Here is a 144,179-nt window from a genome sequence, read left to right on the forward strand (position 1 = left end):
TGATAGCAGCACAAATGTAAATTTTTGCAGCACAAACCAGCACAAACGTTTGATACCACTTTTGTTGGATTTGAAGAAGGTGGGGGGGCCAACTTCACTCACATGCTTAATGGCTCAAAACACCTTATGCAATTATAAACTGATACGCACCTACTGGCATGCCCCTTTTAATTTCTTCATAAATGTTATTTAATGTTATTATTACGGCAGCACGGTGGTTAGCACTGTTGCCGCACAGCAAGAAGGTCCTGAGTTCAATTCCACCATCACGCCAGGGTCTTTCTGTGTGGAGTTTGCAGGTTCTCTCGCCATGTTTGCGTGGGTTCTCTCCGGGCTCTCTCCAAAGACATGCAGCTTGTGGTGAGAGGTTAATTGGTTAATCCGAATTGCCCATAGGTGTGAATGTGAGTGCGAATGGTTGTCTGTCCCTGTGTGTTGGCCCTGTGACAGACTGGCAACCTGTCCAGGATGTACCCTGCCTCTTGCCCTATGACAGCTGGGATAGATTCCAGCACCCCCTGCGACCCTTAAAAGGATAAGCAAATGGATGGATGGAATTTTATTAATATCTTTAAAAATAATAGCACCACAAACAAAATTTTTTGCAGCACAAACCTGTGACATCAACTTTTGTTTGATTTGGGTGATGTGGGGGGGCTGGTTGACCTTTTGACGTTTGCATTTTCATTAATATCTTTAAAACAGAGGCAGCACAAACGACAATTTTAGCAGCACAAACCAGCACAAACACAGCACAGTTGATTGACACCAGTTTTGTTTGATTCCATTAATGTGGGGGGGCTGGTTGACCTCTGATGACCTCTAAAAATTTTCTTGAATATCTTTAAAATGATAGCAGCACAAACGACAACTTTTGCAGAACAAACCAGCACAAACGTAGCACAGTTGATTGACACCCATTTTGTTTGATTTAATTAATGTGAGGGGGCTGGTTGACCTCTGATGACCTCTAGAAATTTTGATTAATATCTTTAAAATGATAGCAGCACAAACGACAATTTTTGCAGCACAAACCAGCACAAACGTTTGATACCACTTTTGTTGGATTTGAAGAAGGTGGGGGGGCAACTTCACTCACATGTCATGTCTACTGAATTCTCATTTTTCATGCCTGTGGAGTTTATTATATGGACGTGGTGACAGTGTAAAGACAGCCTGCTCTTCTGATTTAACTTTTCAAGCATTCACACTAATGAGTGTTTAAACCTCCCATGGTTCTATATCTGGGGATGTGGCTTTGGTTTGCACTGATGAAAGCTTATAGTTGAAATGTGTTTGACGGTAAATGGTCAATAAAGAAGACAGCATTTTGTTTTGTTTTTACACAATGATTTTGTCATGTGCTGTGTGCAGGCAGGAACTGTGGACCCAATGTGCAGACACTTGGAGGTAAAAGTGTGAACTTAAAACAGCTTTAACACTAAACACAAATATAACAAAAGCAAGAATACCAAAAGAAACTTACACAGGCAGCCAAACAGAACACACAGCATAGGATGAGGGAGATCGCGACAAAGACCAAAGAAAACTCAGGGCTTACATACCCAGAGAGAGCCATCAGGGAATGGGAGACAACAGAGAAACACAGCTGGGACAAATAAGGGTAGCGAGACAAGGGAAGCAAATCCAGATACATTAACATGAGACATGGACTTTCAAAGTAAAACAGGAAACATAACACAGACAACGCGGACTTGACGAGGGGATACAGCAGACAGGGGGAGACAGAACAACTATGTAACACAGAGACAGAAACCAGAAGACAGAACTCTAAGAAACCAAAAGACTAGAAATGATAAATAATGGCAAAATCAAAGTTCAATAATAATGTAAAACTCAAAATTTTGGGTCAACGAACCCAGGCACCCTAACAGATTTATTTTTACAGTTAATTTTTTTCTATTTAATTATTTAGTTACAGTCCACCATACCTCTGATCCCCTGTCAATCCATCCACCCCCTTTTTAATGGTGTATCTGATTCAGGGTCATGAAGGGCTGGAGCAGCTGTCACAGACTGAGCAAGGTACACCCTGTACAGGTCACCAGTCTATGGCAGTGTCCCACTGCGTGTAGCACAGATTTCACTCTCTGGCTTTATTTATAGCATAATAAGACATTTTACTTTTAAAAATCAAGGACACCAACAAGGCAGATAGGGCACATCCACTGGGGCCACAAATGTCCCAGGTTTAGTCCGTAATTCAATTCAATTCAATTTTATTTATATAGCGCCAAATCCCAACAAAAGTCGCCTCAAGGGGCTTCATAGATACAGAGAAAAACCCAACAATCATATGACCCCCTATGAGCAAGCACTTTGGTGACAGTGGGAAGGAAAAACTCCCTTTTAACAGGAAGAAACCTCCAGCAGAATCAGGCTCAGGGAGGGGCGGGGCCATCTGCTGCGACCGGTTGGGGTGAGAGAAGGAAGACAGGATAAAAGACATGCTGTGGAAGAGAGCCAGAGGTTAATAACAGATATGATTCAATGCAGAGAGGTCTATTAACACAGCGGTCCCTAAGCGCCACGGACCGGTTCATGCCCGACAATATTTTTACGGACTGGCCTAGTACCGGTACCGTAAAAAAGAAGATTTATTCATAACACACGTGAAAAGACCCAGGAAAACCGAGTTAACGATAAAAACGATAACAAAATAACGCTAAAAAAACTATAAAAATCCTGAAAACCATACATTTCACACCTGAGCCTCAACTCTCAACTCTCGTGGCCCGGTACCAAACGACTCATGGACCGGTACCGAGGCCCGGGGGTTGGGGACCGCTGTATTAATACATAGTGAGTGAGAAAGGTGACTGGAAAGGAAAAACTCAATGCATCGTGGGAATCCCCGGCAGCCTACGTCTATCGCAGCATAACTACGGGAGGATTCAGGATCAGTGCTCTAAGTGCTCTAATGGGGTGATATGGTACTACAAGGTCATTAAGATAAGATGGGGCCTGATTATTCAAGACCTTGTATGTGAGGAGCAGGATTTTGAATTCAATTCTGGGTTTGAAGGGAAGCCAAAACAGGAGAAATATGCTCTCTCTTTCTAGTCCCTGTCAGGACTCTGGCTGCAGCATTTTGGATTAGCTGAAGGCTTTTCAGTGAGTTTTTTGGACATCCTGATAATAATGAATTACAGTAGTCCAGCCTGGAAGTAATAAATGCGTGAACTAGTTTTTCAGCGTCACTCTGAGACAGGATATTTCTAATTTTAGAGATGTTGCGCAAATGGAAGAACGCAGTCTTACATATTTGTTTAATACGTGCGTTGAAGGACATATCCTGGTCAAAAATGACTCCAAGGTTCCTCACAGCGTTACTGGAGGCCAAGGTAATGCCATCCAGAGTAAGAATCTGGTTAGATACCATATTTCTAGGCTTTTCAGGGCCGAGTACAATAACCTCAGTTTTATCTGAATTAAGAAGCAGAAAGTTAGCGGCCATCCAGGTCTTTATGTCTTTAAGACATTCCTGCAGTTTAACTAATTGGTGTGTGTTATCTGGCTTCATGGAGCTGGGTGTCATCTGCATGGCAGTGAAAATGTATGCTATATCTTTTAATGATGCTGCCTAGGGGGTGCATGTATAGTGTAAACAGAATTGGTCCTAGCACTGAACCCTGTGGAACTCCATAATTAACCTCAGTGTGTGAAGAGGACTCTCCATTTACATGAACAAATTGGAGTCTATTAGATAGATATGATACAAACCACTGCAGTGCAGTACCTGTAATACCTACAGCATGTTCTAATCGCTCTAATAGGATATTATGGTCGACAGTATCGGATGCTGCACTAAGGTCTAGCAGGACAAGCACAGAGATGAGTCCACTGTCAGAGGCCATAAGAAGATCATTTGTAACCTTCACTAAAGCTTTTTCTGTGCTGTGATGAGCTCTGAAACCTGACTGAAACTCTTCAAATAAGCCATTCCTCTGCAGATGATCTGTTAGCTGTTTGACAACTACTCTTTCAAGGATGTTTGATATGAAAGGAAGGTTGGAGATTGGCCTATAATTAGCTAAGACTGCTGGGTCTAGAGATGCTTTTTGAGTAAAGGTTTAACTACAGCCAGCTTGATGGCCTGTGGTACATAGCCGATTATTAGAGATAGGTTGATCATATTTAAGATTGAAGAATTAATTAATGGCAGGACTTCTTTGAGCAGTTTCGTAGGAATGGGGTCTGAAGGAAACGGCTTCCAGGGCCTAATCCGTGGATCAAGTCAAGTCAAGTCAAGTTTATTTATAAAGCACATTTAAAAACAACCGAGGCTGACCAAAGTGCTGTACAATAAAATACAAATATAAAATACAATAAAACACAAGTACATAAAACACCTCACTGATAAAACAATAAATTAAAACAATAAGTTAAACCTTGCTAAAAGCCAATGAGAAGAGGTGAGTTTTAAGAGCAATTTTAAAAGTTCCAAGGCTTGTGGAGAATCTGATGTGAGGAGGTAAACTGTTCCACAGTCTGGGTGCAGCCACAGCAAAAGCCCTCTCTCCCCTAGTCTTTAGTCTGTACCTGGGAACATCTAAAAGCATCAGGTCTGCTGACCTCAAAGATCTCCTGGGGCGGTAAATGCTAAGAAGCTCTGCCAGGTAAGGAGGTGCAGTACCGTTCAGAACCTTAAAAACCAACAGTAAAATTTTAAAATCAATCCTAAAAGCAACTGTGAGCCAGTGGAGAGAGCAGAGGACCGGAGTGATGTGGTCTCTCTTTTTGGAGCCGGTCAGCATGCGAGCAGCAGCGTTCTGCACTAGTTGAAGGCGATGCAGGCAGGAACGATCTAAACCAGCATAAAGGGAGTTACAGTAGTCCAGCCGTGAAGTAATAAAAGCATGGACCACCCTTTCTAGATCGTTCCTGGACAGGTAGGACTTGACTTTAGCTAAAATCCGTAGATGATAAAAAGATCCCTTGACTACGGAGCTGATTTGTTTATCAAATTTAAAAGCACTGTCAAAAGTAACACCGAGGCTCTTAATGGAGGAAGTACATTCGGAAGTTAGGGGTCCCATAAAATCAAAGGAAAGGTTGGGGTCTTTAGGAAGCCCAAACACAATGACTTCAGTTTTACTTTCATTTAGATGTAGAAAGTTAAGAGCCATCCAAGTCTTAATGTCAGACAAACAGGAGAATAACGGCTGCAGAGAGTCCTTACAGTCTAACCTCAGAGGGAGGTAGATCTGAATGTCATCAGCAAAGGTGTGGAAGGACACATTATGTTTGCGCAGCACATCGCCCAGAGGGAGCAAATACAGAATAAACAGCAGGGGGCCTAGAATGGACCCCTGAGGTACACCACAAGTTAAAGGAGCTCTGGGAGATGACAGGTCACCGAGGTGAACAGAAAAACTCCTGTTATCCAGATAGGACTGGAAAAACTTTAAAACAGTACCTTTCTATTCTATTCTATTCTATTCAGACCGACACAGTGTTCTAGGCGGGATAACAGTATGTTGTGATCAACAGTGTCGAAGGCTGCTGTCAGGTCTAAGGTTACTAGGACTGCAGCACAACCAGAGTCTACAGTTAAAAGCAAATCATTAAAAACTCTCAGTAAGGCGGTTTCAGTGCTGTGACGAGCTCTAAAACCAGACTGAAACTTCTCATAGAGACTGTTGTTGTCTAAAAACGACTGGAGCTGCCTGAGGACAACTCGTTCCAGTACTTTGGACAGAAAGGGCAGATTGGAAATGGGCCTATAATTGGAGAGTATAGATGGATCCAGATTAGGCTTTTTGAGAAGAGGTTGAACAACTGCATGCTTAAAAAGTGTTGGGAAACAACCAGAGCTGAGACAGGCATTGATCAGGACCAGAAGGACAGGTCCAACTGAGTCCAGGACCTGCTTCAGAAGACGAGAGGGAATAGCGTCAGTGGAACAGTTGGTAGACTTGACCTTGCAGACCGTTTCATGCAGCTGGGAAAGAGAGATTAGCTCAAACTGGTTAAAGGCAGAGTGGCACGAGGGAGAAACACGGGGGTTGAAAAGTGGAGGTGGAATGACAGACTGCAGGGAGGAAATCTTATTAACAAAGAAATATAAAAAGTCATTGCAGAGGGTGGCAGAAGGTGTGAGGCAGGTGGACGTATGAGGATCAACAATGGAGTTTAAAACACGAAACAGAGTCTGAGGTTTATGGACATTACTGCTGACCAGGTTAGATATGTAGGAGGACTTAGCCTCTTTAGCAGCTTTCTGATAAGTTAAAAGAGAGTCTCTCAGGATATTGAAGGAGATTTGCAGCTTGTCCTTTTTCCACTTTCTCTCAGCACACCTGCAGGAGCGCCTGAGAGCACGAACAGAGTCTGTAATCCAGGGTTCAGCGTGAGCTTTGGGACGGAGTGATTTTAGGGGAGCGATGGAGTCCAGAATAGAAGTGCATGTTGAGTTAAAAAGAGCAGTTAAATCTTCTGCACACAGGGAGTCAATCCAGTCCACCGTGGAGAGCTCAGAGTTGTTGAAAGCAGCAGAGAACTGGGATGGTACATGGGTATTGATGATCCGGTGGCGGCGTGAAGGAGCTTTAACTGCAGCAACAGAACATTGTGCAGTGGCAGAAAACAGAACAGGAAGGTGATCAGAGATACACGCACTCTCACAGATTTCAGAGACGTGGATACTCAGGCTGTGAGACATGACGAGGTCCAGTGTGTGACCTTTCTCATGTGTGGAGCCAGACACACACTGAGTCAGGTTAAAAGAGTCCAGCAGTGATACAAAGTCTCTAACCAGAGGTTTAGATGGACAACACACATGGATGTTCAGATCGCCAACAATAAGAAAATGATCAAAATCTACTGAAAGTCCTGATAAGAATTCCCCAAACTCACTGATAAAGTCCTTGTTGAATTTGGGAGGACGGTACACTACTGCACACAGTAATGGAGTAGATGAGTTCAATTAAAAAAGCTGCAGTTCAAAGCTGGAAAAGGAGAAAGATGAAATCTGATGACAGTCATAAACTGATTTAAAAACACAGGCAAGGCCTCCACCTTTACCAGAAGACCTGGGAGAGTTGAAAAAACAACAGCCTGGAGGAAGAAGCTCAGAGAAAGCCACAGTCTCACCAGCATGTAGCCAGGTCTCAGTCAGGAACATAAAATCCAGTTCATGAGAAGAGAAGAAATCCTTGAGTAGAAACGTCTTATTGGAGAGAGATCGAGTGTTGATCAAAGCCATAGATAAGGTGAGATCAGTAGCTGTCATCGGGGTTGATGTGCGGCTGAGTGGGCGGAGGTTTGAAATAACGATACCAAGTCTGCGGATCCGTGGCTGGAGAGGAGCCGATGACCCAACACCCGGAACAGAAGCAACCAGCGACGTACTTTGAGAGTCACGCAGGAGAGGAGCAGGCATCAGGCTCGGGCCGGAGGTGGAAGAGAGTCGCTCACCTGAGGAGGACGCCACCGCTGGCATGGTGAGGAGTGAACCAGACGACTGAAGGAAGCGCGGGCCGAGAAGCGGGCCCACCGGTGAAACAGGAGCAGCACCAGGCGGAGTTGGAGAGACAGTGCGCACCCAGGGTCCTCTGGGTTGGAGTGAGCCTCTCACAGTGGCAGAGTAGCAGAAACCCATTTGTACAAGGAGAGGATCAGCCAGGCAAGAAAGTGACAGGAATGCCTTTGTACGAGCCAGGAGACCACTTCGCTTCCCTCGTCTTCTCCAGCGTTTTCTCCGGTGTAGCTTGGGAGGGAGGAGCCAGGTACAACGTAGGTAAGGCGGAATGCCATCGAGTGGTGGAGGCGCACTGCTTGTTTGCCCATCAAAAACAAAGGACAAAGGTGCTGTCACTGCTGAGTCTCGGATGATAAAAAGAGTTTTTCGGTCATAAGTCCGGAGCGAGTTAATTTCCACAGTTAAGGCAATGAACAGCAAACAGAAAACCAGAAAACAGGTGGAGTGACGGCGAGCCGAACATACTGGCGCCATCTTGATTATTCAGATCGGCTTCCTCCGAGGCGTGGACGTCTATCAGCAGAGAATGTACCTTCACCTATCAGCAGAGAATGTCCCTTAGTCTGTAACACAGTCAAATATATTCTCAAGTAATATTCAAGCATGCCATTCAGCGTGTTAGTACGAGCTCGGGAGCAGCTTGGGAGAACAAGAAAACAGAGACTGCTTCAGGTTGTCTTCCCAAATTGACTCAACTTTATTCACAAGTACAACAGTTTATATAGAGGGTAAAATTCATGAGACAGCAGATTATCAGTTTAAACCAGTACAGGCCAAGATAAGGGAGCGTCTTCCTGCCCTTGGGTGAAGAAGCACCCTTTGTATAGTTTATCAGTTCAGCTACAATGGTGATTATCTCAGCGACATATTTTCAAGGCACGAAATAAAGAGTTCTTTCATTAGTGAATTCTGAAACAAACCATCTGGCCTTCAACAGGCGTCTCCTAAGAGATTTAGAAACTAATGTAGCTGAGGGAGTGATCTCTGTGGTATTTCAACCTTGTACCAGCCTGTGATTCTCACACATCAATTCTTGGGTCAAAGAGAAAAATAACTAAAACAAAGGGGCCTTATTGAATGACAGAGTTTTCCTGTATAATGTCACTATAAAACAATATCCAGTAAATGCTCCCATGGTACTAAAATACCTAACAGGGTCTAAAAGACACGTTGATGGTTTGGAGGAAGTAATTATTGAAGTTAACTCAGAAAGATCAATTGGAGAAAAAGAGTCTAATATAACATCAATGGTACTAAGAGTAGCTGTAGATATTACATCTGTGGGATGATTATTGGTAATTTTTTCTCTAATGATAAAAATTTTATTTGTGAAGAAGTTCATGAAGTCATTACTAGTTAACGTTAAAGGGATGGTTGGCTCAAAAGAGCTCTGACTTTTTGTCAGCCTGGCTACAGTGCTGAAGAGAAACCGGGAGTTATTCTTATTTCCTCAATCAGTGACGAATAGTAAGATGTTCTGGCTTTGCGGAGGGCTTTCTTATAAAGCAGCAAACTATTTCTCCAGGCTAAATGATGATCCTCTAAATTTGTGACACGCCATTTCCTCTCCAGCTTACGAGTCATCTGCTTTAGGCTACGTGTTTGAGAATTATACCACGGAGTCAGGTACTTCTGATTAGAGACCTTAGTTTTCACAGGAGCTACAGTATCCAGAGTCGTATGTAGTGAGGAGGTGAAATTGGGGGTAGCAATCAGATAGCTGCTCTGCTCTATGTTGGTACAGGGCATTGAAGATGATAACAGTGGGTGGATTATATTCTTAAACTTAGTTACAGCACTTTCAGAAAGACATCTACTTTGATAAAGTCTATAGTAGTGATGGCCCGCTTGAAGCTGACGCTCCGGAGCGTGTGTCGAAAAAAACAACACACTGGTTCAGAAGCACTGTGTCGAGGCTTGCTTCGTTTGGCAAAAGTCACGTGACCAGTGACGTCCGAAGCTTCATTACGCACGTAACTGCTTCGGTACCTGATTCAAACAGATATAAGGAAGTGAATCATCCACGGGATTCGTGGAGTGTGTTGATGGTGACAGATAGCGACGAGGTGATCATTCCACTGACAGATATGGAGCCAGCGAGGAAGAGAGGACGTTCTGGCGTGTGGGAATATTTTGAGTTGATTTTGCTCAATTCATTTTATCTGCCGAAGTGAAAAACTTGAAATGTCCAAAATCATGTTTTCATAATGTAAATATCATTACAGCATATGACTTTAGGAACACTTCCATGTGAATTAAAGCTGATGAAGACTACAAAAATGTATTTGACACTATACGTACATGACATTGCTACACAGTTTAGAAAATCATTTTGTTTATTGTTTTTAGGTGATAGTCTGCAGGACCCAGGAATACCTGCATATCTACCAACTTGCAGTGTAGTTCCTGCACTCCACAGCCTCTTCTGTTCCATGCAAGTGGATTTTCTTCAGGGCAGGAGAAACTATTTCTAAGAAAAGAAACAGACTCAGCCAGCGCACAGTAACACTAATCCTCTTGTTAACTGTAAATAACAAAAGGGCTACCTTACATTGATCATGTTTTTACTTTGCAAGTTCTTGATTAGGGGTGGGTTTTGATTATCGCCTTTCTGATTACAATCCATGCTAAATTGAATAAAGTGATATTGATTCATTAAAATCCCTTGTCGATTTGTAAATTAACGTTATTATGCCTGAAACGCCAGCATCTCAGGTTAAACCTCACAAACATGTCGTCAAACACCATGCAGCTAAAACAGTAACTGGGAGCAGGTTTACGGATTCTGCATACAAACGTGAACACAGAGCGCGGACCCGACCCGTCAGAGTCAGATTTTGATGTGTCGGCGGGTCCGCGCTGTGTTTGCCTCTTTTTTTTCGCTGGCTTCTGCAGCTGCAGGTTTCATAACTCTCTGTTTACATCTCTAATTAAGTCTCACATGTGTCAGCTTTCTTTTAATAGATACGAAATTATGGATATATACTGTTAAATGATCAGACTTGTAATATTTCTGACTGAGGCAAAACTTTCCAGATTCCAATCAAATTGAATCGGATCCTGTATCGAATCAAAATGATTCTACAAATCAGTGACGATGCAGCCCTACTCAGCTTCCTAAGCATTTTCCCTTTCCAGTTCACAATCAATCCCACCCCTAGGTCAAAAATATGTATAGGACAATTGGCCTAATCTAATATTTTGTATGAACCTGTCCAGCTGTCCAGTGATTAAACGACAAGTAGATGGAGGCAGGACTTCACAGCAGGGGCATACTCCATAATGTGCTGTGCATTCTCATATGTATATTATATATATTGCTCACTTATTGTATTTACCAACATCAAGGAGTTATGAGCAAAGAAAGGCCACCATAGTGCATGTTTAAATAGGGAAAGTTTATTGATCAAAATGTATTACGCAGATACGCATTACATTTTTTTCAGCCCCCCAATCGAGAAAACAAAACCAATTACATGTTCAAAGCAACGGAACGGTGGCCCAATATCAGAGAGAACTCCACTCTTGAGTGAGCAGTGATAATTGAGCAGTCCGTTTTATTTTGCAGATTCAAGCTGCTCTTCAAAATTTTCACCACCAGATGTCACCGGAGAGGACTGTGTTGAAAAGCTTCGAGTAATGAACCGTTTTTCAATACAAGCTTCAGTGCTTCGGAAAGCTTCATTTGGCCATCACTAGTGCAAACTCTTGGGAACAAGTCTGCTTTGTCTGCATCTTTGGTTGAAATGGAGATGGTTATTCTAATCCACTAGTTTGCTTGATTCCTTTCATACTCCTGAACCAATTGAAGGATGTTCCTCCTAAAGTGCCAGGACCAATCACAAGTGATGAAAGGCAGGTGAGTAATTGCGACCAGGAGCGGAGGATCAAGGCGGGGACCATGAGCCGCACTGGCGAGAAGGAGTGAAGAGGAAGGAGGAACAACGAAAACACAACACCAGAGAGGACTGGAGGACCATGACAGTAGCATCCAGTATCTAAATTTAAACAGTTTTTCCTGATTTACACTGAGCCTAAACTGACTTGCTTGATCTATATTACCGGGTCTGAACTCTGAGGAGGCCATTTCATGCCTTATGGTGTTTTATTGTGTAATTTTGTATCCAGGTGCACTTACACTGCATTGGCAGTGTGTCTGGGATCATTGTGAAAATTGAAGCCACTTGCCAATTAAACACTTTCCACATGGTAATGTATAGATGGAGTTACTCTCAGCTGATTCTTTACTCCTGTAGAGTGCAGTAGTGTTTTTAACCCAGTCCAGTTTATTGTCAAAGCGTACTCCTGTGAAATGAAACAAAGCCTCAAACCAGGACAGAAGCCCCACCATGTTTCCCAGATGTCTGTAAAAGCACATTATTGTACCTCTCTCCTGACCTGACTCTGTACATACTGACTTAATTTAAATAAAACATTTCCAATTTGCATTCATAACTCCATGAGGCCTTTTAATACTGATACTCTAGCTCTTGTGTAATTTGTCATACCTCAGCTTTTCTCCTACTTTCCTTTTCTTAAGAATGGCTTCTTGATGGCTTCACTCAGATCATTTCTGATGATGCAGTAGATGAATCGAAGGTGCAGATGCAGCACTCAGATCTTCTGTATCAAGTTTTTTTTATGCTTTTCGATTTTTGTTTTGTTCTTGTCCATTTTCATTCTTTTTTTTCAGAACACACTACTCACCATATCAAGAAATGCTAAGCTTTGACTAGTAGCTCCTCGGGAATCAGTGGGCATAAAATGCAGATTTTTTTTCCTGTCAAATTGTGTTGTTGCCCTTTGCATTTGTTGTAGTTAAAATTAAGTAATTAAAGTAATTAAAATAAGTAATTAAAATAATAAGAACAAACGTTTGTTTTGTGACAGGCTTCTAATAATAAAGATACAATTTAAAATAGGTTCTTTGCTAAGTTGTCTGTTATTTGTACACAAAAGTGGTTCATGTCTTGAGAAAGCCTGGAGAACTGAAGCTCAAGACCACTTTAAAAATAACAAGAGCACTCAGAATGCACAACTGCCCTCGAAGGACAAGAGCTACACAAACATTTTGAGATTTTTAAATGCTTTTTATTACAACATGCTGACATCAGCCTGCTTTTATACCAGTGCCTGACCTTTGACCTATATCTCTCTGTAAAGGTTCTCAGTCATCCAGGTCATCGTAGTCTAAGGAGCTTGGAAAGAAAAGCATCTGGACTTCTGTAAGTTTCCTTGAAGATGTTTCCGCCTCTCATCCGAGAAGCTTCTTCAGTTCTAGGGTCAAATGGTGGACAGTCCCAGATTTAAGCCCTGTGGGAGTGTCCCCCGGAGAGGGAAAATCAACCCCCTAATTCAGTTCAGTTCAGTTCATTTTTATTTCAAACATTTCAAACATGTGCCTTCACAATCATTACAAAATATCATTCCATTATTTGTTTGAAAAGGAGTAGGCTGAAGTATTTACTTATTTGTCCCTACCCCCTCAAGTTTTACCTCTCATTCATTTAATTTTTTTTTGTCTTAAATTAAACAAACAACATATGAAACATATAAACATAATGCCCCCTAATGATCCTCTACCTAATCACACGAGCCAAGGTGTGAAAACGGGTGTAGCTTACAATCAGCCAAGGTTTCAGTTGAGCTTATCATGATACCTAGCCCCACCCTATCATGGGATTTCCTGAGGTCAGATGGCCCAGCATGTGAGTGAGCCACTCACAGCTAGATGAATCGAGGGTGCAGATGCAGCACTCAGACCTTCTTTGCCAAGTTTTTACTGGATTTTTTCTATTTCTTAACACTTTCAGATTCTGTTTATCTTCTGTAGACTGTTTTTTTATGCTTGCCGTCCAGTTTCTTTATTGTTTTGGGGGGGGGGGGGGGGGACACACTATTCACCATATAAAGAAATGCTAAGATTTGACAAAAAGCTCCTTGGGAATCAGTGGGCATCAGGTGACTTAACAAACATGAAAACATTTTTCTGAAAATGGAAGGTACAATGACTGGACTGAAATAAATGACAAAGTGGTGAAAGGAAAACTTAAAAAAAAAAAGCCTGGAGAACTGAAGCTCAGGACCACTTTAAAATTAACAAGTGCACTCAGAAAGCACAACAACATGGTTTCTTGATATATTTTTATATTTTTCCAAGATCAACTTTTACCTTGGATTCTAACAATGATGGTCAAGGTCAGTGCTTAGTCATCCTAGTTACACATTTCCCACAAGGCAAACTATTTTGTTGTTGTGAAGTCTGAAGTTGATCCACAAACAATTGTGGGTAATACAAAGGTTTTAATGATTAGCACATGTGGTGTGGCCATGACCGTGACACTACACTTGTACAACAGCTAAAGAGCTGTTCTGTGCTAAATGTGTTATTCAAACGACAATAAGACTAACACACACTTCTGTGTAACAGTGACTGGCTTTTGGCAGTGTGGAAGTGAAAAAACACTGCCATCATCAGGCCAAACTTGAAATTTCATAATTACTCTACAAATTTTACTCTGCAAATTGTTATTGAAGCTTTGTGATGGCAACTGTCCACTGCAGCTATCCTTGTTCTTGCTGGGTTATGGTCCACTCCCACCATGGCTGAATATGTTGTTAAGAAAATGGATATTAATACTTTTTTATATACATTATGGATTCTTTATTTCCTTGAAAGTAGAGCAGGTCATCAAATATTGTCAAATGTATTTCTATAGCACATGTAAAAATAACAGCTGTTGACCAAAGTGCTGTAAAAGAATTTTTCTACTTTTCTACTCTGGTTTAGCACTTTACACAATTTACCTCATTCACACTCATTCATTGCCAAAGTGTGTTCTAGCTAATATTCACATTCTAATTAACACATCGGAGAGAAATGTGGAGTTTGGGCATGCAGACTGAAACAGGTTTTTTTTTAAACAGTAGATGACCTGCTCTCCCCTCTGAGCTACAACAACGCCTCATTTAATGGTAGATAAGATATACACTCTTGTACTATACAGTGTTCGTGTGATAGATAAGGAACTCTATGAATGTTTCTTAATCACTTTAAGTGCTTTTTAATACGTTTAGAAAATACTAAATAAATAATAATCATAAATCTTCAAAAGTCCTGCCATATGCCATCTGCTTACAAACTATCAGTGGTTAGTGCTTAAAAAATTAACATATGAATGTTCTACAGAGAAAGAGTCCATTTGGATTTTTTCAACCCCCTTTTTCGACTTTTACTGTCATCTATATTAATATGTGATCACAATTCATTTATAGCTTTATTGTTTTACTGTTAATGTAAATGTTTTCATTTAAAAATGTCCTAAATAAATAATCTCAACTGGAGATCTGGGCCCGTATCCCTAAAGATTCTGAGAATCCTCTCAGAGAGCTCCTTGCCAGGAGTTTTAGCTTAGAAGTGATTCCAGAACATTTTCAGTGAACTCTGAGCAAGGAATGGATGGGAAATCCTATCTTAGTGAGGAGGTGTGGTTGACCCCGTTGCTAGGTATGAGTCATCATTTCAAAAGCCGTGATTGGTTGATCCTACAAGTTTGATGGAAATGAGCTTTTGGTGATAACGAGCAAAGGATGTACCCTCAAATCAATAAACATAATTATACACTCTAATCTTATGCTGACTGTAATTGTAAATAATATTTCACATTCAAGAAAATATCTGGAAAATGAATAGTAAGCTATAGGGGTTATAGCCTAACATTAGAATCTAAAATATGTGAAAACTTAAACTCATTACACCCTGTTCAAATAATGATTCGTGTCTTATTTGCTCATATTAATATCCTAGCTGGCATATTTTGTACTTTCACTCCCATATGGATCCCATTGAAAACAAGATGGCCTATCTCAAGGGGCTGTCCTTAATGAAGTGGAAATCACAACGTTACAAGTCCAGTGCGGTCTTAACGAGGGTAACATGGCTCAGCTTTTATCAATGTCTGTGATTGCTGGCTGGTCTATTTATAAAGGCTTGTTAACAAATATCCTACAAACACAGAAAATGGAGGGAAAAAAAGGACTCGCAAGCCGAACTGGACTGAGGAGCAAGGTTTGTTGCTGGCCCAGTTGGTGAACGAACATAAAGGTATGTTACGAGGAAAATTTGGCCCAACTGTCACTAGCCAAGGCAAGAGGCGCGCCTGGGACACAATATCAGGATAGCCCGGCGGATCAAACACCATTCCCATCCGCAGCACCTGCTCCGTCAGCATCCCTGCAGGAGAGCAGATTGCAACTCACAATTGATGTGTTTGAACAACAAAAAAAAGTCCTCTCCCTTCAGGAGGAGTACTACCGCCTTAAAATTGAACACCTAAAAAATAAACCATTTACAGATTGTGTTCTGTGTCTTGCATTTAACAATTGCAGGTGATGTGCAGTAAAACTGTGGTAGTTCTTAATACCATCACAAGTTCTCAAAAGATATGGGGCTACAGCTTGCCTGAAATGTAAATTTGTGAAGTTTGCCCTGTAAGGCAGTCCACTCTGGGCTAGGTTCCCCTGTGGAATGTAAATATCTTCTTCACCACCATCCTCATCGCCATCCTCCAGAGGTTCTGCAATCTGTCTAACCTTGCAAATATTGTGTAATATTGCACAGGCTATGATGACTTTGCTGACTTTTTCAGGCCTCAGCCGCACCTCTCCGTGGAGAACATGAAAGCGCCTCTTAAGCTGGCCTATGCCACGCTCCACCACTGCTCTTGTCTTGTGGGCCCTACAATAGAATACAGAGACCTTTAATTATTTGATGGAAATATTGCACTACTTGGATGCTCTAACATATTGCTTGCATTTCATTTCCATGATTTTTGTATTGTTTGGCTTACCTGTTATAGTTTAGTTGGGGCCCTTGGCGTGGCTGGAGGTAAGGTGTAAGGAGCCATGGTTTGCATGGGTAGCCACTGTCCCCTAACAAGTGGCAATTAGCTGGCACATAGCGTCTCTCAAAAAGCTGTCTGATGCCACTCTCGGAGAGCATTCTCGCATCATGTGTGGAGCCTGGCCGTTTAGCCACAATGTCCAAAATCTTACAGGCTGCATTGAAGACTATTTGCACATTGATGCTGTGGAAATTCCTCCTGTTAACAAAGACAGCCTCATCCTCTGATGGTGCAATTATTCTCACATGTGTTCCATCAATTACACCCACAACGCCAGGGAATCCTGCAATGTCCATAAATGCCCTTTTATGTGTGTGTAAAGTGCGGGCATCCAGCGGGAATGAAACAAAATGTGTCACAATATTAGGTTGTGACAAAGCTGTCAGTGTTTGGGTGATGACTCTGCTGACAGAGGATTGGGACAGACCCAAGTCATCACTGCTGCATTGTTGCATTTTCCTGGTTGCCAAATACCTCAGGGTTGTGATTACTTTCGTCTCCGGTGTAATAGAGATGCAATTACTTCACCAACTCGACGCCACAACGCTAAGGAGATCCACCACAAACATGATTCCTGCACGATCCAATCTGTAGCGTCTCAATAATTCCCTGTCATCCAGTGTTTGCAGGACATCTCTGCCTCTTCTGTTGGTCATTTTGTGCAGCTGCTTAGGGGAACTCCTAAGCCACGAAAAGTCCTCTTCCCTGCTCTTAGCAGATCTTGCCTTAGGAGCCCTTTTAAGCGCTAGGAATCTTGAGGAATAGCTTTTATATTAACTGGGATTGTCGTGTCACTTTTAGGGGAAATTCTAAGAAAATGTCATGACTCTGAGAATTTTCTTAGAATTTGGCTGCTAGGAGCCACTTTTTGCACAAAGATTCTTTAGGGATACGGGCCCTGGTTTCTAAACCGGACTGTAGCTGTCGTAACATCTTCGTACCAAGAGGTGGCAGTGCGACCGTGGTTCTAAGGTGCATTTAAAACCCAGGAGGGCATGGAGCTACCTGCCAGAGAGCAGCAGGTAAGCGCATAGCCCGGTTAGCTGGTTAATTGCACTGATGGTACATTTTGTGCTCTGAAGACCAGACACTCTGATGATCACGTGCTGTTGGTTGTTGGTGGTTAAATGACAAACTGCTCAATTTAGAAACCCACAAACAGCCGCAGAGAGAGATGAAGTTATTTTAAAATATCTGAGGGCTGCTGATGTATCCTTCAGCATGTCTTTACTGCACACCATCTGTTACTGTGCTCACAGTGCCAGGTGCATGTGCACTATAGCAGCACACAGAAACATGCAGTGGACTCATATTATCGTAGCTCTACTGAACATCATGTGGATTGCTTTCTTTTTACCTCCGCATCTTGTTCCAGGTAAGAGCTTTGCTTTTGGTGTTTTAAATAGAAAATGTTCATGTAAAATTATTCCTCCTATAATATATCATATTTCAAATATAATGATCGTTTTGAGGTGATGTCTTTTCATCTCCAGTGTTTGTGCAGAGAAGAAGCACGAGCATCTCTGATGAGGAAATCCTGCTGAGAGGGTTTTGTATTCAGCCTCCACCTGACATAAACTGGATATCAAGTGTACCAGCAGTCTACATCCCTGATAATAAAACCAACTCCACCAACACAAGCTTAAAAAGTAAGCTTCCTTTCTGCTTTCATCCCTGCTCAAACCAGAATTAAGACTCTACACAAGAGTGCTCTAGACTCCAGAGCATTCAAGACTCTGGAGATCAACATGTACCAAACCACTAACTACTGACTATTTAGTTCTATAGAAAATGGTGTCACCTTTCCTGGAATATACCATGTGTTGGAGGGCCTATAGTGTTTTTAGACATTTTAGTATATGTTTGAAAGTCCACCCAATTAAACACTGCTGTCTTGTATTTCAACCCTTAGAAGACCTGGATGAGACAACGGCAACTACTTCTCCTGTAGTGGAGCTGAAGGTCCCAGGAGTCACCACACCCTCAGAGACAGTTTCTCACAGCAGCTCTGCAGCTCCTGATGTTAGAGGTACACAACAACTGAATGCTCCTAACCAAGCAGAATATCTTCCTGGTAACAGTGAGTTAGTCCAGCAGAAGGCCTGTGTTGAAGTGGCACCTTCACACATTCTGCTGGAGGGAAATTATATAAAATACCCATTTATGTGTTATATTATGAAGGTTTGTCTACTGAGTTTTTATATAAATAAGTACATATTTATTGTGGTAGAATTTTTAAGTTGGCTTTAACAAGTATTTTCCCCATCATAAACGAAGAATGTGAATATAAAATGCAGTTTTTAAAATGATTTATTATCATTAAAACACTAGCCAAAGCTACCTGAATCTTTGTGAATTGTTAAAAACAAGAAAGTTGTTTTTTGGGGTGGGTTGTTTTTTTTTTTTTTGCATTATTTTCTTTGTATACAGCTAAATAGTTTTGTCCTGTATTTCAACCCTTAGAAGACCTGGATGAGACAACGGCAACTACTTCTCCTGTAGTGAAGCTCCCAAGAGTCAACACACCGTCAGAGAAGGTTTCTCACAGACGCTCTGCACATCCTTGTGATAGAGTGAAACGGCAACTGAACTTTCCTTACCAAAGTTTTCGACATAAGAGATCTAGTAAGGGTGCTGATTTCACGATATGGATGAATAGTTTGTGAATTCTTTTGTACCAGCACTAATCAATTATTGCACATTGCTCAGAATCCTCACATCATTAATATTTTCATTACTTCAGTGCCGGTTCTAAACAAAATAAAAGGTCAGGTTGCATCACCACTGCACCTCTGTCTGATCTGGAAGTGATCAATAAATGAAAAAACTTGTTTGTTTTCATATTCTGATCAGTTTTTACGTGTTTGGATACTTTGCTTTCATCATATGTTGCACACACTAGAAGGCAGTTGTTTGAAAAAATAAAGTACATATTTATTGAGATAGAATTTTGAAGCTGGCTTTATTCAAAGTTCAGATTTCTGAACTTAAAATTATGTAAATAAAGACATATTTTCCATGTTAATTTCCCCAACTTCCCTTTAAAATATAGCACTTTCGAAAAATTTTAATACAAAGAAATGTTCCTAATCTTCCTCATCATTTTGGTGCTACCCTGCCAGACAGGTAGGCAGCAACAGCAGCCAAGTTTGTGAACGATATAACTTGTGAAGGATTTTCAAACTGATACTAAAAATATCAGGCAAGTCTAAATCCCGGTGACCTTGAACTCAAGGTCAGAAGTTTTCCTAAAAGTGTTGGGAATGCAAAAACTTGAGAACAAGGCGAGGTGGATTTTGAAATGTAAACCATGTGTGTATTTACTAGGAAGATGAGGGGTAGCACTCATGGTCGTCAGTATGTTTTTTTTTTTTTTACTGTCTGATCTTAATGCTCTTTACTCAGCTGGAAATGGTCCCGACAACTGCTGCTTCAAGTTTTACCCAAGAAGAATTAGACCAAGCCTTGTGGAGTCGTATTACATGATTGATCACCGATGCCCAAAGCCTGCCGTCATGTAAGTGAAGAAATCTGGGTTTATTTCTTGTCATAATGTTTAACACAATGGCTGAAATTACTGTAATGAAAAATGCGCAGTATGACCATTGTAACAGCATATTTGTACAATTAAAAATTAAAATTATGCACATGATGCAAAGTTACATTTTTGAACTGAAAGTTATGTAAATAAGGACATTTTTTCATGCTAAACTTTCCATTTGAAATAGAACACTTTGGAAAATTTTGTTATTTGTACTTTTTTAGTAAAAAAAGAAAAAAGAACCGATAATAACAGCAGCATTTCTTTGTTTCAGCTTCATTACCAAAAAAGGTCATTCACTCTGTATGGATCCGTCTCTCTCCTGGGTCGATAGCATCATGAAAATGCTGGACGAGTGCACTTTTTAAACCAGCTGCCTGCTCATCATTTCATTTTGTTCTGCTTTATCAGATAATATCATATCCAATGTGGCTTTATGATTTTTGTAATTAGTGCAACTCTGTCTCAACTGATCCAAAGCTAGTTATTAGCCTGAAGCAATCCACTGAAAAGTCCTTTGATTGTGTAATGTCTCTTTGCTTTGTGTTATGTGTTATCCTCCAAAATAAACACCACAAAAATACAAGCGTGTGAAACTTTTTCTTGTCTCTTCTTCATTTCTTCTAAGCTTTACGAGTTGCCAAGTCTTCCTTACATACTGTGTGAAATAACACTTTTAAAATAAATAACACATAATTTGGTCGATTCTGAAAGTATATATGCAACTGATTTGTAACTGTATGTAAATGTTTGGCTTTCCCTCGATGCACCAACTAAGAGTCTTATGGTTGAGCTATCATTGGAATTTCATTTGGAATTAAAAGTAAATAATTGACTCTTTAATAATAATAATTTTCTGGCCCAGTTCTGTCTTTTTCTTCTTAACTACCACTGCTTTTACAAATTGCTAATGATTAACTGGTTTCCTGTCCAAACTTCACCTCTGCTGTTGCCCACTGTCAGCTGGGACAGACTTCCTGAGCTACTGGCTAGAGGACACCTTAGTTAATGCTACTCTGTCTGCTGGTCTCTGAACTTGTTGAGCTTTATTGAATGCTTGCCTGTTGATGAACTTGCTACTGACAACATATCAAGTGACTCTCACTTTAAGTAAAAAACAACAAAAACACCCAAACAAAGAACAACTACTTCCTTCTGTGAGTTCTGTTTTGAGTCCTTATGTAGTTTGTCAGAGATATTAGAGAAGTTATATTAGAGGAAATGGCCCAGCACTCAGTGTTAGACCTATAACTCTTGTACAATAGATTTCTTTTTCTTTTATATCAGTATAAATATTTCCATGGACATACAGAAAACAATGTAGCATCCAGTATCTAAAAGAAAAAGGTTTTTAGGTTTGTTTGTTTTTTAACACAAATTAACCAGCAGAGTAATTAGGCACAGTCTTGTGCTTGGTGTTGCAAATTGCTAAGTTATGTTATGGCCGAAGATTAGAACATTCATCAGAGGTCAAAATACATCCATACAACTCTTTCCTTTTCCTGTTCCTAATTTCTCTTGCAGCCATTAATTGGATTTACAATAACGTCCAAAAGTCTTGAGCCAACCTTTGTTTCTGTATACTTTGCCACAAAAATGAGAAAAAAAAGTGCAATGATGAAAATGTGCAAACATACATTTAAATAAAATTCTAGTTTGTACACTTTTATTCACCTTTAAAGTCAATATTTAAGATGATCATCATTGTTCTTCAACAACCTGAACCCTCTTAGGCAATTTCTTTGGTAATATATTTAAGTATTATTTGGAAACGATTCTCAAGAATTCTTAAAGGACATTCTGAAGCCCTTCTTTGGATATTGGCTACCTTTTGTTTCCGTGTCAAGATTATCTCCGAATGATCCCAGACTTGGATCTGCTCTCTGGGGAGGCCGATCCATGACTACATTTTTATCCAGGTGTATGTTTGCTGCATTGGCAGTGTGTCTGGGATCATTGCTCTGCTCAAAATTGAAGTACTTGCCGATTAAACACTTCCTAGGTATTGCATAGTGGGAGCTAAATTCAACTACTCCCTTATTCACAAGGGGTTACCACAACAGGTAACTCTGCATATTAGACTTGGCAAGCTTTTGCACCAGATCGTCCTGACATGGCCATAAAGGGATTCGTGACTCCTTAAGGGGTTGAACCAGCAATATTTTGCTCGTTTGGTAAATGTATAAACCACTACACTTCTTTTGTCCTCCACAGTGAGGATTCATCCTTTGAGTTAAGCACATTTTTAATGCTTAAACGATACAGAGTTAGGTGTTAGGTGATTTAACAAACAAGAAAATGCTCAGGCACAAGGACTGGACTGAAGTAAGTGAAAAAGCAGCCAATGGTAAATTCTGAAAGACCTTCAGAAAGCCTGGAGATCTGTAGGTCAATAGCACTTTAAAAATAACAAGAGCACTCAGAAAGCACAACTCCTCACAAAGGTCAAAGGTTAGACTAAAACTTTGAGTCCTAGGAAATAAGGGAATAAAGACTTTTAGGCTGGCTTAAGGCGTTTACACAGTACTGTGTGTTGACCATTGCAAGAACATTATCTTTTCATCCTCGTTCCTTTTTGTCAAGATGTGATTATAGTGCACACACACACACACACACACACACACACACACACACACACACACACACACACACACACACACACACACACACACACTTCTAACTAACTGGCTTTTGGCAGTGTAGGTGTGAAAAACCACTGCCATCATCAGGTCAAACTTGAAATTGCCACATTTATGTTAAAATAAACCGAGGCTCTGTGATGACATGGCGTGCTCTCCTGGGTGCACCTACAACCATGACTGAATATGTTGCTAAGAAAATTAACATTATTATTATTTAATTATTTATTAAGTGGGTTATACACCCTGTAATGTTTATGGCTCTGAAAGAGGGGCACGTATCCAATATTCAGAAAATCAGTGGATCAGTCCCAGGTTCCTCCATTCTGCATGATAAAGTGCCCGTGGGTAAGACAGTACACGCCACCTAGCCCCCATGTTTGAAGCATTGAATGAATATGTCATGAACACTTTAAGTGCTTAAGATTAGAATATATATAAAGAAACCATGTCCTTCTAAAATATCATGGGTTAGTGCTGAAAAATTATGAAATGAATATACTACACAGTTGATTTGGGGTTCACCGGTTTTTGGAGATTTGACTTTCATTTATATTTATATGTGATCAAGTTTGTGTGAAATAATTTATACTTTTAAAAAAATAATTTATACATCATTTTACTACATATTGAAATACTTTCATTTGAAAATGCCCTAAAATAATTCATTTCAACTAAATAGGCCTATCTAGTTTCTAAACAATCCTGTAGCTGTCGTAACATCTTTGTCCCAGCAGGTGGCAGTGTGACCATGGTTTGGCCAGATGATAGCAGACAGAGGCACATGCTCCTTCTTTTCTGATAGTCTGATCATTTCTCTCCTATTTCAGCATTTTTTTAAAACCAAAACAGAAGCAAAAAGGGGGTAATGCCTGATATATTATATAGATTACTTATTTTACATTGGAACCTGAAAGAAATTAATTCTTATTTTCTCCTTAAGTATTTAAATACCCACAGAAGATATAGTTCGGTTGTAAACTTATGGACATAAGGTCATTCAAGCCATTCAGTTTCTTGCAGCAGCTCTGCAGCTCGTGATGTTACAGTGACACAACAACCAAACACTCCTTACTGAGGAGATCAACATATGAGATATCCTTCTGGTAAATGCTGGTTTCACTATTTATATCTAAAAACATAGATATCTATCATCTGTATCTATTATTATAGGATATACTGCACAACATAAAGCACCTTGAGGTAACTTTTGTTGTGATTTGGCGCTATATAAATAAAATTGAATTGAATTGTGTGAATGTTAGTTAGAAAGCACTAAGGAAATGTGTTTGTGCGAATGGGTGTGAATGGGTGAATGCACAAGTTGTGTAAAGCGCTTTGAGTGCTCAGAAGAATAGAAAAGCACTGTTAAGAACCATTTACTGCCATCTCCTCCAGCTTGCCCAGGGGAACACCAAGGCGTTCCCAGGCCAGCCAAGAGATATAATCCCTCCAGTGGTCTTGGTCTCTCCCGGGGCCTCCTCCTGGCGGGACGTGCCCGGTACACCTCACCTAGGAGCCAAGGATTTAGTCCCTACCCACATCTCATACCCATAGGTGAGGGTAGGGACGTAGATCGACCGGTAAATTGAAAGCTTTGCTTTTATACTCAGCTCTCTCTTCACCACGTACAGGCAGCAACCTGAGGGGAAACTAGGATACCCACTCCAGCCCGCCTCTCACCAGGGACAACTAGACTGAGACAGAGTCCAAGCCCTCTCCAGGGGACTGGTTCCAGAGCCCAAGCTGTGGGGTTGGTTGGTCTACAGGATGATGGGCCCATGTCACTTTTTCGGGCTGTGACCGGACGGGCCCCCCAATGGACTAAGACATGGCCACCAGACGCTCTCCCGCGGGCACCCTCCCCAGGCCTGGCTCCAGGGCAGGGCCCCAGTGACCCTATCCCGGGCAGGGTGAACTGTTCCCTTGGTGTTCTGCTCATAGGGGTCTTCTGAATCGCTCTTTGTCTGGTGCCTCAAAGTTCAGATTTCTAAGCTGAAAATTATGCAAATAAAGACCTTTCTCCATGTTAATTTCACCAATTTCCCTATAAATTAGAAAACATTTTAATTCAAAGAAATGTTCCTTATCTTCCTCATCATTTTGGGGCTACGCTGACTGACGGGCGGGCAGCATCAACACCCAAGTTTGTGAATCAGATAACTTGTGTAGGATTCTGAAATTGATACCACAGGTGCAGCTACTTAAAATAATGTATAAGTCTGAGTCCTGTGACCTTCTCAAGTCAAGGTGATCTCAAGGTCAGAGGTCAGGTCTTCACAAATAACAATTTTATCATTAGAGAAAAAATTACCAATAATCATCCCACAGATGTAATATTATCTACAGCTACTCTTAGTACCATTGATGTTAAGTTAGACTCTTTTTCTCCAATTGATCTTTCTGAGTTAACTTCAATAATTACTTCCTCCAAACCATCAACGTGTCTTTTAGACCCCATCCCTACAAAACTGCTCAAAGAAGTCCTGCCATTAATTAATGCTTCAGTCTTAAATATGATCAACCTATCTCTAATGATCGGCTATGTACCACAGGCCTTCAAGCTGGCTGTAGTTAAACCTTTACTCAAAAAGCATCTCTAGACCCAGCAGTCTTAGCTAATTATAGGCCAATCTCCAACCTTCCTTTCATATCAAAAATCCTTGAAAGAGTAGTTGTCAAACAGCTAACAGATCATCTGCAGAGGAATGGGTTATTTGAAGAGTTTCAGTCAGGTTTCAGAGCTCATCACAGCACAGAAACAGCTTTAGTGAAGGTTACAAATGATCTTCTTATGGCCTCTGACAGTGGACTCATCTCTGTGCTTGTCCTGCTAGACCTCAGTGCAGCGTTCGATACTGTCGACCCTAATATCCTATTAGAGCGATTAGAGCATGCTGTAGGTATTACAGGTGGTTTGTACTGCAGTGGTTTGTATCATATCTATCTAATAGACTCCAATTTGTTCATGTAAATGGAGAGTCCTCTTCACACACTGAGGTTAATTATGGAGTTCCACAGGGTTCAGTGCTAGGACCAATTCTGTTTACATTATACATGCTTCCCTTAGGCAGCATCATTAGAAGACATAACATACATTTTCACTGCTATGCAGATGACACCCAGCTCTATCTGTCCATGAAGCCAGATAACACACACCAATTAGCTAAACTGCAGGAATGTCTTAAAGACATGCTGGGGGATTCCCATGATGCATTGAGTTTTTCCTTTCCAGTCACCTTTCTCACTCACTATGTATTAACAGACCTCTCTGCATTGAATCATATCTGTTATTAATCTCTGTCTCTCTTCCACAGCATGTCTTTTATCCTGTCTTCCTTCTCTCACCCCAACCGGTCGCAGCAGATGGCCCCGCCCCTCCCTGAGCCTGGTTCTGCTGGAGGTTTCTTCCTGTTAAAAGGGAGTTTTTCCTTCCCACTGTCACTAAAGTGCTTGCTCATAGAGGGTCATATGATTGTTGGGTTTTTCTCTGTATCTACTGTACAATATAAAGCACCTTGAGGCGACTTTTGTTGTGATTTGGCGCTATATAAATAAAATTGAATTGAATTGTAAGTCTTAGGAATGCGATAATTTGAGAACAAGGCGCGGTGAATTTAGAAATTTATACCATTTGATTATCTACAAGTAGGACTAGCTCTGGTGGTTATCAATATTTTTTTTATTGTTATACTTTCTAAAAAGTTTGATCTTAATCCTCTTTACTCAGATGGAAATAGTCCCAACAACTGCTGCTGAAAGTTGTACCAAGAAGAATTAAAGCAAAACTCATGGAGTCATATGGACTGCTCAACGATTGTTTTAGCGTTTTTTTTGTGGTCATAATATTTTGTGACATATATTTTTTTAAAACTTTTGGGCGAGGGGGATGTAGAAGTTGGTTTTGTTGACAGTGTCATGCTTTGAGCTGCATCGCTGGGCTAAACCGCAGCTTCATTTCCTGTCAATGTAACCGAATGGAAAGTTCTGTCAGAGGCATTTTCAGCAATTTTTGAAACCACATCCACCCTCCCTCTTTCACACCAATGACACCCTATCTACCTTTAAAAAAAAGTATTGATCTTGATAAATGTAACAGCACACCACCTAATATTTAGAAGCCCTTGCTTGCGTCTGAAGAGCAGCTGTTGTCTTTATCGTCATCATCATCAACTCCTGAGGAATCATAATGAAAACCGCTCAGTTCCTTTTGCTGTGCATCCTTGGAGCTGCTTTGTTGCCTGCAGTTAACTGCAACAGTAAGATTACCTTAAGTGTCATCATTAAAAGAGAAGTTTTATTTTTTGAGTAAGTCTAATGAAATGTCTTTTTCCTCAGATGCAAATGGTCCCGACACCTGCTGTTTCAAGTTGTACCCGGGAAGAATTCAAGCAAACCTCATCAAGTCGTATCGACTGACTGATCACCGATGCCCAAAGTCTGCCATCATGTAAGTGAAGAAAACTGGGTTTATTTTATTTTCATAATGTTTAACACAAATACTGAAATTACTGTAATGAAAATTACGCAGTATGATCATTGTAACTGCAGAGTTTCTGGACAATTAAAAATTGTCATTTTACACATGATGCTCAGGACATAGTATGAGTTTGATACTTTTTATTTGAACTTGTATTTGTTCTCCTACTATTGTCTTTTAATTTTATCCTGTAAATGTTCAAGAAAAATGCACAAACTTGTTTTCATAATTTGATCAATTTTACGTGGATGTTTGGCTATTTTGCTTGTAAATTGTTTGAAATACACATTTAAGTGTTTATATTATGACATTTTGTCTACTGGTCATTTAAAAAAAAAAAAAAAAGTACATATTCGGGCATTCGAAACCACTGAACGGCTACCCTGAGGTACCCCTGAGCAAGGTAACGTCTCTTCACACTGCTCCCCGGATGCCTGATTGGTGGCTGCCCACTGCTTCACTAGAGTGAATGGGTTAAATGCAGAGAGTAATTTCCCTACTGGGATAAATAAAGTATACATTATTATTATTATTATTATTATTATTATTGTTATTTTTACAACATATTTACTGAGAGAATTTTGAAGCTTATTTAAAATTCAGATTTCTGAATTTCCACCTCTTTGTTTCAGCTTCATTACCAAAAAGTCTCGTTCAGTGTGTGTGGATGCGTCTGCCTCCTGGACCCAACGCATCATGAAAAGACTGGACCAGAGCTCTTTCTGAACCAGCTGCCTGCTCATCCTTACACATTGCTCTGCTTTGTCAGATAATATCATATAAAACGCATGCAAACTTGAGTTTTTATAATGACAGTTCTTTTACATGTGGTCCAAAGTTTATCTTTCAAGCGATTATAAGCCTGAAATAATCCACTGAACAGTCATGCCCTTTGATTGTGTAATGTCTCGTGGATGCTTTGTGCTATATATATTATGCTCCAAAATAAACACCTCACAAATACGACAAAGAGTCTGAAACTTTTTGTCTCTTCTTCGTTTCTTTGAAGCTTTAAGACTTGTCAAGTCTAATTTTCCTTTGATACAGTTTAAAATAAGGTTTTCTAAATAAATAACACATTTTATCAAATGTTCTGATGGAATATTTAGCAGTAATATATACAGTGATGAAGGATCGGGGCCTGTGGGGGTGGGGGATCCGGGGTAAGGGTAACATGTCCACACTCCTCTTCACACAGTCTGTGACTCACTCAAACCCACTCAACACTGGAATCCACTCATGTTCATCTAACAGGGTCCACCAGAAACAAGAAGGGGTCCAGGAAGATCTGTACAGAGAAAGGTTAGGAAAGGTTCGTTAGAAAAACATGAACAGATTCAAAAAGAGCACCGGGGCTACACTAACTGAGGTAAATGCAAAAATGCAGTGAAAAACGTCACCTCGCCGTTGGCTTACGTAGTGGCAGGAGCGTGCAAGGTGCTTTGAGTACCTGCAGTCTGACTAATCTTGTTCCAGAGTGCATCTATAGTAAAACTGACCTGTCTCATTCTTTCATTTAGAAGTTGATTTTGTGCTTTCCATAGTGCAAACTCTTGGGAACAAGTCTGCTTTGTCTGCATCTTTGGTTGAAATGGAGATGGTTACTCTAATCCACTAGTTTGCTTGATTCCTTTCATACTCCTGAACCAATTGAAGGATGTTCCTCCAAAAGTGCCAGGACCAATCACAAGTGATGAAAGGCAGGTGAGTAATTGCGACCAGGAGCGGAGGATCAAGGCGGGGACCATGAGCCGCACTGGTGAGAAGGAGTGAAGAGGAAGGAGGAACAACGAAAACACAACACCAGAGAGGACTGGAGGACCATGACAGTAGCATCCAGTATCTAAATATAAACAGTTTTTCCTGATTTACACTGAGCCTAAACTGACTTGCTTGATCTATATTACCGGGTCTGAACTCTGAGGAGGCCATTTCATGCCTTATGGTGTTTTATTGTGTAATTTTGTATCCAGGTGCACTTACACTGCATTGGCAGTGTGTCTGGGATCATTGTGAAAATTGAAGCCACTTGCCAATTAAACACTTTCCACATGGTAATGTATAGATGGAGTTACTCTCAGCTGATTCTTTATTCATTCACTACTGCACTCCTGTAGAGTGCAGTAGTGTTTTTAACCCAGTCCAGTTTATTGTCAAAGCGTACTCCTGTGAAATGAAACAAAGCCTCAAACCAGGACAGAAGCCCCACCATGTTTCCCAGATGTCTGTAAAAGCACATTATTGTACTTCTCTCCTGACCTGCCTCTGTACATACTGACTTAATTTAAATAAAACATTTCCAATTTGCATTCATAACTCCATGAGGCCTTTTAATACTGATACTCTAGCTCTTGTGTAATTTGTCATACCTCAGCTTTTCTCCTACTTTCCTTTTCTTAAGAATGGCTTCTTGATGGCTTCACTCAGATCATTTCTGATGATGCAGTAGATGAATCGAAGGTGCAGATGCAGCACTCAGATCTTCTGTATCAAGTTTTTTTTATGCTTTTCGATTTTTGTTTTGTTCTTGTCCATTTTCATTCTTTTTTTTCAGAACACACTACTCACCATATCAAGAAATGCTAAGCTTTGACTAGTAGCTCCTTGGGAATCAGTGGGCATAAAATGCAGATTTTTTTTCCTGTCAAATTGTGTTGTTGCCCTTTGCATTTGTTGTAGTTAAAATTAAGTAAGTAAAGTAATTAAAATAAGTAATTAAAATAATAAGAACAAACGTTTGTTTTGTGACAGGCTTCTAATGACAAAGATACAATTTAAAATAGGTTCTTTGCTAAGTTGTCTGTTATTTGTACACAAAAGTGGTTCATGTCTTGAGAAAGCCTGGAGAACTGAAGCTCAAGACCACTTTAAAAATAACAAGAGCACTCAGAATGCACAACTGCCCTCGAAGGACAAGAGCTACACAAACATTTTGAGATTTTTAAATGCTTTTTATTACAACATGCTGACATCAGCCTGCTTTTATACCAGTGCCTGACCTTTGACCTATATCTCTCTGTAAAGGTTCTCAGTCATCCAGGTCATCGTAGTCTAAGGAGCTTGGAAAGAAAAGCATCTGGACTTCTGTAAGTTTCCTTGAAGATGTTTCGCCTCTCATCCGAGAAGCTTCTTCAGTTCTAGGGTCAAATGGTGGACAGTCCCAGATTTAAGCCCTGTGGGAGTGTCCCCCGGAGAGGGAAAATCAACCCCCTAATGATCCTCTACCTAATCACACGAGCCAAGGTGTGAAAACGGGTGTAGCTTACAATCAGCCAAGGTTTCAGTTGAGCTTATCATGATACCTAGCCCCACCCTATCATGGGATTTCCTGAGGTCAGATGGCCCAGCATGTGAGTGAGCCACTCACAGCTAGATGAATCGAGGGTGCAGATGCAGCACTCAGACCTTCTTTGCCAAGTTTTTACTGGATTTTTTTCTATTTCTTAACACTTTCAGATTCTGTTTATCTTCTGTAGACTGTTTTTTTATGCTTGCCGTCCAGTTTCTTTATTGTTTTTGGGGGGGGGGGGGACACACTATTCACCATATAAAGAAATGCTAAGATTTGACAAGAAGCTCCTTGGGAATCAGTGGGCATCAGGTGACTTAACAAACATGAAAACATTTTTCTGAAAATGGAAGGTACAATGACTGGACTGAAATAAATGACAAAGTGGTGAAAGTAAAACTTAAAAAAAAAAGCCTGGAGAACTGAAGCTCAGGACCACTTTAAAATTAACAAGTGCACTCAGAAAGCACAACAATATGGTTTCTTGATATATTTTTATATTTTTCCAAGATCAACTTTTACCTTGGGTTCTAACAATGATGGTCAAGGTCAGTGCTTAGTCATTCTAGTTACACATTTCCCACAAGGCAAACTATTTTGTTGTTGTGAAGTCTGAAGTTGATCCACAAACAATTGTGGGTAATACAAAGGTTTTAATGATTAGCATATGTGGTGTGACCATGACCGTGACACTACACTTGTACAACAGCTAAAGAGCTGTTCTGTGCTAAATGTGTTATTCAAACGACAATACGACTAACACACACACTTCTGTGTAACAGTGACTGGCTTTTGGCAGTGTGGAAGTGAAAAAACACTGCCATCATCAGGCCAAACTTGAAATTTCATAATTACTCTACAAATTTTACTCTGCAAATTGTTATTGAAGCTTTGTGATGGCAACTGTCCACTGCAGCTATCCTTGTTCTTGCTGGGTTATGGTCCACTCCCACCATGGCTGAATATGTTGTTAAGAAAATGGATATTAATACTTTTTTATATACATTATGGATTCTTTATTTCCTTGAAAGTAGAGCAGGTCATCAAATATTGTCAAATGTATTTCTATAGCACATGTAAAAATAACAGCTGTTGACCAAAGTGCTGTAAAAGAATTTTTCTACTTTTCTACTCTGGTTTAGCACTTTACACAATTTACCTCATTCACACTCATTCATTGCCAAAGTGTGTTCTAGCTAATATTCACATTCTAATTAACACATCGGAGAGAAATGTGGAGTTTGGGCATGCAGACTGAAACAGGTTTTTTTTTAAACAGTAGATGACCTGCTCTCCCCTCTGAGCTACAACAACGCCTCATTTAATGGTAGATAAGATATACACTCTTGTACTATACAGTGTTCGTGTGATAGATAAGGAACTCTATGAATGTTTCTTAATCACTTTAAGTGCTTTTTAATACGTTTAGAAAATACTAAATAAATAATAATCATAAATCTTCAAAAGTCCTGCCATATGCCATCTGCTTACAAACTATCAGTGGTTAGTGCTTAAAAAATTAACATATGAATGTTCTACAGAGAAAGAGTCCATTTGGATTTTTTCAACCCCCTTTTTCGACTTTTACTGTCATCTATATTAATATGTGATCACAATTCATTTATAGCTTTATTGTTTTACTGTTAATGTAAATGTTTTCATTTAAAAATGTCCTAAATAAATAATCTCAACTGGAGATCTGGGCCCGTATCCCTAAAGATTCTGAGAATCCTCTCAGAGAGCTCCTTGCCAGGAGTTTTAGCTTAGAAGTGATTCCAGAACATTTTCAGTGAACTCTGAGCAAGGAATGGATGGGAAATCCTATCTTAGTGAGGAGGTGTGGTTGACCCCGTTGCTAGGTATGAGTCATCATTTCAAAAGCCGTGATTGGTTGATCCTACAAGTTTGATGGAAATGAGCTTTTGGTGATAACGAGCAAAGGATGTACCCTCAAATCAATAAACATAATTATACACTCTAATCTTATGCTGACTGTAATTGTAAATAATATTTCACATTCAAGAAAATATCTGGAAAATGAATAGTAAGCTATAGGGGTTATAGCCTAACATTAGAATCTAAAATATGTGAAAACTTAAACTCATTACACCCTGTTCAAATAATGATTCGTGTCTTATTTGCTCATATTAATATCCTAGCTGGCATATTTTGTACTTTCACTCCCATATGGATCCCATTGAAAACAAGATGGCCTATCTCAAGGGGCTGTCCTTAATGAAGTGGAAATCACAACGTTACAAGTCCAGTGTGGTCTTAACGAGGGTAACATGGCTCAGCTTTTATCAATGTCTGTGATTGCTGGCTGGTCTATTTATAAAGGCTTGTTAACAAATATCCTACAAACACAGAAAATGGAGGGAAAAAAAGGACTCGCAAGCCGAACTGGACTGAGGAGCAAGGTTTGTTGCTGGCCCAGTTGGTGAACGAACATAAAGGTATGTTACGAGGAAAATTTGGCCCAACTGTCACTAGCCAAGGCAAGAGGCGCGCCTGGGACACAATATCAGGATAGCCCGGCGGATCAAACACCATTCCCATCCGCAGCACCTGCTCCGTCAGCATCCCTGCAGGAGAGCAGATTGCAACTCACAATTGATGTGTTTGAACAACAAAAAAAAGTCCTTTCCCTTCAGGAGGAGTACTACCGCCTTAAAATTGAACACCTAAAAAATAAACCATTTACAGATTGTGTTCTGTGTCTTGCATTTAACAATTGCAGGTGATGTGCAGTAAAACTGTGGTAGTTCTTAATACCATCACAAGTTCTCAAAAGATATGGGGCTACAGCTTGCCTGAAATGTAAATTTGTGAAGTTTGCCCTGTAAGGCAGTCCACTCTGGGCTAGGTTCCCCTGTGGAATGTAAATATCTTCTTCACCACCATCCTCATCGCCATCCTCCAGAGGTTCTGCAATCTGTCTAACCTTGCAAATATTGTGTAATATTGCACAGGCTATGATGACTTTGCTGATTTTTTCAGGCCTCAGCCGCACCTCTCCGTGGAGAACATGAAAGCGCCTCTTAAGCTGGCCTATGCCACGCTCCACCACTGCTCTTGTCTTGTGGGCCCTACAATAGAATACAGAGACCTTTAATTATTTGATGGAAATATTGCACTACTTGGATGCTCTAACATATTGCTTGCATTTCATTTCCATGATTTTTGTATTGTTTGGCTTACCTGTTATAGTTTAGTTGGGGCCCTTGGCGTGGCTGGAGGTAAGGTGTAAGGAGCCATGGTTTGCATGGGTAGCCACTGTCCCCTAACAAGTGGCAATTAGCGTCTCTCAAAAAGCTGTCTGATGCCACTCTCGGAGAGCATTCTCGCATCATGTGTGGAGCCTGGCCGTTTAGCCACAATGTCCAAAATCTTACAGGTTGCATTGAAGACTATTTGCACATTGATGCTGTGGAAATTCCTCCTGTTAACAAAGACAGCCTCGTCCTCTGATGGTGCAATTATTCTCACATGTGTTCCATCAATTACACCCACAACGCCAGGGAATCCTGCAATGTCCATAAATGCCCTTTTATGTGTGTGTAAAGTGCGGGCATCCAGCGGGAATGAAACAAAATGTGTCACAATATTAGGTTGTGACAAAGCTGTCAGTGTTTGGGTGATGACTCTGCTGACAGAGGATTGGGACAGACCCAAGTCATCACTGCTGCATTGTTGCATTTTCCTGGTTGCCAAATACCTCAGGGTTGTGATTACTTTCGTCTCCAGTGTAATAGCGTTGTGGCGTCGAGTTGGTGAAGTAATTGCATCTCTAAGGAGATCCACCACAAACATGATTCCTGCACGATCCAATCTGTAGCGTCTCAATAATTCCCTGTCATCCAGTGTTTGCAGGACATCTCTGCCTCTTCTGTTGGTCATTTTGTGCAGCTGCTTAGGGGAACTCCTAAGCCACGAAAAGTCCTCTTCCCTGCTCTTAGCAGATCTTGCCTTAGGAGCCCTTTTAAGCGCTAGGAATCTTGAGGAATAGCTTTTATATTAACTGGGATTGTCGTGTCACTTTTAGGGGAAATTCTAAGAAAATGTCATGACTCTGAGAATTTTCTTAGAATTTGGCTGCTAGGAGCCACTTTTTGCACAAAGATTCTTTAGGGATATGGGCCCTGGTTTCTAAACCGGACTGTAGCTGTCGTAACATCGTCGTACCAAGAGGTGGCAGTGCGACCGTGGTTCTAAGGTGCATTTAAAACCCAGGAGGGCATGGAGCTACCTGCCAGAGAGCAGCAGGTAAGCGCATAGCCCGGTTAGCTGGTTAATTGCACTGATGGTACATTTTGTGCTCTGAAGACCAGACACTCTGATGATCACGTGCTGTTGGTTGTTGGTGGTTAAATGACAAACTGCTCAATTTAGAAACCCACAAACAGCCGCAGAGAGAGATGAAGTTATTTTAAAATATCTGAGGGCTGCTGTGCATCCTTCAGCATGTCTTTACTGCACACCATCTGTTACTGTGCTCACAGTGCCAGGTGCATGTGCATGTGCACTATAGCAGCACACAGAAACATGCAGTGGACTCATATTATCGTAGCTCTACTGAACATCATGTGGATTGCTTTCTTTTTACCTCCGCATCTTGTTCCAGGTAAGAGCTTTGCTTTTGGTGTTTTAAATAGAAAATGTTCATGTAAAATTATTCCTCCTATAATATATCATATTTCAAATATAATGATCGTTTTGAGGTGATGTCTTTTCATCTCCAGTGTTTGTGCAGAGAAGAAGCACGAGCATCTCTGATGAGGAAATCCTGTTGAGAGAGTTTTGTATTCAGCCTCCACCTGACATAAACTGGATATCAAGTGTACCAGCAGTCTACATCCCTGATAATAAAACCAACTCCACCAACACAAGCTTAAAAAGTAAGCTTCCTTTCTGCTTTCATCCCTGCTCAAACCAGAATTAAGACTCTCCAGAAGAGTGCTCTAGACTCCAGAGCATTCAGGACTCTGGAGATCAACATGTACCAAACCACTAACTACTGACTATTTAGTTCTATAGAAAATGGTGTCACCTTTCCTGGAATATACCATGTGTTGGAGGGCCTATAGTGTTTTTAGACATTTTAGTATATGTTTGAAAGTCCACCCAATTAAACACTGCTGTCTTGTATTTCAACCCTTAGGTGACCTGGATGAGACAACAGAAAATACTTCTCCTGTAGTGAAGCTGAAGGTCCCAGGAGTCACCACACTCTCAGAGTCAGTTTCTCACAGCAGCTCTGCAGCTCCTGATGTTAGACTGACACAACATCCGAATGCTCCTAACCAAGCAGAATATCTTCCTGGTAACAGTGAGTTAGTGTGTTGCTGCTTTTATTATTCGTATCTTAAAATGTGGATGAACAACTTGCCAAATGTTTTGTACCACCAGTAATCTGTCATTGTACATTGTTCAAAATGCAACAGTTATTACATATGATAAAACTTTTACCCTAAAATGTTTAGACAATTTAGAGACAGTCCAGCAGAAGGCCTGTGTTGAAGTGGCACCTTCACACATTCTGCTGGAGGGAAATTATATAAAATACCCATTTATGTGTTATATTATGAAGGTTTGTCTACTGAGTTTTTATATAAATAAGTACATATTTATTGTGGTAGAATTTTTAAGTTGGCTTTAACAAGTATTTTCCCCATCATAAACGAAGAATGTGAATATAAAATGCAGTTTTTAAAATGATTTATTATCATTAAAACACTAGCCAAAGCTACCTGAATCTTTGTGAATTGTTAAAAACAAGAAAGTTGTTTTTTGGGGTGTTTTTTTTTTTTTTTTTTTTTTTTTTTTTTTTTTTTTTTTTTTGCATTATTTTCTTTGTATACAGCTAAATAGTTTTGTCCTGTATTTCAACCCTTAGAAGACCTGGATGAGACAACGGCAACTACTTCTCCTGTAGTGAAGCTCCCAAGAGTCAACACACCGTCAGAGAAGGTTTCTCACAGACGCTCTGCACATCCTTGTGATAGAGTGAAACGGCAACTGAACTTTCCTTACCAAAGTTTTCGACATAAGAGATCTAGTAAGGGTGCTGATTTCACGATATGGATGAATAGTTTGTGAATTCTTTTGTACCAGCACTAATCAATTATTGCACATTGCTCAGAATCCTCACATCATTAATATTTTCATTACTTTAGTGCCGGTTCTAAACAAAATAAAAGGTCAGGTTGCATCACCACTGCACCTCTGTCTGATCTGGAAGTGATCAATAAATGAAAAAACTTTCATTTCATATTCTGATCAGTTTTTACGTGTTTGGATACTTTGCTTTCATCATATGTTGCACACACTAGAAGGCAGTTGTTTGAAAAAATAAAGTACATATTTATTGAGATAGAATTTTGAACCTGGCTTTAATCAAAGTTCAGATTTCTGAACTTAAAATGATGTAAATAAAGACATATTTTCCATGTTAATTTCCCCAACTTCCCTTTAAAATATAGCACTTTCGAAAAATTTTAATACAAAGAAATGTTCCTAATCTTCCTCATCATTTTGGTGCTACCCTGCCAGACAGGTAGGCAGCAACAGCAGCCAAGTTTGTGAACGATATAACTTGTGAAGGATTTTCAAACTGATACTAAAAATATCAGGCAAGTCTAAATCCCGGTGACCTTGAACTCAAGGTCAGAAGTTTTCCTAAAAGTGTTGGGAATGCAAAAACTTGAGAACAAGGCGAGGTGGATTTTGAAATGTAAACCATGTGTGTATTTACTAGGAAGATGAGGGGTAGCACTCGTGACCGTCAGTATGTTTTTTTTACTGTCTGATCTTAATGCTCTTTACTCAGCTGGAAATGGTCCCGACAACTGCTGCTTCAAGTTTTACCCAAGAAGAATTAGAGCAGACCTTGTGGAGTCGTATTACCTGACTGATCACCGATGCCTAAAGCCTGGTGCCATGTAAGTGAAGAAATCTGGGTTTATTTTATTTTCATAATGTTTAACACAAATACTGAAAATACTGTAATGAAAATTATGCAGTATGATCATTGTAACTGCAGAGTTTCTGGACAATTAAAAATTGTCATTTTACACATGATGCTCAGGACATAGTATGAGTTTGATACTTTTTATTTGAACTTGTATTTGTTCTCCTACTATTGTCTTTTAATTTTATCCTGTAAATGTTCAAGAAAAATGCACAAACTTGTTTTCATAATTTGATCAATTTTACGTGGATGTTTGGCTACTTTGCTTGTAAATTGTTTGAAATACACATTTAAGTGTTTATATTATGACATTTTGTCTACTGGTCATTTAAAAAAAAAAAAAAAAAGTATATATTCGGGCATTCGAAACCACTGAACGGCTACCCTGAGGTACCCCTGAGCAAGGTAACGTCTCTTCACACTGCTCCCCGGGCGCCTGATTGGTGGCTGCCCACTGCTTCACTAGAGTGAATGGGTTAAATGCAGAGAGTAATTTCCCTACTGGGATAAATAAAGTATACATTATTATTATTATTATTATTATTATTATTATTATTATTATTGTTGTTATTTTTACAACATATTTACTGAGAGAATTTTGAAGCTTATTTAAAATTCAGATTTCTGAATTTCCACCTCTTTGTTTCAGCTTCATTACCAAAAAGTCTCGTTCAGTGTGTGTGGATGCGTCTGCCTCCTGGACCCAACGCATCATGAAAAGACTGGACCAGAGCTCTTTCTGAACCAGCTGCCTGCTCATCCTTACACATTGCTCTGCTTTGTCAGATAATATCATATAAAACGCATGCAAACTTGAGTTTTTATAATGACAGTTCTTTTACATGTGCGTCCAAAGTTTATCTTTCAAGCGATTATAAGCCTGAAATAATCCACTGAACAGTCACGCCCTTTGATTGTGTAATGTCTCGTGGATGCTTTGTGCTATATATATATATTATGCTCCAAAATAAACACCTCACAAATACGACAAAGGAGTCTGAAACTTTTTGTCTCTTCTTCGTTTCTTTGAAGCTTTAAGACTTGTCAAGTCTAATTTTCCTTTGATACAGTTTAAAATAAGGTTTTCTAAATAAATAACACATTTTATCAAATGTTCTGATGGAATATTTAGCAGTAATATATACAGTGATGAAGGATCGGGGCCTGTGGGGATCCGGGGTAAGGGTAACATGTCCACACTCCTCTTCACACAGTCTGTGACTCACTCAAACCCACTCAACACTGGAATCCACTCATGTTCATCTAACAGGGTCCACCAGAAACAAGAAGGGGTCCAGGAAGATCTGTACAGAGAAAGGTTAGGAAAGGTTCGTTAGAAAAACATGAACAGATTCAAAAAGAGCACCGGGGCTACACTAACTGAGGTAAATGCAAAAATGCAGTGAAAACGTCACCTCGCCGTTGGCTTACGTAGTGGCAGGAGCGTGCAAGGTGCTTTGAGTACCTGCAGTCTGACTAATCTTGTTCCAGAGTGCATCTATAGTAAAACTGACCTGTCTCATTCTTTCATTTAGAAGTTGATTTTTGCTTTCCATAGTGCAAACTCTTGGGAACAAGTCTGCTTTGTCTGCATCTTTGGTTGAAATGGAGATGGTTACTCTAATCCACTAGTTTGCTTGATTCCTTTCATACTCCTGAACCAATTGAAGGTGTTCCTCCTAAAAGTGCCAGGACCAATCACAAGTGATGAAAGGTAGGTGAGTAATTGCGACCAGGAGCGGAGGATCAAGGCGGGGACCATGAGCCGCACTGGCGAGAAGAGTGAAGAGGAAGGAGGAACAACGAAAACACAACACCAGAGAGGACTGGAGGACCATGACAGTAGCATCCAGTATCTAAATATAAACAGTTTTTCCTGATTTACACTGAGCCTAAACTGACTTGCTTGATCTATATTACCGGGTCTGAACTCTGAGGAGGCCATTTCATGCCTTATGGTGTTTTATTGTGTAATTTTGTATCCAGGTGCACTTACACTGCATTGGCAGTGTGTCTGGGATCATTGTGAAAATTGAAGCCACTTGCCAATTAAACACTTTCCACATGGTAATGTATAGATGGAGTTACTCTCAGCTGATTCTTTATTCATTCACTACTGCACTCCTGTAGAGTGCAGTAGTGTTTTTAACCCAGTCCAGTTTATTGTCAAAGCGTACTCCTGTGAAATGAAACAAAGCCTCAAACCAGGACAGAAGCCCCACCATGTTTCCCAGATGTCTGTAAAAGCACATTATTGTACTTCTCTCCTGACCTGCCTCTGTACATACTGACTTAATTTAAATAAAACATTTCCAATTTGCATTCATAACTCCATGAGGCCTTTTAATACTGATACTCTAGCTCTTGTGTAATTTGTCATACCTCAGCTTTTCTCCTACTTTCCTTTTCTTAAGAATGGCTTCTTGATGGCTTCACTCAGATCATTTCTGATGATGCAGTAGATGAATCGAAGGTGCAGATGCAGCACTCAGATCTTCTGTATCAAGTTTTTTTTATGCTTTTCGATTTTTGTTTTGTTCTTGTCCATTTTCATTCTTTTTTTCAGAACACACTACTCACCATATCAAGAAATGCTAAGCTTGACTAGTAGCTCCTTGGGAATCAGTGGGCATAAAATGCAGATTTTTTTCCTGTCAAATTGTGTTGTTGCCCTTTGCATTTGTTGTAGTTAAAATTAAGTAAGTAAAGTAATTAAAATAAGTAATTAAAATAATAAGAACAAACGTTTGTTTTGTGACAGGCTTCTAATGACAAAGATACAATTTAAAATAGGTTCTTTGCTAAGTTGTCTGTTATTTGTACACAAAAGTGGTTCATGTCTTGAGAAAGCCTGGAGAACTGAAGCTCAAGACCACTTTAAAAATAACAAGAGCACTCAGAATGCACAACTGCCCTCGAAGGACAAGAGCTACACAAACATTTTGAGATTTTTTAAATGCTTTTTATTACAACATGCTGACATCAGCCTGCTTTTATACCAGTGCCTGACCTTTGACCTATATCTCTCTGTAAAGGTTCTCAGTCATCCAGGTCATCGTAGTCTAAGGAGCTTGGAAAGAAAAGCATCTGGACTTCTGTAAGTTTCCTTGAAGATGTTTCGCCTCTCATCCGAGAAGCTTCTTCAGTTCTAGGGTCAAATGGTGGACAGTCCCAGATTTAAGCCCTGTGGGAGTGTCCCCCGGAGAGGGAAAATCAACCCCCTAATGATCCTCTACCTAATCACACGAGCCAAGGTGTGAAAACGGGTGTAGCTTACAATCAGCCAAGGTTTCAGTTGAGCTTATCATGATACCTAGCCCCACCCTATCATGGGATTTCCTGAGGTCAGATGGCCCAGCATGTGAGTGAGCCCACTCACAGCTAGATGAATCGAGGGTGCAGATGCAGCACTCAGACCTTCTTTGCCAAGTTTTTACTGGATTTTTTTCTATTTCTTAACACTTTCAGATTCTGTTTATCTTCTGTAGACTGTTTTTTTATGCTTGCCGTCCAGTTTCTTTATTGTTTTTTGGGGGGGGGACACACTATTCACCATATAAAGAAATGCTAAGATTTGACAAGAAGCTCCTTGGGAATCAGTGGGCATCAGGTGACTTAACAAACATGAAAACATTTTTCTGAAAATGGAAGGTACAATGACTGGACTGAAATAAATGACAAAGTGGTGAAAGTAAAACTTAAAAAAAAAAGCCTGGAGAACTGAAGCTCAGGACCACTTTAAAATTAACAAGTGCACTCAGAAAGCACAACAACATGGTTTCTTGATATATTTTTTATATTTTTCCAAGATCAACTTTTACCTTGGATTCTAACAATGATGGTCAAGGTCAGTGCTTAGTCATCCTAGTTACACATTTCCCACAAGGCAAACTATTTTGTTGTTGTGAAGTCTGAAGTTGATCCACAAACAATTGTGGGTAATACAAAGGTTTTAATGATTAGCATATGTGGTGTGACCATGACCGTGACACTACACTTGTACAACAGCTAAAGAGCTGTTCTGTGCTAAATGTGTTATTCAAACGACAATACGACTAACACACACACTTCTGTGTAACAGTGACTGGCTTTTGGCAGTGTGGAAGTGAAAAAACACTGCCATCATCAGGCCAAACTTGAAATTTCATAATTACTCTACAAATTTTACTCTGCAAATTGTTATTGAAGCTTTGTGATGGCAACTGTCCACTGCAGCTATCCTTGTTCTTGCTGGGTTATGGTCCACTCCCACCATGGCTGAATATGTTGTTAAGAAAATGGATATTAATACTTTTTTATATACATTATGGATTCTTTATTTCCTTGAAAGTAGAGCAGGTCATCAAATATTGTCAAATGTATTTCTATAGCACATGTAAAAATAACAGCTGTTGACCAAAGTGCTGTAAAAGAATTTTTCTACTTTTCTACTCTGGTTTAGCACTTTACACAATTTACCTCATTCACACTCATTCATTGCCAAAGTGTGTTCTAGCTAATATTCACATTCTAATTAACACATCGGAGAGAAATGTGGAGTTTGGGCATGCAGACTGAAACAGGTTTTTTTTTAAACAGTAGATGACCTGCTCTCCCCTCTGAGCTACAACAACGCCTCATTTAATGGTAGATAAGATATACACTCTTGTACTATACAGTGTTCGTGTGATAGATAAGGAACTCTATGAATGTTTCTTAATCACTTTAAGTGCTTTTTAATACGTTTAGAAAATACTAAATAAATAATAATCATAAATCTTCAAAAGTCCTGCCATATGCCATCTGCTTACAAACTATCAGTGGTTAGTGCTTAAAAAATTAACATATGAATGTTCTACAGAGAAAGAGTCCATTTGGATTTTTTCAACCCCCTTTTTCGACTTTTACTGTCATCTATATTAATATGTGATCACAATTCATTTATAGCTTTATTGTTTTACTGTTAATGTAAATGTTTTCATTTAAAAATGTCCTAAATAAATAATCTCAACTGGAGATCTGGGCCCGTATCCCTAAAGATTCTGAGAATCCTCTCAGAGAGCTCCTTGCCAGGAGTTTTAGCTTAGAAGTGATTCCAGAACATTTTCAGTGAACTCTGAGCAAGGAATGGATGGGAAATCCTATCTTAGTGAGGAGGTGTGGTTGACCCCGTTGCTAGGTATGAGTCATCATTTCAAAAGCCGTGATTGGTTGATCCTACAAGTTTGATGGAAATGAGCTTTTGGTGATAACGAGCAAAGGATGTACCCTCAAATCAATAAACATAATTATACACTCTAATCTTATGCTGACTGTAATTGTAAATAATATTTCACATTCAAGAAAATATCTGGAAAATGAATAGTAAGCTATAGGGGTTATAGCCTAACATTAGAATCTAAAATATGTGAAAACTTAAACTCATTACACCCTGTTCAAATAATGATTCGTGTCTTATTTGCTCATATTAATATCCTAGCTGGCATATTTTGTACTTTCACTCCCATATGGATCCCATTGAAAACAAGATGGCCTATCTCAAGGGGCTGTCCTTAATGAAGTGGAAATCACAACGTTACAAGTCCAGTGTGGTCTTAACGAGGGTAACATGGCTCAGCTTTTATCAATGTCTGTGATTGCTGGCTGGTCTATTTATAAAGGCTTGTTAACAAATATCCTACAAACACAGAAAATGGAGGGAAAAAAAGGACTCGCAAGCCGAACTGGACTGAGGAGCAAGGTTTGTTGCTGGCCCAGTTGGTGAACGAACATAAAGGTATGTTACGAGGAAAATTTGGCCCAACTGTCACTAGCCAAGGCAAGAGGCGCGCCTGGGACACAATATCAGGATAGCCCGGCGGATCAAACACCATTCCCATCCGCAGCACCTGCTCCGTCAGCATCCCTGCAGGAGAGCAGATTGCAACTCACAATTGATGTGTTTGAACAACAAAAAAAAGTCCTTTCCCTTCAGGAGGAGTACTACCGCCTTAAAATTGAACACCTAAAAAATAAACCATTTACAGATTGTGTTCTGTGTCTTGCATTTAACAATTGCAGGTGATGTGCAGTAAAACTGTGGTAGTTCTTAATACCATCACAAGTTCTCAAAAGATATGGGGCTACAGCTTGCCTGAAATGTAAATTTGTGAAGTTTGCCCTGTAAGGCAGTCCACTCTGGGCTAGGTTCCCCTGTGGAATGTAAATATCTTCTTCACCACCATCCTCATCGCCATCCTCCAGAGGTTCTGCAATCTGTCTAACCTTGCAAATATTGTGTAATATTGCACAGGCTATGATGACTTTGCTGATTTTTTCAGGCCTCAGCCGCACCTCTCCGTGGAGAACATGAAAGCGCCTCTTAAGCTGGCCTATGCCACGCTCCACCACTGCTCTTGTCTTGTGGGCCCTACAATAGAATACAGAGACCTTTAATTATTTGATGGAAATATTGCACTACTTGGATGCTCTAACATATTGCTTGCATTTCATTTCCATGATTTTTGTATTGTTTGGCTTACCTGTTATAGTTTAGTTGGGGCCCTTGGCGTGGCTGGAGGTAAGGTGTAAGGAGCCATGGTTTGCATGGGTAGCCACTGTCCCCTAACAAGTGGCAATTAGCGTCTCTCAAAAAGCTGTCTGATGCCACTCTCGGAGAGCATTCTCGCATCATGTGTGGAGCCTGGCCGTTTAGCCACAATGTCCAAAATCTTACAGGTTGCATTGAAGACTATTTGCACATTGATGCTGTGGAAATTCCTCCTGTTAACAAAGACAGCCTCGTCCTCTGATGGTGCAATTATTCTCACATGTGTTCCATCAATTACACCCACAACGCCAGGGAATCCTGCAATGTCCATAAATGCCCTTTTATGTGTGTGTAAAGTGCGGGCATCCAGCGGGAATGAAACAAAATGTGTCACAATATTAGGTTGTGACAAAGCTGTCAGTGTTTGGGTGATGACTCTGCTGACAGAGGATTGGGACAGACCCAAGTCATCACTGCTGCATTGTTGCATTTTCCTGGTTGCCAAATACCTCAGGGTTGTGATTACTTTCGTCTCCAGTGTAATAGCGTTGTGGCGTCGAGTTGGTGAAGTAATTGCATCTCTAAGGAGATCCACCACAAACATGATTCCTGCACGATCCAATCTGTAGCGTCTCAATAATTCCCTGTCATCCAGTGTTTGCAGGACATCTCTGCCTCTTCTGTTGGTCATTTTGTGCAGCTGCTTAGGGGAACTCCTAAGCCACGAAAAGTCCTCTTCCCTGCTCTTAGCAGATCTTGCCTTAGGAGCCCTTTTAAGCGCTAGGAATCTTGAGGAATAGCTTTTATATTAACTGGGATTGTCGTGTCACTTTTAGGGGAAATTCTAAGAAAATGTCATGACTCTGAGAATTTTCTTAGAATTTGGCTGCTAGGAGCCACTTTTTGCACAAAGATTCTTTAGGGATATGGGCCCTGGTTTCTAAACCGGACTGTAGCTGTCGTAACATCGTCGTACCAAGAGGTGGCAGTGCGACCGTGGTTCTAAGGTGCATTTAAAACCCAGGAGGGCATGGAGCTACCTGCCAGAGAGCAGCAGGTAAGCGCATAGCCCGGTTAGCTGGTTAATTGCACTGATGGTACATTTTGTGCTCTGAAGACCAGACACTCTGATGATCACGTGCTGTTGGTTGTTGGTGGTTAAATGACAAACTGCTCAATTTAGAAACCCACAAACAGCCGCAGAGAGAGATGAAGTTATTTTAAAATATCTGAGGGCTGCTGTGCATCCTTCAGCATGTCTTTACTGCACACCATCTGTTACTGTGCTCACAGTGCCAGGTGCATGTGCATGTGCACTATAGCAGCACACAGAAACATGCAGTGGACTCATATTATCGTAGCTCTACTGAACATCATGTGGATTGCTTTCTTTTTACCTCCGCATCTTGTTCCAGGTAAGAGCTTTGCTTTTGGTGTTTTAAATAGAAAATGTTCATGTAAAATTATTCCTCCTATAATATATCATATTTCAAATATAATGATCGTTTTGAGGTGATGTCTTTTCATCTCCAGTGTTTGTGCAGAGAAGAAGCACGAGCATCTCTGATGAGGAAATCCTGTTGAGAGAGTTTTGTATTCAGCCTCCACCTGACATAAACTGGATATCAAGTGTACCAGCAGTCTACATCCCTGATAATAAAACCAACTCCACCAACACAAGCTTAAAAAGTAAGCTTCCTTTCTGCTTTCATCCCTGCTCAAACCAGAATTAAGACTCTCCAGAAGAGTGCTCTAGACTCCAGAGCATTCAGGACTCTGGAGATCAACATGTACCAAACCACTAACTACTGACTATTTAGTTCTATAGAAAATGGTGTCACCTTTCCTGGAATATACCATGTGTTGGAGGGCCTATAGTGTTTTTAGACATTTTAGTATATGTTTGAAAGTCCACCCAATTAAACACTGCTGTCTTGTATTTCAACCCTTAGGTGACCTGGATGAGACAACAGAAAATACTTCTCCTGTAGTGAAGCTGAAGGTCCCAGGAGTCACCACACTCTCAGAGTCAGTTTCTCACAGCAGCTCTGCAGCTCCTGATGTTAGACTGACACAACATCCGAATGCTCCTAACCAAGCAGAATATCTTCCTGGTAACAGTGAGTTAGTGTGTTGCTGCTTTTATTATTCGTATCTTAAAATGTGGATGAACAACTTGCCAAATGTTTTGTACCACCAGTAATCTGTCATTGTACATTGTTCAAAATGCAACAGTTATTACATATGATAAAACTTTTACCCTAAAATGTTTAGACAATTTAGAGACAGTCCAGCAGAAGGCCTGTGTTGAAGTGGCACCTTCACACATTCTGCTGGAGGGAAATTATATAAAATACCCATTTATGTGTTATATTATGAAGGTTTGTCTACTGAGTTTTTATATAAATAAGTACATATTTATTGTGGTAGAATTTTTAAGTTGGCTTTAACAAGTATTTTCCCCATCATAAACGAAGAATGTGAATATAAAATGCAGTTTTTAAAATGATTTATTATCATTAAAACACTAGCCAAAGCTACCTGAATCTTTGTGAATTGTTAAAAACAAGAAAGTTGTTTTTTGGGGTGTTTTTTTTTTTTTTTTTTTTTTTTTTTTTTTTTTTTTTTTTTTTTGCATTATTTTCTTTGTATACAGCTAAATAGTTTTGTCCTGTATTTCAACCCTTAGAAGACCTGGATGAGACAACGGCAACTACTTCTCCTGTAGTGAAGCTCCCAAGAGTCAACACACCGTCAGAGAAGGTTTCTCACAGACGCTCTGCACATCCTTGTGATAGAGTGAAACGGCAACTGAACTTTCCTTACCAAAGTTTTCGACATAAGAGATCTAGTAAGGGTGCTGATTTCACGATATGGATGAATAGTTTGTGAATTCTTTTGTACCAGCACTAATCAATTATTGCACATTGCTCAGAATCCTCACATCATTAATATTTTCATTACTTTAGTGCCGGTTCTAAACAAAATAAAAGGTCAGGTTGCATCACCACTGCACCTCTGTCTGATCTGGAAGTGATCAATAAATGAAAAAACTTTCATTTCATATTCTGATCAGTTTTTACGTGTTTGGATACTTTGCTTTCATCATATGTTGCACACACTAGAAGGCAGTTGTTTGAAAAAATAAAGTACATATTTATTGAGATAGAATTTTGAACCTGGCTTTAATCAAAGTTCAGATTTCTGAACTTAAAATGATGTAAATAAAGACATATTTTCCATGTTAATTTCCCCAACTTCCCTTTAAAATATAGCACTTTCGAAAAATTTTAATACAAAGAAATGTTCCTAATCTTCCTCATCATTTTGGTGCTACCCTGCCAGACAGGTAGGCAGCAACAGCAGCCAAGTTTGTGAACGATATAACTTGTGAAGGATTTTCAAACTGATACTAAAAATATCAGGCAAGTCTAAATCCCGGTGACCTTGAACTCAAGGTCAGAAGTTTTCCTAAAAGTGTTGGGAATGCAAAAACTTGAGAACAAGGCGAGGTGGATTTTGAAATGTAAACCATGTGTGTATTTACTAGGAAGATGAGGGGTAGCACTCGTGACCGTCAGTATGTTTTTTTTACTGTCTGATCTTAATGCTCTTTACTCAGCTGGAAATGGTCCCGACAACTGCTGCTTCAAGTTTTACCCAAGAAGAATTAGAGCAGACCTTGTGGAGTCGTATTACCTGACTGATCACCGATGCCTAAAGCCTGGTGCCATGTAAGTGAAGAAATCTGGGTTTATTTTATTTTCATAATGTTTAACACAAATACTGAAAATACTGTAATGAAAATTATGCAGTATGATCATTGTAACTGCAGAGTTTCTGGACAATTAAAAATTGTCATTTTACACATGATGCTCAGGACATAGTATGAGTTTGATACTTTTTATTTGAACTTGTATTTGTTCTCCTACTATTGTCTTTTAATTTTATCCTGTAAATGTTCAAGAAAAATGCACAAACTTGTTTTCATAATTTGATCAATTTTACGTGGATGTTTGGCTACTTTGCTTGTAAATTGTTTGAAATACACATTTAAGTGTTTATATTATGACATTTTGTCTACTGGTCATTTAAAAAAAAAAAAAAAAAGTATATATTCGGGCATTCGAAACCACTGAACGGCTACCCTGAGGTACCCCTGAGCAAGGTAACGTCTCTTCACACTGCTCCCCGGGCGCCTGATTGGTGGCTGCCCACTGCTTCACTAGAGTGAATGGGTTAAATGCAGAGAGTAATTTCCCTACTGGGATAAATAAAGTATACATTATTATTATTATTATTATTATTATTATTATTATTATTATTGTTGTTATTTTTACAACATATTTACTGAGAGAATTTTGAAGCTTATTTAAAATTCAGATTTCTGAATTTCCACCTCTTTGTTTCAGCTTCATTACCAAAAAGTCTCGTTCAGTGTGTGTGGATGCGTCTGCCTCCTGGACCCAACGCATCATGAAAAGACTGGACCAGAGCTCTTTCTGAACCAGCTGCCTGCTCATCCTTACACATTGCTCTGCTTTGTCAGATAATATCATATAAAACGCGTGCAAACTTGAGTTTTTATAATGACAGTTCTTTTACATGTGGTCCAAAGTTTATCTTTCAAGCGATTATAAGCCTGAAATAATCCACTGAACAGTCACGCCCTTTGATTGTGTAATGTCTCGTGGATGCTTTGTGCTATATATATATATTATGCTCCAAAATAAACACCTCACAAATACGACAAAGAGTCTGAAACTTTTTGTCTCTTCTTCGTTTCTTTGAAGCTTTAAGACTTGTCAAGTCTAATTTTCCTTTGATACAGTTTAAAATAAGGTTTTCTAAATAAATAACACATTTTATCAAATGTTCTGATGGAATATTTAGCAGTAATATATACAGTGATGAAGGATCGGGGCCTGTGGGGGATCCGGGGTAAGGGTAACATGTCCACACTCCTCTTCACACAGTCTGTGACTCACTCAAACCCACTCAACACTGGAATCCACTCATGTTCATCTAACAGGGTCCACCAGAAACAAGAAGGGGTCCAGGAAGATCTGTACAGAGAAAGGTTAGGAAAGGTTCGTTAGAAAAACATGAACAGATTCAAAAAGAGCACCGGGGCTACACTAACTGAGGTAAATGCAAAAATGCAGTGAAAAACGTCACCTCGCCGTTGGCTTACGTAGTGGCAGGAGCGTGCAAGGTGCTTTGAGTACCTGCAGTCTGACTAATCTTGTTCCAGAGTGCATCTATAGTAAAACTGACCTGTCTCATTCTTTCATTTAGAAGTTGATTTTGTGCTTTCCATAGTGCAAACTCTTGGGAACAAGTCTGCTTTGTCTGCATCTTTGGTTGAAATGGAGATGGTTACTCTAATCCACTAGTTTGCTTGATTCCTTTCATACTCCTGAACCAATTGAAGGGTGTTCCTCCTAAAGTGCCAGGACCAATCACAAGTGATGAAAGGTAGGTGAGTAATTGCGACCAGGAGCGGAGGATCAAGGCGGGGACCATGAGCCGCACTGGTGAGAAGGAGTGAAGAGGAAGGAGGAACAACGAAAACACAACACCAGAGAGGACTGGAGGACCATGACAGTAGCATCCAGTATCTAAATATAAACAGTTTTTCCTGATTTACACTGAGCCTAAACTGACTTGCTTGATCTATATTACCGGGTCTGAACTCTGAGGAGGCCATTTCATGCCTTATGGTGTTTTATTGTGTAATTTTGTATCCAGGTGCACTTACACTGCATTGGCAGTGTGTCTGGGATCATTGTGAAAATTGAAGCCACTTGCCAATTAAACACTTTCCACATGGTAATGTATAGATGGAGTTACTCTCAGCTGATTCTTTATTCATTCACTACTGCACTCCTGTAGAGTGCAGTAGTGTTTTTAACCCAGTCCAGTTTATTGTCAAAGCGTACTCCTGTGAAATGAAACAAAGCCTCAAACCAGGACAGAAGCCCCACCATGTTTCCCAGATGTCTGTAAAAGCACATTATTGTACTTCTCTCCTGACCTGCCTCTGTACATACTGACTTAATTTAAATAAAACATTTCCAATTTGCATTCATAACTCCATGAGGCCTTTTAATACTGATACTCTAGCTCTTGTGTAATTTGTCATACCTCAGCTTTTCTCCTACTTTCCTTTTCTTAAGAATGGCTTCTTGATGGCTTCACTCAGATCATTTCTGATGATGCAGTAGATGAATCGAAGGTGCAGATGCAGCACTCAGATCTTCTGTATCAAGTTTTTTTTATGCTTTTCGATTTTTGTTTTGTTCTTGTCCATTTTCATTCTTTTTTTCAGAACACACTACTCACCATATCAAGAAATGCTAAGCTTTGACTAGTAGCTCCTCGGGAATCAGTGGGCATAAAATGCAGATTTTTTTTCCTGTCAAATTGTGTTGTTGCCCTTTGCATTTGTTGTAGTTAAAATTAAGTAATTAAAGTAATTAAAATAAGTAATTAAAATAATAAGAACAAACGTTTGTTTTGTGACAGGCTTCTAATAACAAAGATACAATTTAAAATAGGTTCTTTGCTAAGTTGTCTGTTATTTGTACACAAAAGTGGTTCATGTCTTGAGAAAGCCTGGAGAACTGAAGCTCAAGACCACTTTAAAAATAACAAGAGCACTCAGAATGCACAACTGCCCTCGAAGGACAAGAGCTACACAAACATTTTGAGATTTTTAAATGCTTTTTATTACAACATGCTGACATCAGCCCGCTTTTATACCAGTGCCTGACCTTTGACCTATATCTCTCTGTAAAGGTTCTCAGTCATCCAGGTCATCGTAGTCTAAGGAGCTTGGAAAGAAAAGCATCTGGACTTCTGTAAGTTTCCTTGAAGATGTTTCGCCTCTCATCCGAGAAGCTTCTTCAGTTCTAGGGTCAAATGGTGGACAGTCCCAGATTTAAGCCCTGTGGGAGTTTACCCCCGAGAGGGAAAATCAACCCCCTAATGATCCTCTACCTAATCACACGAGCCAAGGTGTGAAAACGGGTGTAGCTTACAATCAGCCAAGGTTTCAGTTGAGCTTATCATGATACCTAGCCCCACCCTATCATGGGATTTCCTGAGGTCAGATGGCCCAGCATGTGAGTGAGCCACTCACAGCTAGATGAATCGGGGGTGCAGATGCAGCACTCAGACCTTCTTTGCCAAGTTTTTACTGGATTTTTTTCTATTTCTTAACACTTTCAGATTCTGTTTATCTTCTGTAGACTGTTTTTTTATGCTTGCCGTCCAGTTTCTTTATTGTTTTGGGGGGGGGGGGGGGGGGGGGACACACACTATTCACCATATAAAGAAATGCTAAGATTTGACAAAAAGCTCCTTGGGAATCAGTGGGCATCAGGTGACTTAACAAACATGAAAACATTTTTCTGAAAATGGAAGGTACAATGACTGGACTGAAATAAATGACAAAGTGGTGAAAGTAAAACTTAAAAAAAAAAAGCCTGGAGAACTGAAGCTCAGGACCACTTTAAAATTAACAAGTGCACTCAGAAAGCACAACAACATGGTTTCTTGATATATTTTTATATTTTTCCAAGATCAACTTTTACCTTGGGTTCTAACAATGATGGTCAAGGTCAGTGCTTAGTCATCCTAGTTACACATTTCCCACAAGGCAAACTATTTTGTTGTTGTGAAGTCTGAAGTTGATCCACAAACAATTGTGGGTAATACAAAGGTTTTAATGATTAGCACATGTGGTGTGACCATGACCGTGACACTACACTTGTACAACAGCTAAAGAGCTGTTCTGTGCTAAATGTGTTATTCAAACGACAATAAGACTAACACACACTTCTGTGTAACAGTGACTGGCTTTTGGCAGTGTGGAAGTGAAAAAACACTGCCATCATCAGGCCAAACTTGAAATTTCATAATTACTCTACAAATTTTACTCTGCAAATTGTTATTGAAGCTTTGTGATGGCAACTGTCCACTGCAGCTATCCTTGTTCTTGCTGGGTTATGGTCCACTCCCACCATGGCTGAATATGTTGTTAAGAAAATGGATATTAATACTTTTTTATATACATTATGGATTCTTTATTTCCTTGAAAGTAGAGCAGGTCATCAAATATTGTCAAATGTATTTCTATAGCACATGTAAAAATAACAGCTGTTGACCAAAGTGCTGTAAAAGAATTTTTCTACTTTTCTACTCTGGTTTAGCACTTTACACAATTTACCTCATTCACACTCATTCATTGCCAAAGTGTGTTCTAGCTAATATTCACATTCTAATTAACATATCGGAGAGAAATGTGGAGTTTGGGCATGCAGACTGAAACAGGTCTTCTGTTTTTTTTTAAACAGTAGATGACCTGCTCTCCCCTCTGAGCTACAACAACGCCTCATTTAATGATAGATAAGATATACACTCTTGTACTATACAGTGTTCGTGTGATAGATAAGGAACTCTATGAATGTTTCTTAATCACTTTAAGTGCTTTTTAATACGTTTAGAAAATACTAAATAAATAATAATCATAAATCTTCAAAGGTCCTGCCATATGCCATCTGCTTACAAACTATCAGTGGTTAGTGGTTAAAAAATTGGAGATCAGCTGGAGATCTGGTTTCTAAACGGGACTGTAGCTGTCGTAACATCTTTGTACCAAGAGATGGCAGTGCGACCGTGGTTTGGCCTGACGATAGCAGTCAGAGGCCAGACTCAAACCTTCCAGGAAGGCTTTCTAGAAGCGTTAGCAGCATATTTACCGGAACTCCAACCAAAACAAAGGCTAAAGTTTGTCATACTGGGGAACTTTCGAGGGTATTAATGAGCAACATCCAGGCTTTATATTGTTTTCAATTTCATTACATTCTCATGGGGCTGTATACAGTGGCTTGCAAAAGTATTCGGCCCCCTTGAACTTTTCCACATTTTGTCACATTACAGCCACAAACATGAATCAATTTTATTGGAATTCCACGTGAAAGACCAACACAAAGTGGTGCACACGTGAGAAGTGGAACGAAAATCATACATGATTCCAAACATTTTTTTTACAAATAAATAACTGACAAGTGGGGTGTGCGTAATTATTCAGCCCCCTGAGTCAATACTTTGTAGAACCACCTTTTGCTGCAAGTACAGCTGCCAGTCAATAAAATTGATTCATGTTTGTGGCTGTAATGTGACAAAATGTGGAAAAGTTCAAGGGGGCCGAATACTTTTGCAAGGCACTGTATATATATATCTATTATTTTGTCAGTTAAATGATCATCGCGTGTCCTTACATGATTTTGTAGGAAACTGTATTTCAAAGCAATGAGAGAGCAGAGGATCATCACACTTTTTTCATATCACATTCAATAAGTGAAGAAAATTATCACCTATGATCTAAGATCACCAGTCTGTCAAACTAATCAAGTTTGCAGATGACACCACCGTTATTGGACTCATCTCAGACGGGGATGAGTCTGCCTACAGGAGGGAGGTTGAACGTCTGGTGTCCTGGTGCAGCCACAACAACCTGGTGCTGAATGCCCAGAAGACAGTGGAGATTATTGTGGACTTCAGGAAGCACAGAGCTCCACTACCCCCCATCATCCTGACTGACACCCCCATCACCTCTGTGGACTCATTCCGCTTCCTGGGTACCACCATCACCCAGGACCTGAAGTGGGAGCCCACCATCACCTCCGTCATTAAGAAAGCCCAGCAGAGGATGTACTTCCTGAGGCAGCTGAAGAAATTCAACCTGCCAACACGGACGATGATGCAATTCTACACGGCAATCATCGAGTCCATCCTCACCTCCTCCATCACCGTGTGGTACGCTGGAGCCACTATCAGGGACAAACAGAGACTGCAGCGTGTTGTGCGCTCTGCTGAGAAGGTGATTGGCTGCAGACTCCCATCTTTGCAGGACCTGTACACCTCCAGGACACTGGGGCGTGCAGCTCGGATCTCAGCTGACCCTTCTCACAGTCTGTTTGACCTGCTCCCCTCAGGCAGGAGGCTCCGGTCCATTCACACCAGAACCTCTCGCCATAAGAACAGTTTCTTCCCCTCTGCTGTTGAACACATGAACAATAACCGTATGACTGTTCCCACCACTAACACATGACCCTACGCTGTGTTCACTGCATCATTCCATGTCTGGCACTGATCACCACCTGCACTCATGTATATATCATGTATATATCTATCTATCTACGTAGCACTTTTAATTCTTATCTTATTTTTATTTTCATGTCTATTTAAGCGTAATTTATAACCGTATGTTTGCACTGAAGCACCGCAGCAATTTCCTAATGTTGTAAACCCGCTCAACATTTGACAATAAAACCCTTTCTGATTCTGATTCTGATTCTGATGATAAAAGGCATCGCATTGTGGATGGGGAAGCACGCATATGAACAATATCAATAGATCAAATGAATGTTCAGGCAGCTTGAGAACAGTGAACTCACTGTGATGTTCAAGAATTGAGTGTATTTGTGTACAAGTGCTGGTTAATAGCACTGATGGTACATTTTGTGCTCTGGAGACCAGACACTCTGATGATCATGTGCTGTTGGTTCTTTGTGGTTAAATGAGAAATTGCTCAATCAGAAACCCACAAACACCCGCAGAGAGAGATGAAGTTATTTTAAAATATCTTAGGGCTGCTGTGCATCCTTCAGCATGTCTTTATTGCACACCATCTGTTGCTGTGCTCACAGTGCCAGGTGCATGTGCAGGTGCACTATAGCAGCACACAGAAACATGCAGTGGACTCATGTTATCGTAGCTCTAATGAACATCATGTGGATTGCTTTCTTTTTACCTCCGCATCTTGTTCCAGGTAAGAGCTTTGCTTTTGGTGTTTTAAATAGAAAATGTTCATGTAAAATTATTCCTCCTATAATATATCATATTTCAAATATAATGATCGTTTTGAGGTGATGTCTTTTCATCTCCAGTGTTTGTGCAGAGAAGAGAAGAAGCACGAGCATCTCTGATGAGGAAATCCTGCTGAGAGGGTTTTGTATTCAGCCTCCACCTGACATAAACTGGATATCAAGTGTACCAGCAGTCTACATCCCTGATAATAAAACCAACTCCACCAACACAAGCTTAAAAAGTAAGCTTCCTTTCTGCTTTCATCCCCGCTCAAACCAGAATTAAGACTCTACAGAAGAGTGCTCTAGACTCCAGAGCATTCAGGACTCTGGAGATCAACATGTACCAAACCACTAACTACTGACTATTTAGTTCTATAGAAAATGGTGTCACCTTTCCTGGAATATACCATGTGTTGGAGGGCCTATAGTGTTTTTAGACATTTTAGTATATGTTTGAAAGTCCACCCAATTAAACACTGCTGTCTTGTATTTCAACCCTTAGAAGACCTGGATGAGACAACGGCAACTACTTCTCCTGTAGTGGAGCTGAAGGTCCCAGGAGTCACCACACCCTCAGAGACAGTTTCTCACAGCAGCTCTGCAGCTCCTGATGTTAGAGGTACACAACAACTGAATGCTCCTAACCAAGCAGAATATCTTCCTGGTAACAGTGAGTTAGTCCAGCAGAAGGCCTGTGTTGAAGTGGCACCTTCACACATTCTGCTGGAGGGAAATTATATAAAATACCCATTTATGTGTTATATTATGAAGGTTTGTCTACTGAGTTTTTATATAAATAAGTACATATTTATTGTGGTAGAATTTTTAAGTTGGCTTTAACAAATATTTTCCCCATCATAAATGAAGAATGTGAATATAAAATGCAGTTTTTAAAATGATTTATTATCATTAAAACACTAGCCAAAGCTACCTGAATCTTTGTGAATTGTTAAAAACAAGAAAGTTGTTTTTTGGGGTGGTTTTTTTTTTTTTTTGCATTATTTTCTTTGTATACAGCTAAATAGTTTTGTCCTGTATTTCAACCCTTAGAAGACCTGGATGAGACAACGGCAACTACTTCTCCTGTAGTGAAGCTCCCAAGAGTCAACACACCGTCAGAGAAGGTTTCTCACAGACGCTCTGCACATCCTTGTGATAGAGTGAAACGGCAACTGAACTTTCCTTACCAAAGTTTTCGACATAAGAGATCTAGTAAGGGTGCTGATTTCACGATATGGATGAATAGTTTGTGAATTCTTTTGTACCAGCACTAATCAATTATTGCACATTGCTCAGAATCCTCACATCATTAATATTTTCATTACTTTAGTGCCGGTTCTAAACAAAATAAAAGGTCAGGTTGCATCACCACTGCACCTCTGTCTGATCTGGAAGTGATCAATAAATGAAAAAACTTGTTTGTTTTCATATTCTGATCAGTTTTTCCGTGTTTGGATACTTTGCTTTCATCATATGTTGCACACACTAGAAGGCAGTTGTTTGAAAAAATAAAGTACATATTTATTGAGATAGAATTTTGAAGCTGGCTTTATTCAAAGTTCAGATTTCTGAACTTAAAATTATGTAAATAAAGACATATTTCCATGTTAATTTCCCCAACTTCCCTTTAAAATATAGCACTTTTGTCAGGTTCAGGAATGTTATTTTACTGTCACTGTGTTATCATTTACATACACTGTCATTATTTCATCATTATTTCATTAGTCTGCATCACTTAGTATCAGTTGATCATCAAAATTATCATGTATCATTTATCATTTATTCCAGAGCACGCAGAATAAAACACATTCCAGATAGAATATTCTATTATGCAAGAGCACCAGCATGGCTGTAGCTCCAGGCGGTCCACAGTAAGTCAGATAAGGACACTTGAACCTTTGTTGGCCTGGACCTACAATCTCACAAAACTGCACACTTGTGTACACAATTGTTTATGTTCCAAATACCGATGATGGGAAACATCTGGTGTCAAGCCTGGGAAAGGGTTGTTGTTCTGAGCAGAGGAGTTCTGGGAATTGTTCTGACGTCATAACGGCTATAAAGCTTTCTGTAAAGAGCAGAAAGGCGAAGACCGGCTTCCCACACTGTACAAGCTGTGTGTGTGTAATAAATCACTTTTTGGACACCTCCGGGGACTCTGTCTGTGCTTATTTTTCCTTCCAAACAAAAAGAACCTTACACTTTTGAAAAATTTTAATACAAAGAAATGTTCCTAATCTTCCTCATCATTTTGGTGCTACCCTGGCAGACAGGTAGGCAGCAACAGCAGCCAAGTTTGTGAATGTGATAACTTGTGAAGGATTTTCAAACTGATACTAAAAATATCAGGCAAGTCTAAATCCCGGTGACCTTGAACTCAAGGTCAGAAGTTTTCCTAAAAGTGTTGGGAATGCAAAAACTTGAGAACAAGGCGAGGTGGATTTTGAAATGTAAACCATGTGTGTATTTATTAGGAAGATGAGGGGTAGCACTCGTGACCGTCAGTATGTTTTTTTACTGTCTGATCTTAATGCTCTTTACTCAGCTGGAAATGGCCCAGACAACTGCTGCTTCAAGTTTTACCCAAGAAGAATTAGAGCAGGCCTTGTGGAGTCGTATTACATGATTGATCACCGATGCCCAAAGCCTGCCGTCATGTAAGTGAAGAAATCTGGGTTTATTTCTTGTCATAATGTTTAACACAATGGCTGAAATTACTGTAATGAAAAATGCGCAGTATGACCATTGTAACAGCATATTTGTACAATTAAAAATTAAAATTATGCACATGATGCAAAGTTACATTTTTGAACTGAAAGTTATGTAAATAAGGACATTTTTTTCATGCTAAACTTCCCACTTTCCATTTGAAATAGAAAACTTTGGAAAATTTTGTTATTTGTACTTTTTTATTAAAAAAGAAAAAAGAACAGATAATAACAGCAGCATTTCTCTTTGTTTCAGCTTTGTTATCAAAAAAGGTCGTTCACTCTGTATGGATCCGTCTCTCTCCTGGGTCGATAGCATCATGAAAACGCTGGACGAGAGCACTTTTTAAACCAGCTGCCTGCTCATCATTTCATTTTGTTCTGCTTTATCAGATAATATCATATCCAATGTACCTTTATGACTTTTGTAATTAGTGCAACTCTGTCTCAACTGATCCAAAGCTAGTTATTAGCCTGAAGCAATCCACTGAAAAGTCCTTTGATTGTGTAATGTCTCTTTGCTTTGTGTTATGTGTTATCCTCCAAAATAAACACCACAAAAATACAAGCGTGTGAAACTTTTTCTTGTCTCTTCTTCATTTCTTCTAAGCTTTACGAGTTGCCAAGTCTTCCTTACATACTGTGTGAAATAACACTTTTAAAATAAATAACACATAATTTGGTCGATTCTGAAAGTATATATGCAACTGATTTGTAGCTGTATGTAAATGTTTGGCTTTCCCTCGATGCACCAACTAAGAATCTTATGGTTGAGCTATCATTGGAATTTCATTTGGAATTAAAAATAAATATTTGACTCTTTAATAATAATAATTTTCTGGCCCAGTTCTGTCTTTTTCTTCTTAACTACCACTGCTTTTACAAATTGCTAATGATTAACTGGTTTCCTGTCCAAACTTCACCTCTGCTGTTGCCCACTGTCAGCTGGGACAGACTTCCTGAGCTACTGGCTAGAGGACACCTTAGTTAATGCTACTCTGTCTGCTGGTCTCTGAACTTGTTGAACTTTATTCAATGCTTGCCTGTTGATGAACTCGCTACTGCCAACATATCAAGTAACTCTCACTTTAAGTAAAAAACAACAACAAAAACACCCAAACAAAGAACAACTACTTCCTTCTGTGAGTTCTGTTTTGAGTCCTTATGTAGTTTGTCAGAGATATTAGAGAAGTTATATTAGAGGAAATGGCCCAGCACTCAGTGTTAGACCTATAACTCTTGTACAATAGATGTTTTTTGGAAGGTAAAAGATGCTACTGACCTTTAATTCAGTTCAATTCAATTCAATTTTATTTATATAGCGCCAAATCACAACAAAAGTCGCCTCAAGGTGCTTCATAGATACAGAGAAAAACCCAACAATCATATGACCCCCTATGAGCAAGCACTTTGGCGACAGTGGGAAGGAAAAACTCCCTTTTAACAGGAAGAAACCTCCGGCAGAACCAGGCTCAGGGAGGGGCGGCCATCTGCTGCGACCGGTTGGGGTGAGAGAAGGAAGACAAGATAAAGACATGCTGTGGAAGAGAGACAGAGATTAATAACAGATATGATTCAATGCAGAGAGGTCTGTTAACACATAGTGAGCGAGAAAGGTGACTGGAAAGGAAAAACTCAATGCATCATGGGAATCCCCCAGCAGCCTACGTCTATTGCAGCATAACTAAGGGAGGATTCAGGGTCACCTGGTCCAACCCTAACTATATGTTTTGGCAAAAAGGAAAGTTTTAAGCCTAATCTTGAAAGTAGAGATAGTGTCTGTCTCCTGAATCCAAACTGGAAGCTGGTTCCACAGAAGAGGGGCCTGAAAACTGAAGGCTCTCCCTCCCATTCTACTTTTAAATACTCTAGGAACAACAAGTAGGCCTGCAGAGCGAGAGCGAAGTGCTCTAATAGGGTGATATGGTACTACAAGGTCATTAAGATAAGATGGGGCCTGATTATTTAAGACCATGTATGTGAGGAGCAGGATTTTGAATTCAATTCTGGATTTAACAGGAAGCCAATGAAGGGAAGCCAAAACAGGAGAAATATGCTCTCTCTTTCTAGTCCCTGCCAGGACTCTTGCTGCAGCATTTTGGATTAGCTGAAGGCTTTTCAGTGAGTTTTTTGGACATCCTGATAATAATGAATTACAGTAGTCCAGCCTGGAAGTAATAAATGCATGAACTAGTTTTTCAGCGTCACTCTGAGACAGGATATTTCTAACTTTAGAGATGTTGCGCAAATGGAAGAAAGCAGTCTTACATATTTGTTTAATATGTGCGTTGAAGGACATGTCCTGGTCAAAAATGACTCCAAGGTTCCTCACAGCGTTACTGGAGGCCAAGGTAATGCCATCCAGGGTAAGAATCTGGTTAGATACCATATTTCTAAGATTTTCAGGGCCGAGTACAATAACCTCAGTTTTATCTGAATCAAGAAGCAGAAAGTTAGCGGCCAGCCAATTCTTTATGTCTTTAAGACATTCCTGCAGTTTAACTAATTGGTGTGTGTTATCTGGCTTCATGGACAGATAGAGCTGGGTGTCATCTGCATAGCAGTGAGGCAGGTGGAGGAGAGACTCGAGGCGGCCGCCGGTCCAGCAGTGTTTCCAACTTAGCGACTTTGTCGTTATACAAGGTTTAAAACTACTTATAAACACACACACACAAAGTAACTCCACCAGAGTGCCTATTTCGGGTCCAAGCCCGGATAAAGGAGCAGGGATGGAATTGTGACATTAAAAAAAAATTGCTAAAAGAAATTTAATTTGTAGTTCTAAATAAACTCTAAATGCATTTAGGACATATTTTACTCACTTTATGTCTCTTCCACAATGTTATTTCTCTCTCCAACAATGTAGGTTACAATTACATTAGCATGACCAATTATACAAATTAGGTGATGACGTCATTTAACCACTTTTAGGACAACTGATAGCGATTTTCCTTACTGAGGAGTTGGCAACACTGGGAGTGTCAGGTGAACTGAACTTCAGGTAGGAAGTTATGACCTGCAGTCTGTCAGGGTCAGAGATATAAACCAAGTTTAGGTGTAGTTTATTTTGGTTGTGCTGACTTTTTACAGTCAGTTAGTTGCTACATAGCTGGGTGGGTGCTTTGATGTTACCACTTTGCGCCAGAAAGAAGAAACCAGCGCAGGTCGTGTTAAACAACAGCAGCACGTTTAAGCTTGATCAGCTGTTGTTAGAATTTATTTAATATTAATTTCTAGTATCAGCTGATGTTTGCTGGAGCCACAGCTGTAAAAGCTGCTGGTCATGATATGGTTTGGTTATCTGGTGAAAGGGAAACATGCAGATGAAACCAGGAGATGTCCTTACTGAATCATCAGAGCTGAACAGGTGATGGAGAAGCAGGTTTACCTTTTAGGTGACATGAATGAGTTGAAGGGAAGTTATGAACCGTTTCTGAGAGACAAATAACACCAGGATCCTTTTTTACGCTGACAGCTGGTAATTGTGCAGGGGCGGGTCTAGGAAAGTTTTGCCAGAGGGGCCATGTAGGGCTAAAAGGGAAAGGGGGGCACAAAGAAATACTTTTCTTTCTTATTCTCATTTAAAATATCTAGCTTTTATTAAATAATTATCTGAATCTCACAACCAAAGTTTTTATCTGACGTAAAATGTACAGAAATCATACATATACCAACAAGTCAGAACATTGTAGAGGCCTAATTGACAGTATTTGGCTCTACATATCTGTGTGAGCAGATTTACTGTCACATGAATGTCCTCAGGTAGCCGTCTGAATGCTGGACACTCGGAGACCTGTGTCTCTGAGTGGGAGACCAGAGATCAGATTAACATGTGTATCCCTGTATTAACAAACATGCCATATTGGCCCAGTTTATTTTTCTTATCATTGTTGTGAGGAGACCATAAACAGCATTTCCATTTTCTGTTGTACAGTTCATTTGCTGTTATGGAGTTTTTATGTTTAAAGTGTCTTTTTTTGTTTCACAATAGCTGATAACTATTCGCTGCTAGGTGACAAAATCTGCGAACAAATATAATTCTATAAGGGAGTTTTATATAGTGTGTAACTGTTAATATAGAACATAAATAAATGTATTGCTAATGTGATCATATGGCACACTGACTTCTGAGGAAATTTTAGATGGCACTCATCATCAGAAAGGTTGCCTACCCCTGCCTTAAGGAATTGAACCAGCAATATTTTGCTTGTTAGGTAAATGTATTCCAACAAGACAAGATTCCAACAGCACTGGCTGAAATTAAGCCTCAGACCATAATGGAGGCTCCACTGTGTTTCACGGATGTCTGTAGACGCTGCACCTCTCTCCTGACATCCTCCACACTGACATACGAAATGATCTGACCCACTTCTTATGTAATCTGGAATTTTCATCCTTTGAGTTAAGCACATTTCTAATGCTTAAATGATACAGAGTTAGGTGTTAGGTGATTTAACAAACAAGAAAATGCTCAGGCACAAGGACTGGACTGAAGTAAGTGAAAAAGCAGCCAAAGGTAGATTCTGAAAGACCTTCAGAAAGCCTGGAGATCTGTAGGTCAATGTTACGACCCGGCTCGAAATGACGTTAACAAGAGCGGGGTGTCCCGTGACTTCCCACGCCCAAACAGACACAGCCACAGCATCGGACTTTTTTTTTTTTTTTTTTTTTTTGCCTGTCCCGTTTGGCTCTTTTGCCATCAGAATTGTTGTCTAAAGGCAAAGAAAGATGCCCAACGGATTTACTTTACCAAACTGACCATCCCAGCCTTGCCGTAATGGTCCATTTGATTCACCTTTTATTGTTTATTTTATTTTCACTTACTGAATACGGGACAGACTTGACTAGGGGAAAGAAGGGGAGAAAGAAAGAGGGAAAGAGAAACAGCTGAGAAGAGGGACGGGGGAGAAGGGCAAAAGACAAAAACCAACAGAACGGGCAGAGAAAAAAAATGCATATATCAATCACCTGGATCACCTGCTGAGAAAGAAAAAAGAAAGCAAGCAGAAGAGAACAAGAGTAATAGAATAAACAACATCACAATGATATATGGGAATATGACAGTAAATACTAAATGTTAAACATTATTGTGCAGCACATAAGATCAACAGAACACAGTGTGCTTTGAGGTAGGAGCCAAAAAGGGTGTAGTTTGTGGGTGTGATCACCCGTGTGTACACCTGTGAGCATGGACGCGCTTGTTTTTTGTTTTTTTAAAAGGTTCCTTCATGTAATAATCTGCTAGAGGGTGTGGGGGGGTCACAGCCCCGTCCTCCAGGGCGTGAAGCAGGTGTGGAGGAGATCAAAACTCCAGACATCCAGAGGCCCCCAGAACACAAGAGACCAAGGAAGACCAACAGAGGGGCAGCTGCGCCACTGTCCCGGAAAGAGCTGAGGAGAGTCCCAGATGAGGGCTCACTCAGCAGCCGCGGAGCAGAAGCCAGGGGGAGTTGCAGTGACGCGCCCGTGAGCTCCGCCGGCAGCCAGCTGCGCCTGAGTGACCGAGCCCCAGGCCAAGAGGCCGGGGGCACCCCACCTCCGAAGTGGCCCGAGCGAGCCCCAGGCTCCAGGCCCCGATAAGCGGCCGCCAAGGAGTGAGCCGGTGTGTACCTGGACGCCCATCCCCGGACACAAAGAACCACCAACGCACCGATGTCTGAGGGGGTCCGCCACTGGCAGGGGAAGTGGTGGTAGGGGGAGATAGGCCTCCAAACCTTGGAGGGCCTGAGATGTCCCCAGAGAGGTGGCGCCTGACACCCAACCTGACATATAGACACAGACATACAGGCACACACAGATACAAACATCCATTCCCACCCTCATGCTCTCATATGCACTTACTCCACACTCAACCAACGTGGAGACAGACATAAAGAGACGTTGTACACACGATCACACTCCCCAAGCGTACTCTACAAACCGGGTCTAGGTGCCCTCGCCCCTGGAGGGGGGAACTGCACCCAGACCCAGGTGGTGTTTCCCTTTTCCCTGCGGTGGGGAGAGGCAGACCGCCCCGACTCCGCAGCAGCAGGAAGGCTCCACACTCCAGACCGCAGTCGGACGGCCAACTCCTCCTCCTAGCCCCCCCGCTCCAGCAGGTCGCAGAGAACGGGGGTGAGAGAAGACTCCAAACCTCCCTCCACCCGCTCATTGTAATGTTGATGCATGTGTGTTCTAAGGTGCATTTAAAACCCAGGAGGGCTTGGAGCTACCTGCCAGAGAGCAGCAGGTAAGCGCATGGTCCCTCCTGCTAGCCCTCAATGTCTACGTGTATTTAAAATTGAGAGGTGGGCAACGATGCCAGGGGTGGGGTGTACACCCTGATGGTACTTTGGACTCCGTGTATCGTGCCCACCCCCAAGATCCTATATGTATGTGTAATGAGAGTGTGAGTAATGTGAATGTCTAAGTTGTGGGATAAAATTGAGGCAGAGGCAGCCAGAAGGGGACAGAGGGGGGGTAGCCTCCTCTGCACCCTGGTGACATACCCCTACTCCAAGGCCCTGCATGTGTGGGTGGTTGTGGTGGAGCGGGAAGAGGGAGGCAGCTGGAGATGGGGAGGGAAGGAAGGGAGGGGCAAGTGACCCCTCCCTGGGGCCAGCTCCCCCGCTGACCCCAGTAGGCACCCCCATACTCCGCGACCCGCCAGGGAAAGGGGGCCCAGGCCCATCCAGACCGGGCCCAGTGCAGCAGCGCCGCCCGGCCCCACGGAGCCCGGGACAGTCCACCCAACCCCACCACAGAGAAAACTGCACCCACCCCACCATCCACTCATCTTCCAGACTACATAAGACAATAAACACCCAGGCTGAGATCTTCCTCCACCTCTCCTGTATCTCCCCCTCCTGCAGAGTGAGTTCCTGAAGAGAGGAAAGCTCCTGCAAGATGTAACAATCTCCCCCACCAGTTGAAGAGCCTTTTAACAACAGTTTATTGACAACAATGGCACTCACGGTAGTGGGAGTGTATAATTTCGGAGTGAGCTAAGGCCAACACAACAAACAAAACTCAACCTAGGCTTCGGTTCCCCTCTGACCTGTTTACGGAAAAGAAAGAAATAACACAGTCTGACCTCCCTGGTCTAAAAACACAGGAGAAAAGAAGGCTTCCCAAAATAATCGGCAGCTCACCCCTACTTGCCCCACACTTCACACACATGCCCGACCTTTTAACCAAATAGCTATTGCTACGGCTGCTCCGTCTGGACCTGAGGTAAATACACAGGAAGTCTGCCACACCCCCTGCATGTCCACAGCAGGAACCAGTTACATCAGGCCGTTCCTTAGATCCACCAATCACAGCCGAGCCCCTGCACAGGTGAATTTGCATACACACATTAAGAAACAGATAACCCACCAACACAGGCACGTAACTGTCAATAACACTTTAAAAATAACAAGAGCACTCAGAAAGCACAACTCCTCACAAAGGTCAAAGGCTAGACTAAAACTTTGAGTCCTAGGAAATAAGGGAATAAAGACGTTTAGGCTGGCTTAAGGCTTTTTCACAGTACTGTGTGTTGACCATTGCGAGAACATTATCTTTTTTTTGGAGATTTGACTTTCATTTATATTTATATGTGATCAAGTTTGTGTGAAATAATTTATACTTTAAAAAAATAATTTATACATCATTTTACTACATATTGAAATACTTTCATTTGAAAATGCCCTAAAATAATTACAGTTTTTTCTGAATGCTTAAACCCTAACTGTGATTCCTGCAGCACAATCTCTAAAACTATTCAGACTTATAGCAAAACCACTCACTGAGTTTGCAAAACTAAAAGCACAAAAACTGCTTTGCACTCAGTTTGCAATTTTGTAACACACACTTTGCAAAACTGTAGGCACAATTCACTGCACAACACTCAATTACCAAATTTCCAACACACTCCTAGCAAAAGTATACACATGTATGGCTATCATTAACACTAATTTGCCAACTGTCTGGCACACTTTCACATGTGAAAACTTTTTTAGATAATTAGTTCACTTTGCAATCAGCCTAAGCACTATAATACAGGTAAGCTGTGTGTGCGGAGTACAATGGAGGGAGCAGAAAGAGTGAGAAGTAGAGGAGGCCGAGGAAGAGGACGTGGAGGTGAAGAAGTAGGATGTAGGATGAAGAGGACGACAAGGAGCAAGAGGAAGACGAGGAGGGGGGAGAGGAAGATGAGGAGGGGGGAGAGGAAGGGTAGGAAGAGTAAGAAACAGAATTGCTGATGACATCAGAGCTACAATAGTGGACCATGTAATCAACCGTGGAATGACCCTGAGGGTAGCTGGCCAACGGGTCCAGCCTAACTCGAGCCGCTACACTGTAGCAAGCACCATAAGGACATCTTGAAATGAGAATCGGTTAGTACAGTCACTTCGCACAAAGATTTGTAGCACTGCCATATGCCAATGAGAAACACACCAATACCATTGATGTAAAAATACTGAAATTGTTACTTTACAGAATTGCTAGATGACCAGATGCTGGGGGCAGAGGAAGCATGTTCCCTGCAGACCAAGTAACCCATATAGTCATTATGGCGATTGCAAATAATCCTATACTTGGAAATAAACACTTGTGTTTGTTTTGATGTGTTTGAATAAACACCAGTACTTGAAGTTTGGATCCCTCTATGCTTATGGATCTATGACAGAAGTATGAGTTCAAACTGACATAGCCTACCTTGTGCACAGAGAAAGCAAAAGCCAGATGTGTTTTGTATTCATACCATCAGTGTGCAGTTGGCGCATTGTGTGCTTAGTAGATGATGGCTTGTGTGTACTGTTCGATACGGAAACACCATTTTTACGAAGGTGTGAAGAGTTAATCTAGCTGTGTTTGCTTTTGCAAGAGAACTACAATGTTTTGATGATTGGGTGACAGGTTTTCTTATTTGTGTGAAGAGTTTTGCAAAATTAGCCAATAGTTACAAAAAATGTGCTTAAGCAATCAGAAAAAACTGTAATTTCAACTAAATAGGCCTATCTATTTTCTTAACAATCCTGTAGCTGTCATAACATCTTTGTCCCAGCAGGTGGCAGTGTGACCATGGTTTGGCCAGATGATAGCAGACAGAGGCACATGCTCCTTCTTTTCTGATAGTCTGATCATTTCTTTCCTATTTCAGCATTTTTTTTTAACCAAAACAGAAGCAAAAGGGGGTAATGCCTGATATATTATATAGATTACTTATTTTACATTGGAACCTGAAAGAAATTAATTCTTATTTTCCCCCCTTAATATTTAAATACCCACAGAAGATATAGTTGGGTTGTAAACTTATGGACATAAGGTCATTCAAGCCATTCAGTTTCTCGCAGCAGCTCTGCAGCTCGTGATGTTACAGTGACACAACAACCAAACACTCCTTACTGAGGAGATCAACATATGAGATATCCTTCTGGTAATGCTGGTTTCACTATTTATATCTAAAAACATAGATATCTATTATCTGTATCTATTATTATAGGATATACTGTACAATATAAAGCACCTTGAGGTAACTTTTGTTGTGATTTGGCGCTATATAAATAAATTTGAATTGAATTGAAGAGATTCTGGCAAACCGTCAGACGTCTCAGGAGGGGAAAGCGGTGCTCTACCTGCACTCTACCTGCACAGCAGCGCTGCTGGCGGAGCGCTGCTGACGTCGACTGAGAAAATTGTCAGGCGGTGGAAGGAATACTTCGAGGACCTCCTTAATCCCACTGACACGTCTTCCGAGGAGGAAGCAGAGTCTGGGGATGAGGGGAATGACCCGCCAATTTCCGGGGGCGAGGTCACAGAGGCAGTTAAACAACTCCTTGGTGGCAGAGCCCCTGGTGTTGATGAGGTCCGCCCCGAGTTCCTGAAGGCTCTGGACGTTGTAGGGCTGTCCTGGTTGACACGCCTCTGCAATGTTGTGTGGAGATCAGGGGCAGTACCTGTGGACTGGCAGACCGGGGTGGTGGTCCCCATCTTTAAGAAAGGGGACCGGAGGGTGTGTTCCAACTACAGGGGGATCACACTCCTCAGCCTCCCTGGGAAAGTCTATGCCAGGGTGCTGGAAAGGAGAGTTCGTCCGCTAGTCGAACCTCGGATACAGGAGGAACAATGCGGTTTTCGTCCTGGTCGCGGAACACTGGACCAGCTCTTTATCCTCTCCAGGATACTTGAGGGTGCATGGGAGTTTGCCCAACCAGTCTACATGTGTTTTGTGGACTTGGAGAAGGCATTCGACCGTGTCCCTCGGGGTGTCCTGTGGGAGGTGTTGCGGGAATATGGGGTGTCTGGGCCATTGCTACGGGCCATTCGATCCCTATACAACCGTTGCAAGAGCTTGGTTCGCATTGCCGGCAATAAGTCGGACTCGTTCCCGGTGGGTGATGGGCTTCGCCAGGGCTGCCCTTTGTCTCCGGTTCTGTTCATAATTTTTATGGACAGGATTTCTAGGCGCAGCCAAGTGGCGGAGGGCTTTCGCTTTGGTGGCCTCAGAATCTCATCTCTGATTTTTGCAGATGATGTGGTTCTGTTGGCTTCATCGGGTGAAGGCCTCCAGCTCGCACTGGAACGGTTCGCAGCCGAGTGTGAAGCAGCGGGAATGAGGATCAGCACCTCCAAATCTGAGGCCATGGTTCTCAGCCGGAAAAGGGTGGAGTGCCCACTCCGGGTCGGGGATGAGTTCCTGCCACAAGTGGAGGAGTTCAAGTATCTCGGGGTCTTGTTCGCGAGTGATGGGAGAAGGGAGCCGGAGATCGACAGACGGATTGGGGCTGCAGCTGCAGTAATGCGGACGCTGCACCGGTCCGTCGTGGTGAAGAGGGAGCTGAGTGTAAAAGCGAAGCTCTCAATTTACCGGTCGATCTACGTCCCTACCCTCACCTATGGCCACGAGCTGTGGGTAGTGACCGAAAGAACGAGATCGCGGATACAAGCGGCAGAAATGAGCTTCCTCCGAAGGGTGGCTGGCCTCTCCCTTAGAGATAGGGTGAGAAGTTCGGCCATCCGGGAGGGGCTCAGAGTAGAGCAGCTGCTGCTCCACATCGAAAGGAGCCAGCTGAGGTGGTTCGGGCATCTGACAAGGATGCCCCCTGGGCGCCTCCTGGGTGAGGTGTTCCAGGCAGGAGGCCCCGGGGCAGACCCAGGACACGCTGGAGAGATTATATCTCTCGGCTGGCCTGGGAACGCCTTGGTATTCCCCCGGATAAGCTGGAGGAGGTGGCTGGGGAGAGGGAGGTCTGGGCCTCTTTGCTTAGGCTGCTGCCCCCGCGACCCGGCCCCGGACAAAGCGGATGAAGATGGATGGATGGATGGATGAATTGAATTGTGTGAATGTTAGTTAGAAAGCACTAAGGAAATGTGTTTGTGTGAATGGGTGAATGCACAAGTTGTGTAAAGCGCTTTGAGTGCTCAGAAGAGTAGAAAAGCACTGTTAAGAACCATTTACTGCCATCTCCTCCAGCTTGCCCAGGGGAACACCAAGGTGTTCCCAGGCCAGCCAAGAGATATAATCCCTCCAGTGGTCTTGGTCTCTCCTGGGGCCTCCTCCTGGTGGGACGTGCCCGGTACACCTCACCTAGGAGCCAAGGATTTAGTCCCTACCCACATCTCAGACCCATAGGTGAGGGTAGGGACCTAGATCGACCGGTAAATTAAAAGCTTTGCTTTTACACTCAGCTCTCTCTTCACCACGTACAGGCAGCAAGCTGAGGGGAAACTAGGATACCCACTCCAGCCCGCCTCTCACCAGGGACAACTCGACTGAGACAGAGTCCAAGCCCTCTCCAGGGGACTGGTTCCAGAGCCCAAGCCGTGGAGTTGGTTGGTCTACAGGATGATGGGCCCATGTCACTTTTTGGGCTGTGACCGGACGGGCACCATGGACTAAGGTCTGGCCACCAGACACTCTCCCGCGGGCACCCTCCCCAGGCCTGGCTCCAGGGCAGGGCCCCAGTGACCCTATCCCGGGCAGGGTGAACTGTTCCCTTGGTGTTCTGCTCATAGGGGTCTTCTGAATCGCTCTTTGTCTGGTGCCTCAAAGTTCAGATTTCTAAGCTGAAAACTATGCAAATAAAGACCTTTTTCCATGTTAAATTCACCAATTTCCCTATAAAGTATAACACTTTAGAAAATTTTTAATTCAAAGAAATGTTCCTTATCTTCCTCATCATTTTGGGGCTACGCTGCCAGTCGGGCGGGCAGCATCAACACCCAAGTTTGTGAATCAGATAACTTGTGTAGGATTCTGAAATTGATACCACAGGTGCAGCTACTTAAAATAGTGTATAAGTCTGAGTCCTGTGACCTTCTCAAGTCAAGGTGATCTCAAGGTCAGAGGTCAGGTTTTCTGTAAAATAAGAACAACCCCAGGTTTCTCTTCAGCACTGTAGCCCGGCTGACATAAAGTCAGAGTACTGTTGATCCAACCATCCCTTTAATGTTAACTAGTAATGACTTCATGAACTTCTTCACAAATAACAATTTTATCATTAGAGAAAAAATTACCAATAATCATCCCACAGATGTAATATTATCTACAGCTACTCTTAGTACCATTGATGTTACGTTAGACTCTTTTTCTCCAATTGATCTTTCTGAGTTAACTTCAATAATTACTTCCTCCAAACCATCAACGTGTCTTTTAGACCCCATTCCTACAAAACTGCTCAAAGAAGTCCTGCCATTAATTAATGCTTCAGTCTTAAATATGATCAATAGACCTCTCTGCATTGAATCATATCTGTTATTAATCTCTGTCTCTCTTCCACAGCATGTCTTTATCCTGTCTTCCTTCTCTCACCCCAACCGGTCGCAGCAGATGGCCCCGCCCCTCCCTGAGCCTGGTTCTGCGGGAGGTTTCTTCCTGTTATAAGGGAGTTTTTCCTTCCCACTGTCGCCAAAGTGCTTGCTCATAGGGGGTCATATGATTGTTGGGTTTTTCTCTGTATCTACTGTACAATATAAAGCAGCTTGAGGCGACTTTTGTTGTGATTTGGCGCTATATAAATAAAATTGAATTGAATTGTAAGTCTTGGGAATGCAATAATTTGAGAACAAGGCGTGGTGAATTTAGAAATTTATACCATTTGATTATCTACAAGTAGGACTAGCTCTGGTGGTCATCGATATTTTTTTTATTGTTATACTTTCTAAACAGTTTGATCTTAATCCTCTTTACTCAGATGGAAATAGTCCCAACAACTGCTGCTGAAAGTTGTACCAAGAAGAATTAAAGCAAAACTCATGGAGTCATATGGACTGCTCAATGATTGTTTTAGCGTTTTTTTTGTGGTCATAATATTTTGTGACATATATTTTTTTAAACTTTTGGGCGAGGGGGTTGTAGAAGTTGGTTTTGTTAACAGTGTCATGCTTTGAGCTGCATCTCTGGGCTAAACCGCAGCTTCATTTCCTGTCAATGTAACCGAATGGAAAGTTCTGTCAGAGGCATTTTCAGCAATTTTTGAAACCACATCCACCCTCCCTCTTTCACACCAATGACACCCTATGTACCTTTAAAAAAAAGTATTGATCTTGATAAATGTAACAGCACACCACCTAATATTTAGAAGCCCTTGCTTCTAAATATTGCTTCTTTTACTCCTCTTTCAAACCATCTGTCCTCTCTGTCCAAAATGTGAACATTGGCATCCTCGAAAGAGTGACCTTTATCCTTAAGATGCAGATGGACTGCTGAGTCTTGTCCTGTGGAGGTGGCTCTTCTGTGTTGTGCCATGCGCTTGTGAAGTGGCTGTTTGGTCTCTCCAATGTAGAGGTCTGGGCATTCCTCGCTGCACTGTACAGCATACACCACATTGTTAAGTCTGTGTTTTGGCGTTTTGTCTTTCGGGTGAACCAGTTATTGTCTGAGCGTGTTGCTGGGTCTGAAATGCACCGGGATGTCATGCTTGGAGAAAACTCTCCTGAGTTTTTCTGATACACCGGCTACACAGGGGATGACAATGTTGTTGCGTCTGTCCTTCTTATCCTCCCTCTTACACTTTGAAAGGAGCCACTTGAGGCATAATGTTAAGGGGTTTCGGCCGGGCATGTCCAATCAGGAGAAGGCCTGGGGTAGACCCAGGACATACTGGAGAGGTTACATCTATCGACCGATGTGGGAACTCCTTGAGGTTTCTCCAAAAAAGATGGGTGAGGTGACTGGTGAGAGAGAGGTATTAGATCTTTTAGAGCAGTGGCCCCCAGGTTGTGGAATTCTCTCCCTCCATCTCTACGTTGCCTGGATTGTATTTATTCTCTTAAACGTCATCTTAAGACTCCTTAATTTAGACTACCTTTTAATTAGACTTGTGCTGTATATTTGATTGTACTGTTTTATGTTTATCAGTAAAGTAAAGAGGTCTAGGCTTCCCTGCTTTGACTACTACCCCACAGCACCCCGTCTGTTTGGAGTATAGGATGCAATGTTCGTAATGCATTGATGGTCCCTTTCCAAATGCGCAAGCTGACAATTCCATGAGCACTGATGAACTCCCATACCATCAGACATGCAACCTTTTGAACTGAACGCTTACAACAGTTGAGATGGTCTGTCTCATCTTTAGTCCAGAAGATACAGAATCCATCCATTCATCCATCCATCCATCCATCCATTCATTCATCCAACCATCCTCTTTCATTTATCCAATTCTGATTCATGGGGACTGGAGCATATTCTAGCTACCATAGGATGAGAGTCGGGGTAGACGCTGGAAACAACCAGAAAACAGAAAGATTCCAAGACTCTAAGCATCCAATTATTTTACTTCCCTTACTGCTGACCAATCTAGAGCTGTAAGACAGCAGCGTGTAAAAGCTCAAACCTTTATCATTAAACCCAAACTTCATGTCATGAATTTCAAACAAATTTTCATTAAGCAACGTGAACTAAATCAAAATAAAAAATGGTTGTCAGGAATGGGATTTGAACTCACTACTCTATTTAAAAAGCATAAGTGACGTCAGCAGTTGTTTGCGGAGTGATTTACCAAAGCCAGCCAAAGTCACTTGGGAAGTGCAAATCCATACTTGAGTCCAGTATCTTAGACCACCTCTGACTAGTAGAACATTAATCACAAAGTAATGCCTGTTCACAAGTTTAGCTGTATTTGTAATTTGTGGACGATATCTAAGTCAAGATAAAATCCAAGTCAAACATTCAAAGTAAAGAAATAAGCATGTTTTAAATCCCCAAAAGTTGATTCTGTTCATGTGGACATAGACCTCATATGTCTTACAAAATAAATTTACAGAACTTGAATAAAATTTGAAGACCATTAGCAGAGCAGAAGTTGCTTTGGTCAGGAAGGAGTGCCTCCTTCCATTCTGACAGTCTAAAAGTCCTCCACATAAAAGTCTCTCACTGTCATTTAAAAAAGTTTTTGATTAAGTTCTTTAAATGTTGGTCATCAGGCAAGACGGTAGCACATGCAAGATGAAATCATAAAATGTAGGATTTCAAACTGCACTTCATGTTATGAGTTTCAAACTTTCATCAGGAAACTTTAATGAAATCTAAAGACAAAATCTTTGTCAAAAATGGGATTTGAACCCACACCTTTCTTTAAAACACATAAGTGACCGTTGGCAGTTCTGGTGCATTTACCAAAGCTGACCAAAGCCACTTGGAAAGCTGGGGTCCATTGTGTAATGAAGTACCGTAGTCCACCTCTGACTTATGAACAACATATCCATTTACTTCATCTGGTTTACAATGCAGAGGCTCATGTCATTGCCAGAATCTCTTCCATAGAACAAATGATTCCAGTCTTTCCGCAGTTTCACTGGATTCCTCTAAAATACTGCATGGTCATCTTCTCAGAAGCTCTGCTTCTCTAAGATGCTCTTATTATCCACTCATGTCACTGATCTAGTACTATTTGTGTTAAGTGTGTAAGAGTCCTTATCGCAATTGAAAGCCAGTTTTCTTTTCCACTAAATCAGGGGTCTCCACTCCAATCCTGGAGGGCCAATATCCTGCTGCTTTTAGATGCATCATTGTTCCAGCACATCTGATTGTAACCAGGCCTTTGCCAAATGTGATGGCATAATGAAGAGGTAATTCAACCATTCTGTGTTTGCTGCAGGACAGGAACTGTCGAGGACTGAACTTGGAGACCCCTGCACTAAATCTTTCTGTTAAATGACAAAACCTTCACTCACCAAGGAGCTTGAACACACATCCATGAGGTCCATAGTCTTCCAACTGAACAAGCCAGGTGCCATTCTTCTCACAACACACAATGACAAAGCACAAATATTCCTACAATAATGTAAAGCGTTGAATTAGTTCACTTCCCTAATTCTAGACAGTAGGCTGCCTAGTCTATGTTCTAGGCAGTCTAAAGATTTACATGTAGTGTGTGTAAATCTTTATAAGAAGTATGATTTCAGCGCAAAGTTCATGTCATGAGTTTAAAACAAACTTTAATCAAGCAGTTTGAATGAAATCTAAAGACTACAGCTTTGTCCAGAGTAAGATTTGAAACCTGTATTTGAAAAGCATAAGTTCCAGTGGCTAGATTTGACGGAAAGCGTTTCTCAAAGTTCGCCAAAGTCACTTGGGAAGGAAAGGTCCATTTTCCAGTCCAGTATCTTTGACTACCTTTGACTAACAGATCAGAAGCCACAAATACACTTTAGATGTTTAGATGAAAAAGTTTACACCTTTTTTTCATCTGTGGACTGCCTTTGAATGAGTGACTGCTGCACTGAAAATCTTTTAATTGGTTCTAAGCAGATTGCATGGAGACCAGCTTGTCTGCAAATACTTACTAATCTTACTAAATGCACATGGCAATAAACACTTGAAATGAAATTATTTGGTTGTGATTCTTTTTTTCTTGTGTGGAACTCTAGACATGAAATCTCAATAAAGAAACGTTGTCCAGAGGATTTGAACCTCCACCCAAACATGTAAGTGCCGCTAGCTAAAATTGATGGATGACATTTATCAAAGTCAACCAAAGTCACTTGGAAAACAAAGGTCCGTTCTTGAGTCCAGTATCTTACACCTTTATAGGTGTAAGGTTTCTCAGTCATCCACCATGTGGAAGTCTTAACCTCCTGACATCAAGGACTTACTTAACAATAACTAACTAAATGATATAGGCGGAAAACACCCTTGTCTGAAATATGCAAAAGATAAGGAATATATAATGCAGACCGGCAAGAGCTTATATAACTCGTCCACAGTTAGCAACGTCAAGGAGTCATTGCTTTCTATGTGACTGTAAGGTCCAGATAGATAACATCGTTTTCAGATTGGCAGTATGCGTGAGTATGCTAAGAAGCCCAAACCAAGGCTTTAGTCCTTCCTGTTAAAAGGGTCCTACAGACTTTTAATAAAATTCTGTGTTCAACTCCCAGGCATGGGAGTTGAACACATCAAAACATGCCTGGCAAGCTTTTGTCTCCAGATTTAAAGTTGCAATGAACTCTTGAGCCCATCAATTTAAAAGTAATTGAAATCAAAAGTAACTGATTATGTTTTGTGTTGAGCAGAAGGTAAAGTTTCATCAAACAGCTTGGATAAAATCTTTGGCAGGGGTTGGGGTTGAACCAGTGTCTCTATTTGGATGCTAGCTGTCACTTTGGTCAGGAAAAAACAGATTTTTCATGCCTTAAACCACTTAGCTATCCAGACAAACAGAAAGCAAAGCTCCTACAACTCCATATGAACCTTAAATTTGCTTAGAAAGCTGCTTGCAAGTGATCTATTTCTGAATATACTTGTGTTTTGTACTTTAATTTAAAGAGACATCACAGCTAAACCTGTGCTAAACAGTCTATTGGACATATGAATGAATGCATGAATGCAAGTGTACAACATGTAAGAAAAGCTATTTGTCAGGTGTGGGATTTGAACCTATACTTATAAAATGTTGAACGAAAAAGTGGATGAGGATAACACTTTGTTAAAAACAGCACATCAAAGTGAACCAAAGCCACTTGGGTAGCCAAGCTTCAGTCTAGGTTCTAATACCACTTCTGATTAGCAGAAAACAAAAGACAATGTCACTGTACATGCAACCAAATGTGAAGAACAAGTCTATAAGTGTCTCAGTGAGAGATAGTTCATCAACATGAACTATAGTTATTTGCACTGAAGCAGTTTGGTGTCTTAGACCACTTCTGACTTGCAGCATGTTGTACAGAGCAAAGAGGAAGGTGAAATTACAGCTAGAGAAAGATATTTGGTGGGTGAACATCTCGTCTGGCTACTATACTGAAGAAGTCCTCACCATCAGAGCTCAATGAACAGTAACCTCATATACATGTGATGAAGTTGCTGAAGACTAGTCTTTACCCACTTCAGAGCACAAGTTTCAAGACTTTCAATTGTATGCTCTTTGCATATATAATGTGAGGTCTGTGGATAATAGGACGGACAAGTTCTAACTGCTGATTAAGACCCTCAGGGTTCTTCACAGGAAGATGTGCTGAATGAAATCTAAAGACAAAAGCTTTGTCAAGGGGGGGATTTGAACCCACACCTTTACTTAGAATACAAAAGTGACAGTGGTGCATTCTGATGACAGGTATTTACCAAAGACAACCAAAGTCACTTGGAAAGTGGAGGTACATTTTATAGTCTAGTATCTTAGAGCACATCTGCCTACCAGAAAGCTAACCATAACAAAGTCCCATCTAAAAAACATCAAAAGTCCTTTTAGATGTTACAAATGCCTGTTGGCAAGTTTAGACCCATTTTTCATCTGTGGATGATACCGGGTTCAAGATTCAATCCAGTTGACATCAACTCAAGTGCTTAAGTCTTTTATAGGTGAGGTCTTTCATAAACATTTGTGCCATATGCAATCCTGTATTCTAAAACAGGTTTCCAAAGTTAAAACCATAAAAGTCAAAAGAAAGCAGGTTATAAAAATCATTACCAAGTGACACAAAGGTGCCAGACTCAAGGGCAGATTCATTGTTAACTAAAGGACATCTGACTATAAAAACAGCGTAGCTTCAAATCTGACCCCTCACAAGAATTTCATGGAAATTGCATGGAAGATGCCAACTTGTCTCCAAGAACTGGTTGGTAGTGAAACTTGAGAAAATCATACGAAGTTGCTCAGACTCGAACTAATCCTTATCACCTTATCACCTGGGTTAGCCAAGCTACAGGCAATGTAAAATTTTAATTACACCATATAAGAGCTGGTTATAGGTACAATTGTTGATTACATTTTTGGGGAGAGTAGGATTTAAAACCACACCTCAAGAGCACATATTTTTCTTTGGCTAGTTTTAATGGGAGGCATATATCAAAAATGTGAAGCTGCTGCTATCTAGATGGTAGTAAGCTTCAGTATAGTAGCCAGACGAGATGTTCACCCACCAAATATCTTTCTCTAGCTGTAATTTCACCTTCCTCTTTGTTCTGTACAACATGCTGCAAGTCAGAAGTGGTCTAAGACACCAAACTATAGTTCATGTTGATGACCGGCTCTGCGGTGACCAAGAAAGACTGCAAAGACGCACTTAAAGAAATACGAAAGCACAAAAAGGAAACTAAAGAGCTCCTCAAACACAAAGGGAAACTGGCCAAACAGCAGCTGAAAGAAACATTTAAAGATGCCGAGGAGCAGCTCAACAAAACCTTAAAAGAGCTGAAGGCAAAAGAAAAGCAAGCCGAGGACAGGAGGGGATTCTGGAGCCGACTGCTGAGAAAGAACTGATCCAGCAGCATCTTCCTCCTTCCCCCTCTCTCAACCTTTCTTTCACAAAAATCCCCCCAAACTTTACTTGGGACGTTTGTTTGTTTTTTAAAAACTCTATTCTGAATGCATGTACTGAAATACACAAATAAAATTGCCATAACTTGACCTCATGTTGCCTGCTTCTTTTCTTGTGTGTCTGTGGATGTAAAACAGTAACACACTTTCTGCTCTGTGTGTTTTTAATTGCAAATAAATGCAATATGTTTTCATTTTAAAATGCAGTGCAAAAAACTTCTGCTTTAAATCTTTTTTTTTTTTTTAGCAAAAAGCTTTTTTTTTTGCCTGTTGTGGAAGTTTTCCATTTTCATTAAATAAAGCCTGCAGACGAGCGGTGAGCGGTAGCTAACATTCTTTAATCAAAACACACAAAGAACAGACAAGCAAGCTTGATGAAGTCCCTGCATGACCGCGGGACAGACGGTCAGCAGAGTCTCCCTGAGCCTAGCATGGCTCTCAGTTAAATACCTTCTCCAGGAACAAAAGGCAGTACACAGCTGTTTCACACCTTAAGGTTCACACTCCCTTGCTTCCTACCAGAGTCCTCAAAGACACAAAAGACTCTTCCTGTGGAGTTGTCTGCTTCCCCCAACTTCCTTACTAGACCCCCAGCATTTGTCTTACTGTATGAGTGTGAGACATGTTAAAATCCAGTGGCACCAAGGTATCATACAATAAAATAATGTGATTAATGCATAAGTAAAAGAAATTCCTATACATGCCCCTTCCTGATTTCTTATGTTTTAACATGTTTGTTACACTTACATGTTTCCAATTTCAAATGTTAACACAGATGTTCAGAGTAAATACAGATTGTAGTTTTTCAAATGATGATTTCATTTAGTTTGGGGAAACAGCTCTCCAACTTTACCTCATGTAGAAAAAGTCATTTCCTTCTAAACCTAATAAGTGGTTTTGTCATCTAGCAAGAACTGCAGTCAAGCATTTGCAATAACTAATAAAAAAAAAGCACTTGGGACAATTGTGTTGGTGACAGCTTTTGTTATAATATCAATAATATTTCTATGAATATGGGATACTGTTACATGTTTGCATAGACTTTTGTGGAATATGGAGACACTCCTGGCATTATATGAGCAAAGTGAGACTCATTTTTTAGGGTTGGTGGAGATGAGTGTGAAGATCCAAACAATCCCTGTCAGTGATGGAGAAGCTTTGATGAAAATATTTGGTAAAAAGTTCACCAGCATGAAGGAAATGAAGTTTCAAACTTTCCTTAGGAGGAGCCCAGCACGCCTGCTTAAAGAATAGTAAGTGTGGCGATGTGGATGCTTGCAGCGACTGCTGTATAGAGGCCATCCTGCTACACATGAAACACATCAGAGTCATAATTGTTATTTTAGTCACGTGTTTGTTTATTATCCTTATTGTTTTATCTGGGACTGTTTGCAGACATCTCAGAGAGAGGAGACACCAGCATCTGAACAGAGACTCAAACCAGCAACCTGCAGCTCCCTGCTTGGCTGCTCCAGTTTTCTCCTCACTCATGTTGCCCACCAGTGATTTCTAGCTGCCCACCCACACAGCAGGCTAGAATATGCGCTGAGCCTCAGCACCCAATACTTGGACATGTTTTCTTTATTAAACAATGAACCAGACCCCAAAAAGTAAACAGCTGTTATTGCTAGGCAACGGGAGCAGCATTTGGAGATGCAGCACCTGACATTCCTGACCATGTGGGCGGAGCATGCATGAAATGGAATGTTTAGTAGAACTGTGCAACACAAGCACTTAGTTCCAGCATGTTTCATTGTATCCAGACACAGCTAGAGACACATCTACAGCAGCATCTCTGTGCAGGACAAACGACAGTTGACGAAGAAACATCAAACACTTCACTTCACTCCTCTACAAAACGTTGGTTCCTTTGTTTAAAAGGCCAAAATGAATCAAGGGAGATCGAGAAGAGGATCGGCGAGTGCTTCACCTCACAATACAGTACAGCTGATTCATTTTAAATTTCAAATGATACAGGCTGAAAATGTCAAATTAAAAGAAGAGGCAGAAAAATCAAGAGGAGAAGCTAAAAATTCAAAGTTTGAAACTGAAGTAGTATTGCAGGAATTACTGGATGTGGGTCTCAAACTTAAAGGAGAGAAGATAAGAAAACAACAGGCAGAAAACGAGAATGAAAACATGAAGAAAGAACTGTTGCAAGCTCAAAAAGCATTGGAGGAAGAGAAAAGCACAGCACAAGAAGCCAAAAATAAATATCAAACTGCAAAGAAGGAGGCAGGAAATGTGATGCAGGAATTACAGGAGGTGCAGGAAGCTTTTGAAGAGGAAAAAAGCAAAATGCAGTTGGCAACACAAGACGCTGCAAATGTAATGGCTGAAGCTGAAACACTAAGGAAGGAATTACTGCATGTGAAGCAACAACTTGAAGAGGAGAAAAAATGTAAACACGAGACAGAAAATGAGATTGAAAATATGAAGAAAGAATTGTTGGAAGCTCAAAAAGTGTTGGAGGAAGAGAAAATTAAAATACAGGAAGCAAAGAAAGAAATGGAAGATACAAAGAGTTACACTCAAAACATGAAGGAGGAACTGATGAAAGTGCAAGAGGAACTTGCAGAAGGGAAAATTGAGTTGAAGGTATTCAAGAAAGAAACGACGGTGACCAAGAAAGGCTGCAAAGATGAACTTAAAGAAATACAAAAGCACAAAAAGGAAGCTAAAGAGCTCCTCAAACACAAAGGGAAACTGGCCAAACAGCAGCTGAAAGAAACATTTAAAGATGCCGAGGAGCAGCTCAACAAAACCTTAAAAGAGCTGAAGGCAAAAGAAAAGCAAGCCGAGGACAGGAGGGGATTCTGGAGCAGACTGCTGAGAAAGAACTGACCCAGCAGCATCTTCCTCCTTCCCCCTCTCTCAACCTTTCTTTCACAAAAATCCCCCCAAACTTTACTTGGGACGTTTGTTTGTTTTTTAAAAACTCTATTCTGAATGCATGTACTGACATACAAAAATAAAATTGCCATAACTTGACCTCATGTTGCCTGCTTCTTTTCTTGTGTGTCTGTGGATGTAAAACAGTAACACACTTTCTGCTCTGTGTGTTTTTAATTGTAAATAAATGCAATATATCTTCATTTTAAAATGCAGTGCAAAAAACTTCTGCTCTAAATCTTTTTTTAGCAAAATGCTTTTTTTGCCCCTTCCTGATTTCTTATGTTTTAACATGTTTGTTACATTTACATGATTCCGATTTCAAGTGTTAACACAGATGGTCAGAGACAGAGGTTTGGACAGCTCTTTCCCTTTATTTGTATTTATTCAGGTTATTTTTATACTCAAAAATCCATCCACAAGCTCCAACGCGTCCAGAACTCTGCTGCCTGTATCATCACCAGGACCCCTTCTATCCACCACATCACTCCTGTCCTGCAGCAGCTTCACTGGCTCCCGGTCAAATATCGCATCAATTTCAAAATACTCTTGCATACATTTAAGGCTATTCATCATCTCTCCCCTCCTTATCTCTCTGATATGGTTAAGATCACCGCCCCATCTCGTTGTCTCAGATCTACTTCTTCCCTTTCACTCTCCGTCCCCTCCCCCCGTCTTGCCACCATGGGGAGCAGGGCTTTCAGCTGCTCTGCTCCACGACTCTGGAATACCCGACCTCCTGATTTAAGAAACATCTCTTCCTTCTCTCTCTTTAAGTCCCAACTCAAAACTCACTTGTTCAAAATAGCATAACCTCCCACTCTGCTCCTTTATTAGTTTATGTCTTATGCTTTTACCATTGTGTGAACTGCTTGCTTTTATCTTGCTTTTTATTCTAATGACCTTGTGACCTTGTTTTATTCCAGTGACATTGAGTGTTTTGAAAGGCGCTTTCAAATAAAATGTATTATTATTATCTTTGAAATATCTCAGTGTGACACTGATACTGTACATGAGTGTGGTAGGTTTTGAAAACAGCATCAGCAGAGTACACAGCAAAGGGGAAAGGAACAATTGTTCCTTTCACATTTTATACAAAACATCCAATCCTGGATCATATCCACTTAGGATTGAGTGTTCCAAATACACCACATTTTGACAATAACCACGGCATAGCAGCTGATGAGCAGCAGATAGATACTGCTCATGGCACCACTGGTGCAACTAGACTTGCAGTCAAGACCGCCTAAACCAAGACCAAGACCAGAGGGTATCGAGACCAAGACCAAGTCGAGATGAAGTCGAGACGAGACCAAGACCGAGACCGAGACCAAGACCAAGATGAGACGAAGTCGAGACGAGACCAAGACCAAGACCAAGACAGAAAAAAAAGTCTTTAAACTGCAGCCAGATGCTGCTTCGTTTACGGGTGTCAGGCATATTTATGTGTTTTTGCTTTCGCACAGCCCTCCTCACCACTGTCTACTGTCTCACTCACTTACTGAGAGGACAGACGCACCCTCCACTTGACTGTCGCGAAATGCAGATCCAAAAGCAACAACGTGGCAGGTCAAGAGACAACAGCAGTATCCTGAGCAGCGAGGGGTCCAGCAGCAACAGCAGTATGTGCAAAAGGCATCAGCAAGGAGAAAACACCATCATCATGACTGGATGGATGGAGATGCGTTTCCAACAAGCTGCAACTTCACTGTGTGTGAATGCAAATTGAGAACACTGTCTGAGTTGGACATTTGTTACGTTTGGAGTGAAACGGCAATGGAAGAGACAGTGGGCGTAGATTTCGTTTTGGCATTGGTGGGGACCAATGACCAATGATTCAGTTTTTTTTTTCCTTTTTGTCTGTGCTTCTTGATAACAAAAGGAGAAATGTACTTGCCTAAATATGCTCTTCTACATGCTTTTAAACCATTTAAAATTACAATTGATAGTTTTATATGTGAGTTATATAATGCTAAATTACAATTAAACAAATGACTAAGTATTTTAGACTTTCAGTCAGCAAGCCGGCCTAAAAATACATCAACGTAAACACACTGGCGACAAACTGAAATACGGCAAAGAATGTGGGAGAAGCTTCCCCACTTCAGGTGACTTAAAACGACATGAACTCTTTCACAGTGGGGTCAAAAAGCATCTCTGTGATCAGTGTGGGTCACCCTTCACCACTGCAGGTGACCTTAAAACACACAAACGAGTCCACACAGGAGAGAAACCATACAAGTGCAGACAAAGGCCTATCTCCCCTCACCACACTCCCTGCCGGTAACTGATGCCCTCAGGGGTCGGTGGGTTCGTGGTTCTTGGTGTCCGGGGCTGGGCGCTCAGGTATGTACCAGCTCACTCCTGGTGACTACTTGGCAGGGCCTGGTGCCTGTTGCCCGGTCAGGCCTCTTCCGGGGCAAAGGGGGCCCTCGGGCCTCCGGCCTCTGGGCCTGCGGCTCGGTTCACTCTGGCACAACTGGCTGCCGGCAGAGCCGGCAGGCACGCCACTGCAACCCCCTCTGGCTTCTGCTCCGTGGCTGCTGGGTGACCCCTCATCTGGGGCTCTCCTCAGCTCTTCCCAGGACGGTGGCACGGATCCCCCTCCGGTGGTCCTCCTTGGGCTCTCGCACTCTGGGGCCTCTGGATGTCTGGAGCCTGGATCTCCTACATGCCTGCTTCATGCCCTGGGAGACAGGGCTATGGCTCTCTACATCCTCTAGCAGATCATTACATGGGGAAACCTTTTGAATACAAGCACGCTGATCTACACAGGTAGAAGTGAAAAAACACTGCCATCATCAGGTCAAACTTGAAATTTCAAAATTACCCTCTACAAATTTTATACTGCAAATTGTCACTGAGGTTCTGTAATGACAGGAAAAAATTGTATGGAATGTTTATTTCCTTGAAAGTGGATCAAGTCATCCCATATTCAAAGCCAAAGTAAAATGTATTTCTGTAGCTGTTGACCAAAGTGACCTGCTCTCCCTCTTGAGCTACAGCAACTCCTAATGTAACATTAAGTAAGATAAATACCACCTTGAACCTCTTGTACTCTACAGTGTTTGTGTAGATAAAGAACTCTATGAATGTTTCTTAATCACTTTAAATCCTTTAAATAAATTTAGAAAAGATTAAATAAATAATCATAAACAACCTCAAAAGATTCTGCTTGATCTGCTTGCAAACTGTCAGGGGTTAGTACTTAAAAAATTTACATATGAATGTACTACACAAAAGGAGTTCATTTGGATTTTTATCAACCCCAATTTTAGACTGGTCAAGTTCTTCTATACCAAACTCGCTCATACATGTCTTTCTAGACCCTTCTTTGTGCGCTGCTGCACAGTCATGTTGGAACAGGAAGGGGTCATCTCCAAACTGTTTCCACAAAATTGGGAGCATGAAACTGTCAAAAATGTCTTGGTATGTCTGCGTGTATAGATGCGCCTGCTCCTTATTTCAAAACGTGTAGCTCTCCGACGTTATATCCTGTACGAGAGTTTGTCTTGTATTATGTTCAAATGTTTAATAAAAACGTGTATCACTCATTGATAAAGAAGAAAACTTTGAAGAAAACTCTGAAATTATCCCGATTAGTGAAGAGTGTGTCGTTTCCGCAGCACTATTCTTTGTTTCTATTTAATGTATTTAAATCTAGTATTGTGTAGATTCAATGAGAGTGATCATCACGTGTTCTTACATGATATTGTAAGAACTGTATTTAAATAATGTAATGGAGAGCAGAGGATCATCACACTTTTTTCATATAAATGGTAAATGGCCTGTATTTGTATAGTGCTTTACTAGTCCCTAAAGACCCCAAAGCGCTTTACACATCCAGTCATCTACACACACATTCACATACTGGTGATGGCAAGCTACATTGCAGCCACAGCCACCCTGGGGCGCACTGAGAGGCGAGGCTGCCCAAGGACACAACGAGACTGTCCAAGCCGGGGCTCAAACCGGCAACCTTCCAATTACAAGGCAAACTCCCAACTCTTGAACCACAATCGCCCTTTTTCGCGTACTGTATAAGACACAATGAGTGAAAAAAAAATTATCACCTGTGATAAAGGGCATCGCATTGTGGAGGGGGAAGCATGGATTAAACAGTATCAATAGATCAAATGAGTGTTCGGGCAGCTTAAGAACAGTGAACTCACTGTGATGTTCAAGATGTCCAAATGTCACTCGGGTTAATTGCACTGATGGTACATTTTGTGCTTTGGGGACCAGACACTCTGAACATCATGTGCTGTTGGTTCTTTGTGGTTAAATGAGAAATTGCTCAATCAGAAACCCACAAACACCCGCAGAGAGAGATGAAGTTATTTTAAAATATCTGAGGGCTGCTGTGCATCCTTCAGCATGTCTTTATTGCACACCATCTGTTGCTGTGCTCACAGTGCCAGGTGCATGTGCAGCACACAGAAACATGCAGTGGACTCATGTTATCGTAGCTCTAATGAACATCATGTGGATTGCTTTCTTTTTACCTCCACATCTTGTCCCAGGTAAGAGCTTTGCTTTTGGTGTTTTAAATAGAAAATGTTCGTGTAAAATTATGCCTCCAATAATAGCTCATGTTTCAAATATAATCACTCAGTGTAGATCCATTGTTTTGAGGTGATGTCATTTGCAGTGTTTGTGCAGAGAAGAAGCACGAGCATCTTTGATGAGGAAATCCTGCTGAGAGAGTTTTGTATTCAGCCTCCACCTGACATAAACTGGATATCAAGTGTACCAGCAGTCTACATCCCTGATAATAAAACCAACTCCACCAACACAAGCTTAAAAAGTAAGCTTCCTTTCTGCTTTCATCTCTGCTCAAAATAGAATCAAGACTCTACATAACAAGGAGTTTAACATGTACCAAACCAATAACTACTGACTATTGAGTTCTATAGAAAATGGTGCCACTGAATCTTTGTGAATTAATAATTTGCATACCCACTTCTTAAATTATGTAGTTACGTAATTATCTCATTAAATCAACAGTTTCAGATTTTCCTGTATAGAAAGTTTTTTTTGCATTATTTTCTTTGTATACAGCTAAATAGTTTTGTCCTGTATTTCAACCCTTAGGAGACCTTGATGGGACAAAAGCAACTACTTCTCCTGTAGTGGAGCTGAAGGTCCCAGGAGTCACCACACCCTCAGAGACAGTTTCTCCCAGCAGCTCTGCAGCTCCTCAGCGTAGAGTGAAACAACAACCGAACTCTCCTTTCCAAGCAAATTATGCTTCCGGTTTACGTGAGTTAGTGTGATGTTACTTTCATTATTTGTTTCTGAAAATGTGGATGAACAACTTGCCAAATTTTTTGCACCAGCACTAATCAGTCATTGTATATGTTCAAACTTGTACCACAAAATATTTAGGCAAAGTTTAGCAGAAGTCCTGAGTTATTTTGAACCTTCACACATTCTGCTGGAGGGAAATGATATAAAATACTCATTTATATGTTTATACACTGAACAAAAATATAAACGCAACACTTTTGTTTTTGCTCCCATTCCCCATGGGATGGACGTAGAGACCTAAAATTCATTCCAGATACACAATATAACCATCCCTCCCAAACAGTGGTCACAAATCAGTCCAAATGTGTGGTAGTGGGCACATCTGCTATATTGAGATAATCCATCCCAGCTCACAGGTGTGCCACATCAGGATGCTGATCTGACATCATGAGTAGTGCACAGGTGTACCTCAGACTGCCCACAACAAAAGGCCACCCAGGAATGTGCAGTTTTTTGCGCTATTGGGGGTCTGGGGTCCCAGAACCGGTCAGTATCTAGTGTGACCACCATTTGCCTCATGCAGTGCAACACATCGTTGCATGGAGTCTATCAGATTGTCAATTGTGGCCTGTGGAATGTTGGTCCACTCCACTTCAATGGCTGTGCGAGGTTGTTGGATATTCGTGGGAACTGGTACACGCTGTCGTATACGCCGGTCAAGCACATCCCAAACATGCTCAATGGGTGACATGTCCGGTGAGTATGCTGGCCATGCAAGAACTGGGACATTCTCAGCTGCCATCTGCCCTGAACAATGTGAACCATGATTCATCCGTGAAGCGCACACCTCTCCAACGTGCCAGACGCCATCGAATGTGAGCATTTGCCCACACAAGTCTGTTACGGCGACGAGCTGGAGTCAGGTCAAGACCCCGATGAGGACGACGGGCATGCAGTTGAGCGTCCCTGAGACGGTTTCTGACAGTTTGTGCAGAAATTGTTTGGTTGTGCAAACCAATTGTTCCAGCAGCTGTCTGGGTGGCTGGTCTCAGACGATCTTGGAGGTGAACCTGCTGGATGTGGAGGTCCTGGGCTGGTTGTGAGGCCGGTTGGATGTGCTGCCATATTCTCTGAAACGCCTGTGGAGACGGCTTATGGTTGAGAAATGAACATTCAATGCACGGGCGACAGATCTGGTTGACATTCCTGCTGTCAGCATGCCAATTGCACGCTCCCTCATTGCTTGTGGCATCTGTGGCATTTTGCTGTGAGACAAAACTGCACATTCCAGGGTGGCCTTTTGTTGTGGGCAGTCTGAGGTACACCTGTGCACTACTCATGATGTCAGATCAGCATCCTGATGTGGCACACCTGTGAGGTGGGATGGATTATCTCAATATAGCAGATGTGCCCACTACCACACATTTGGACTGATTTGTGACCACTGTTTGGGAGGGATGGTTATATTGTGTATCTGGAATGAATTTTAGGTCTCTACGTCCATCCCATGGGGAATGGGAGCAGTAACAAAGGTGTTGCGTTTATATTTTTGTTCAGTGTATTATAATGGCTTGTCTACTGAGCCTCTATAATCATAAGTACACACTTATTAAGGTAGAATTTTTAAGATGGCTTTAAAAAGTATTTTATCCTACATAGAAGAAAAAATGAAAATGCAGTTTGCAGTCATAATTTATTAAGGGAACTACAACGCTAGCCAAAGATATCTTTAACCTACTTAACCTAACCTACCAAATATTATATGTTTCTGGTTATGGTGAGTTAGTATGCTTCTGCTTTCCCTTTTTGTATCCAAAAACATGGATGAAAATTTTGTGAATCCTTTCACAAAATTGATTCATTGTAAATTGCTCAGAATCCTCACATCAGTACTATTTTCATTACTTTAGCGTTGGTCACAAATTTAACAAACATTCAGAGACGACATCACCTCTACTACACCTTGCCTGGAAGTGATCAACAAAATGAACAAACTTCTTTGTTTCACATTTAGGTTCACATATGACAGCCTAGTTGACATTTTAAGCAAATGAATATATATTTATTGATATAGAATTTTGGAGCTGGTTTTATTCAGTGTTCAGATTTCTGAAATGAAAGGTGTGCAAATTAGGACATATTTTTTATATACAATTACATTTTACACTTTAAAAAATTTGTAGCAGGGCTCTAGACTAACTTTTTGCCACAGTTGCACTGGTGCGCCTAACTTTTTTCTTAGGTGCACCAGGACAAAAGTTAGGTGCACCCAAATTTTTCAAAAAATGATGCCAGGTCTCTCTTGGAAATGAGATTTTTAAAACTTTTAATTTTAAATCTTCTTTTGCTGCTGGTTCAGTCAATTTTGGTTGTAGAGTGAAAAAATTTGCAGCATCAGAATCTAGCGCAAAAAAGACATAAACACAGAGTTCGGACCTCATGCATAATATGTGAGCTGTCGGCTTCCAGCCCCGATGGCACGTACGTGGACACGCTGACATCTCACTGATGTATCGGGTCCGCGCTCTGTGTTTACTCCTTTGTTTGGAATCCTTTCACCTGCTCTCATCATGTTTTAGTTGTTTGGAGGTTGTTAAAATAATTGTGTGAGCTTTAACCTGAGATTCTGGCGTTTCTGGTAAAAATACACTTATATTTAAAAGTACATTCAGAATTTCATGAATCGATATTGCTTTATTCAAGCTACTCACCTCCCTCTATCCAAATGCACTTTCAAACATAGACACGCGAAGGACTACAGGAATATCTGTACTGGACTACGGCCAGTCAGAGAGTTCCCACCTATCTCTGTTTGTTTTGTTTTGGGGTTTTCTGCACTGAACAGCTGGTCTCTATGGAAGCCTGTTTCCACCATTAAAAAAAAAAATCAAAAACTCGAAATTTCGAGTTATCTTCCTCAAAATTTTGAGTTACTTTTCTCAAAATTTTGAGTTACTTTTCTCAAAATTTTGAGTTACTTTTCTCAAAATTTTTAGTTATCTTTCTCAAAATTTCGAGTTAGCTCTGCCAATTAGTAATGTACGTGAATGAGGTCATTTTCTTGCGCAACAAATTGGCGCTTTCTAGAGTACGTTTGCTGATTGTAACGCCATGTGATTCAGGTAATAACACAAGGATTTCATCCTTTCTGAAGCCACGGAGAAAATACTCAGCTATTTGTACATTCATGACTGGCTCTAATACTGGTAGCTTAGCTGTAGCATTTGTAGCCAAGGACTTCAGTTTCCGGGTAACAAGGAAATGATATCATTCACGTAGATTACTGACTGACAATGCAACTCAAATTTTTAAGTTACTTTTCTCAAAATTATGAGTTAGTAAGTCAAACTTTCGAGTTAATTTACTCAAAATTTCGGGTTAATAAGTCGAAATTTCGATGGCTACTTTTTTGTGTGTGGCAGAAACAGGCTTCCATAGAGCCGCACCGGTGCGACCTAGAATTCTTTTTAGTTGCACCGTTGAGAAATTAGGACCAAATTGGACCAAATTGGTCGCACTCTAGAGCCCTGTGTAACATACAAAAATGTTCCTTATTCTTACTGTTACTATTGGTTTATAGAGATTTCTTTTCTGTCGTACTTTTTAAAACAGTCTAATACATTTCTTATTGTTTATTGTCCAGGATGTTGCCGCAGCTTCTCTCATATAAGAATTAGGCAGGTTGATATCAGCTCATATTACATTACGGATCAACGGTGTCCAATGACTGCAGTCATGTAAGTTCCTTTACAGCAAGTTTACTTACATTTCAATACATATTTATTACACATGCAAGTGTCATAAATCATTCTAAGGATGACCATTGCTTAGGAAATAAAGTAGAATTCAGGGACAATGAGAGTTTTAACATATAAGCTTTTATCTGGTCTTAGTATTTGCTCTCACCTGGCATCTAAATTTTGTCTCATGCACATCTTTATTTTGCAGCTGTTTTTATTTTGTAAAATAAATAAAACAATACATTTTAGTAATAATAATCCTTTTTCTTTGTTTCAGTTTCGTTATCAAAAAGTCTCGTGAAATCTGTATTGATCCCTCTTCGCCCTTGGTCCGCAATGATATTATAATTCAGGAAGCATTACTCTCCAGGAAGCATAACCATCCTTAAACTATTACTCTCCTGCTCATCTATAAAGTTTGTTCTGAAATATAAAATGTAAAAATCCTGCATTATTTTAAATAAAGCTCCTGCTCAGTCAGTGAATTTATGATCAGAAGTGTGTACCAGAGGTTATTCATTGTTCAGATTTGAGATGTATGTGTGTGTCCATATATATGTATGTATGCATATATATAGTGTGTAAATGATTAGTAGGGAGGAATGGTTCAGACATGTCTGGGTGCTGAGACTGAACAGTGATGGGACAAATAAAGTGCTCCTCTACAAATTATTTAAAATTATTTGTGAGCCTCTTCTGACTTTTGGTACAAAATGTTGCTGGTGTGAAAAACTGTAGTCTGTTTGAAAGACACTTAGCTATGATAATATCAACTTTACATCGGAGTGACACCATTTGTTAGATGTCCGTGTAGCTTCTCAGTCATCCAGGTCATGGAAAGGAGCTTGGAAATAAAAGCAACTGGACTTCTTTAAATTTCTTGCAGATGTTTCAGACGTGAAAGACAGTTGGTGTCGTAAGCCACTCCCACCTACAATGCAGTCTTGAGATCCTTTCCCAGTCACCTGAACCCCCATTTACACCTTGCATCAGATGGTATCAATTGGTCACTTGATAGGGTTAGGCAAGATCCCACAGTGGTTTCACCCACAACCTCTGGTGATAATGACCCACACTTTTTTTCACACCTTGGCTCATGTTATGACATGACACATGATTAACGACCCCTCATCAGCAGTGCACTCAAATACACTAATAGTATTTTAGTGTGATTTAAAATGGGGTAGCACGGTTACCTCACTGCAAGAAGGTCCTGAGTTCAATTCTACTATCAAGCCAGGATCTTTCTGTGTGGAGTTTGCATGTTCTCCCCATGTTTGTGTGGGTTCTCTCCGGGTACTCCGGCTTCCTCCCACCGTCCAAAGACATGCAGTTAGAGGGGATAGGTCAATTGAAAAATCTAAATTGCCCATAAGTGTGAATGAGTGAATGTAAGTACGGATGGTTGTTTGTCTCTGTGTGGTAGCCCTGCGACAGACTGGCAACCTGTCCAGGGTGTACCCTGCCTCTTGCCCTAAGATAGCTGGGATAGGCTCCAGTGCCCCCCGCAACCCTGAAAAGGATAAGCTGAAGCAAATGGATGAATTTAAAATGGTCTAAAATAATTTTTAGACCATTTCACTCATTGGATTTATTTCATTTTTCTGACAAATAATATTTTGATGAGACAAAATGTTCTGATGAACAGAAAATGCCTGCTTCAAATCCACCTCCATCGTCCCGATACCCAAAAACTCCAACCCATCTTGCCTCAATGATTACCGCCCAGTAGCACTCACCCCCATCATCACTAAGTGCTTAGAGCAGCTGGTCCTAGCACACTTCAAATCCTGTCTCCCCCCCACCCTGGACCCCCACCAATTCGCATACCGCCAGAACAGGAGCACAGAGGATGCAGTCTCCATCGCACTGCACTCTGTCCTCTCACACCTGGACAACAACAACACCTACGCCAGAATGCTGTTTATAGACTTCAGTTCAGCATTCAATACAATCCACCCCTCACAACTCATCAGGAAACTGACAGACCTGGGCATCAGTTCCCTCATCTGCAAATGGTTACTGGACTTCCTGACCAACCGCCCCCAACATGTCCGGCTGGATAACCGCTGCTCATCTACAATCACGATGAACACCGGTGTACCACAAGGCTGTGTGATGAGCCCTTTCCTCTACTCCCTCTTCACCCACGACTGCAGACCTGCTGATGGTTCCAACACCATCATTAAGTTTGCAGATGACACCACGGTGATTGGCCTCATCAGTGACAACGATGAGGCCGCCTACAGGGAGGAGGTGGATCGTCTGGCTGAGTGGTGCGACAGAAACAACCTGCTGCTTAACATTGAGAAGACCAAGGAGCTCATCGTGGACTACAGGAGGAATGCTGACCCACATCCACCCATCCACATTAAGGGGACGGCTGTGGAGCGTGTGAGCAGCTTCAAGTTCCTGGGAGTCCACATCTCCGAGGATCTCACCTGGACGACCAACTGCTCCAAGCTGGTCAAGAAGGCTCACCAGCGCCTCTTCTTCTTGAGGACTCTGAGGAACAACCACCTGTCCTCAGACATCCTGGTGAACTTCTATCGTTGCACCATCGAGAGCATCCTGACCAACTGTATAACAGTCTGGTACGGGAACTGCTCTGCCTCGGACCGGAAGGCGTTGCAGAGGGTCGTGAAAACTGCCCAGCGCATCGCCGGAGCACCACTTCCTGCCATAAAAGACATCTACAGGAAGCGGTGTCTGAAAAGGGCTGGGAAAATCATCAAAGACCCCAGTCACCCATCACATGGACTCTTCACCCTCCTGCCCTCTGGGAGGCGCTACAGGAGCCTCCGGACTAAGACCACCAGGTACCGGAACAGCTTCTTCCCCACAGCTGTCAGACTCCTGAACTCTGCCTCCTGACATCTGACCCACGTTAAACTCATGGACTGAACATACACACACCCACAATGGACAACTGTACCCTCAAACACACAATAATAACATGGACTGAACCACCACTCACAACCACTAGCACTTTATATAGCCTCTGTAGAAACTATCTACACCCTCACTTATCTTAACTGCACTACTGTATAGCTCTGTGTAAATAATCATTCTGTACATTCGATAATCTTTAATCCTACAACTTGCATAGTTCCCATTTCTGTATAGCTGTATATCTCAGATTCTGTAAAGTTATTTATTTCATATTCTGTATAGTTTTTCATATTTATATCCTGTTCATATCCTGTTCATAGCCTGTACATAGCTTGTACTCACTACAGCCTGTACATACTTATAGTTATAGAATATTCACAACATACTTCATACCGTGTACATTATAACATACCATAATAGACCCATTTCTGTAATATACTCACATATCTATATTATTGCTAATATATATTGTAATATATCTATATCACTAAAGCACTTCTGGATGGATGCAAACTGCATTTTGTTGCCCTGTACCTGTGCATGTGCAATGACAATAAAGTTGAATTCTATTCTATTCTATTCTAAAATACTGTCTTTCTGTAATATTTATTCTGTATAAACAGATTATACAGGAAACACTTGGGCTGATGGATTGTAGGTTTCCAGGTTTGGCAACTAGATCAAAACGTGGCACAGCTGGCAACCTAACAAACTTTTATCCACACTCCTAAAAGGTTGATTCTGTTCATCTGGGTGTAGCATTTTCAGTGGGAGAAACGATTCCACATATCACAATTCAATGATCACATTAATTCAGTGGACCAACACATGACAGGTTAGTCTTCTCAGATTGTGAGATTTTCATCAGTAATCTGGGACATTTAAAAGTTGATGTGTACCGTAAACCTATGCATACAGATCAGGATTTAATGTTTGACTCTCTTCATCCACTGAAGCATATACTGGGTGTCACCAGGACGCTGCAACATAGAGTGAACACCATCCCTACAGACACAGTGGCCAGGGAAGCAGAAGAACATCACATCACATCAAGAAGGCCCAGAGTAAATGTGATTTAAGATTCAAGATTCTTTATTTGTCACATGCATGGCTATACAGGTATAACACACAGTGAAATGTGACCTGATACACTCCTCGACTGTGCAACGAAAAAAAGAGAAAGACAGAACTTTATATACAGTGAATGAGTATATACAAAGAGGACATTATGTGTTGCAAGTGGGTGAGTTATGTACATTATATAAATAGAAATAAAATAAAATAAAACAATATGGAAAATTACATCTTGTGCACATTGTGTGGGAAGGGTGTTAAAATGTCATGTGCTATAGCGAGGCCAGAAGGATCAGGATGATATGAGAATATGGTAATGAGTCCTGTCTCAGTCACTTAAGGATAATGGGGGGGAGGGGGCGACCTGTCCCATCCCAGCAACAGATGGGACGGGTCCTTCAAAATCTCTCACATCTCTCCACAGCACCTGTATAGAAAGTCCTGAGGATCTTTGGAGAGACCCTGAACTTCCTCAGTTGTCGTAGGTTGTACAGGCACTGCCTAGCCTTTTTGGTCTGGACCTGAATGTGGGCAGACCATGTCAGGTCTGAGGAGATGTTGACACCGAGATACTTGAAGGACTGCACGCTCTCCACTGGAGCTCCATTAATGATAATGGAGGCTATCCCAGCTGGACATGTGTCAAAGCTGGAAAGGCACCTAAAGAAAACTTCAGCCCATGCAAGAAAGAAGGACAACTGCTGCCTAAGTGAAAACACTCAGTGATGCTTATGTGTCAGGAGTATTGGAACAGCTAAAACATATTTTCTCTAAACACCGTGTCTCTGTACCTTTCACAAGGTACACTACAGCATGTGTATGATGTGTATACATTTTTTCAAAACTAAAAGACATTGGTTGTTATAAGCTGCCATTCACACAAGAACTGATGTCTCTATGCAGTTGTCTATAGGGTGTGTTATTTAAGCTGCTTTAGCCTGCCCACAGTTGCCATGCACCTGCATGCCACCTAGCAATCCACTTCCACTCCAGGTCCTCGGTTTATACTGTGTCTGATTTAATCATTGTCTTATCTGTGAAGCCTACTCTTTTCTGCACTGGGTCTTGGTGCTGTTTTCCATGTTTCAGATTCTCAATGTATGCAGAAAGGGTGGAGATATGTGCTGATGGTTTTTACATGTATATGGAATTAAATAAATGTGGTCGTCACTGAAATGTATTTTGTGTTAGGTTACAGTTTTAAGGTTTACCCTATAGAGATGTGCATTCACTAGGATGCTTCTGTCTTAAAAAAAGACTGAACCAAAGAAGGTTCTGTGCCTGAAGTTATATATATATATATATATATATATATATATATATATATATATATATATATATATATATATATATATATATATATATATATATATATATATATGAATATATATATAATTTATGGATTTCATACAATTGCTGTCAAAGTCTTTTTGTCTTTTTAATCCATAAATAATTGGATTAAATATTGCTGAACACAAACTTTCTGGCTAGAAAGTCTATCAAAGATGTCAAGGTAACGTTTAAGAAGTATGAAACTTTGATTCAGCAGAGCCCGTTCCACATGTGGCAGAGAAGACCCGGAGACAGACAACCAGTCGCTCTCACATCTTCACCTACAGGCAATTCAAAATCACCAGTTATTCTCACACAGAAGCTGAAGCCAGCCATGAACTATAAATATACAACCTTCTAGTTGTGAGGTGACAGTATTAACCGCTACTACGTTTTCTTTGTAAAATTAAATTTAATTATTTTTCTTTTTACTACAGGACAAATACACTAAAACCTTCTGGTAAAAAAAAAGTACATTTTCATATTAAAATACAAAAACTGCACAAAAATGTATCTTTATTTCTATCAATGTTTTTAAGATTGCATTCAACATGTCTGAGTCACCTTATCTAAGATGATAATCTTGTATGAGAGGATGCATGGAATTCCGACCATGACTTCTTATCCAGATTATGGTTTTCCAAGTTTTACTGCACGCAGGCTTAGTTTACAGTGAGACACTACACTGAATCAAACTGTAAAGGCTAGTGCTCGTTCTCATTCCTGGTAGCTCCTTGTCAGCTACATGTGTTCTTTTCTCATTTTTTTCATAGCTTTTTGAAACCTGAGATAAAGTTTTAGTCATTATTGACTCTTCCACCCGCCACAGCTGAAGAGGATCTCGGCTTGCCGGCACTTCAGATGTTCTAGTTGTTCCTCCAGTTGGTCAGAGGCATTCACAGTATCCTCAAAGTCCTGCAGCAGGACCCTGTTGCCCAGCAGCCCACGCTGCTCCTTCAACCTCAGGTTTTGTCTGTGCAGGCGACTGTTTTCTTGCTTGACCCTGGTTAGGTGGTCCCTCTTCCCAGCCACCACGGCCTCCACCTCAGTCAGTTGCTCTCTCTTCACCTTGACCTCCATCTGGCACCAGCGCAGCTTCTCCTTTACATGTGACAGGCACTGATACAAGAGAGACAACAAATATCACTGCTATTGCTCATAATGAAAGAAATTAGAAGCAATCTGTATCCATGGATTTGTCAGCATACCTCCAAGCTACTGCTGATCTTCTTCTGCAGCTTTACTGATCCCTCGTGCTGCTTTTCGGCTTGTTTTTTCTGCTCTAGCTTCTCAGCCTGCAGCTGCTCAAACTGGATCTGTATGGGGTCCCTGTCATGTTCCTCCCCACGGCGGAGCTCTGCCTCCAGCTTGCAAATCTTCATATTCAACTTGATGTGCTTCAGCCGCAGTTTGATCAGCTCATCCTGCCGAAGCTGTTCAGCTCGCAGAGACGCCTCCACTTTGGCCCGAGCTGCTTCTTTACCCTGGCGTCTGCTTAGCATCTTCACAGCTGTATCCTGTTTCAGTGCCATCAGTGCTCGCCATTCATCTTCCACCTGAGGATGAAGATGAGACCGTTTTTGAGTGCATTAACAGTTTGCTAAATAATTTTAATAACAGGGCTATATGTACAGTCACTGTATTTTCAGTGTATTTTTTATTAAAATGACAGCAGATTTTTACTTAGTTTCAAGTTATATTTAACAAACGGTCTTTGTGCATCTTCCACAGCTTCCACTGTGTCTGCACAGTTCAGTATGCACTGCACATCCATCCAGCTTCCCTGCAAGTGTGCATGTGTGGCTCACTTGTGCCAATTTTCCCTGCAGAGACTGAGGTATCATATAAAAGCTTTTCCCTTTTTCTAAACATGCAAAAATAATGATAAGAAAATGAATACATAAAAAATGATTTACTGTTTCATGCATGTACTGTGCTAACGTCTGTGTGTCTAGTTCACCCATGTTTGAAGTGAAATTGAAGCCAACAAACACAAACAAACAAATAGATGGATTTCAGGTTCAAATGCAGCTAATCGGACTGCTGAACTGAAATATATCACCTTTTGCCCTTACAGAGCACTGTACTCATTCCATTAAAGTCGTATTTTTGTTGTGGACAGAATTCTCCAACACACACAATTACAAAAATAACACAATTGTAAGTGTTATCAACTTAATTAAGGTTGTAAGTCTTTCAATCATTTTGATCCACAATGACTGGAAACTGGAAAATTTTGCCATATCAAAACTGTGATTTTAAAATCTACTTACTTTTGTTTGTGCTTTTAACGTTGAATTCATATTTAAAATTAAGGACAACACTAATGAACAGGAGCCTGTATAGGCTACATTAAAAACAGTCTCAAGAAAAGATAAGTGTGCCCCTGTGAAGACAGAATCAAAGCTGCTCTCTTTTCCTCATTTGTCCGCCTATCTTGCAGATACATTGCAGTGGGTGTTACTGTGAACAGCAAGAACGGGGGCAGAACTGTGCTCATATTTGTGAGCAACTGAAAATGTTTTTGGCTCTTCTTTCTTGTACCTTAAGTACATCAATTTCAGGTGACAAAAGATCATCGATTTAATTAATCCTCTGTTGTTGTAATTTAGGCTCCTTTTTAAATACAGGCTAAGGAATGACTGAAGATTTCAGAAAGAAGCAGCTTTCTCTGCACATCTACTCTCAACAATGGCAGTAAAGTTGTAGCAAATCTAATCTCATGGAAAATAAATGACTTTGATCTCTCGGGACTGTAATAAGTGCAGCTATTGTTCTGTTTGGCCTGTAAGAAGAGGCCTTATGGTGTAGACTGTGAATCATAATTTACATAACAAGTTTCTTCCTAAAAGGTGTTGTGGGTTTGGTGTCCAAACAAAGAAGTGTGAAGCTGTTAAACAAGTCATCAAGTCAGTGATGGAGCCTAAAGTAGGTTCAAAGACATGTAAAATAATGCCTCCATGGCAATCAGCATCAGCGTTTTTTGTTTTTTGATTTTTTTAGGATTTACATTTAAAGTGTAAAATGAAACTCCAGTTCCTGACAGAAACTGTGGCTTTCTTCAGTTAACTAAAGTTTTTTTCTTTTTCTTTTAAATCTACAATGTATTTAGTCACATAAACACTTTATATCACATTGTTGTTATTTTTAAAAGTGGACCTAAATGTGCCTGTTGAAAATGTGTCTTTGCAGAACAGACAGAATCCAGCTTTCTGGAAAATCCAACTTACAAGCAACAGGAGTGAGTGATTAAAGTCTTAGCAATTTTTAGACCACCTGATTGATGAAAGGTTAAAGGTTTCAGTTTTTTACAATCCTTCTGGCTTGTTTAAGGGTTAAGATTCGGAGTCAAGGTTACCTGTGCGTCCTGTCCGATGACAAAAGTTATGCCACAGCAACACCAGTAGAGTCATGAAGGCAGAAGTTATAAAACCCGCTTTAGGGCAGAGTGTGTTTCTTTCCAACTGTCAAGTGCTTGTGACTAAAAAAGCGACTGGACTTCTTTAAGTTTGTTGAAGATGATTCAGCTCTCATTCGATAAGCTTCTTGAGTTCTAAGATCAAAGATGGAGAGTCAGAAGTATTTAAGCCCTTGATTATGTGGCTCACCACATGAGCTAAGGTGTGAAAACGGGTGTGTGTGATATCTGCAGAGGTTTGGATGAAACCATTGGGAGATATTACCTCAAACTATCATGTGGTGCTTGGGAAGGTATCTCAAAAATGGATTATAGATGGCAAACAGTTGGAGTCGTAAGCCACCTCCTCTGTTCAAAGAGGGTCGTTAATAACAGTTGGACACAGATGATTTCTTTCACTCCTCTTTAGAACCAAAATGTAAACAGTAGCATCCTTGAAAGAGTGACCTTTGTCCTTTAGATGCAGATGTATCTAAAGGTTCTGATTGGGGCTTTCAGTAAATTTCCACTAAATTATAGCCAGTATTTGCCCCCTCCAGGCCCAACGCTGGTAACAGAAGTGGGATGCAGATAAAGATTGAGTGGGGAACAATGAAGTGTGAAACAACTACTGATTAGTAAACGACACTTGACCTGTTGAATAGTAGTCGAAAAGGATTCTGTCTGAAAGCATAAAAAAACAGAGACAGAATTTTTAATGAAATCAGACCCATCTGATTTCTTTCAGTTTTTATGAACATTGGAGTTAAACCAAACAACAATAAATCACATCATCTATGACCTACCAGATACCGAGAGAGACTGAAGCTTTAATAGACTGGAAGTTTAATTGTTATTGTGCTACTGCAGATGTGAATATGGGATGTAAAACTGTGCTTTAATGTAAAAAACACAATCCCTTAAAACAACACCAACCTTGCCCAGCTGCTCCTGGGACTGTAGCCTCAGGTCCTCTGCCTGACGCTGGGCTGCCTCTGATTCAGCACGGAGCTGCTGCTTCAGGTCAGTCAGGGTGTTGATGTACCTCTCGTACTCCTGCAGGTGCTCTGACACAGGCTTCTCACCCTCCAGCTGGACACTGTCCCCAGCCTTCTTGAAGTATTGTGCCAGTTTCATCTGCAGCTGGCTGCTGTTATGCCTGGCCTTATCTCGCTCGTTGCACACCTCCTGGAGGAGCTGTCTATATTCTTTGTACTTTATGTTTAGTTTTTGTGCACATGCAGATGTGGCTCCCTCTTTTTCAGCCTCTTCATCTTCGTGGTGTGGAGGGCTGGAGATCTCCGTGTCCTGAGTCTCAGGATGTAGCTTCAGAGCGTCATCGTGGTAAGTGCTGTTCATCTCAGACACCACACTTTCTTCGTGGCACAGTGGCTGTTCTTTGACTTTAGTCATCACATCAAACTCAGTGCAGAGCTCATCTTCACTTTTGGCTTCTGGTTCAAAAGCGGCGGCCTCTTCAGCAGAGAACTCTTCTGTGACTTTCCTGCTGTCACAGTGCTTTTCTTCAGGGTCTGATGTGGGCATTTCAGCTGAGACAGCTTCATTTTTATCCCCACTAACAGAAATAAAATTCTCCTCTGTGTCTCTGTCACTGTGAATTCTTACCTTATTTTCTCCCTCTCCCGCCTCTTTGTCCATTTTTAATAATATTTACTTTGTATACAGAGGTAAGGCTCGTGCAGTTCTGTGGTCAATGAAACTGTTCGTTTTGTTTCGGTTGTCCTGGAAACTAAGCAGAAGAGCCAATCACAGGAGCCCTGACCCATTCTCATTAATATTTATAAGCAGGATGTGAGTAGCTCGCGCTGCGAGGCTCGCTGTACGCAGGCGCGAAGGTTTGCCTCCAACAACAAGAAGCAGACGCCAGGCAAGATGGCCGACTTGGGGAAGAAGTACTGCGTTAACTGCCTTGCAGATGTTACAAACCTGCGGCTTCGCTGCACCGAGTGCCCTGATATCGAGCTGTGCCCAGAGTGCTTCTCAGCGGGCGCCGAAATCGGTAATCACCGGAGATGGCACGGCTACCAGCAGGTCGACGGCGGTCGGTTCTCTCTCTGGGGTACAGAGGCAGAAGGAGGGTGGACCAGCAGGGAAGAGCAGTCGCTACTCGATGCTATCGAGCAGTATGGATTTGGAAACTGGGTACATCACTTTTTAAGTTATTTTTCTGACCTTTAGAGCTTTCTATACAAATTCATAGGAGTTGCGTTGTGTCTAGTGCTTAGAAAAGAAAAGAAAAAACAAGAGCAGTGGGCTTGTAGCGGTAATATAAGAATAACGCTAATGACCTTTAAGATAAAAAAAAGATTTTTTTTCTTCTTATTTTCGTTGTTATCGTTTTACATAATTTTCGAGACGTTAAAAACAGAAGAAAAGCCTGAATAAAATAGATTTGAGAATAGTGTTACAATTTACTTTAAGAAACGTGGAATGTCAACAACACGTCGCATAAAAAGGAAAAATAATCGTAATTATCACTCAATAATTGTATTGCTCCGAGTCACAAAACAACAAGGGGCAAAACAGGAAGCAAATAAGTAAGGAAAAACTATATTGTTATGTAGTAAGTAGTAATTAACTCCTTATTAACTGAAACCTAACCTGAAACTTGTGTTACAATGCAGCATATTAAAGAAACATGTAAAGTGTATCAACCTCTGAATTAAATGTGTACCAAAGACCAACTATTTTGATATCGGACTAATGGAATCTACACAAATGTTACATTTTTTCCATAATATCCCACGAATCCTTGAGTCACAGTGCTTTTTAGTGCCTACTCTATTAGCACAAAAAAAAAGAAAACAGCACAAGAAAGACCACAGAGATGCTTGTGGATGTAGTGATGGAGGGTATGCAGAGGGTTGGTGTGACTATAGGGAGAGGGGGAGATGGAGGCGGAAGATCTGCTTTAGCGCCCCCTGAAACAAAGTCAGAAGACAAGGAAAGGGAAAATAAAGAATAGTTCTGTGTAAACACAAAAAGCAAAGTAATGTAACTGTAATTAAATCTCATTTTTCATAATGCAAAAGCGTATCAATCTATTTTGTTATCAACTTATCCATCTCAAGGTCAGGAGAGGGTTGAAGCCTATCCCAGGGGTCAAAGGGCCAAAAACCAAGGCTAACATTTAAGAGTGGAATAGTGTCACGAAAGGTTTGCTGGACATGTTACAGATATGCAGTTATCTTGTTGTACAAACCAACCACCACCAAGTGATGTTTAATTTACTCAAGTGTAAAATCAGAAAAAATGCACAGACATCTGTTAATGTACAAACTCCTCTTAAGTATATGTGGACCAGTTACACTTCACCTCCAAAGCCCCATTTACAGTCAATTACAAAGTGCATATGGCTTATGTGTAGCATATTAGAATATTTGTCTGTGTAAAATAAATTATATTAAGTTTGACTTACTTGGAAGTTTTTAGATAAAATTATGCACCCCTATAATGCATCAGAAAATGTACATTTTCAAATATTTCATGGTGAAATAACCCAAAATTGAAAAGCAGAAAATATGAATATTTAAATATCAATGATGAGCATTCTAAACCATTTTCTCTTGAACAGCTAAGCAGATTGTTTGAGCATCACTTTTTCATCTTCTAGTATAACATAGAAAAAATATAATGGTGTAGGTGTCCTCTTAGTAACAACTTCCTTTTTGTGACCTTTCAGGAGGACATGGCCGATCATGTTGGAGCATCCCGGACTCCTCAGGAAGTCATGGAACATTATGTCACCATGTACATCCATGGAAACCTGGGGAAGGCCTGTATCCCTGACAGTATTCCAAACCGGGTGACCGACCACACCTGCCCGAGTGGAGGGCCCCTGTCGCCCAGCCTGACCACTCCGCTCCCTCCGCTGGATATCAGCTTGGTGGAGCAACAGCAGCTGGGCTACATGCCACTACGTGACGACTATGAGATTGAGTATGACCAGGACGCGGAGAAGCTCATCAGTGGACTGTGTGTCAACTACGATGATGAGGACGTGGAAATTGAAATGAAGCGCGCCCATGTGGACATGTATGTGCGTAAGCTCAGAGAACGCCAGCGGCGTAAGAACATCGCTCGTGACTACAACCTGGTGCCTTCATTTTTGGGCCGAGATAAGAAGGACAAGGAGAAGGACAAAACAGGGATGTTGGGAGTCGTAGGAAGTGCAGCTGGCGTGAGTGGGACAGGGGCTGGTGGTGGTGCAGTCGGATCAGGATCCATGACGGCATCGGGAGCAGGTCCTCTCCCAAGTACACCTAAAAGAAAAATCACCAAGGAAGAGAAGGAGCAGCGGGTGAGGCTGCGAGCGCTTTGCCAGTTCATGGCCCATCGGGAGTTTGAAGAGTTCTTTGAGAACATGCATAAAGAGCGAGTGCTGAGGGCCAAGGTGCGCGAGCTCCAGCGCTACCGCCGAAACGGCATCACACGCCTGGAGGAGTCTGCGGAATACGAAGCAGCACGCCACAAACGGGAGAAACGCAAGGAGAACAAAAGTGTGGTCACCTCAAAGCGGGGCAGCTCGGGAGGAGGAGGGCTTGGTTCTGGGATGGGGCTCGGGGGTGGAGCTGGAGGAGGAGGAGGCGTTGCTGGAGGACTAGGGGTTGGAGGTGGGATCAAAGAAGAGGGCAAAGATGGTGAGTTCGCTGCCATTGAGAATCTGACAGGCTTCGAGCTGCTGTCAGACAGGGAGAAGGTGCTGTGCAACTCTCTCAACCTCAGCCCGGCACGCTACCTGACTGTCAAAACCATCATCATCAAAGATCACCTGCAGAAAAGGCAGGGCATTCCCGCCAAGAGCCGAATGCCCAGCTACCTGGATAAGGTTCTTAAGAAGCGCATTCTCACCTTCCTCACAGAAAGTGGCTGGATATCCCGAGACACCTCTTAGCAGTCCATCGTTGCTCAGGAAATTATAAACAGATAAGCTATAAGCGCTGGAGGCAGGAAAAACTACTGGTTTTCACCATTTTTTTTTTCAGGAGTGACCTTGTAAATATGTACATTGAAAAGAAATAAGATGCCCAACTGGAGAAAAAAATATTTTCATATAAGGGCAAGGAACAAAACTGCCTATATTTTTGCATTAGGAAAGGAACAGGGGATTAATACAGCTGTGTGGGTTACAGTACTTTCTATTCTAAATATTTTGACAAAATAATAACTGCAGTGTTAACACTTGCAGGTATTACAGAGCTGTTTTTGGTGTTGTTACAGCAGGTACACTGAAGGTAGAAATAATGTAATGAATGCAACTGGCGACAGGACAAACAACCTTCATGCTGAAAAGAAAAGTAAATAACAAAATTGGATTTGATGATAAACTCTTATCCCATTGGTGGCTGCAAAATAAGGTGATTGGGGAAAAAACACAAAGAAAAAAGCTCCAAAAACCAGGGTTTGCCCATAACCTGGCTGGTTTTAGCGCAAACTTAATTAGATAGCCTAATATTAGTTAGAGCGGGCTCGCTGAAGTTTACAGTCATTATCGGCCTATCAGAGTTTGCAGTTTGCACCAAATGCCGAGTACAATAATGAATACAAAAAGATAAGTTTCCACAGGTCCCTTCGACTTCATTCCTACCCATACCTTTCGGTGGATGTCATTGCTAGCCTATCACTGCTTACTTAGATTAGCTAGAGCTTGACCTGCTGCAGGTGGCTGATTGCTGTATATCTTCCCCCAAATTTATTTTACCAAATATCGATGCAGAAATTTAATTTAGAGTTTTTGCAGGAGAGTGTGCTCCAACATCCATTCCATACAATACTCCCAGTACATGTAGCAGAGTAGAAACTAGTTTGAGAAATACATTGCTGGATAATTAAAGCGAAGCAAAACAAAAAACGACACCCGTTATTGTCCCTTTTGTAATGTAACTAACATAAAGAATTTATATGTGTATATTTATATTAAACAAATATTGACCAGTATATCAATATTGGAATCTTTTCTTATTCCTAAACATGACCCTTAAAAATCCACTAAGGCTAATATCAGCAGTGTCACCGCAGGTTTGAAAAAAATGACAAGAAATGCCAAAGAAGAGATCATAGTCAACGCCAGTCACACTCTGTCCACCAGAGGGCACTGCCAGGCTTATTTTTAACCTGTAAAAAGTCCAACTCAGAATGTATTTTTGTTTGATAGCTAATTTAAAAAGATCCTGTTTAAATATTTTTTTTAAACAAATTTAAGTTAAAATTATGTATGGCTTACATTTGTTTTAAAGCCCCTAAAGTCTCAGCGTGAAGTATTTTCTATATTTAAAAAGAATATTTTCATTCAACCTTCTATGTTGTAGAAAAGGTAAGTGGAGCGATTTGATTGACTGCGTCAGCAGCCCACCAATAACTGTTGTATTCCTTTTAGTTTGTCCTGAGGAAAGTGTGGGTTCAGCTTTAAAACTTTAAATATTTTACAGTCCACGTGCTGTACTACAGATGATAGGACTTTAAAAGTACAAGACTGCTGTTTACCGAGTGAGTACACAGAGCTAATACATCATCACAACGTTGCAACTTAAGGTTTAAGGTTCAATAGTCTTATAGCTGACCACATTTACAGCTGCCCAACAAGGCTGATGTGCAGCCTATCAATATGCTTTCACTTCACTTTTTACATTGGCTAAAAGTAGAAGCATAACAGTGGCACTGTGTGGCATTATTTTCTTTTGTATTACTTTTTTTGGCGACCCAAGCTGAAAATTAGTTGTCTCACAGCTGAAGCAGGAGTACGTTTAAAAACAAAAGAATTAGAAGGACAAGAGGTAGTGTGGGTGTTACCTGTGCTGGAAAATGTCTAGATTCACATTCTCTTCTTTTCTTTGTCTGTAGCTGACTAAAATTTAGCTTCCTGGATGGAGCGGGGAAAGTCATGCAGGGCATTGTTTTTGTAGTGTCGCTTTAAACGTGGAGCGTTGCGTTGTTTTGTTTATTACAATGTAGCGTCTAAGATTGTAAGGTTCCGGTCTAAGCTTGAGGATCATTTGTGCAGGGTGTTAAATTTCACTTACATGTTAACAACATTCGTGGCCAAAGGAGCTTCATTATGCTAAATGCTACAGCTGATTTTTTTGATTGTCAACAAAGTCTTATGAAAAGACCCTGACAATCAGTCAGTGTATCACACAAATAGTGTGTCTGTTGCACTGATGAGTACAAACAGTCCAACGTACATTGTCCGCCTGTAACCAGCTAGAGTACCAAATGTGTATCGATCTGCAGCAGGAAATAGTCCCTCTTATTTAAAGTATGCAGAAAACACTGAAAATTTTTCATTCAAGCAGATTTCTTTAGGTCATGGATATTGTTTTCGGGTCCACTCCTGTACATTGTTGTAACCCTTAGCTAACATGTTCCTACTGGATTTGAATGTGTTCATTGGCTGTAGTGGGTTTCCAGAAGATGCTGGTTGAACGTTAGATGAGTGTTCTGTTGATTTTGCAAAATGATATAATAAGCATTTTTCAGAGCCTCTGGCCCAGAATGTTTTTCGAAGGTGATGCTGAAACCAACTGGTCATTTTTCTTTAATTGTCACTTTTTCTTTTTTTCAGGTTTGCACGTGCAACTAACTGTTCTAGATTGTTCCAAAATGGTGTGTTTTGATATTAAAGTCTCCATCGAAAATGTGGAAACTGAAGAATTTTTGTTCTCATTGGGGAAAATACTTTTTGTAAGGGGGATTTGCTGACTTTACATTACCAAATGTAAATATCTTTATAAGATAAATTTTAGGGGAGGGGAGAACTATGCTGACCTGTGAAATGTACAGTATTTTATGTCATGAAATTTTTATAGCTTTTTGTAATTAAAAAAAAAAAGTTTTTGGAATCGCAAAGAAGAAGAGGTTTTGGTTCTAGTCGTGGCATGCTGTCGAGCTGTCCTAAATCTTGTTGCCCGTCTCATTATGTTGAGTTGTTTTGCTGTTCTGTTACTTTGTTGTTGAAAATGACAAAGTATCTGTGGAGATGTATTAAAAGTGCAAATACTTTATCATTCTAAGTGGTCGTGTTTCAGTGTAAATGTGATCTTTCAAAAACTAGCACAAAATGCCAGAATTGTTTGAGTCACAAAGAGAGGGTTTGTTACTTGTATAGCTGACCGAACGTCCACACCAGGGCAGAATATAAATGAGGTGACAGAAGTTTCAATGGTCCCTTTCACTGGAAAAGCAGACTTGATATGAGAAAGCAAGAATAGAATGGACAACTGTAGTAACGTGTCAACCATGCCATAAAAAATGTAAGAATTAAAACTAAACGCGCTATATAAATGCAATCCATTATTAATATTATTATTAAACTGAAAAGGAAGAAAAATAAGTTTCTTAAGGAAATTTTTTTTTATTTTTTACTGTAATCATCCTGTCCTGCTGATTTAAATGACTAAATGACCTCCTCAACATGTCTTGAAGTCCTCCAGAGGCCTGGTAATGAACTAATCATTTGATTCAGGTGTGTTGACCCAGGGTGAGATGTAAAACCTGCAGGACAGCAGCCTTTGAGGCCTGGAGTTGGATACCCCTGCCCTAGGGCATTGCCATTCTGGTGATCTGAAAATGTACACACAATGAGAAAAAGGGTGGCTCTGACTCAGAAGCTGGGGAAGACTGTCATTCCCACAATGAAGCACATCTTGCTATGTCTGCATACATGATGTTTATTTTGCACATTTAAAAAAAATGAAGTGATATTTAATCATATGAGAAATTAGCAGCTGAAACCTTGAATTTTGTAACTAAAGTAAGTCACAAGCATGACTTCTTTACAGTGCTTTGTGGAACCAGAACTTCCCCCTGCTGGCCACGGGAAACAAAGCTTTAAGGGACTTCCACAGTGACCTACTTTTCAGATCTGGGAAGCATATACATCTTTTAGTTAGTTTATGGAACAAATAAAAGTACAGACAGCTTTACAAGCTTACTCTGGTATTAAAGAAACCTAAGGTCAGTTCTGGAGTTATAAATGCATTAGATATTAGAATGGACACAACTGCTAATTATATCCTTGAGAGAAAATAATAATTAATTAATTAATTACAGATGTAAACTGATTAGGGACTCTGAACTGGTTGCATGAGCTACCTGCACCTTTCATTAAAATGCAGTCCATTAAAGATGTGTGTAAAAGCCAAACACTACCACAATAAGGATTTCAAAATTGACCAGTTTATTTGGATGCAATGACAATTTGGACAAAAAGGTCCATATACAGAATTCTTCTACTGGACAGATAAAGCTCTCACATCACAGTCCACCACAACTCTGGGAGAGATGTTACACTGGCTGAAGTTGGCTTACCCCACCTGATCACATCCACAATACCAGGATTACTTTAACAGGGCTGATAGAAAGCCACTATCAGCACAGTGCAAATGTCAACCTTCCTATCATTTCCTGTTGTGCTGTTCTTTCACTTTCTCACAAAATGAAACTAATTATTATTCTAATATATGGTTATTAATATGAGCATTTTACAATGAAGTCTGGAATGATAACAACATTAACCACTTTGTGAACATATTTTATACCTCATCTCTGCCCAAAAAGTCTTGCAAGCAGGGGTTCACGATCTCACTTCATACTTTTTCTTATCATTTATAGTTCTGAAAACTATGTATATGAATACCTGTCCTTGTTTCCTTGATCAAAAGACAAAGATCACAACTTGCATGACTAATGAAGAAAAAAAAAAATCCTGTGCGATACATGGTGTATCTGTTAAAAACTGTTGGACACTGTCCAGATACAAAGTTCAGCTGGGCTCCCCTTCTCTTTGAGGCACCTTAGGAAGGGGAAGTGTGGACAGACGTGAGAAGATGATGGTAGGGTGCCTTGAGCAGTCTGCTGAGCCTGAGGTCAACCAACAGTCAGGAAAGAAATACTAATCCCGCTCTGTTACAGACTTACAGTGTCAGTTCTAGAGAGCTTTGGCTACACCCACCAAAGCTGGTCTGAGGGTACGACCATGAAGCTTGTAGCCCACTTTGGTCACTACAGCAACAGTGCCAGGCTCTTTACCCTCGACAGGGGCGTGGAATAGGGCCTCATGCTCATAGGGGTCAAATTTCTGGCCATCTGGGTTGAGCTTGATGAGGCCGTGTTTGGTGAACACCTTCTGGATCTGGACCTCGGTCATCACCAGGCCGTCGTACAGGTTCTTCAGGTGAGGGTTCTGGCTTGTCACCTCCTCCTTGGGCACGCTCTCTGTGGCCTTCTCTAAAATGTCTGCAACTTCCAGCAGGTCCTTGCAGAAGCTCTGGATCCCTAGTGAGGGTAAGATGTTGGATAATTATTCAGGTTACACCTTCAATTATATTGCATTTTTCTATCAACAATCAACTCTAACCTTGTATCATTTTTAAACTACTCAGCATTTTCTTGAGTCATTTTGAGTATAACCTAGCAACATATACCAAAGTCTAAAAGATATGATGTCACTATACAAAAACAACTGGATTAAACCACATAAGAAAATCCTTTTTCTAACAAGGCTAAAGTTGACCTCTTCTGACATCTTGTGGTAGGAACATGCAACAGCAGATCATTTTAGCCTTACAACCTAACAGTGCATCATGTGCACCTGTTTACTCACCGCATTGCACATTGATGGTTTATACTAGTGATAAGGGTGTAAATAGGTGCTGCAGTGATGACTGATAAGAATCTCCATTTAGACAAAACCACCACATCAGCATTGGTGAAGGAAGAGAAGTTGTCAAAACCAGAAGCAGAGAAATCCCTTTTTCCGCTCATAGAAAGTCTCAAACTATTGCTATGTTCATGTGCTCATGTCTTCAACCTGGCTGCAACAGCAGCAACAAAGTGTGTGAGGTTACAAAAACCAAAGCCAAAGGGTATTGAACCAGCTGAAACGACATCGAGGCAGTGGCTTGCACCAACAGATCCAGCGTCCACAGGTGCAAACTCAAAGCCTAAATGGAAACAAGGCCTTACCATATAATTTAGCGTCCTCTATCATCTTCTGAGTTCTCGTCCTGAGGTTCTCTGTGTCTGCCAATGCCCTCTTGTACTTTTCCTGGAAACAAAGGTGGAAACAAACTGCTGATTAAAAACTGCACTTACATTTGTTAAGCCCCTTTATAAAGGCTATAATGTTCTATCACTAAGACTAAAACTCATTTGAACTCAAAAGGGCCAAATACTTTAATCACATGCCCACTGGAGAATCCAAGCCTTTTATTTTGAGTGATAGATTATAAATGTATGTGCTGCTCTGTGAAGAACAGTAACTTCACAAAGAACAGCTAACGTGACAAAAGCTGAAGTACAGAAAAAGGTATCGACATGGTAATGTTTATACCAGGTCAGTGTAACTTTGGTAACCACTGAACTGGAGGCTGATCTGCAGCCCACACTGACTTACTGTCATGTCCTTGAGCTGATCCTCCAGCTGGGTTTTCTCCTCCATTAGGGATTTCTCTGTTGGGCTTGGTTCTGGCTTCTCAGCCTCCTCCTCTGACCCGTGGCCATTCTTCTGCTGGGTGGCCATGCACAACAATCGTGGAGACCCCCTGGGTGGCAAGGACACTTAAATTTTAGCAAGATTTACACCATATATGCACCACAGAGACTTTATTGGACGTGGCCAAAGCACTTTGATGTACAGTGCTAAAATATTTCTTAGTCCATAACTTGTGTTACTCTAAGCACTTTGATAACAGAAACCTGAAAAAGAGCTAATACAAATGTTTCCTCATAGCATACAAGGGTGTGAAAATGACACATTCAGTGTCCCCATATGAACACAATTTTAATATTCTTCAGCAAGCCATTTAAAGTCATTGTATAGGTGTACTAAATACATAAGACATTAAATATCAATTCAACTGGTAGAGGATCAACTTAGAATTTCTGCCACTCAATGATAAATGCCTAGTATGTCATATATGTCAGCCTTATTTTGTTAAACTCATTGCAACAGCCCATTTCGCGGGATATGTGCATCTTTCTCTAGCCACGAGGAAAGTTTGGAGACCTGACGCTAATCTTGACATTACATTATTTAATGTAACACGAAGTTATAGTTACACAAGAGGGGCTTGTGTAAGGAAGGTATCTACATATATGAAATTAGTTTGGTCCATACGCATTGCGTCAAGTCCCACATAGAAACACAGAAGACGGTGTAGTACATTAAAGAGATCAAATAAATACAACTTTAAAAATCCCACGTCCACAACAGCGTGTGTAACAGACCCCTGGATATTTACTGTAGCATGGACTACTTTCAGGATACGTCAGGTTATGTCATCATCCTCCAGTTTCTAGGGATTACACACCTATACGGTGATTGGGCTTCAGTTTGACCCACTATATTACCAAACATACGTATTTAAGCGTTTCTTTGATCTGGATTTTCACGTTAATGATAACTGTGGGGACTATTTAACCCTACAAAAGCTAACTCTGCTAGCCATCACCTGACCAATGAAAGCCTGTCGTTACTGTAAAAACGCCCATGTTAGGGGACGTAACTCACCAATAAATACTCCTTACCTTGTTAGCGCAGGCGAAGCTACAAAAGAGTAGCTCTGTCTAACTGCTCGTACACACCAGCTCGCCATTTTCAGAATAATTAGCTGTGCAGTTCAAACCTCCTTGTAAAACACGCTGACGGGACGTACAACCCTGCTGTCAGCAGCGTGGAATTCGCACCAATCACTGACAAGTAAAAAGACCCACTCTCGCAGATGGCCAATCGTGTTTATTAAAGCGTTTGACGACATAATATAGTTCGGTTGAGTTGAAGTTAAAGGTGAAAAATGCATAGGAGAGCAAGGACAGTTTTTTTTAAACCCCTATCAAACAGAAGGTTACTCATCGCTTGGTTATTCAACCGTAACCGTTTAAGTAGCAAACACAGTCGTATATTTTATTTATTTTGTAGTGTATAAAACGCGATTGAATTAGTAGTAGTGGTAGTAGTAGTATCAGAATCAAATAGTACAACACGGCAGAGCATGTTGGTGAGGAAAGGCAGCTAGGAAGCCTGATCCTTCTAAAGAGTTACTGACAGACCTGAATGAGACTCTAATACCAAAAAAGTACTAATTCAGTCTGTCTGTGAAGGTCATCCAGGTCATTGTAGTCAAAGGAGCTTGCAAAGAAAAGCGTCTGGACTTCTTTAACTTGCTTGAAGACGTTTCACCTCTCATCCGAGAAGCTTCTTCAGTTCTAAGGTCAAATGGTGGAGAGTCCCAGATATAAACCTAGTGGGAGTTTCCCCCCACAGAGGGACAAAAGGACCCCCTGATGATCCTCTAATCGCCTGAGCCAAGGTGTGAAACTGGGTGTGGGTCCCAATCAGCCAGAGTTTCGGGTGAGCTCTTTGTGAAACCTGGCCCCACCTTATCATGCGAATTCCTGAGGTCAGATGGCCCAGGATGTGAGTGGGCGTTAAGGCGTCTACTACTAATAAAAATGTCTTGGATAGTTTATACAGTCAAAATTCTGAGTTTTTCAACAAAAAGAACAGCATTAGCAGAATAATAAGAGCAATTTTTAAATGGTTAATTTAAAGTTCTTGTGGAGGTCTAAGAGCAAAGTATTACAATGATCAAGCCAGCCTGATAAAAAATATATATATATATATATATAAGAAAGGATGCATATGGGAGACCTAAGATTGTAAAATGTACTGTTCAGATTTTGTTCTTAATTTGAAAATCAAAAGACAGATTATAGTCACTGATCACCGAGGTTCTTTTTTTTTGTCTCAACAGTGCATGCAGCTCAGTAAATTAACCAGAACCATCAAAACAGATTTAGAGCTTAAAGTCGTTTATACGTAAATCCTATATAGTAGTGATTTGTCGGTTGTGAAGGAAATGGCTCTTGCTTATTGCGAGCTGTGGTTTTTTTTTTTTTTTTCTTTCTCTCACCGTCTCTCGCACTTTTTTCCGCTTGACTCCACACAGGAGCCTTGTGCTTTGCCTGGGAAGAGGGGGGAGGGGCGGTAGTTACACGCAGTAGCACAGGAGCAGAGCAGGAGGGAGAGACAGAGAAAGAGAGCCAGGGACAACAACTTCACATTAGAAAGGTATAGTAATCATCCACAACTATTTTCAGTTGCGGATGATAAAGGATTCAGAAAGTTTATTCATGCAGGCCCATATGACAGAGAATATGCATCTTCTTTTTGTTTTCATATTTTAATTTATATTTAATTGTGTTGTGGTTTGCAGTGTTTTGTGTTGTTTCACTTTAAATTTGTTTAAAAGGAAAAAGCTGAAAATTTAAATAGTTAAAAGCTGAACTGTGACTAGTTGGTTTTTGTAATATATGATTTATTTATTAAATTTTTTGTGGAGTGAATAAATAAAAGTATATTTATGATGGCCCCTAGAGACAAAGCACATACAAACTCCAAAACATGTAAAAACTCCAAAACACTTAAAAACTCCATAGCACGTACAAAACACAACAGAAGTGCTCCAGGATGCTGGGCGCAGTGTTGAGCTTTTGTTACCTAGTGGCTACACCAGCCAGGAAGTACCAACGACCGGATTTGGTGTGTGGTAGTAACAGGTAAATGAACATTGATTTTTAAATTATTTGAATATATATGAGTGTTTGTGTATAAATACACAAGCCATACACATAGGCTTTCAATTGTGTAATTTAAGTGATCTAGGTAGCTCTGTTTTGGCAGTTCAGTTAACGCTAGAAATGTGTTTTGGAGTTTGTACGTGTTTTGTCTCTAGGGGCCACCACATATATTTATATATAAACATATATAAATATAACCACTTTTTTTTACATTAGTAATTCCTTTTGTGCATAATTTTATGTTATTGTTAATAATAAATTAAAGCAACAAAACAACCTGAAGAGCCGGTTCAGAGCCGAAAGAGCCTCTAAAAAGAGCGGGAAATCCCATCACTACTATATAGGATGGCAGTTTGGAGGGCTGAAAGCCCTTATTTAGGTTGAACCAAGTTTTAATGCTGGATTATGTTTCAACAATTCAACAAATATAAAATTGTGATTGTGAGCTGTTTAAAGTCAGTGCGAAGAGTGTTATTTCTGAACTGAATAAAGTCTTGTAGTGCAGAAACATTACCAAACATAAAAAAAAAAGTAGTCCCATAAGCCAGACATAAACCTCTTATGTAAGGAAATCAGTGGGCTTATTACTAAGTCAGGTAATCCAAATCAATTTTATTTATAAAGCACTTTTTTAACCAAGTTTAGCAAAGTGCTGTACAAGGCACCAAAACATCATACAATAACAACAACAACAACAACAATAATGACGCTAATAATTAGACGGTAAAAACACACCACTTACATTTGAGTTAAAAGCTTCGGAATAAAAATTCTTTTTATGTCGCACTTTAAAAACTGACAATGATGGGGCCCTCTAACATGGGCAAAGCTATCATTCGTAGCTCAGATATGTATGGTGGTGCTGATCCATTAAAGGTTTTAAAACCAAATTATTAATCCTAAAAACAAACAGGGAGCCAGCGGGGGGAGGCAAGGTCAGAGGAAATGTGCTTCTGTTTCCAGTTACAAGATGAGCCGGAGCATTTTAGACTAACTGTAGGCAAGCAAGGCGTGCTTTGCTAAGGCAAACACATTAGCCTGTGTTGTGATAAAAGCATGAATGAGACGTTCAAAATTTTGAAAAGATGAGGTGGATTTGATCTTGGATAAAAGCCTCAAGTAACTAGCTTTAATAGCACAATTTTTGTTAATCTAGTATATATAAAAACCATTCAGTTTTACACCAAGTTTAGTCACTGTTGGTTTAACATAACAGAGGGCCCAGGTCCAAGAGAGATGCAGCATACACACTTTGATATCATTCAGATTCTCCAGTAGTGCCTTAGAGGAGACAACATTTCTTTTTATAGACATATAAATTTGGGGTCATCCGTAAAATCCATAAAAATGGTTGGCAATGCAATGTTTTTTTTTGAAAAAGGCCATAAAGTCAAGCTTAAGTTGCTTTAGCTAGCCACCAGGTCTTCTAACTCTGCTAATTTATGTGATATTTTTTCTTGTGTGCTTGCTCTGTTCTGCTGTTGCTCTGTTCTCCTGTTTCCAGCAGGCAGGAAGGTCCCACGTCAAACTATATACTGCCAAATATAAATTGCTGCAAAAATAAAAGTTTTTTGAGTAAAGTGGTCCAGCCTGACATGTGGTTCATTTTTATACTTTCTCATATAAGCATACACTACCCTGCAAACTTGAGCACCCGCCCCTTTCCTGATGGGTGCCCAAAGTGCCCTTTTGTTGAGGCAACTTTATTTATTTTTTAATGTGTGTGTGCGTGCGGAGTCCTGTCTGTGCCCCTCAACAATAATATTTAACACAGTTTTGCTAAATAAAAGGATCTGGCTTGCATCAGTCACATGATCACATTTAACCAATGATCGCCCTTGATGGCAGAACGCGCTGGTTACGAGCTGGGAACGAGCTCACAGAGAGCACGCGCATTTGTTGCGGTCCGGAGCTGTAGGAGAAACACAAGTTAACTCAGAGACACAGACTGATGCCACAAAACCAGTAAGTAGGTGTACAGCGTACACTGTAGTGTGTAGCACCCAGGAGTATTGGCTTATTACGTACACGTTGGTAAGCTGTCTTGTTGCAACTGACGAACTGAAACAAACGAGCGTGCTGTGTGTGCAACAGCGCGACAAACATTACCTGTCCTTTTATTAACTGCACAAGTAGTGCTGGTCATAGCTGCTGGCTACCTGTGTAAGGCTGTCATGGGTCTGTAGCTCTGTCACCGTTTTAGGGAACATATTTAGTTTTAACCCTTAGATGCACCCGTGGGGTCATTTTTCTTCAAAATCTTTAAAATGCAAAGTTGTAATATATTCATATTCCTGGTATTCCTCATAAAATATGTTTGTAACATGAGGCCATTTGCATTTTTATTTATTTTTTCATTAATTTTTAAAAAAATGCAGTTTTTGTATCACTACCCCACTCTTCCACAAGTGGGGTCAAAAATGACCCCAAGCAGTTCCTATGGATTTTCTATGAAACTTTCATTCTTAGCAACTCTGACTGTCCCACTTATACTTCTGATGGATCAAGAATTAATTTTTACACAGTAACATACACGATTTAAAGTCAGGGCTGCACATAAGTGGTCCGCAGGTGTGCATTCGCTGTCAAAATAAAAGTATTCCCGGAAATTCAGAGACTACGCGCTTCTTTTGCCGTGGAGGAACACCAAAGTAATTGCTTATGGAGCTTGGTTCTTCGACATCTTTAAGAGTTCTGAAGAAATGTCTGTCCTCCTCCAGAACATTTAATGTACGCAAACGCACGTTCCAACTTCTTATCTGGTGCACGTCTTTTATTTTAACAACGATTGCACACCTGTGGACCACTTATGTGCAGCCCTGTTTATAGTTTCCTGTGCATTTCAAACATTGACCTTTCTGATGTTTGGTTTTTTTTTTTTAATATTTAAAGTAACATGGCTGCTACGAGGCCAGCTGTGGACCTTGCCCTACAAATGATCCAGGACGGATGGGATGAAGAGCCCATCGGAGGCATTGACTCAGAATTTGACATCTCAGATATAGAGGACCCAGACTATTGTCGTCCCCCTCCCCCCGAACAAGACTAGTCAGGTACAGAGGAGTCCTCTGAAGAGGAAATGGATATTGAGTCTAACAGAATGAGCCCCTCTTACTGCTCTGGCCACAATATTCTGAATTAGTCAGCCAGGGCTTGCACCTGGGTTTAGTACTTTCTCCCCAGTAAGTGCATGGAAGATGTTCATGTCTGATAATATAATAGAAGAGGTGCTGACATGCACAAACATGGAGGCACAAAGAGTAGCCACAGACAGGGGAAAAGAGTGGAAAAATGTAATCAAACAAAAGCTCCTGGCCTTCATTTGATTGACCATTTTTGCAGGAAGTGAGAAGAACTGGGATGTACAAGTTGGTGTGTTTTTTTGGGAGTCCTCTGCATAACCCATTGTACAAGGCCACTATGTCAATTCAAAGATTTAAAGATATTGACCGTTTCTTGCACTTTGATGACAAGAGGACCAGAGCCTACTGACTGAAAACAAACCACATGGCAGCTTTCTGCTACATATGGGGCCTGTTGCTGGTCAACTGCAGGCAGAAATTCATCCTCAGTGATTGTGTTACAGTGGATGAACAACTTGTGCCTTTCAGAGGGAAGACCCAGCTTCTGCAGTATATGCAGAGCAAGCATACAAAAGTGATACAAGCGATAGAAAAACTGCAATTTCTTAAAATTAATGAAAAAATAAATAAAAATGTAAAGTGCCTCATGTCACAAACATGTTTTATGAGGAATACCTCAAATATGAGAATGTTACAACTCTTCGTTTTAAAGCTTTTGAAGAATAACAACCGAGTTTGTAGCAAAATGCATTAATTCTATTTGGGGTCATTTTTGACCCCACTCGTGGAAGAGTGTAGGTATTGGTAGGTTGTGCATCCAAGGGTTAAAGTAAGTTACAGAGCTTTTCCTGCCCTTCTGGAGGGATTATATTTCACTAAAAAACGATCTAATATGCATGTCCACATAATTATGCATTATTATAATTATAATATATTAAAAAACACACGCTGTATTTTAAAGAACATACATTAAGAAGCAGATTATATCAGATTTATATTTTAAATAAGACAAAATTTGGATTTTACAGCAGTAAAATTATTGTATCACTACAGTTTAAAAAAGTAATAAGCTTTGCCCCTGCACAGAGTGGATAGTGAAACAAATGGAATCATCATAAATACATTATTTCATATTTATTGCTTCCCCCTCCTCATTGCTTTATTATTGTAGCTCTAGTAATAAATAATAATGTAAGGATTCTGGATCAGCACCATGATGCCCACAGTATATTCAGTATTCTGAAGAAGGTCTAAAAATGTCACTGTGTGTGCGTGCATGTGTGTGTTTTATTTAGATGGATTTTTAAAAAAAATATTACTCATGATATAACATTGTCCAGACATGCCTGGTAAGGACATGAGGAGGAAACAGTAGGAGCTGTGTGAGGCTACTAAAGGCAGGGCTATAACATTTTTCTGTCATCATTTAGATTAAGTGCAAGAGTTGTTAGATGTGGATAATTAAATTATAGTTTATTGCAATAGCAAGTTGTGCCTTGTTCTCACATAGCAAGTGGAGAGATATATATGAAATGATGGGATGGAAGGAAGAAGAGAAGCAAAGAGTGATTCACAGGCAGAGCCTAAATTATTTCTCACAGTTTTTTGTTGCCTTATGGTTCCAAGCGCTGTCACCAATCTTTGCATTTTGTTATTATCTCATGACACTTGTTTAATCAGCTACCATCTCTCCTGTGGACTTTTTAATGTTTACAGTCTCAGATCAGCACAGCCCTGCCCTCCAGCACTATCCACAGCAACCCCTCAACAGCAACATTGTACCCATCAGGTAAAACATCGGCTACGTTTGCTTTGCCTTGTTGCCCATATTAGATTCTTGATGAATGTGTTGTTGTTATTCAGCCTGGTTCAATGTGCCCCTTTTTAACTTTGAGCACCCGTCCCTTTAAACCTCTCTGCACGGCCCTGCTCATTGTTGCCCCTTTACTGCACCTGTTGCAGTCAGCTGAAAGTGACTGACCGGGTCTCAGAAGTTTAATCGACCTGATGCTATACTCTGATTAAAACGCGTTCCTTTTTCATTTATTTGAGCAGACAAACACATGCACACACAAACTTGTGAGCAGTTATAGGTGAAATGTGGCTCCATTATGAGAGTTGTGACAGTCAAATTGCCTATATCTTCCACCGTGCTCCTGTGAATGACATTTCCACTTACAGCCTGGTATTTGAAGATGTGTTGTCACTCTGTCTGCTTCCCATCAGCGAATCAGCTTCATTCTACATGAAATTAAACCTTGCATCATTTTTCTGTCTCTTTATGTCACACACACAATTCAAGTTCCTTTTCATTTCCTCTGTCGTCCTCCTCTTCTTTCAGAGCACATCTGACAAGGTGGAGCTAATTGATCAGCCTGCCATTTTCTCTGCCCCCCCCCCAGCCCTGTGACTCCACCTGTTCACATTTCTCTGTCACTGCCTTAAAGGGCTGGAAAAGTGAGGAGGGAAATGACTCCATTTTGCAGTAAGCGGAGCAGACATGTTGGCTCTTCCTCATTAGGAGGGGGTTTGTTTCATGAGGTGGAGCACAGATCCTTCTTGTTTCTGCTTTGATGAGGCTGCTCAGTGTCAGACTTTGATGTCTGTCATTAATGAACCTCTTTAAACATTTTTGACTCAGGCAGCTTGGTGCTGCTGAAAGCTTAGCAGCAGCTACTCTCACTGACTAAAACCATCAGACAGAAGCTTTAACCCAGTTTCTTTTTTCATGTGTAAAAGCATGTTCAAGGCTTTTCACCAAGATGTTCTCGCATTCTAGCAGCTTTTGTTGAGACATCTGAATTTAAGCTGAGTTAAGTTTAGCACTTGGTGCAGAGTACAGTCAGCCAGAAAGGGCTGCTTCTCCTCAAGCTATTGAGATGTTATCCGAGGCACAATCTCAGTAATCTGAAGTTTACAACAGGGAGTTATTACACCCTGAGGCTGTTAAGCATTGTTGGAAAAACCAAAGCATACTTTTATTTACATTTCAGAAGGAAAACATTTCTTTTCGACAGTTATATCTATTAAAAAATACATTATTATTAAGTGAGCTCTTTTTTCATAATGAACAACTTTTAATTTGGTGCAACTAACTACAACTTGAAGCTGGCTTACAAACTTAAGTGCATTAAAAAGCACTCTAAACACCCCGTAAAAGGAAACTCGAGGTGAGCATGAACGCACTGTCAAGCACATATGCATGCAGTTTGAACTTTGGTGGACATACTACTAAATTTTATTTTGCTACAAAGTCACTGACCCATTTAAAGCACTTTCAGATTTGACAGGTCTATGCATGGAGTTTTATGTCCCAGTCTCCATTCACATAGAGAATTATAACTCTATAATGCAACACAATGGTGACCTTTCCAGGGTGTACCCCACCTTTTCGCTCAGTCACAGCTGGGATAGGGTCCAGCACAGCCACGACTCTGAGATGGACAAGCAGAACAGATTCAGTTCACAACAGCAATTGCTTCAAGGGACTTTATATTGTAAGGTTAATTTTTCATGTATTCACACAGGCTCCTAACTGATTTTTTTGATAGGTCTCATCTATTTTGTTGACCCTCATTCTTGCCGCTCTTCAGTCTTTCTTCTTTTCCAAAGTTTGATAGAGGCGACACGATGAGTGTGTTTGTCAGGCGCCTATTTGGGTTAAGGCTTTAGTCCTCATGAATAATCATGATGAGCCCCCAGCCTTGGGGATAGTGCAGCAGACAGACTGTTTGTTTACCAGTGATGTTGCAGCAACTCGCCTCTAAACCTAATGTGCCAAAATAGCAGAAAAAGGAATTGGAGGCGGCTGATGGTAGTCAGGCACAAATGAGGGGCCTAGGCACTGAAGGAGAGCATGAACACAAGGGCACAGAGGAAAATAAACCTCACTTCAAAGTTGCTCATACTGGAAGAAAGGTCGAGAGCCGGCGGGTGGATACAGATTGAAAGTTTGTTGTTTTTTTTGTTTTTTGCGCAAACTGGAAGACAACATATTCAAGGTTGTTCAATTATTCATGTGTGGGGATTCACTCCAAGCCCTTTTACTTCCCATCCAACAAGACTAACAAGACCTTCACAGTATTACCAAGGGGATGTTTGTTTACACAGATCAGATCGAGGGCAGGAAAATAGTTCGCTTGGGTCAGATGATTGCCACAGAGTTTGATGGGCATAGTGTGTAGGCCACCAGCAGGGGGCATTCAAGTACATATTTTAATGAATGGCCTGGGAGCAGTTTCGGTGACATGAGAATCAGCGAGGAGAGTGCATGCTATGGACAACAAAGCCTGGAGGGACTCTTTCACAGTGTTAGTGACACTTGCAGGACAGCCGGGTTCTCGGAGGAGCACTTTCATTCTTTTTTTTGGTATTTCTCTGAGAGCAGCTCATACAGTGAGCGCTGAACGCGCACAAAGAGGGAGAGGGACCCTGTCAACAGCACTATTTGTACAGCCCATCACTTTGTGTAATGGAGAGGGAGAGTGCTCTGGTGCTGCATAACTGCTAAATGCAAAACTTCAGTCAAATGAAAAGAATTTGTTCTCAGAAGATCCCGGGGTCTTTAAGCTTAGTAATGTACTAGCAGTGAATTGCATCACCCACTTAAATTCTCATAACTGCTAGTTTCAAACTAGGGATCTGAATTAGGCAGTAATAAGAGATGTCTTAGTTTGTAAAGCCTTCAGTAATGTACAAATCAGTTACAAAGCAGAAAGCATTCAGTGATGTAAATAGGATGTTTCAGTATAAGTTACATGTGGCGGGGCGTGGTTTTGCAGATGCTGCTGCAGGTGCGATTGACCCACCTGAGCGGCATCTGCAATCACGCCTCGCCGGCTTAAAAGTTCTGAGTTTTTGGCGAATGTTGTTGTTGTGGTTGTTATGTAGAGCTGGCAGCGGGAGAGCTCTGTGTGTATTGTGGACAGCCACCCTCAAAGTATTAATGAAAGTGATCAAAATGCCACTGGGTCTGCCGTAGTCATTTACATTACATTATAATGTTTAATTTCATGCTTTGGATAGCAGGCAAAAAATATCACTGCAAAGCTGATGCACCTTATTATACACTCTCCGGTAGCGTGTGTTTAGCCCTGTTTACTGGTCATAGTCTCTATGTTCCTCTTTTCTCACCTGATCAACCACAATAGTCACGGTACATAGTAGGCCCTCCCTGAGCCTGTTTCCACTTAAGGTCTTTTGCTTTTAGAAGGGAGTTCTTCCTCCCCACTGTTCAATTTACTCAGTTTTATTTATATTGCATCATTTTACAAGAGTTACCTCAAGGCACGGCTATGCAGTGATGTTTGAGGGGGCAGGTGCTCAAAGTTAAAAGGGGGACCAGGCTGAATAACAACAACCCACGTTCATCAAGAATCCAATATGGAATCGCCATAGGAGAGATGGTGGCTGATTAAAGAAGTGTTATGAGATAATAATAAAATGCAAAGAATGGCGACAATGCTTGGAACCATAAGGCAACCAATTTAAAAAAAAAAACAACAGTGGGAAATAAAAGAACGGATATTAGACCCAAACCCAGTGATTTATGACCTAGGAAGTAATAAAGGAAGTAATAATACATAGGGTGGCCATACAAAATATGATATTAATAAACAATATAATATTAATATAATTATGATATTTAATAACTCTTTAATTTTCAATTTTTTCAAAAAATATGATCATGCAAAAATATACAATTTTTATCATCAAAAGCAATTTTCTCATTTCAAGCCATATATAAATAAAACCACTTTTTTTTTTTTTTACACTAGTAATTCCTTTGGTGCATAATTTTATATTATTGTTAATAATAAAATAATTAAAGCAACAAAACAACCTGAAGATCCGGTTCGGAGTCGAAAGAGTCGAGCCGACTCATCTTTTTAGTCAGGCGAGCCGAAAGAGCCGGTTCTCAAATTGACAAATTTGTGGTGTTGCCACAGCACCTCACTTTCTTGCCACATGTATCGCAAACCACGTCTCGGCTGTTTGTGGATGTAAAATACGTCCGCACATAACTCCAATTACGCTCAGCCATTGTTGTGAGTGCGCACGCCAAGGGTCTGCCACATTTATACAGCCATATTTCGCACATGACTATGAAAGGCGGAAGAGGAAGTAGTTCCTTCCAATTGTAGACAATCCGAATGAAATAGGTTATTTCCACTGTGTTCCTGTTAATGATAAACTACAAATTTACCCTAAGTTACTAAAATATCCATATTTTAATGTGAGAATCAATTCTAGAACATAAATGACTGGTATCGGAGGAATTGATATTTCAGTATCGATCCGCACATCACTAGTCTCCAGCCAGATCAAAAACTGGCGTCGCTTTCCCTCTGTGCATATCAATCGGTAAGCGTTAATCTTCCTGTCTAACTACATTTTTGCATTTTCCTTTTGACCATTCTGTCAATCCTTTCATTTCAAAAAATATCACAATGGTTTGTAACACGTACAATACACTTTTTTAAAAAATATCTAAAAACTCTAGTTTAACTCCCGTGACAGTTTATACATTACATGTCTACATCACCTATCATGGCCTCATCAGGTATCTCATATCATCTTGTTATTGTTATGTTATGCTCCTTTGATATTTCACTAGTTTGCGTGTTTAAAACTATTTTTGTTTTTCTTTATATTTAGACTCTGATTTAAGCCAGATGTGTTAACCTGATCCCTGCGGAACACCAGCTCTGCTTGGATTTTGACCCCGAGTGACCACATGTTGTTTCCAGCCTGATTTTGCCTGAAATGCTGCGAGTCTCGTTCGAAAGATTGCGCCCAAGACAAACTCCGCCTCTGAGGCGTGCCTACTTTCATCAGTGAGATATCAGAGCCGGGCTCCACATATCCAATCAGGAGCACGACCAAGACAGCTTTTGAGATTTTGCAAACTCTCCAGAAATATACAAGTCCTTACCAACTGCTCTGCAACCCAGTGTTTGTGGTCCCCTCACCAACATCGCTTTTGAGATATTTTTCATGAACCACCAAAAGACCCATTTTAACCACCAGTACAGAAGACTGCATTTGGATCTGAGGGCAGCAGCGGGGACAAATGATTGTGAAGAAGCGACGGACATTTCATGGCTGGTCTTAGATCATTGTGAGTTATTGTGTCTTATGGTGAAAAGTACATAGTTTTGCAAGTGGAATACAAGCACTGTGGAAAAAGTAAACGTGTGTAAGTTCTCTAAAACTGTTTTGTGAACGCTTTGCTCCCTACGTTATGCTTTGAAAATGTGATATATGTAATGTGATCGTCAAAGAACATGATTTTTTTTTCTTTTTTTCAAAACTTTTATTCGTATGCTTTTAAAACTATGTCAGATTATAACATACAAATAAGTTTTTAAGATGATGTTTTTCTTGCACCATGTGTAATTTTTATAGACACCTTCTTCATCAAAATCGGACCTGTTGCCGATTGGCTGTGTCGGACCCACCGGGCCCGCCCCCGTGATATGTGATTGGTAGCCGCTGAAGGTAGGCGAGTTGCTCTCGGGCGCAAAGTTTCGAAAAGAGATAGGCAGCATTTTGCTAGTAGTGATGGGATGCTCTTTTTAGAGAACAGCTCTTTAGGCTCACCTCACTAAAAAGAGCCGACTCTTTCGGCTCCGAACCGGATCTTCAGGTTGTTTTGTTGCTTTAATTAATTTATTATTAACAATAATATAAAATTATGCACAAAAAGAATTACTAATGTAAAAAAAGTGGTTATATTTATATATGTTTATATATAAATATATGTGGAGGCCCCTAGAGACAAAACACGTACAAACTCCAAAACACATTCCTAGAGTTAACTGAACTTCCAAAACAGAGCTACCTAGATCACTTAAATTACACAATTGAAAGCCTATGTGTATGGTTTGTGTATTTATACACAAGCACTCATATATATTCAAATAATTAAAAAATCAATGTTCATTTAAATGTTACTACCACACACCAAATCAGGTCGTTGGTACTTGCTGGCTTGTGTAGCCACTAGGTAACAAAAGCTCAACACTGCGCCTAGCATAGCATCCTGGAGCACTTCTGTTGTGTTTTGTACGTGCTTCCGAGTTCGTACGTGTTTTGAAGTTTGTACGCGCTTTGTCTCTAGGGGCCACCGTAAATATACTTTTATTTATTCACTCCACATCAAATGTAATAAATAAATCATATAATACAAAAACCAACTAGTCACAGTTCAACTTTTAACTATATAAATGTTCAGCTTTTTCCTTTTAAACAAATTTAAAGTGAAACAACACAAAAAACTGCAAACCACAACACAATTAAATACAAATGAAAATATGAAAACAAAAAGAAGATGCAAATCCTCTGGGTTAGGTGGGAGCCGCGGTGAGCTTATGCTTGGGGGTTGTTTGGGATCACGAGAGTTTGTGAATCAGACTCTGAATTTCCTAGTTTGATTCAAACAAATGCAAATAAAATGTAATAAACTTTTCCCTCGGGGCATGCAGCCTGTAACTGTCGCCATCCTCACTGTTACAAAAGCACAAGTTCAAAAAAGCACTTTTACTATGGTTTAACACATTTTCACACACAGCATGGGTCGAACAGATGGCATTTTTTGGCCATAAAAAAAGTAAAAACTTATTTTTTGGCTTGAAATGAGAAAATTGGTTTTGATGATAAAAAATGTATATTTTTGCTTGATCATATTTTTTGAAAAAATTTAAAATTAAAAAGTTATGAAATATCATAATTATATTAATATTATATTGTTTATTAATATCATATTTCTATGGCTACCCTATGTTTTATTACTTCCTTTATTATTTCCTAGGTCATAAATCATAAATCACTCGGGGTCTAATATCCGTCCTAATAAACTAGAACCAGAAGGGCAAAAGAAAGGTCTTGTTGTGGTGCTGTAAGAATATAACAAAAAAATCTGTACACATAAAACACATGCACACACATGCACATACAGTGACACTTTATACCTTCTCCAGAATACTATATATATACTATGGCCACACGTTTGCATCATGGTGCTGATCCAGAATCCTTCCTTTATTGTTTATAAGGGAATAAACAATAAAGGAAAGGACTCTAGGTAAGGGACTGGTCATGTTTTTGAGGTCTGGCCTCTTGGTTAATATTACCGATTATTGGTTTCAGTGTAGTTTTATTGTTGCTTTAATGTTTGGAGCTTCAATTTTTGTGTCTTAGCTTTAGGTTCCTGCCTTGGGTTTACTAATCTTGTGACACATCTCACTTCAGTGATATCTTGTTTTCCGTCAGTATTGCCTCCTGAGTGTATTGTGTTTATCTTGAGGTTTCTTGTCTCTGTGTTTTGTTAGTGCCTTTTGGATTGTTTCTTGATTCTGATAGTTTTTCAGGCATCTTGTTTTAGTTGTGACTTCCTGGTTGTCTGGCTGTCTTCAGTGTTTTTTAACCTACATCTCCTTCCCCTCCTGTGTCTCATCTTCAATCAGTTTCCTGTGTATAAATAGTCCTGTCACCTCTTTGTCACATTCGCTGTATTGTTCTGTGTATGCTGGGTTTCACTTACTCATTCAACAAAACACTGAATGGTAACATTAACCAAGTCTGCTCCAAGTGAAATAAGAGATTCCTCTTTCTGGAATCACTGAAAGAAATGCCCATCTGTTTTATAATTTCTGGTGATTTACGTCTTTTGTATTGTCTTTGCTGATCTTTTGTCTCAAATAAAACAATAAAAACACAAATAAGGTAAAATTAGGTTTAAAATGTACAGAAAACATCAGTTAAAGTAGAAATACTATGTTATTTAGTGCCTTCACCAATGAACCAAGTTGCAAATTACATCCGTGTTTGTCTGGACTCATTAATATATCAGTTAGTTACATGGAGCTGCCTGAATGTCCAGTGTAGTTTGGTTTAGAAATTACCCCTTGACATTTATTTGGCTTAAACGATGATCATTGAATATTATTGGTAGTAAATGTGATATATCACATTTAAAATATTGACTACCTTAAAATAATTTCTCACCTGTGGACTGTTAGTCTGCTAAGTTGTGTCTGTTCAACTTCTTGCTCTGTTCTTGTTGAAGTGTTGGCTTCATTTTTCATGTGTGAAGAGGATGAACACAGCAGTGGAGGGTGGACACTTTCCAAATCGAAGCTATGTGACCATCAGACAAGCACTTCAGTGTCACAACAGCAACATAAGTACTGCAGCAGAAAACTGTAGCACTGAAGCACAAACATTTCATTGTTTGTCCCACTTGAGGCATTAATTTGAAAACACCTATTAGCCACTTGAACTTTCAAAATGACCCCACTTTTCCAAGATTCCAGTTCAGCCAAGAAAACAACTGTTTCATCACAGAATTTCATGTTTGGCTCTTGATTTTGACAAACAGCAAGCCAAACATATTAAGCTAACATTTTATTTTTGATATTATTCTGATTAGTATACTTGAATAAGTATATATCATAGACTGGTCATGAAATATTTATACTGTAACAAAAACTAGACTCTGTGTTCTTTCAGCCTGCTAGCTTCGCTAACAAATTGACTGTTGGTGTTCCAGCTCTGACTTACAGCCAATAACACTTGACTCAGTCATGTCATGGTTGCAGAGCTCGACACAGTAAGCTGCTCTGCTAGCTACCTTGTTGAAATGTTGAAAGTCAAGTTAAACAAAAGAAACCATTCTTAGTGGTTACATTATCCATTAGCCTCTTCCCACAGTAAAGCCTAGAATAGTGGCAGTTATGTGGCTTTATAGGGAGTGCAGAATTATTAGGCAAGTTGTATTTTTGAGGAATAATTTTATTATTGAACAACAACCATGTTCTCAATGAACCCAAAAAACTCATTAATATCAAAGCTGAATGTTTTTGGAAGTAGTTTTTAGTTTGTTTTTAGTTTTAGCTATTTTAGGGGGATATCTGTGTGTGCAGGTGACTATTACTGTGCATAGTTATTAGGCAACTTAACAAAAAACAAATATATACCCATTTCAATTATTTATTTTTACCAGTGAAACCAATATAACATCTCCACATTCACAAATATACATTTCTGACATTCAAAAACAAAACAAAAACAAATCAGCGACCAACATAGCCACCTTTCTTTGCAAGGACACTCAAAAGCCTGCCATCCATGGATCCTGTCAGTGTTTTGATCTGTTCACCATCAACATTGCGTGCAGCAGCAACCACAGCCTCCCAGACACTGTTCAGAGAGGTGTACTGTTTTCCCTCCTTGTAAATCTCACATTTGATGATGGACCACAGGTTCTCAATGGGGTTCAGATCAGGTGAACAAGGAGGGCATGTCATTAGTTTTTCTTCTTTTATACCCTTTCTTGCCAGCCACGCTGTGGAGTACTTGGACGCGTGTGATGGAGCACTGTCCTGCATGAAAATCATGTTTTTCTTGAATGATGCAGACTTCTTCCTGTACCACTGCTTGAAGAAGGTGTCTTCCAGAAACTGGCAGTAGGACTGGGAGTTGAGCTTGACTCCATCCTCAATCCGAAAAGGCCCCACAAGCTCATCTTTGATGATACCAGCCCAAACCAGTACTCCACCTCCACCTTGCTGGCGTCTGAGTCGGACTGGAGCTCTCTGCCCTTTACCAATCCAGCCACGGGCCCATCCATCTGGCCCATCAAGACTCACTCTCATTTCATCAGTCCATAAAACCTTAGAAAAATCAGTCTCGAGATATTTCTTGGCCCAGTCTTGACGTTTCAGCTTGTGTGTCTTGTTCAGTGGTGGTCGTCTTTCAGCCTTTCTTACCTTGGCCATGTCTCTGAGTATTGCACACCTTGTGCTTTTGGGCACTCCAGTGATGTTGCAGCTCTGAAATATGGCCAAACTGGTGGCAAGTGGCATCTTGGCAGCTGCACGCTTGACTTTTCTCAGTTCATGGGCAGTTATTTTGCGCCTTGGTTTTTCCACACGCTTCTTGCGACCCTGTTGACTATTTTGAATGAAACGCTTGATTGTTCGATGATCACGCTTCAGAAGCTTTGCAATTTTGAGACTGCTGCATCCCTCTGCAAGATATCTCACTATTTTTGACTTTTCTGAGCCTGTCAAGTCCTTCTTTTGACCCATTTTGCCAAAGGAAAGGACGTTGCCTAATAATTATGCACACCTGATATAGGGTGTTGATGTCATTAGACCACACCCCTTCTCATTACAGCGATGCACATCACCTAATATGCTTAATTGGTAGTAGGCTTTCGAGCCTATACAGCTTGGAGTAAGACAACATGCATGAAGAGGATGATGTGGACAAAATACTCATTTGCCTAATAATTCTGCACTCCCTATATTTAATAGTTATTATCTGCTCCACTCACTACACTCTTGTGTCTTTTCTCCTCTGTCAACTTTCACAAACATAACTCCTCTTCACTTTCACCTGAACGACTTTGTTGTTCTCATTAGGTTTGCTTAAAGAGAATCATACGTACCACTTGTAATAGGAGTGAGAGTCGTAAGATCTAACATACTGTGGAATTTATAATGCACTTTTCTACCTTTACTTAGGGCAATTTTTAGGCTACCAAATTCATCCATTCAAACTACAGCGCCATGCGTCTGTTTGAAAAGTATGTCTAACAAAAAAAGTTTGTATATTATGTTCCAAAAACATTGTCATACATGTGTGATTTGAAACTAAATTTGATATTATTTTTGTCTTACTTTTGTATGATTAATTAGGAGGAGGCTTCAAGATAAGTTCACTAGACATTTTGCCTCCTACTGAACTGTTATTTATTATCTTTGACATTTTTTGTGTATTTTTACATTGTGCAAATTAATAAGTTTAAAACTGAAGTTAAATGAGTTACACAATTGCAAACCTAATCTTTATCTCAGAAAATTATATCTTCTTGCGGGATCTTGAAAATAGTAGAAATCATGAATTTTCAAGATGGCTGATCTGTTGACAACTGTTTATAACTTGTACAGTTCATATTTGTATTTCTGTATAGTTTTCATATTTATATCCTGTACATAGCTTTTACACTCACTACAGCCTGTACATACTTATAATTATAGGATATTCATAACACACCTTCATACCGTGTACATTGTAACATACCCATAATAGACCCATATTTTGTACCCTCATACCTATAATAGACCCATTTTGTAATATATCTATATTATTGCTAAGCACTGAGTTGAATTCTATTCTATTCTAATGTGCCATGGACAGCTCACCAATCTGTCCCAGGCAGTCCTTCCCACTTATGTAATTTCATGATGCAATATGTTGTTGTATGCATACATCTGGATAGACAGATCTGGCTGAAAACCTTATGTATTTAATATTATATATGTGCTGCTTGATTTCTTGATATGACAGTGCATTATTACCTCTTATCTCCACACACAAGCGTACCAGCCTGTGCACGCTATCCACACTAACACGCACACGTAAATGCTTTTCATCCCTTTTCTTTGTCCCACCTTTCCTCTGACAACAATTAAGACATTTGCCTTGCACAGTAAACAAATCACACACAATTAGCGTTGTTACAGCAGGGTGCAGCAGGATGGTGTGTGTATGCGTGTGTGGGGGGGGGGGGGGGGTTACAGGGATGCTTTTGTGTCTGTGTAGCTCTCCTGAAAATAAAAGCCCAGGGGAAGGGTGAGTTTGACTGAGTGGGAGTTGTGGGTAGGAAGGCCGGTGGAAAGTGGCCAAGCTCTGTGGGGAAATCTGACAAATGGAAATGTGAGAATTCCCAAAGCAAAAATTGACATCAAGCACTGGCAGAATAAAGCTGCTCCAATGTGTTTATTGCTGCAGTGAAGAGTTTTTAACAATGTTTTACACTGATGGAGCTGGAGGACATTTATCGTTATATGGCAATAGAACTTATTCTTATTGTAGAATTATATGGTGCTGTTGTGACCTAAACACTGTGTTACAGGCCTTTTATCATTACAAATGATTTGGCAATAACAATACAGAATAGTCTGAAAGAAGGGTTGTATTCCCCTACGACTGTATTGTTTTTCTAACAAGGTACCAGTTGAAAAGGTTTATTAGTGGAAGCTTAGCCCTAATTAATTGTTGATAAATCACCTACTATCCCTTCAATATCCATTAAAATCATTTGTAAGCTATCGGTGTTAAAGGGATACCATGAGACTAATAAATGGGTTAGGCCTTTTCTTCTGTGTTTCATGTGTATTTATTTTTAATAAGGGCTAAAAATCAAAGTCTAATCCCACCCACGTGACGCCAATGCAGAAGTGCCTTAAACTTCTTTCCAATGGCTTCTCTGGTTGTAAAAAGACATCAGGCTGGATTGAAGCTTTTGGGGGAAAATGCCCCTTTATGCCCAATTACTCTATGAGAGAAACCCAACAATCATATAACCCCATATGAGCAAGCACTTTGGTGATAGTGGAAAGGGAAAACTCACCTTTTCCTTAGATGTAGTCTGTGAAGGATTGCCACAATGTCGACTCAACATGTGGCATTTAAGGACTGGCTAGGCCCTGTAGATATGAATAACATTATTTTTTAATGGAAAATGTATTTAATTTTTCCACATAAAAAGACTGTAAAATTATAGTCACAAATGTAACATAATTACACAAATAGGCAGTGTTTATTTGTTTTAAATGTGAAATTCTAGTTTAATGCTGCAAATACATGTCTTAAATTTATTTAGATTCCCCCCATCCTGCAACATAAAACCCTAAAGAGACGCAGCCTTCTCTAAATCCACTAAACTGTTTACTGAATGTCCAAACTCATCCTAAGTTGGTCCAGCGTTTTGTTATCAGAATGAAACCCACATTGTTCCTCCTGAATTTGAGTCTAACATGAGGGTGTTATGGACCCAGTACAACATACACACACACACACACACACACACACATGCAAAGCCTGTGTTTGCATTGAAGTGAAGGTTTATTTTTCAGTCTGATTGTACCACAAAAATCAGGTTCACTATACCTTTCCAGCCTATCCGGGACCTGTGAGCTCTGGCATTATTTGCACAAGCTGCTGGGCTGGGGTGTGGGCAGGATGCAAACAGCCCAGTCCACTATAGCCTAGCGCAGGGGTGTTGAACTAAAGGTATCAAGGGCCGGTGTCCTGCAGGTTTTAGATACCCTAGGTCAACACACCTGAATCAAATGATTAGTTCATTACTAGGCCTCTGGAACTTCAAGACATGTTGAGGAGGTAATTAAACCATTAAAAATCAGCTGTGCTGGATCAAGGACACATCTAAAACCTGCAGGACACCCGCCCTTGAGGCCTGGATTTTCCCATCCCTGACCTAGCGTATACCTGCTTGGACCTTACTGTATGTCCCTCCTTCCTGCACTCTTGTTGCAGTGTTTGTGTGGCCTCCTTTGACTCAGGAGCAGCACCTGTGTTCGCCAGACCCTGGGCAGGAAGATCAAAGAAAAAAGGAGTTACTGGGCCCCAGTGCCGGGGTGGAGCTTAGGACTCCTCCCTGGAGCTAGGACCGGCCAGCTTGATCAGCTGACCAGGAGCCCAGGCCTCTTCCGACTGTGCCACTTGGTGATCCTCGGTGGTCGAAGACCTCTAACTCATCAGCTGCGCCTTTTCCCTCCATGACTTGGGCTGAAACCACCTTGCTGCACATGCTGGAGACTTTGTTCAAATGTGAAGGGCTGATCCTCTGCTGTCACTTTGCTGCCATGGAACTGTCGCTAGTGATCCTCAGAGGAGCCGGTACACAATGGCTCTGGACACATGATGGAAACTTCCCCTCAAAGTTGGCAGCAAGTAGCCGTTTGGGCCTCACCCAACAACAGCAGTAACAACTGTAGAAACCATTCCACTGTAGGCCAGTTGGCACACTTCTGCTGTGTCCTGGACATGTTGAAAAAGTCTTCCGTCTCCATGCAGTGCAGCGTTACCGACAGATGTCTCAGAGTGACCTACCAGCTGATCTAGGACCTGTCACCTCTGCCATAATTTGCAGCCTGTGGCTTTCAAGCGTCTTCCTGGGTTTCAACACTATAATATCAGGGTGTTATGGACCCAGTACAACATACACTCACACATAGCCTGTGTTTGCAGAGTAGTGATAGTTTATTTTTCAGTGTGATTGCACTACAAAAACTCATGCTTGTGCTCTTGCTCTTGTCATGAGACAGCTTTCCAGCTGTTATGTCTCCAGCTCAGTTCCTCTACTTCCTCCAGGTCCTGGCGTTAAGAAATAGGGAGAGCATGATTAGGGAATTGGTCCCAGCTGTCTTACCAGCCTGCCTCGCACTGCACCAAACCCACTGCACCACCCCTCCTCTGCAGCCGAGGCGCAGAGTACAGCCCTCAACTCTGAGGTTCAGTTAAAGGATGAAATCTCCTTTCTGGTATCCTGGTATCGACTTTCTTAAAAATAGGAACTACCACCCTAGTCTGCCAATCCAAAGGCACCACCCCAGATCTTCATGTGATGTTAAATAGGTGTGTCAGCGAAGACAGCCCTAACAACCTCAGTTACCTTGCCCCCAGTGATGGGAGTTCCTTAAAGTATTCCCTCCACCATCCAACGATATCTACCATTGAAGTCGCAATCTTTTTTCATGGCCTCACCAAACTCCTGCCACAGCTGATTTTTTGCTTCACCTGATCCAACTCACCACCAGCTCGCTCACAACTCAGCTCCTCACTCTACTTGAATGCTAGAACATACAACCACAGATCAATTGTAATGATTATGAAATTAATATTCAGCTTGTGGCCTACAGTGTCCTGGTGCCACGTGCACTTATGGACAGCCTTATGTTTTAACATGGTGTTTGTTATGGATAAAGTGTGGTTTCCACAGATGTCCAAAAGCAAACACCACTTGGGTCCAGATGAGGCAGACTGTTCTTTGCCATCACATCACTTTGGGTTACACCGTTGTTCCCCACTTAAGTGCTGAAGTCTCCCAGCAGCATGTGGTCAACAAGTAGAGTACCCTCGAGCATTCACCCAGCTACTCCAAGAACACTGTTATTAAGTGAGATTTTAATTAAACTTCCAAGCCATTTGTCTGAAGTGAAGGGAAGTCCGACCCTTTTCAAACATTTGTCTCTTTTGGCTCAGCTCCCTTGCAGCCTTCTATTTTAGGCTAATTTAGCAAATATGAATGGTTTGTATGTTGGGCACCATTTTTTTCTAATTCAGTGCTTTTATAAAAGGCTTATTTGTCTGCACAGAGCACTCAAGGCACTTTATACAATATGCCCCAGGCCCCTCATACATGGGGTTTAAGGCCTAGATAAAAAGTGACAAGCAAAGTTATCAAATTTCTGCGTGACTCAGAAATTTGATAACTTGCTCTGTATTATTTAGAGCAAGGTTATATGTACCTTGCTCTAAATAATTTTCAAGTTTTAATATTGGTATAAGTCTTCAAACCAGTCAGATTCCATTAGTCATACAGTTCTGTTAATAAGAGGAACATATACTGTCCTCATAGATAGCGCCACTCTGATTAGTCCATCATCCTTGAAGGTTTAATGTAGGTCAGTGTGATTGCTCGGAGAATTACACCATCCTGTGATGGAGCTTTGCACATCATTCATCAGAACTCAGCTTCAGCATAACAGCATAACACAGCATTTCTCAAATGGGTCAGCACAGGGGAAAAAGGAAAAACTGTATGTTAAATAGTGCCTGAAAACTTCATTATCCAACATGAGAAACACCCTGCACACACATTTTCACAGAGTTCTAATCAGTCAATCTTGCAAGTAGATTTTCCACCTGTTATACTTATTATCTGTTAACGTTTCACCCTAAAATCGTGCTTTTGCTGTTTGTTGTTTGCTGCTGAGGTTTCTGCAATAATGTACGACTTGGTGTATTCAGTGTGAGTATAAAAAGTACAGCCCAAGATGTAAACGCGACTATGCATGGCTGCATTAACATGAAAACACTCATGTATATTCATCTAGTACAAACGTTCCTGTTCATGCACTAGTGGCGCCAACGACCATGGAGGCATTCGATCCACAAGGTAGGCTGAGTTATCAACCTCGCTGCTTTTAATCTATGATGACAGAGTGTGACTGCACGAGGTGGAGGGGGGGACACAGTCCTGTGTGGTCCTTAATAGATGGTCACGCCTTTTAGACCATGCAAGATGAGATATGAAATACTTAGTGGGTGACTGCTGCTGTGTGAGTGTGTGGGAAAAGGTGTGTGTGTGTGTGAGTATATTTGCATTTATATGTGCTTTATGTTCCCTGAACTGAGATAATTACTTCTCAGGAGTTCAGTAAGATCAATTGCCCTGTGCTTCATTAAAATGAGATCCCTTTAAAATGGAAGTTTGACATTCACCGCATCAAAATGTGTGTTTGTGCTATAGGGACTAGCAATGTTTAAATGTTAATGTAGACATTTTGGTAATTGTCTACTTTTTAAAGCGTCCACTTTATCTGTTTTTGATTTCAGCTGAATGAATTTAACATTAAGGCTGCACTAATCACTTTTTGTAAAAGTTACATTCAAGTCAGAAAACTGGCTATAGCATGAAAAGTGTTACATCTAGTGACCGATTGTTAAAGAGTTCCCTAAACTCTGCAGTTTGCTTTGCTTTCATGGCACAAACAGCAAATTTTTAAGGTTTAAGAAAAATAGTAAGGAGGTTCTGATTCCTGTCTTTTTTCTCCTTTCATGTCATCTTATTAAATGAAATCCATTTAAAATGACAGAAGGCAAAATCATTACAGAACCGCAGCCAAATCAAAGAAGAACAGGACTCTATGGTAAGGTCTGCATCAGATTGCTAAGGGCTGGACTACTGTAATTTGTTATTATCAGGATGTCCTGAAAACTCCTTGAAGAGCCTTCAGCTAATCCAAAGTGCTGGAGCACCTATATTGGCTTCTCTTCATTGGCTCCCTGTTAAATCCAGAATCCTTCTCATCCCAAACAAGGTCTTAAATTACCAGGCCCCATCATATAGTACTATATCACCCCATTAGAGCACTTTGCTCTCAGACTGCAGGCTTTTTGTGGTCCCTAGAGTTTTTAAAATTAGAATGGGAGGCACAGCCTTCAGCTTCTAGGCATCTTTTCCATGGAAGCAGCTCCTAGCCTGGATTCTGTATACAGACATCCTCTCTACTTTTAAGGTTAGGCTCAAAACTTTTTGATAAAGCATATAGTTAGGATCGGATCAAATGGCATGAATCCTCCCTTTATCCTCGCTCTCGCGGCTGCTAGGGGCTTCCCATGATGCACTGAGTGTTTCTTTTCCACTATTGTATATTTACCACTCTGTATTTAATCGTTCATTCATTATTTCTCTGGCTCTCTTTCACAGCTTGTCCTCGTCCTGTCTTACTGCTCTTGCCCAAACAGGTGGCAGCAGATGGTTGCCCCTCCCAGAGACATGTTCTACCTGTTAAAAGGTAGTTTTTCCTTCCCAGTGTTGCCCAAACGCTTTCTCAGAGGAGGTCATAAGATTGTTGGCCACTCTGTTTTCTTTTTATTCTTGAGTCTTTACGACATAAAACACCTTGAGGCAACTGTAGTTGTTGATTTAACACTACATAAATAAAAACTGATGATAATGATAACTGAAACAACTCAAAAATGAGCAAAATGCTGATGAGTATTTAATTATGGCTCATCAACTTAAGTCAAATTAGTGATATTACTATGATATTCAAAACTAAAGAGCTCTGCTGCAAACAGAATGTAGTTACTTGATAAAGACTTGAATATGTTTCTTTTAGGGGACAGAAACCTGCATCTTAACAGAAAGATGCAGGCTTTAGTGACCCGTGAGCAGCATCACTGTTGAAAAGGTGATCTTAGTTGATTATTTACATGTCAGCATCTTTCTGGTGTTACTGATGTCTGGGAATAAATGGAGAGAGTGCTGTTATTCTAAATGAGGACAACACCAAAAATGAGATCTGAGATCGGCTGCCTGAGTGGCAGAACGGGAGCACACAGTTTGAATATTTGATGGTTTTGAGGGCAGGAGGTGCATCAGCATTACATCAAACACATTTTTTACATTATCACAGTACCAAACAGATTCTGGGTACACGACACTCCCTTCTCTGACTTTTCTAGTTTCACTTTTTCTACACCCGCCTTGAAAATCCACAAGCTTTTTCACAAGTCAAAGCCCTAGTGGGCAAAGTTGAATAACTGCCTCTGAGCAAGTATTGCAGGACAGCTATGAGAGGGGCTCAGAATCAAGGATTTTCCAGTATCTTCCAATGTATTTATTAGCAACTATTTTTACTTATTTAGTCATTTTAACAAAATAATTCAGAAGACAACATTGTAAATAATACATGCCTGGATAATGATGAATAATTTACTTAGCATTAATAATATATTTCAGCATGAAAACCTTACCTCAGTGTGATGTGTTACGAATTCACTGATCATAACAAAAGTCGTGTTGTCGAGTTGATGTGGCAGGACTTTGAATTAAAAATTTACTTGTGATCTAAGAAACAAACTTGTAGGCAGCCTTACTTTATTCACACGTGCACACACGCGCGCACACACACACACATGGATAGGAGTGGGTGACACAGTGTGCCCCCTCCAAGACCTCTAATGTCAGTATACTGCCTGCAACTGCACCCCCTAAACTGGAGTGTAAGCTTAAATATTTCATAGTACTGTGGAAATGTGTGTGTGTGTGTGTGTGTGTGTGTGTGTGTGGGTGTGAGAGAGAGAGGGAGAGTAGGTAAGGCGGCAAGAATACAGATCACAGCCTGCAGATGACCTGACTCCATATGACAGGCCCAATATGAAAGCCAGTGAATGTGGAAATAAAATATGTGAATTGCAAATTTGAACTCACCTGGAGAAACTACACAAAAAGTTTTGTTTTTGAGTCCTAGTGAGTTACTCCACTCAGAACTTCCTTTACCACCATATATTAGAAACTTCCTATGGAACCCCAGCAGGAAATCTTTGTAAAAAATATATTATAGACACGGGGAAAACTAATAAATAAAGGAATATCTCTTTGCGGTTGTTTGCTTCACATACTAACAGTTCATACAATCCACTTTAAACCAAGTGACCACTGTTGGGTCCCTAATATTTTATTTGATCACTGGCTTGAGGCATGGTGGCCCTTTTTAGGATCCTCATTGTTATTCTCTCAGTTCAGATCACATAGTGAATACAAAGAGAAAAATAAAAAACATGCACTGATTTAAATTCAGACTGATCTCAGGCCATCTTATCATGCACTTAATGACTGTTTTTTTTCTTTCAGTTTAAGTTCAGTTTTGCCCCCTTGTACTTGTGCTTCTGTTATGGCCATTTGCCTGCTCCAGTGTGTCAAAACTTTATTTCCTGTATTTATATTTCATTTTCTTGACCCAGACAAAACTGCAACGAGGCAAATCTGGTGCGCTTACAAGAATGAGGTGGTTCATTTCCTGATTGTCCCTCAGACCGCTCAGGACCAGCACCCTTATAACTAAAGCTAAATTAGTACTGACTGTTATAAAAACTAAATTTAAAAAATATCTTGATGATCAAAGTTTCAAATGAGGGCAAAGTCTTCAGATCATCAACCAACAACTAATAGCAGGCTAATGGTAATTTATGCTGTCTATAGGTCTGTAATGGCACAGCATTAAAACTGGCCTGACCTACTGCTGATACTCTATGTTTTCAGGATTTACCCTGAATAGAATAGAATCGCTCTTTATAGTCAATGTACAATGACACAATTTTGGTACTTTCCTGTGGGTAAAATATAAATAGTAGACCGCAAGAATAAATAACAAACAGGATAAATATATACAATCAAGAGAGAAATATACAAAACAAGAGGAATCTAGAGAAATAAGAGAAAGGTGCACATTAGAGAACAAAATAGATGCAAAGTTCTTGAAAGTAGTGCAAAGAAAAGATTTGGTCTGAATAGAGTGTGAGTGGCCTGAGTGATGCGGGTTACTCAGACCATGGCTCAGATTGGTGAGGTGGGTGGGCAGGGGTGGGGTGTGGGTTGATAGTGTTTGTTGACAGTTTGAATGGACCAGGGGAAGAAGCTGTTTGTGAGTCTGGAGGTGTGAGACCTGAATGACCTGATACACTGACCAGAGAGCAGCGGGTCAAACAGGTGGGCAGGGTGCAAGGTCACCTGTGATGGCCTTGGTTTCCCTGAGACAGGAGGAGCTGACGGTGGCCTCCAGGGGTGGCAGAGGGCAGCCAATTATTTTTTTGGGCACAGCCTTCCTGTTCTCAGTCGTGGCCCCTGTGTACCAAATACCCAGGCAGTAGGGGAGCACGCTCTCCACTGAGGAGCAGTAGAAGGTGAGCAGCAGCTTCTGGTTCACGTTATTCTTCCTCAGGGCATGGAGGAAGTGCAGCTGTTGGGCCTTCTTTACCTGGGTGTTGGTGTTGTGGGTCCACACGTGGAGATGTGGGTGCCCAGAAACCTGAAGATGGAGACAGATTTCACCCAGTAATGAGAAGAGAGTGGACCTGTCTGTGTCTCCTGAAAACCATTATGAGTTCTTTTGTTTTAAGGATGTTCAGTTAGCAAGTCAGACTGGTTGAGACCGCTTAGCGAGGAAGCCTTTGATCCAGGAGCAGGTGGCAGGGAGGATCTGAAGGTGGCCAGTTTGCTGGTGAGGATTACCACCAAATTGTCATTGTGATTAAGGTGTTGAACTGAGCTGTAGTCCACAAAGAGCATCCTCATGTAGCTCACTCTTTCTCCAGGTTGCTCAGCGATCTGTGAAACTTATGATCATGCTATTAATACCCTATTCATAGCTTACAAAATGTTGACCTTCTGTTCTCTTACCAACAAATAAATAGTCAACACACGGGCTATTGTGATTAGCACTGAAGGAGCAGTGTGCTGAATATGATAATTGGCTAGGTTTCATTATTTTTCAAGAATTCATTCTCAAATTCAAAACTGCCTTTTGCGTATCCATGTTTTTGTGAAGCTTGGCTGTTTTTATATGCAGTGTTGGGTAAGTTACTTTAAATTAGTAACTTAGTTACATTACTAGTTCTATCAAAAGTAACTCAGTTACTTCAAGTTACTCGTTACTTTCAAAGCAACTAGTTACTAGGGAAAGTAACTTTGGTTTTACTCAGAATTCTCTTGTTAATGTGTTGCTTCCATAACTTTGCCAGTCTTCTTGCTTGCTTACTTGCCACAAGTGCACTGTGCCACCTACCAATAGAAAGGAAAAGATAATGTGCATATTTCCACGAGAGAAATCCCACGCCTGGATCGTCGTTGATCGCCGCATGATTCTAGCCTACGTCACAGCGTCACGTGCGCTTTTTACATCCAACACAAAAACTGCAGTCGTGGTGCTTTCGATTGTACTCAGAACTCAGAAATTCTGCCTTCTGAATAGGAAGATGTAGGTAACACCAGACTGCAGATGAGCTGCTTACAGGGCTGGACTGGGACAGAAAATCGGCACCATTTTTGCACCATTATAGGAAAAATCATAAAGCCTTTGAATGAAAACAAAAGCTGTTGTGACAGTGATGTAAACAGTTTTCGTGGTATCAATGTATCAATCTATCAATTGTTTGTTTTAAGATTCAGATAATTATTTTTTTAAAAAGCTAGACATTTTAAATGAGAATAAGAAAGAAAAGTATTTCCTTGTGCCTCCCTTTCCCCATTAATGCCCTACATGCCCCCCTGGCAACACTTTGCTAGATCCGCTCCTGCACAGTTACCAGCTGTCAGCTATGTAAAAAAGGATCCTGGTGTTATTTGTCTCTCAGAAACAGTTCATAACTTCCCTTCAACTCATTCATGTCACCTAAAAGGTAAACCTGTTTCTCCATCACCTTTTCAGCTCTGATGGTTCAGTAAGGACATCTCCTGGTTTCATCTTCATGTTTCCCTCTCACCAGATAACCAAACCATATCATGACCAGCAAGTTTACAGCTGTGGTTCCAGCAAACATCAGCTGATACTAGAAAGTAATATTAAATAAATTCTAACAACAGCTGATCAAGCTTAAACGTGCTGCTGTCATTTAGCGCGACATCCACTGATTTCCTCTTTCTGGCGCAAAGTGAGCGATAAACAAACAAGAGAGAAAAGCCGATCAGCTGATCATTGATCAGTTTCATGATTGAAGTAGAAACAGGAGAGGGAGAGGGGAGAATGAAAGAAGAAGAGGCAGCTGTGCTGCAAAGACACAGAATAACTCCAGCTTTGTGCCTTTTTCATTGTAGCTGAAGTCCGGGACAAAATGTGTTTCTTTTCACCTCAATACGAAACGCGTAATATTTTCTCTAAATACGAGACGATTCCGTTTTTTAGGGGACGGTTGGCAACTCTAATAATTAACCTTATGAACAAAATAAAGTTCAACATCAGTAACATCATAGCACCCACCCAGCTGTATAAAAACTCCGTCATGCTAGCTATAGCTATAGTATAACGAAAATAAACTACCCCTAAACTTGATTCATATCTGACCCAGATAGACTGCAGGTCATAACTTCTTACCTGAAGTTCAGTTCACCTGACACTCGGACCGGCGGCCGCCTCGGGTCTCTGCTCCTCCTGCCTCCCCTTTCCCTCATCCACCTGCTGGCCTCCACCACTTGCTAATGTAATGAATCTGTGGAAGCTCCGTGATAGCCACCACACAAAGTAACAAATAACGACCCTATCTAAATCCCAGTAACTATTAACACGTTCCTGATTTTGGCATAATAACTAGTTACCGTGCTCGTTACTACAATAATAACCTAGTTAGTCCCAACACTGTTTATATGTGATGAAAACACATGGGCAGTGACATACTTAAACCCAAGTAGCCTTTGATCCATATCCACTATTAAAACAATATAACAGAATGTGGAAAATACCAAGAAGATTAAATAGAAGTTTAAAGTGATTTATTTTCAAGTAGTTGATGGACAGTGAAACTTTTTTCATTTCATTTTGTTTTTCAAACAAACACCTTTATGGGAGGAACATTCTGGTTGTATATAATCATGCAACACAATGATTGAAATTGTGATAAATAAAAGGAGCAACATTTTGATTTTTTTGTAAAACAATATGAAACTTTTTGCAATTATAAATGGAGAAAAAAACTCTGTTAAACTTTTTGAATAGAAGCAAAATTTTCCCAAGAATACCAAAAAGTTTGCAGCACTGCCAATATTTTCATAAAATATAAATCTTTTTTCACCCACAAAATTTCAAAAGAGACCTTGAAATGTGTTCAAATAAAAACTCCTTCAATTTAAAATACACGTAGACAGAATTTAAACAGTTGTGATGTGCCGGAGAATGCACAATCAGTAAAGAAAAACTAAATTCAAGAGAAAGCATTTTTCATCCTTACATCTAATATTTTCTCCCGCATTTCCTCCTAACCTCTTTAACTCCCAAACATAATTTGAAACACACGAGATTTTACTCCAAGGAGCCTCATATGTGGAATGTTTTTCTGGTTGATTTATGATTAAATATATTACAGTCTACAGTGAACAGAAGGAAATGTTAGTAATGAGAGTGAAATGTACAATTAGTTTTGCTTCTGTGCCTTCCTTAATTGCAATAAATTACAATGAAGTTAGACTGCAGATCCTCCGGGGCATGTGGAGAGCACAGCACAATGCAGACGCTGTCGAACCGCTGGCTCAAATTGCCATGATGTGAGTGAAAGGACCTAGTGCATCAAGCTGAGTTATCAAGGTAAGACCATATCACGTATCTCCTAAAAAGGCCAGAGACATCCCCTGGAAGGTGTTGAGTGTCAAAGTCTTTCAAAGTTCTCCTGCAGCCCTGTGAAACTAAAGCACATTAATCTTCATAACATCCAATTATCCATGAAAATTTCATGATGAACAAAGCTACATTCAGGAGCAGCTCAGGAGCATGCTAACAAGCTGGGCTTCTGCAGTCCAAGGTTCTCCTCCCCTTGAGCTGTCTCTGTGCTCAAATGATGCAAGACCTGCCTCACTAATCCATACTCCTCATCTGTGATCACATACACACAGAGATGCCACAGACAACTATCAACGAAGGCCGTGAAATATTTACCAAACTGAGTTTGCTAAGAGGTCACAGAGATGCTGTTTGAAATTTCTATATGATTTTGCAGATGTTTAAAAGACAGAGCTCATATCAAGTATGTTTACACTGATGTGACTATCTTATTTATGATCAGACTCTTAAGGTATCACATCACATTCTTTTTGGGGTCTCCTGTATATGTAAATCTTCAAAACTATAGAAAAAGTGATTTGCTCATTGGATCTTTTATACCTTACAAAAAGAACAACAAGGTATGGTTTACAAAAATTAAGCCTTGTGATTGACTGGTGTTAGATCTTTGAAATACCTTGTTTGTTTTTCAGTATCTTTTTGGTGATGCTTATGTCTAACCAAGCTGACACTGGGTGAGAGTCAGGTTGAACCATGACAAGCTGCGAGTCGTAGCAAAACAACCAGTTTAAGAACTGTTCAGAACCACAGATTAACCCAGTGAGCCTCAGTGCAGCGTCCACATGTCCACTACAGTGCAGAGAACGTGGTGAAAAATGAAGTGATGAGGTCAAATAAAACTGAGATGACTGTTGTTGAGATTTCGAGCTTATATTAACAAAGTTGAATTGATTTGACAAAAGTTATGGGGTGTAGCATGAACTGTTTTTGGCTTCTTAACTGGAATGTGCCTAAAAATCTGTAGAGAACCACTAAAATATTTTAACATTCATGTCACTGGACTGTGAGAGTACACCAGCACATCTGAGAAATATCTAAGAAAATTCAAATTCCAGAGAGAAAGACCGTATATAAAACTTGATGCCGGTGATCCACCAGAAGAACACGAAGCCAGTTTCCCTCCTGAATTCTGCACATGCAGAAATCCTTTATGCAACCACAGTTGCCCCCGGTAAACATAATCTTGTCTGTTTCCTCCTAAATCTAAACATCCCTGAGTCTCTGGTAAGAACAATATATTGCTAGACATCTTACAAACATGAAAACACAATTACAGATAAAACATCTGAATAAGCAAGAATGCTTATACAGATTTATATCATGTATGCAAACCATACATGATACATGACACCAACTATAACTATATTTATAGTTGTAACTAAAGCCCAAAATTCATTAGCTTGTTGACCCACCAGCAGTATTAACTCAAAGTAATTATTTTTGTAAAGGGTAAACAGACTGGTTCTTATATAATGCTTTTCTACTCTTAAAAGTGCACTTTTACAACTTGCCTCATTCACACAAGCATTTTTTTCTATGCTTGTCCAATGCGGACCACAGCAGATGGGGATCAAACCGCCAGCCTTCCAATTAGTAGGTGACCTGCTCTACCTTCTGAGCCGCAGCCAGGAAGTAGAGCTGTGTGACTCTACCAGTCTCTTACAATTTGGGATTTTTGCAAATTCTCTGATTGGGAACACTGTGGCATTAACATGCACCCAAATGCACCAGGCCAGCAACCTGCCAAAAAAACCTGCTCCTTTATAGAGATTATCACACTTGCTGATGATCAGTTAATCAAGCGCATTTCATTAACAGCACTTGGCTGCTATTCACCATCTCAATTCCTATGGAAGCAGCAACAACTTCCAGTGTGGAAGCAGCCTGTAGCTAGTTTTTCACAGGACTGCACAGAGTTCTGGGAAAACTTTCTTTCATACGACTGTAAATATAAGATTATTGCTTATTAACAAAGCAATGGAAAGGACATGAAATGTGTAATGATTATGTATAAAGTGAATATTTGTTAAATTGTGTAGGAAAGCTTATATAAAGCAAATCAATTCTGTGTGTAACAATAAAACCTAAAAATGTTAAAGGTCTGTTCTTAAAGAAAGTAAAGTGTCAGAATTGCTGTGAGGCAAAGCAGGGACCCAAGCGCAGGAATCCTTCAGTACCGTGAAAAGGTCCACAAGATCCCAATCCCAGGTGCAAGTGATTCCTCTCCCTGTACAACGCATCCACTTAACACACTGTTTGCTGCTACAACTACACATGTTTCTTTTCCAAATATTTATTTATAAGTGACTTATGTATGTATGTATGTATGTATATATATGTATATATTGTACTATTCTTAGTTAGCGTATTGTCTGTCTTGTCTTAATGTTGGTTTAAAATGGAGCACTGTAACAAAAAATAATTTCCCCCAGGGATCAATAAAGTATTCTGATTCTGATTCTGATTCTGAAGGCTGCTTTCCACTTCAGCTTACTCAGTATTTACAATTTTCTCTCCACTCTCGCTACATGTTCCTGTACACATGCAGTACCATAAATTAATACCACAACCATATTTACACTGACAGTAGTCCTTCAACAATCCAGCACTGACTGAAGCTCAGCCACTCCCCTAAGTTGCGGCTCTTAACAAGATCAACACAGGTACATGATTGCCAGCAAGTATCCAGAACCAAAAGTTGGGAAATCTTAACTGAGTCCCGCTGCTACACAATAACCAACATACTCAGATACACATGCACACACAGAAACATACAAACTGGGATAGACGAGCAATAAGGTGGCTAATGTTGGTGGCTAATCTAAGCTTTACATCACTTGTACTTTCCCATGCTGTCAAGCTGATAGTGACATCACGGGTCTAGTCCAATCTAGACCTTTAAATCTCACTGCACATTTGTCACTCTCCCTTGCAGTTGCCTTCGTGCAATCCACCTCTTCCCCATTACCATCTCTCACTGGTCACTCAGGCTCCATTCAAACTTCCATCGTCATCTCTATCACCAGCATCTAGACTCCAGGGAGTCTTGTTCTAATTCCAATCACCGCT

At 40.6% G+C, this 144,179-nt stretch overlaps 8 protein-coding genes and 1 long non-coding RNA gene across 10 annotated transcripts; 6 read left to right on the plus strand and 3 right to left on the minus strand.

Moving 5' to 3' along the window:
- Window positions 1-7,335: 7,335 nt before the first annotated feature.
- Window positions 7,336-20,115, plus strand: LOC113011561 (uncharacterized). Its single transcript, XM_026151088.1, has 6 exons — window positions 7,336-7,466; window positions 15,493-15,572; window positions 17,901-18,056; window positions 18,320-18,436; window positions 18,871-19,032; window positions 19,813-20,115. Exons 1-6 carry the CDS (start codon window positions 7,336-7,338, stop codon window positions 19,926-19,928), a joined length of 762 nt encoding a protein of 253 aa, XP_026006873.1. The 3' UTR covers window positions 19,929-20,115.
- LOC113017347 (putative nuclease HARBI1) lies at window positions 15,566-16,919 on the minus strand. The gene is made up of 2 exons (XM_026160505.1): window positions 16,354-16,919; window positions 15,566-16,241 (listed from the first exon to the last, which is right to left on the minus strand). Exons 1-2 carry the CDS (start codon window positions 16,860-16,862, stop codon window positions 15,815-15,817), a joined length of 936 nt encoding a protein of 311 aa, XP_026016290.1. The 5' UTR covers window positions 16,863-16,919; the 3' UTR covers window positions 15,566-15,814.
- A 6,337-nt stretch (window positions 20,116-26,452) lies between the features above and the next one.
- On the plus strand, window positions 26,453-28,033 carry LOC113017357 (eotaxin-like). Its single transcript, XM_026160515.1, has 3 exons — window positions 26,453-26,846; window positions 26,926-27,037; window positions 27,700-28,033. Exons 1-3 carry the CDS (start codon window positions 26,777-26,779, stop codon window positions 27,791-27,793), a joined length of 276 nt encoding a protein of 91 aa, XP_026016300.1. The 5' UTR covers window positions 26,453-26,776; the 3' UTR covers window positions 27,794-28,033.
- A 691-nt stretch (window positions 28,034-28,724) lies between these two features.
- Window positions 28,725-38,167, plus strand: LOC113011568 (uncharacterized). Its single transcript, XM_026151101.1, has 7 exons — window positions 28,725-28,771; window positions 32,697-32,776; window positions 35,099-35,254; window positions 35,518-35,685; window positions 36,253-36,414; window positions 37,186-37,297; window positions 37,976-38,167. The coding sequence occupies exons 1-7, from the start codon at window positions 28,725-28,727 to the stop codon at window positions 38,067-38,069; spliced, it is 819 nt and encodes a 272-aa protein (XP_026006886.1). The 3' UTR covers window positions 38,070-38,167.
- A 919-nt stretch (window positions 38,168-39,086) lies between these two features.
- LOC113011574 (uncharacterized) lies at window positions 39,087-48,898 on the plus strand. The gene is made up of 7 exons (XM_026151116.1): window positions 39,087-39,178; window positions 42,966-43,045; window positions 45,368-45,523; window positions 45,787-45,954; window positions 46,524-46,685; window positions 47,457-47,568; window positions 48,247-48,898. Exons 1-7 carry the CDS (start codon window positions 39,087-39,089, stop codon window positions 48,338-48,340), a joined length of 864 nt encoding a protein of 287 aa, XP_026006901.1. The 3' UTR covers window positions 48,341-48,898.
- Window positions 48,899-54,816: 5,918 nt separating this feature from the next.
- LOC113017375 (uncharacterized) lies at window positions 54,817-55,915 on the plus strand. The gene is made up of 3 exons (XR_003271470.1): window positions 54,817-54,953; window positions 55,217-55,333; window positions 55,765-55,915. It is a non-coding gene; the product is annotated as an uncharacterized LOC113017375 (long non-coding RNA).
- Window positions 55,916-94,826: 38,911 nt separating this feature from the next.
- cfap184 (cilia and flagella associated protein 184) lies at window positions 94,827-99,388 on the minus strand. 2 transcript variants are annotated; one of them, XM_026160543.1, is made up of 4 exons: window positions 98,657-99,388; window positions 98,375-98,404; window positions 95,532-95,879; window positions 94,827-95,442 (listed from the first exon to the last, which is right to left on the minus strand). In XM_026160543.1, the coding sequence occupies exons 1-4, from the start codon at window positions 99,377-99,379 to the stop codon at window positions 95,128-95,130; spliced, it is 1,416 nt and encodes a 471-aa protein (XP_026016328.1). In that variant the 5' UTR covers window positions 99,380-99,388; the 3' UTR covers window positions 94,827-95,127. The 2 variants fall into 2 exon arrangements, with proteins under 2 accessions (XP_026016328.1, XP_026016333.1); XM_026160548.1 differs by lacking the exon at window positions 98,375-98,404.
- A 195-nt stretch (window positions 99,389-99,583) lies between these two features.
- Window positions 99,584-105,744, plus strand: tada2b (transcriptional adaptor 2B). The gene is made up of 2 exons (XM_026160535.1): window positions 99,584-99,883; window positions 101,424-105,744. The coding sequence occupies exons 1-2, from the start codon at window positions 99,614-99,616 to the stop codon at window positions 102,633-102,635; spliced, it is 1,482 nt and encodes a 493-aa protein (XP_026016320.1). The 5' UTR covers window positions 99,584-99,613; the 3' UTR covers window positions 102,636-105,744.
- A 1,151-nt stretch (window positions 105,745-106,895) lies between these two features.
- grpel1 (GrpE-like 1, mitochondrial) lies at window positions 106,896-110,432 on the minus strand. Its single transcript, XM_026160554.1, has 4 exons — window positions 110,267-110,432; window positions 109,134-109,281; window positions 108,704-108,785; window positions 106,896-108,013 (listed from the first exon to the last, which is right to left on the minus strand). The coding sequence occupies exons 1-4, from the start codon at window positions 110,332-110,334 to the stop codon at window positions 107,667-107,669; spliced, it is 645 nt and encodes a 214-aa protein (XP_026016339.1). The 5' UTR covers window positions 110,335-110,432; the 3' UTR covers window positions 106,896-107,666.
- Between the last annotated feature and the right edge of the window lie 33,747 nt (window positions 110,433-144,179).

The sequence above is a fragment of the Astatotilapia calliptera genome, chromosome 3 (genome assembly GCF_900246225.1).
Source record: "Astatotilapia calliptera chromosome 3, fAstCal1.2, whole genome shotgun sequence".
NCBI lineage: Eukaryota > Metazoa > Chordata > Actinopteri > Cichliformes > Cichlidae > Astatotilapia > Astatotilapia calliptera.

Excerpts from the sequence above, each read along its gene's own strand:
- LOC113011561 (XM_026151088.1), top strand. The coding sequence starts at position 7,336 with ATGACCCAACACCCGGAACAGAAGCAACCAGCGACGTACTTTGAGAGT. Across the intron at positions 7,467-15,492 it reads AGGACGCCACCGCTGGCATG|GCTTGTTAACAAATATCCTA; the intron begins GTGAGGAGTGAA and ends CTATTTATAAAG. Across the intron at positions 19,033-19,812 it reads TTTTCGACATAAGAGATCTA|CTGGAAATGGTCCCGACAAC; the intron begins GTAAGGGTGCTG and ends CTCTTTACTCAG.
- LOC113017347 (XM_026160505.1), bottom strand. The coding sequence starts at position 16,862 with ATGCAACAATGCAGCAGTGATGACTTGGGTCTGTCCCAATCCTCTGTC. Across the intron at positions 16,242-16,353 it reads CCCCAACTAAACTATAACAG|GGCCCACAAGACAAGAGCAG; the intron begins GTAAGCCAAACA and ends ATTCTATTGTAG.
- LOC113017357 (XM_026160515.1), top strand. The coding sequence starts at position 26,777 with ATGAAAACCGCTCAGTTCCTTTTGCTGTGCATCCTTGGAGCTGCTTTG. Across the intron at positions 26,847-26,925 it reads GCCTGCAGTTAACTGCAACA|ATGCAAATGGTCCCGACACC; the intron begins GTAAGATTACCT and ends CTTTTTCCTCAG. Across the intron at positions 27,038-27,699 it reads TGCCCAAAGTCTGCCATCAT|CTTCATTACCAAAAAGTCTC; the intron begins GTAAGTGAAGAA and ends TCTTTGTTTCAG.
- LOC113011568 (XM_026151101.1), top strand. The coding sequence starts at position 28,725 with ATGTTCCTCCAAAAGTGCCAGGACCAATCACAAGTGATGAAAGGCAG. Across the intron at positions 32,777-35,098 it reads GAACTGGACTGAGGAGCAAG|TGTTTGTGCAGAGAAGAAGC; the intron begins GTTTGTTGCTGG and ends TTTCATCTCCAG. Across the intron at positions 36,415-37,185 it reads TTTTCGACATAAGAGATCTA|CTGGAAATGGTCCCGACAAC; the intron begins GTAAGGGTGCTG and ends CTCTTTACTCAG.
- LOC113011574 (XM_026151116.1), top strand. The coding sequence starts at position 39,087 with ATGAGCCGCACTGGCGAGAAGAGTGAAGAGGAAGGAGGAACAACGAAA. Across the intron at positions 45,524-45,786 it reads CACCAACACAAGCTTAAAAA|GTGACCTGGATGAGACAACA; the intron begins GTAAGCTTCCTT and ends TTCAACCCTTAG. Across the intron at positions 45,955-46,523 it reads AGAATATCTTCCTGGTAACA|AAGACCTGGATGAGACAACG; the intron begins GTGAGTTAGTGT and ends TTCAACCCTTAG.
- cfap184 (XM_026160543.1), bottom strand. The coding sequence starts at position 99,379 with ATGGACAAAGAGGCGGGAGAGGGAGAAAATAAGGTAAGAATTCACAGT. Across the intron at positions 95,880-98,374 it reads TTTCGACTACTATTCAACAG|GTGGAAGATGAATGGCGAGC; the intron begins GTCAAGTGTCGT and ends CTTCATCCTCAG. Across the intron at positions 95,443-95,531 it reads AGATCAGCAGTAGCTTGGAG|TGCCTGTCACATGTAAAGGA; the intron begins GTATGCTGACAA and ends CTCTTGTATCAG.
- tada2b (XM_026160535.1), top strand. The coding sequence starts at position 99,614 with ATGGCCGACTTGGGGAAGAAGTACTGCGTTAACTGCCTTGCAGATGTT. Across the intron at positions 99,884-101,423 it reads AGTATGGATTTGGAAACTGG|GAGGACATGGCCGATCATGT; the intron begins GTACATCACTTT and ends GTGACCTTTCAG.
- grpel1 (XM_026160554.1), bottom strand. The coding sequence starts at position 110,334 with ATGGCGAGCTGGTGTGTACGAGCAGTTAGACAGAGCTACTCTTTTGTA. Across the intron at positions 109,282-110,266 it reads GCTTCGCCTGCGCTAACAAG|GGGGTCTCCACGATTGTTGT; the intron begins GTAAGGAGTATT and ends CTTGCCACCCAG. Across the intron at positions 108,014-108,703 it reads AGAGGACGCTAAATTATATG|GGATCCAGAGCTTCTGCAAG; the intron begins GTAAGGCCTTGT and ends TACCCTCACTAG.